Genomic DNA, 108,993 nt, shown 5'->3' on the forward strand with positions numbered 1-108,993 from the left:
TCATGGGTCACGTCTCCTTTCCATGTCCTCAGTTATCCCACTACATTGTGCTTACTAAAGGAAATATAAATTTTAAAGAAGAAGCAAAGTAAGAAAGAAAATTATAGAATGGTACCACTGTCCTCATTTTCTGATTCAGTTTCTTCGCAGCTTCTATTCCTGCTACCTGTCCCAAGAGTGCTGATTTCTGAGCTGAGAAAAGTGGGGCGGGGGAGGGGGGGTGGCTATCTGTCCTCTCAGGGAGGCTGTGGACCATAGCAAACCGATTTGGGGGCAGATTCACTTGAAGAAAGAGGTTCCCATATTAAACTAAGAAGCAGGGGTCATTGAGGTCAATAGGGTCAAAGGATGTGGAGAGGGTGGTCCACTGTAGTCTTTAGTCTTGGACTAAGATCATTCCCACAGCTGGGATCAACCCTCTGTTAGAACCAGGAAAGTCCTGAGAATGTGGAGAAGTAATCAGGGTTGGAGACATCAGCACCAATTTTGGAAGAATCAGTCCTCAGATCAGAAATTTCATTTCTGAGTTTGGCTTGGCTTGTCAGGGCTAGCTTCATTTTAGAGATAAGGATTTCCACACTCAGGGAATCATTTCTGGAGTGAAACACAGATTGCTTGTTCAAATTGAGTCAGACATAGGTTAGGGGGCATAAATAGACCTGGATCTTGGTTTTACTCTAAGCCCTGGATCTAAACCCTGGATCATTTAGGGCACTGCTGGTCAGAGGATGCACTGCAGGTGATGAAACACAAGAGCATTTCAGCCATAGTGGAGGGGAAAGGGTGTGGAAAAAGAGGATCAGACAAATAAAGAATTTGCCAAAGGTAACACAACTAGGAAGAAATAGAGTCAGGATGTGAATCAAGATCCATAAGACTCTAGGGAAAGTGCTCTTCACAGAGGCTCCTGGGCATGGAGATGTGGAAGTGATTGGGAAGGAATGAGACTAAATGCTCAATGGAAAGAACTTTGTTAAGACATGCAGGAAATAGCTCAGTCTACCAGGAGAATAAAGTCTAGTTTGGAGGACTTCCCTGGTGGCGCAGTGGTTAGGAATCTGCCTGCTAAGGCAGGGGACACGGGTTCGAGCCCTGGTCCAGGAAGATCCCACATGTCGTGGAGCAATGAAGCCCGTGAGCCACAACTACTGAACCTGCACTCTAGAGCCCACAAACCACAACTACTGAGCCCTCATGCCACAACTACTGAAGCCCATGTACCTGGAGCCCGTGCTACGCAACAAGAGAAGCCACCGCAATGAGAAGCCCTCACGCCGCAACTAGAGAAAGTCCGCGCATAGCAACGAAGACCCAACACAGCCAAAAATAAAATATAAACTTTTTTAAAAATCTAGTTTTTTGGAAGGAGTTATATGCCCTAGTTTGCAGACGACTACTTCAATCCTGGGGTTCAAGTGGTTTGGTGAACACATTAAATAGACATGAGCAAATTTCTTTGTCCAGGATCTGAGTAAATTCTAGGAAGAGGACCCACATGGGACCCATGATGGACCCACGATGGTTTGAGAACCTGTCGATGCAGCTTGCCAACCAACTATATATTCTATACAGGCATCTTTTCCCTTAAAATGTGGCAGTGTTCCAATAAAACTTTATGTGTGGTAGGACTTCCCGGGTGGTCCAGTGGTAAAGAATCTACGTTCCAATTCAGGCAATGCGGGTTCAATCACTAGTCAGGGAAGTAAGATCCCACGTGCCATGGGGCAACTAAGTTCATGTCAAAGCTACTGAGCCCGCACGCCTCAACTAGAGAGCCCGCGTGCAGCAAACTGCAGAGCCCATGTGCTCTGGAGCCTGCACGCCAAAACTAGAGAGAAGCCCGCACGCCCCATTGAAGATCTTGTGCACCGCAATGGAAGATCCTGCCTGCCACAACTAAGACATGATGCAGCCAAAAATTAATTAATTAATTAATTTAATTTAATTTAAAAAACTTTCTATGTGGACACTGAAACTTGAAAAAATGGAGGTGAGCTGAGTAGAAGCAATACATGGAGCACTGTTTTACTAACAGAGATAAAAGGCAAAAGAAATCCCTAGGCACAGAGTGAAAGCAGATACCAAGACAACAGCTGTGCACCAGACATGGTGAACAAACAGGCCAGGTTAGAAGTTAGAAAGCTCTGGGAGACGCTGCTTCTGAAAAATCAGACTGACACAATACTTGAAGTGTTTAAAAATGCCAAGTAGAAGTTCAGACAATTAGTGCTAAGAACTTGAAAAACAAAACATATAGAAAAACCAAGATAATTCATCACTGTAGGAAAAGGAGTTGTGCAAGATAAGAATAGTTGTCCTAGAGCAGGGGTTAGCAAAATGTGGCCCCCAATCCACCTGATGCCTGTTTTTGTACAGCCTTCAGGCTAACAATAGTTTTTACATTTCAGATGGTTGAAAAATAAATCAAAAGAAGAATATTTCATAATACATGAAAAATACATGAACTTCAAATTTCAGTGTCCATATGTAAAGTTTTATTGGAACGCTGCCACTTCATTCATTTATGTATTGACTCTGGCTTCTTTTGGGTAGAGTTGAATAATTGCAAAAGAGACAATCTGGTCCATTAAACCTGAAACATTTACTATCAGGTCCTTTATAGAAAAAATTTGCTAACCCAAAACAAAACAAAATTTTTTTTCTCTTTACATGGTCATTGTTAACAACTCAGAAAATATGTATAAGCAAAGAGAAGAAAATATAAATAACCTATAATTTCATAAAATCTCACTATCCCAAGATAAGCATTATTGACAGTTTGCTATACATGTTTCCAGGCTTTTTTCTGTGTGTGTGTGTGTGTGTGTGTGTGTGTGTGTGTGTGTGTGTGTGTAAAATGACATTATACTGTACAGCTTTATAAAATACTCATTATGTTATTAACATATTTTCATAATATTAATATTTTTCTTCAAAATTGTTTTAAGATTATTGCATGTAATTCCCTTATATGGCTGTGACATTTTATTTTTAAGACTCTTATTGTGGAACATTTACTGTAGTTTGTTTCTAGTTTTCTCCTATTATAAATTTTGCTTTATTTTTAAATTTTTTTAATTATTTATTTATTTATTTTTTGGCCACGGGACTTCCAGGGATCTTAGTTCCCTGACCAGGGGTTGATCCCTGCCCCCAGCAGTGAGAGTGCCAAATTCTAACCACTGGACCACCAGGGAATTCCCAAATTTTGCTTTAATAAACATACTTACTGGTAAATTTCTATAAACATCCATATTTTTCCGTAGGATAAGTTGTAAGTAGAAATACTTAGGATAAGTTGTAAGCTGAATGTACATTTTAATATTTTTTATACTTTGATGGATAAAGTATGAATTTATTATATTTTTATTAAATGTATCTCATAAGAATTTTGTGTTAAATATTTTATACTACTAAAGATTACATGTAACATGTGTACAAGTTAAAGAATAACGGTAGAGGGCTTCCCAGGTGGCGCAGTGGTTGGGAGTCTGCCTGCCGATGCAGGGGACACGGGTTCATGCCCCAGTCTGGGAAGATCCCACATTGCTGCGGAGCAGCTGGGCCCGTGAGCCATGGCCACTGAGCCTGCGCGTCCGGAGCCTGTGCTCCGCAACGGGAGAGGCCACAACAGTGAGAGGCCCGCATACCGCAAAAAAAAAAAAAGAATAACGGTAGAATGAATACCAGTGTATCCACCACCAGCTTAAGAAATAAAGGCTAATTTTTAAAATTATTTATTTATTTATTCGGCAGCACTGGGTCTCAGTTGCAGCACGTGGGATCTTTGTTGTGACATGTGGTCTCTTTAGTTGCAGCATGCGGGATCTTTCATTGCAGCATGCGATCTCTTAGTTGCAGCATGTAGGAGCTAGTTCCCTGACCAGGGATCGAGCCTGAGCCCCCTGCATTGGGAGCTCAGAGTGTTAGCCACTGGACCACCAGGGAAGTCCCAAAGGCTAATTTTTAAATATTAAAAATAAATAACAATAATGTGACCAAAATATTTTTCTGGTAGTATTTAGTTTTAATGACTGATTTTGGTGCTTTTTCTGACTTTTGATGAAGCCATTAGTCCTCTGCATTTTTTTTTTTAAATTTAAAGCTTGTGGATTCATGCTTCATTGAAGGGATGGCAGAGTGGCATTTGTATCACAGGAAAGTGAAAGCTGACAATCTTATGATTGTTTGTAAATCTGTTTCATACATTTAAATAGATGTAAAGAATAGATTTGAAGTTAACCAAACTTGCCTTGATTGACTCATTCCAAAGTGGCTATCTGGTCATTGTCTCTTTTACTCAACCGTAAAATGACTTATGAATGGTGATCATTTTAATAGTGACCTAGGTTCAAGCCTCCCACCTCTATTTTTTTTTAGTTTACTACTTATTCTTATTTTAGGAATTGTGGTAAAATATAAATAACACAAAATTTACTATTTTAATTTTTAAAGTGTACATTGTGTACATTTTTGTTGTCGACCCCAAGTCTGTGCACCTGACAAACGGTAATGCCAAACAAACAGAAATGTCAGAGTTCTGAGGAGAGAAAGGTTTATCGCAAGGGCCAAGCAAGAAGTAAAGGTGGCTCATACTCAAGAGACCTGAACTCCCTGATGGTCTTCAGAGAAGGGTTTTTAAAGGCAAATTTTGGGGGAAGAGCTGCAGGATGCATGAATTTCTTCTGATTGTTTGGTGGTGAGGTAACAGGGTGGTGTTTCAGGAATCACAATACTCAGTCTTCTGGTTTCAGCCAGTCTGGGCTCTATTATGTGCTTGTGCTTGGTATGTAGTCACCATCCTCCACCTAGGTGGGGACCTTAGTTCCTGTAGAAGAGCTCAAAGATATGTATCAGATCGTTATCTATATCCCTTCAGGAGAAATGAGGACTGCTTTATCACCTCACTATGTTTCTTGACTTCTTTTCCTTTGTTTCTTCATCCTCTCACTTCCCTAATTAGTAACTGTTTGAATATGCCCTTTGGAGCTCAGGGAAGGTCTAGGAAGGCCTGCAGGGACCTACTTAGTTTTAATCCCCCCTTTTCTTTGATACTCCTCAATCTTTTTTTCTTTTTTTTTCCTGCTACTTTATTTTTAATTTCTTTTAACATTTTTATTAGAGTATAATTGCTTTACAATGTTTTGTTAGTTTCTGCTGTATAACAAAGTGAATCAGCTATATATATACATATATCCACATATCTCCTCCCTCTTGCTTCTCCCTCCCAACCTCCGTATCCCACCCCTCTAGCTGGTCACAAAGCACAGAGCTGAACTCTGTTCTATGCAGCTGCTTCCTACTAGCTATCTATTTCACATTTGGTGGTGTATATATGTCCCTGCCACTCACTCACTTTGTCCCAGCTAATCCTTCCCCCTCCCTGTGTTCTCAAGTCCATTCTTTACGTCTGGGTCTTTATTCCTGTCCTGCCCCTAGGTTCTTCAGAACCATTTTAATTTTTTTAGATTCCATATATATGTGTTAGCGTATGGTATTTGTCTGTCTATTTCTGACTTACTTTGTATGACAGTCTCTAGGTCCATCCACCTCACTACAAATAACTCAATTTCATTTCTTTTTATGGCTGAGTAATATTCCATTGTATGTATGTGCCACATCTTTATCAATTCATCTGTCGATGGACACTTAGGTTGCTTCCATGTCCTGGCTATTGTAAATAGACCTGCAATGAATATTGTGGTACATGACTCTTTTTGAATTATGGTTTTCTCAGGGTATATGCCCAGTAGTGGGATTGCTGGGTTGTATGGTAGTTCTATTTTTAGTTTTTTAATGAACCTCCATACTGTTCTCCATAGCGGCTGTATCAATTTACATTCCCACCAACAGTGAAAGAGGGTCCCCTTTTCTCCACATCCTCTCCAGCATTTATTGTTTCTAGATTTTCTGATGATGGCCATTCTGACCGGTGTGAGGTGATAATTCATTGTAGTTTTGATTTGAATTTCTCTGATAATTAGTGCTGTTGAGCATCTTTTCATGTGCCTATTGGCCATCTGTATGTCTTCTTTGCTTAAATGTTTATTTAGATCTTCTGCCCATTTTTTGATTGGGTTGTTTGTTTTTTTGATATTGACCTGCATGAGTTGTTTGTATATTTTGGAGATTAATCCATTGTCTGTTGCTTCATTTGCAAATATTTTCTCCCATTCTGAGGGTTGCCTTTCATCTTGTTTATGGTTTCCCTTGCGCTGTAAAATCTTTTAAGTTTCACTGGGTCCCATTTGTTTATTTTTGTTTTTATTTCCATGTCTCTAGGAGGTGGGCCAAAAAGGATCTTGCTGTGATTTATGTCATAGTGTGTTCTGCCTACGTTTTCTCCTAAGCATTTTATATTGTCTGGCCTTAACATTTAGGTCTTTAATCCATTTTGAGTTATTTTTGTGTATGGTGTTAGGGAGTGTTCTAATTTCATTCTTTTACATGTAACTGTCCAGTTTTCCCAGCACCACTTATTGAAGAGACTGTCTTTTTTCCATTGTATATTCTTGCCTCCTTTATCAAAGATAAGGTGACCATATGTGCATGGGTTTATCTCTGGGCTTTATATCCTGTTCCATTGATCTATATTTCTGTTTTTGTGCCAGTACCATATTGTCTTGATTACTGTAGCTTTGTAGTATAGTCTGAAGTCAGGGAGCCTGATTCCTCCAGCTCCATTTTTCTTTCTCAAGATTGCTTTGACTATTTGGGGTCTTTTGTGTTTCCATACAAATTGTGAAATTTTTTGTTCTAGTTCTGTGAAAAATGCCATTGGTGTCTATGCCAATAGATTGCTTTGGGTAGTATAGTAATTTTCACAATGTTGATTCTTCCAATTGAAGTACATGGTATATCTTTCCATCTGTTTTTGTATCATTAATTTCTTTCATCAGTGTCTTATAGTTTTCTGCATACAGGTATTTTGTCTCCTTAGGTAGGTTTATTACTAGGTACTGTATCTTTTTGTTGCAATGATAAATGGGAGTATTTCCTTAATTTCTCTTTCAGATTTTTCATCATTAGTGTAAAGGAATACAAGAGAGTTCTGTGCATTAATTTTGTATCCTGCAACTTTACCAAATTCATTGATTAGCTCTAGTAGTTTTCTGGTGGCATCTTTAGGATTCTCTATCTATGGTATCATGTCATCTGCAAACAGTGACAATTTTACTTCGTCTTTTCCAATTTGTATCCTTTTATTTCTTTTTCTTCTCTGATTACTGTGGCTAGGACTTCCAAATCTATGTTGAATAATGGTGGCAAGAGTGGACATCCTCATCTTGTTCCTGATCTTAGAGGAAATGCTTTCAGTTTTTCACCATTGAGAATGATGTTTGCTGTGGGTTTCTCATATATGGCCTTTATTATGTTGAGGAAAGTACCCTCCATGCCTACTTTCTGGAGGGTTTTTATCATAAATGGGTGTTGAATTTTGTCAAAAGCTTTTTCTGCATCTATTGAGATGATCATATGGTTTTTATTCTTCAGTTTGTTAATATGGTGTATCACATTGAATGATTTACATATATTGAATAATCCTTGCATTCCTGAGATAAACTCCACTTGATAATGGTCTATGATCCTTTTAATGTGCTGTTGGATTCTGTTTGCTAGTATTTTGCTGAGGATTTTTGCATCTATGTTCATCAGTGATATTGGCCTGTAGTTTTCTTTCTTTGTGACATCTTTGTCTGGTTTTGGTATCAGGGTGATGGTGGCCTCATAGAATGAGTTTGGGAGTATTCTTCCCTCTGCTATATTTTGGAAGAATTTGAGAAGAATAGGTGTTAGCTCTTCTCTAAATGTTTGATAGAATTTGCCTGTGAAGCCATCTGGTCCTGGGTTTTTGATTATTGGAAGATTTTTAATCACAGTCTCAATTTCAGTGCTTGTGATTGGTCTGTTTATATTTTCTATTTCTTCCTGGTTCAGTCTCAGAATGTTGTGCTTTTGTAAGAATTTGTCCATTTCTTCCAGGTTGTCCATTTTATTGGTATATAGTTGCTTGTAGTAATCTCTCATGATCCTTCGTATTTCTGCAGTGTCAGTTGTTACTTCTCCGTTTTCATTTCTAATTCTATTGATCTGAGCCTTCTCCCTTTTTTTCTTGATAAGTCTGGCTAATGGTTTATTAATTTTGTTTATCTTCTCAAAGAACCAGGTTTTAGTTTTATTGACCCTTGCTATCGTTTCCTTCTTTTTCTTTTCTTTGTAATCTGATCTTCATGATTTCTTTCCTTCTGCTAACTTTGGGGGTTTTTTGTTCTTTCAATTGCTTTAAGTGTAATGTTAGGTTGTCTGTTTGAGATGTTTCTTATTTCTTGAGGTAGGCTTGTATAGCTATAAACTTCCCTCTTAGAACTGCTTTTGCTGCATCCCATAGGTTTTGAAGTGTCGTGTTTTCAGTGTCATTTGTTTCTAGGTATTTTTTGGTTTCCTCTTTGATTTCTTCAGTGATCTCTTGGTTATTTAGCAGTGTTGTTTAGCCTCCATGTGTTTGTATTTTTTACAGATTATTTTCCTGTAATTGATATCTAGTCTCATGGCATTGTAGTCAGAAAAGATACTTGATACAATTTCAGTTTTCTTAAATTTACCAAGTCTTGATTTGTGACCTAAGATATGATCTATCCTGGAGAATGTTCCATGAGCACTTGAGAAGAGAGTGTATTCTGCTGTTTTTGGATGGAATGTCCTATAAATATCAATTAAGTCTATCTTGTTTAATGTATCATTTAAAGCTTGTATTTCCTTATTTATTTTCATTTTGGATGATCTGTCCATTGGTGAAAGTGTGGTGTTAAAGTCCCCTACTATGGTTGTGTTACTCTCGATGTCCCCTTTTATGGCTGTTAGCCTTTGCCTTATGTATGGAGGTGCTCCTATGTTGGGTGCATAAATATTTACAATTGTTATATCTTCTTGGATTGAGCCCGTGATCATTATGTAGTGTCCTTCTTTTTCCCTTGTAATAGTCTTTATTTTAAAGTCTATTTTGTCTGAGAATTGCTACTCCAGCATTCTTTTGATTTCCATTTGCATGGAATATCTTTTCCCATCCCCTCACTTTCAGTCTGTATGTGTCCCTAGGTCTGAAGTGGGTCTCTTGTAGACAGCATATATATGGGTCTTGTTTTTGTATCCATTAGGCTATTCTATGTCTTTTGGTTGGAGCATTTAATCCATTTATATTTAAGGTGGTTATCAATATGTATGTTCCTATTAGCATTTTCTTAATTGTTTTGTGTTTGTTATTGTAGATCTTTACCTTCTCTTGTGTTTCCTGCCTAAAGAAGTTCCTTTAGCATTTGTTGTAAAGCTGGTTTGGTGGTGCTGAATTATCTTAGCTTTTGCTTGTCTGTAGAGGTTTTAATTTCTCCTTTGAATCTGAATGAGATCCTTGCCGGGTAGAGTAATCTTGGTGGTAGGTTTTTCCTTTTCATCACTTTAAATATGTCCTGCCACTCCCTTCAGGCTTGCAGAATTTCTGCTGAAAGATGAGCTGTTAACCTTATGGGGATTCCCTTGTATGTTATTTATTGTTTTTCCCTTGCTGCTTTTTATAATTTTTCTTTGTATTTAATTTTTGATTGTTTGATTAATATGTGTCTTGGTGTGTTTCTCCTTGGATTTATCCTTTATGGGACTCTCTGCTCTTCCTGGGTTTGATTGACTCTTTCCTTTCCCATATTCGGGAAGTTTCCAACTATAATCTCTTCCAATATTTTCTCAGTCCCTTCTTTTTGTCTTCTTTTTCTGGGACCCCTTTAATTCGAATGTTTGTGCATTTAATGTTGTTCCACAGGTGTCTGAGACTGTCCTCAATTCCTTTCATTCTTTTGTCTTTATTCTTCTCTGCAGTAGTTATTTCCATTATTTTATCTTCCAGGTCACTTATCCATTCTTCTGCCTCAGTTATTCTGTTATTGATTTCTTGTAGAGAATTTTTAATTTCACTTATTGTGTTGTTCATCATTGTTTGTTCGCTCTTTAATTCTTTTAGGTTCTTGTTAAGGGTTTCTTGTATTTTCTCCATTCTCTTTCCAAGATTTTAGATCATCTTTACTATCATTACTCTGAATTCTTTTTCAGGTAGACTGCCCATTTGCTCTTCATTTGTTTGGTCTGCTTGGTTTTTACCTTGCTCCTTCATCTGCTGTGTATTTCTCTGTCTTCTCATTTTGCTTAAGTTACTGTGTTTGGTGTCTCTTTTTCGCAGGCTGCAGGTTCATAGTTCCCATTTTTTTTGGCGTCTTCTCCCAGTGGCTAAGGTTGGTCAAGTGAGTTGTGTAGACTTCCTGGTGGAGGGTACTAGTGCCTGTGTTCTGGTGGATGAGGCTGGATCTTGTCTTTCTGGTGGGTAAGACCACATCTGGTGGTGTGTTTTGTCGTGTCTTTGAACTTATTATGATTTTAGGCTGCCTCTCTGCTAATGGGTGGGGTTGTGTTCCTGTCTTGCTAATTGTTTGACATAGGGTGTCCAGCCCTGTAGATTGCTGGTCGTTGGGTATAGCTGGGTCTTAGCATTAAGATGGAGATCTCTGGGAGAGCTTTTGTCATTTGATATTACGTGGAGCCAGGAGGTCTCTCATGGACCAATGTCCTGAACTTGGCCCTCCCACCTCAGAGGCTCTGGCCTGACACCCAGCTAGAGCACCAAGACCGTGTCAGCCACATGGCTCAGAATAAAAGGGAAAAAAAAAGAAAGAAAGGAAATAAAATAAAGTTATTAAAATAAAATAATTATTTAAAATAAAAAATTAAGAGGAATAAAAAAGAAAGAAAGAGAGCAACCAAACCAACAAACAAATCCACCAGTGATAACAAGTGCTAAAAACTATGCTAAAAAAAAAGCAAAAAACGGACACACAGAATCCTAGGACAAATGGCAAAAGGAATGCTGTACAGACAAAATCACACAAAGAAGCATACACATACACACACACAAAAAGAGAAAAAGGAAAAAAGTATATATATGTATAAAAAAGGAAGAGGGCACCAAATCAATAAACAAATCTGCCAATGATAATAAGCTCTAAATCCTAAACTAAGATAAACATAAAACCAGAAACAAATTAGATGCAGAAATCAAACCCCAAGTCTACAGTTGCTCCCAAAGTCCACCACCTCAATTTTGGGATGATTCATTGTCTGTTCAGGTATTCCACAGATGCAGGGTACATGAAGTTGACTGTGGAGATTTAACCCGCTGCTCCTGATGCTGCACAGAGAGATTTTCCTTTCTCTTCTTTGTTCGTGCAGGTCCTGGGGTTCAGCTTTGGATTTGGCCCTGCCTCTGCGTGTAGGTTGCCCTCTGGCATCTGTTCTTCACCCAGACAGCAGGGGGTTAAAGGAGCCGCTGATTAGGGGGCTCTGGCTCACTCAGGCCGGGGGAAGGGAGGGGTACGGAATGTGGGGCGAACCTGCGGTGGCAGAGGCCTGTGTGACATTGGACCAGCCTGAGGCGTGCTGTGTGATATCCCGGGGAAGTTGTCTCTGGATCACGGGACCCTGGCAGTGGCGGGCTGCACAGGCTTCCAGGAGAGGAGTTGTGGATGGTGACCTGTGCTTGCACACAGGCTTCTTGGTGGCTGCAGTAGCAGCCTTAGCATTTCCTGCCTGTCTCTGGTGTCTGCGCTGATAGCCACGGTTCGCACCCATCTCTGGAGCTCATTTAAGTGGTGCTCTGAATCCCCTCTCCTCGCGCACCCCGAAACAATGGTCTCTTGCCTCTTAGGCAGTTCCAGACTTTTCCCCAGACTCCCTCCCAGCTACCTGTGGCACACCAGCCCACTTCAGGCTGTGTTTGTGCAGCCAACCCCAGTCCTCTCCCTGGGATCTGACCTCCAAAGCCCGAGCCTCAGTTCCCAGCCCCCACCCGCCCCGTCGGGTGAGCAGACAAGCCTCTCAGGCTGGTGAGTGCTGGTCGGCCCCAGTCCTCTGTGCGGGCATGTCTCCACTTTGCCCTCTGCACCCCGTTTCTGTGCTCTCTTCTGTGGCTCTGAAGCTTCCCCCACTGCCACTCCCTGTCTCCTCCTGTGAAGGGGCTTCCTAGTGTGTGGAAACTTTTCCTCCTTCACAACTCCCTCCCAGAGGTGCAGGTCCCATCCCTGTATTTTGTCTCTTTTTTCTTTTTTCTTTTGCCGTACCCAGGTACACAGGGAGTTTCTTGCCTTTTGGGAAGTCTGAGGTCTTCTACCAGCGTTCAGTAGGTGTTTGGTAGGAGTTGTTCCACATGTAGATATAGTTTTGATGCATTATGTGGGGAGGAAGGTGATCTCCACATCTCACTCCTCTGCCATCTTGAAGGCGCCTCTCATGATGCTCCTCAATCTTGAGAGAGAACAAGTGTGGGACAGACAGGGCATAAAGTTTTGGATAGATAGGTTAATTATAAACTCTGCAGAAGAACTTGGCTTTAGGGGAACTCAGTTTGATTTTTAAGTGTACATTGTGGGCATGCACATTTTAAGTGTATAATGGCATTAAATACATTCACATTGTTTTGCAACCATCACTATACCATGCATCTCAAAGACTTTTTTCATCTTGCAAAACTGAAAATCTGTACCTCTTAAACATTATTTCCTCATTTCCCCCTCTCCCCAGCCCCTGGCAACCACCATTCTACTTTCTGTCTCTGTGAATTTTAGTAGTCTTGGTGCCTCACATAAATGGAATTGAAACCTGGACCTGTGGGGCCCTCCTGGGCACAAAAGTCTTTCTGTGTCCCTGTTTCTTTCTTTTTTTGTTTTTAATTGAATTTTAAATACACCCACTTCAATCCGCTCATTTAACACTTACATTTTAAAAAATTAATTAATTAGTTAATTTATTTTTGGCTCTGTTGGGTTTTCATTGCTGTGCGTAGACTTACTCTAGCTGCCGCAAGCAGGGGCTACTCTTTGTTGTGGTGCACGGGCTCTTCATTGCAGTGGCTTCTCTTGTTGCGGAGCACAGGCTCTAGGTGCACAGGCTTCAGTAGTTGTGGATCCCGGGCTCTAGAGCGCAGGCTCAGTAGTTGTGGTGCACAGGCTTAGTTGCTCCACGGCATGTGGGATGTTCCTGGACCAGGGCTTGAACCCTGTCCCCTGCATTGGCAGGCAGATTCTTAACCACTGCACCACCGGGAAGTCCCCTCCCTGTTTCTTGCTTGTAGGAAATAGGCTTCATTTAGCCTCCTTGACCTTCCCTGAGTTCCACAGGGCAGATTCAAACAGTTGCTAATCAGGGAATGGAGGGCTTGCAGAAACAAGGGAGGAGCAGTCAGGAAACAATAGTTCAGTCTTAGGGCAGGGTCCTGGTTCCTTCTGAGGAAGTATACATAACAATATCTTTGAGTTCTGCAGGAACTAAGGCCCCCCCACCAAGGTGGAGGATGGTAACTTCAGGCAGAGCACCAGATTTCTGGAGCACCACCGTGTTATGTGACCACTAACCAATCAGGAGAAGTCACATACTCTGCAGCCCTTACCCCAAATTCTTCCTATAAAAACTTCTCCCCTAAAACCACTGGGGAGTTTGGGCTTTTGGGGCATGAGCCACCTGTTCTCCTTGCTTGGCCCTGCAATAAACCTTTCTCTGCTACAAATTCCAATGTTTCAGTTTGTTTGGCTTCACTGTGAGTCAGGGACACGAACTTTTGTTTGGTAACAGAATCATTCAGTATTTGTCTTTTGTGGCTGGCTTAATTTACTGGCATAATGTCCTCAAGCTTCATCCATGTTGTAGTATGCATCAGAATTTCTTTGATCTCTGACATTACTTTTGCAGGTGTTGCAGGTTCCTTATACAGAGCCTTAACCACCTAGATAAAATTCCCCTCAAAGTTCTGTTTCCTAAGGAGTTAAAGGAGTGCTCCTTGTGCATCTGTCAATCCCAATTTATTCTCCCCACCATGCACACTATCATATATAAAATAGATAAGCAACAAGGACTTACTGTACCACACAGGGAATTAAATTTAATATCTTGTAATAAACTATTGTGAAATAAAATTCATATTTTATGGCAAGATAAGAAAAATTTAAACATAGAAATTTTTCTTTTAAACATAAAAATTTTTCTATGTCCTTTGGCCTCCTCTTTCCCTGCACTGTGCATTGTTTAACTGCATTATGCATCGACCAAACCTCCCCCATCAGAAATACTTGCTCGATCGTGAAGAGCAACATTCTCCTACCATCAATAAGATGACTCCTTAAAGATAATATTCCTTCTTGATAAAGGGTCCCATGGCACTTAGATCTGGATTGTGTAAACTGTCAATAATATGTAATTTAATGTACAGCCCTCTTTCTCAAAAAACTTACATAACTGTGCCTTGATTTCTAATGGGCGGAAGAGTTCTCTGAGCTTTTGGAGATGCTTTCCCAGGTTACTATCCTCAAATTTGGCTTGAATAAAAATTTCTGTTTCTTTCTTAGATGAACTGATTAATTTTTTGTCAACAGTATAATGGAAGACAATTAGAAATAGAATATATATATTCATATGTGTGTGTGTGTGTGTGTGTAACCAAATCACTTTGCTGTACACCTGAAACTAACACAATATTGTAAATCGACTAGACTTCAATTTTTTTAAAAAAGGAGTGTTCCTTAAAAAGCTTTAAAAATATCCGGTACAGGACTTCCCTGGTGGCGCAGTGGTTAAGAATCCGCCTGCCAATGCAGGGGACATGGGTTTGAGCCCTGGGCTGGGAAGATCCCACATGCGGCAGAGCAGCTAAGCCCGTGCACCACAACTACTGAGCCCATGTGCTGCAACTACTGAAGCCTGTGTACCTAGAGCCCGTGCTCCGCAACAAGAGAAGCCACTGCAATGAGAAGGCTGTGCACCGCAACAAAGAGTAGCCTCCTCTCACCCCAACTAGAGAAAGCCCACACGCAGCAATGAAGACCAAAAGCAGCCAAAAATAAATAAATAAATTTAAATATAAAAAAATACCCGGTACATAATGATGTTTAGCAGCATTATTCACAATAGCCCAAAGGTGGAAAGAATCCACATGTCCATTGACGGATGATTAAAGAAAATGTGCTATATTCACATAATAAAATATTATTCATCCTTAAAAAGAAAGGAAATTCTGACATATGCCACAACATGGATGAACCTTGAAAACATTATGTTAAGTGAAATAAGCCAGACACAAAATGACAAATATTGTATGATTCCACTAATATGAGGTACCTAGAATAATCAAATTCATAAAGACATAAAGTAGAATAGTGGTTACTAGTGGCTCGGGTTAGGGAGGGAAGAATAGGGAATTAATGTTTAATGGTTACACATTTCAGTTTGGAATGCTGAAGAGTTCTGGAGATGGAAAGAGGTGATGGTTGCACAACAAAGTGAATGTATTTAATGCCACTGAATTGTACATTTAAACATTGTTAAGATGTGTAAAACAAGGAATGTTGCCATCCATTCCAGTTCTTCAAGGATTAAGTTGCAACCCACTGCAGTCACCCACCCTGAGGAAAATTCAGGATGGAACAAGAAGCATTCTGTGCTTTGGATATAAGGGCACCTAGATAGTTAAGATGCATATCTAAGGAAAAATTTCTATGACCCCAGATTCTTGCATCTTCCCATATAGAGAAAAGTGCTAAAATCATTCACTTGAAATATCTGTTCTTTGTGATTAGCAGTAATCTTTTTATGCCTGACTACATGTTTTTCCCTACAGCAAACTACAGCAAAACATTCACATATATCCTGGCTCCTTCCCTGCCTCTTCACAGCAGTTCCTTAGAGCTATCTGAGAGGCTATCTCCTGGGCTATAGTTCTCAGTCAGGTCTGTAAATAAAATTGAAACATACTGCTCTTAGGTTGTGTGGGTTTTTCAGTTAATAGATATATAACATGTTATATGTATTTTATCATGATTTTGAAAAATAATTTTTAAAAACATTTATATACACGTAAAAGTCTTTTGACTATACTACTTTAGCTTTCTATGGAAATTGAAGCCATGCTCCATAGCGTTAACAGAAGCTGGTAACTAATGAAAATTCTTTTTTTTTTTTTTTTTTTTTTTAATGAAAATTCTTGAGCTTGTCTTACAGAACAACAGGTGTGGGAACGCTTGTTAAAACCCCTCTGCCTGTAAATGGCCTTCATTGATTAAGGTTTTCTTCCTTCCTTCCTTCCTTCCCTTCCTTCCTTCCTTCCTTCCCTTCCATCCTTCCTTTCTTCCCTCCCTTCTTCCTTCCTTCCTTTCTCTCTCTCTCTCTTTCTTTCTTTCTTTCTTTTTCTTTCCACACCTTCCCATCTTCACACAGCCCAGTTGTTTCACAGAAACTTGCAGTTAGCTCTTGCCCAGTGCAAGCTGGCTGGGGCTGTGTGACCTTTAAAACTGGGCCAGGGCAGGTGTCTGATGAATAGCCTCTTGATGTGAGACAGCCGGAAAACTCCACCCTCTAATCATGCTAAGCAGTTCCATTTTCAATATGCAGAAACATGTAACCCACATGCACCTGCACAGAACACCGATTACCTCAGCTTTTCCCCTACCTCCAATCACCTTTCCCCATGCCTAAGACCACCCTGCTTATCCCATAAATATCCCACCCCCATTGCCTTTGGGGAGGCAGATCTGAGACTTGTTCTCTCATTTCCTTGTCTGGCTGCCTTGTGAATAAACTCTTTCTCAGCCATAATCCTCAGAGTCTCAGCGTTTGGCTTACTGTGTGTCGAGCAAATGGACCTCACTGGGTAACAAAATGACTTCACAGAACAATGATTTAATAATACAGTTTCAGATTTTAAAATAACGTTAGTATAGAAATAGTGATCTGATGGCAATTGCTATCATAAAGATAGCAAGCAGCAATTTACCATGAAAGCAAACTTTCCTAGAATTAAAGTCAAGGGAGGGGCTTCCCTGGTGATGCAGTAGTTAGGAATCCGGCTGCCAATGCAGGGGACACGGGTTCAAGCCCTGGTCCGGGAAGATTCCCACATGCCGCGGAGCAACTAAGCCTGTGTGCCACAACTACTGAGCCCACACGCCATAACTGCTGAAGCCCACGTGCCTAGAGCCCGCGCTCTGCCACAAGAGAAGCCACCGCGCTGCAATGAAGAGTAGCCCCCACTCGCCGCAACTAGAGAAAGTCCGTGTGCAGCAACAAAGACTCAACGCAGCCAAAAAAAATAAAATAATTTAAAAAAAAGTGAAGGGAGAATCTTTCACTTGGACATTTCACAATACAATGTACATTGTCATCAATACTCATGTTTATGAGTCATATAGTTCAATTTATGAGTATTGATGACAATGTACATTGTATTGTGAAATGTCCAAGTGATAAATTCTCCCTTCACTTTAATTCTAGGAAAGTTTGCTTTCATGGTGAATTGCTGCTTGCTATCTTTATGAGATTACAAGAAATCTACCTTTCTCCTTTGACTGTCAGGAACTGAGAACCAGCTTTTATACTAATTTGTAGTGATTAGCTGGTCAAACCAGTATTTCTCTGGAGAATCATTAACCATCATGACATAAATAAATTCCTGTTTCTACTCACTTTTGTTACTGAACAAAGTTCGTGTGCCCGATGCACAGTGAGGCCAAGTAGACCAAAATGTTGAAGCCTGGAGCAGAGAAAGGTTTACTGCAGGGCCAAGCAAGGAGAACAGGTGGCTCATGCTCAAAAACCCTGCACTCCCTGATGGTTTTGGGGGAAAAGTTTTTATAGGCAAAATTTGGGATGCAGGCTGTATGGTGTGTGGCTTTCTTTTGATTGGTCGGTGGTGAGGTAACAGGGCGGTGTTCCAGGAATCTTGTGCTCAGTCTGAAGTTACCATCCTCCACCTGGGTGGGGGCCTTAGTTCCTGCAGAACTCAAAGGTATTGTTATGTATATATTCCTTCCTGAGGAACCAGGACCCTGCCCCAAGGCTGCACTATTGTTTCTTGGTGGCTCCTCCCTTGTCTCTGTATCCCTTCACTTCCCTGATTAGCAACTGTTTTAACCTGCCCTTTGGAACTTAGGGAAGGTTAAGGAGGCTGAATGAAGCCCATCTCCTACAAACAAGAGATGGGGGACACAGAAAGGAGGGATGGCCCCATAGGGTTCTGATCTGTTTCACTTTGAACACCTTGGGTGAAGCAGCTTGGTTACAATTCAGTGTCTGAAATTCAAACTGCTGGCCTTTGTGACTTTAAACCATGTTTCTCTGTCCAAGATGTCTTTACAGCAAGTCTGTTCCTATCATCTATCACATGGCTTCTTGTTGTATTCCATTTCTGGAAAATGATTTTCATATCTTTGAGGTAGGTTCCTCCAAAACCTCTTCAAATGCATTTTTTATATGCTACATTGCCTGTGTTTTAAATCAGATTATCTCAACCATATCTTCCAAATTTGCTTTAAAGATATTCATCCAGATGTTTTTTAGTGGCACAGTATTAGACAAAACCAAAAACTTTATTCATATGGACAATGGTCTCTACACATACACTATAGCCCTAGTTTTTTTCATCACTAGAGTTCCAAATTTTATACTAACTTTCAGCTATCTTTTGTTCTTCCTTCAAATATCCAATCAGCTGTCAAATTCTGTAGTCTCTGTCTTTACAATCCTTCCTTTCTAATCTCAATGTCACACTCTTCCACCTTCCTACTTCAGGCCTTTGTAATTACCCACCACCTGGATATCTTAGTCCATTCAGGCTGCTATAACAGAATATCACAGACTGGGTGGTTTGTAAATAACAGAAATTTATTTCTCACTGTTCTGTAGGCTGGAAGTGTATGATCAGGGTGCCAGTGTGGTCAGGTTCTGGTGAAGACACTCTTCCAGGTTGCAGACTGCTGACTTCTTGCTGTGTCCTTGATGTTGGGTGGCCTAGGCCTGTAGTGGCTTGAAGCAGGATTTTGTTTCCTCATCCAGAGACTGAAGTCAGGCCGTGTCAGTTAGAGTGCTGAATCCTAGCCAATAGACCACCAGGGACAGTGTCCAGTTGTTGCTGAAATGTCGGCTTCCCTGTGCACTGATGCCGAACAGAAATATGGAGACAGGGATTTTGGAGAAAGAGAGAGATGGCTTTATTTTTCTGCCAGGCTGAAGGGAAGACACAGCAGGCTAGTGTCTCAAGAACTGTGTCCCCCCACTCCTTGGGAATCAGGTAAGATTTTATATGTGGGGCTTGCAGTCCGGGGTATAAGATAAGGATCAAAGTAGTGAAAGTCTTGCATTCTTCCTTTCCTTTGCATTATTTCAAAACAGTCATAGCTGGTGTCAGGCTGTCGGGTAATAGAGGTCCTGCAGGCTGGTAATTGTGTCTGTTTGCCTCTGGTTTATTGGCCAGTGACCTTGTTTCTGAAATGCAAAAACTACAGGGTGTGATTTGTTACCAGGGGCATATAGAATGTAAGTGCTTAGAGGTAATAAGGTTAGGGGGTGACAGGCATCCTGTGTGAGGATGTAACTCACACAGAGTTAGGGGTGATAGGTGTCAAATGTAAATTACATAGTGTCAGGGAGTGAGATTAGCTTTGTAAAGTACAAATCTAGTTACTACAAATTAGTGACAGTTAAAGTAAAACAAGGAGTGATTAACTCTTTCAGGCCAGGTTATGTTTCTTCTCTAGCTTGTTTGCTGTTCCCTTTGTTTTCCTTGCTCTCAGGAGAAGAAGAAAGAAAACTCTCACTGCTATTTACATTGCAACATAGTGACAAGGCCCTGGCCCTTGGCTTTGTAGAAATCAATTTCCCCAGGACACAGAAAGTAGTGCAACAAGTAAAGTGTTTATTAGGAGGAAAAAGAGTACTTGTGAATAGACACACATGGGCGGTTGCAGAGAGAGAGTTGTGCCCTCGTGGTAGTTTGAATCACTTATATGGGGCATTTGTTCTGGGTTTCCTCTGGCCAATCATCTTGCTCTGCCTGGTTCTGAGTCCCTATTTGATTTATCTCAGGGTCCTCCCATGTGTGCACACATGCATATCTCTTAGCCAAGATGGATTCTAGTGAAGAGGCCTATGGGTAGGTTTTGACCTCCAAGGAGCCTTTCTGCACATGTGTAGTTGGGAAGGTCTCCTTGACTTCGAGAATGAGAAATATGTGGTCTCTTTATCTTTTATCTGGGCAGGGCTCAGCTCCTCTCTGCTACTGTCCCCCCACAGGGGACAAACTCCAGCTGCTCAGCCTGGGGTACACCTATCTCCTGCCTCATCCTCACATGGTGGAAGGGGCCAGGGATCTTTCTAGGGTCTCTTTCATAAAGGCACTAATCCCATTCAGGAGGTTGGAGCCCAAAGCCCCCACCTCCAAATACTATCAACATATGAATTTTGTGGGGACATATTCAGATTGTAACACAGGATTAGTGCAGTATTCTTTTAACAGGACTCTCTGCCACATCCCTCTGTTTAATTGGTTCCCTATGCCATTGCCAGATCTATCTTCACTCTTGGCATTTATAGAGGCTTTCTGTTGCAGGAAAAAAAAAAAGGGGGCACAAGAAGAGGGTCATGTCCCAGGTCTTGAGTGAGTCTGTGGGACTGGCCGCCAAGTGAGGGTCCTTGGCTTTGCACAGGAAAGAATTCAAGAGTGAGCCATAGAAAAGTGAAAGCAGGTTTATTTAGAGAGATACACGTTCCATAGACAGAATGCGGTCCATATCAGAAGGTGAGAGTGGCCATGGGAGAAACACACTCCAAAGACAGAATGAAATGTAGTCCCTCTCAGAAAGTGGGAGTGGCCCCGAAATACGGCATGGTTAGTTTTTTATGGGCTGGGTAATTTCATAGGCTAATGAGTGGGAGGATTATTTCAACTACTTTGGGGGAAAGGCAGGGATTTCCAGGAATTGGGCCTCTGCCCACTTTTTGGCCTTTTATGGTCAGCCTCGGAACTGTCATGGCGCCTGTGGGTGCGGTGTGTCATTTAGCATGCTAATGTATTACAATGAGCATATAATGAGGCTCAAGGTCTACTGGAAGTTAAATCTCCCGCCATCTTGGACCTAGGTGGTTCTAACCAGTTTTTGTTGTATCCTCAACATCTATGTCATTCTTTTAAAGGTTGTGCCCTGCCCCCTTCCCTCCTGTTTCAGTTCCAGGAGTCTGTCCCCACCTTCCACCCCCCACCACCCAACTGCCAAAACCACTGGGTGCCCAAGTCCCAAATTTGGCCCTCTGTATCTGCAGCTTCCACACCCCCATGGGTTGGTTGAATCCACAGATGCCCAACCCCTGGATAAGGAAGACTCTCACTGCCTCTTCAACATGACCTGCGTTTTCTCACCTTAATGCTCTGGTTCATGTTGTTAGGTCCTGGTGGAAAGTGCTTCTGCCCATCCTGCCCCCAATCTCTGCCACTCAGAAATACTATCCATCCTTTATATGCCACCTCCTTAATTAAACTTTTCCAGAGTCTCTCCAAAGAAGTGATCTCTCCAGGTTTTAACCTTCCTCTAGCATTTTATATCTCAATGTCACTTGTAGCAAAATGGCATGTTCTTCTCAACCTCATTTATGTATTTCTCTCTGCTATATAAACTTCTAAGATAGTGAACTTTTTAGCTACTTACCATTATGTTTCTTTATGTTTTCTGCTTAGATCAATGTCTTGAATTCCAAAAGTACTAAAAAAATATTTAATGAATTGAAATAGGCATAACTTAAATACTGGCAACACAGCCCAATAAAATAACTCAAAAAGGGGTTAAGAAGGGGGCTGTATTCATATAAAACTGTTTATTGAGAACAGAAATATGTTTACCCAGAATATTTTTCAAAACATGTTAATTCAAAAATGTTTATTCAGAACATAATAAACAATCCAAAAGTTCAACAATAAGGGAATGGTTAGATAAATTAAGGGCAGGACCCTAATGTAATTCTTCTCTTGTACCTGGCCCATAGGAAGTATTTTAAAATGTATTAAATGAATGGCACACCACCGTATTAGACTATTATGCAACCAAGTGCACATGAAATCAGTTTTAGGAAAAAACAACTTTCACAAAACATACGGATTAAATCTATAGAAAACCTACGGAGCGACTTTGTTAATAATCAGAAGGAACCAGAGAAAGCCACCTGCCACATGTGTGCAGCAATTTTTAAAAGGCGTCCTCATACATACTTTGATTCTCACAACAACCCTGTGAAGTACGCTCGGTAGGTATTAACTGTGGTTTGCAAGGAAACCGATCACCGAGGTCCGGCATGATTGACTAAGGCGGAGTCAGGACGCTAGCCTCCGCCTCCCAGACCCGGGCTCCTTCCCTGCCACCCCAAGGCTACTGCGAGTGGCGCTGGGGGCGGGGAGGGGGTGTCAAGGTTTTTTTTTCTTACCCCGCATTGCATTAGCAAACCGAGCCCAGAGCCGCGGGCGGCTTGCAGGTACACAGCCAGGCGCAGGTGGCAGCGCCGGCTGGCCAGACCGGCGCCGTAGGCCCCGCGACCATAGAGTCCGGAAGTGCGGCCAAAGCAGCTCCCGGTGGGCACCGCTCGGTCCCTGACCCGGCCCCGCACTCGCGTGCCGCGCCCCGGCGGGCGGAATGGTCGCAGCGCTGGCCGTCAGGGTGGTCGCCGGGCTGGCGGCCGCGGCCTTGGCGGCAGTGCTCTTGGAGCACTACGGCCTGGCTGGGCCGCCCTCGCCACTGCCCCAGCCCCGCACCCCCCGGAGCCCGCACCCTGCGCCGGGCCTCGGAGCCAGCAACATCTTCTGGGGTCTGCAGGTGACGCAGCGGGAGCTCAGGCGGGGGCTGGGTGGGTGCAGAGCTGGCGCCGCGCGGTGAGACGCCAGCAGTTAACGCGGGGTCGCGACCCGCGCCTGTTTGGGCCCACACTCTGGGCTGGGGGAGAGGGGGGTTGGTGCTCCGTCCTTCCCTGGGGGTTTCGTTGATGCACTGCGTCTTTGCCTTTTACTTCCGCCGGAGAGAGCCACTGGGTCTCTGTTCGTGCTGCCTCCTCCTGACTCAGATATCTCTGTTTAACACCTGCTTTCGGCAGATATCCGACATTCACCTGAGCAGGTTTCGCGATCCAGGCAGAGCTGTAGACTTAGAGAAGTTCTGTTCTGAAACTATTGACATCATTCAACCAGCTCTCGTCCTAGCAACAGGTAGGGAGGATTGCCGTGCTGTCATGTTGTTCTGTGGTCCGGATGGTAGAATGAAAACAGGGCTGCAGCCTTTTAATTTGGGGACGTTAGGGGAACTTTAGCTACAGCCTCAGGTGAGTCCTCCTCCTGTAGAGGAGATAGGATATTATAATTTCCTTTGTCTATGGATAACTGAGTCAAGATCCGGGCTAAATGACTCGCCATAGCAAGGTTTTGGCCAAGCGGTGGAAGCAAGGCTCATGATTCTCGCGTTACTGTTCCGTCTGCCGTCTGTTATCTGTTTTTTGTTGTCGTTATTGCAGCTCTGGATTTGAGAGAGACTTAGAGAAAGCCCCTTAACCAGAAATGAAAAGTTCTGCTCCTCCTCCTCTTCCTCTTCTTTTTTTTTTCTTAACTTTTCCATTTTCCTTACAGTATTAATCTTATATTGTCAGTTGTTTGAGGCTTCAGGTAACTCAGGACACTTTTTTTTTTTTTTCCATCCTTTGGTACTTCTGTGAGTTGGTTCCCTAGAGTGTTCAAACAACCCAAACCCTTTGCTCCCAACTGTGTTGGAGAAGAAGCTAAAGGAGCATCTACCCCGGCTCTTGGGGGATTCATCTTTCACCCACCTTACTGAAACACCTCTGCTGATATGATGGAGTCCTCATTTTATGGACAATCTCAATTTCAAATGTCTGTCTAGTTTCCCAGAAATTTGGGTATTTCATTTTCCAAACTACACCTTCCAGATTGTTTCTTGCCATAAAAATAATACTTGGTCAGATCACATATCCTGATTTGGGGTTTGGAAAATAAGGTTACCATAGATATTTACACCTTCCCAAAGTGTTGGAATTTCTTATTAAAGAGTTTTCATTTCATCAGAGTCTCAAGATGCATTTTGTACTGCTCCCTTTAAAGATACATTTTTCACAACCTATTTCTAATATCACAGGAAGTTAAATAGGCACTTGCTAACCTATAAGAAACAAATAAAGCCCGTGCTGAGAATCTTATTTTCAGTGGCTTGCTTTGGACAGAGATGGATTCATAAGTGGTTATGCTAATACATGTTGAGTACTTTAAATATCTTTGTTCTTCAGTGTGCATTAAAAAAAAATTGAACCCCCAGCCCAGCTTTATTTTGCATTGTTATTCAATTCTTATGTAAACCTACAGGAGACCTGACAGACGCCAAAACAAAGGAAAATTTGGGATCTAGGCAGCAGGAGGCAGAATGGCAAACTTACCAGGGTATTCTGAAGAAGACAAGGGTCATGGAAAAAACCAAGTGGCTCGATATCAAAGGAAATCATGGTAAGAGTCAAGTCCCAGTTATAATTAAGACTAGATTTTTTTCCCTCAGGAGCCTAGATTCTCCAATTTAAATTGTAAAATTACAAAATGGGACATTGTAACTTAAGCTTAGGTATACTAAAGGCCACAACTGTGAAATTCAACGATAATATGTGATTTTAAAACTTCAGATGTCACTGTTAGACCTTGAGGGGGAAACTGGTATGGTTTCTTTCTTCCTTACATGGAAGAAAAGCATATAGCAAAATCCATGCAGATGGACGTTTAAAAAGATATAATTTTGCTAAGTGAAAGAAGCCAAACCCATAAGTCTACATTACTGTATAATTCCATTTATATGACATTCAAGGAAAGGCAAAACTATAGACAGAAAACAATCTGTGGTTGCAAAGGGTTGAAGATGGAGGGAGAGGCTGACTAAAAAGAGGCATCATGAGATAATTTTGCGGGGTAATAGAACTGTTCTGTATGTTGATTGTGGTGGTAGATACGTGACTATGCATTTGTCAAAATCCATAGAACTGTACATCACAAAGATTGAATTTTGCTGTATATATATTTAAAAATTAAAATTACAAATATATTCCAATATGCATGGAGAGAGAAATGGATAACCCTTCCCATTTTTTAGACTATGATTGTTGTGTTAATAAGGAATTGAACTGTTTTCCAAGAGTCCTGATGGTAGATCTGTTTGTTTCATAAAGGTTGACTTTCTTATTGGTTACTTAAGTATTTCATTTGTTTGCTTCACTTGATTATTCATTGCTGATGAGTACCTATTTATATATTTTTTAAAAAGCTATCTTTTAAAATTCTGTCTGGTGAAATACACAGCTATTGGTTAGATCGAAAAATCCCTCTTTATAGAAACAGTTGACCCTTGAAGAACGTGGGGGTTAGGGGCACTGACCCCCAAGCAGTCAAAAATTCGGATATAACTTTACAGTCGGCCGTATGCATCTGCAGATTCAACCAGCCAAGGATCTATGTAGTACTATAGTATGTATGTATTGAAAAAAATCTGCATATAAGTGGATTGACATAGTTCAAACCTGTGTTGTTCAAGGGTCAACTATAGTTCTTACAAAGCAGCTAGAAATTATAAATTAAAAATAGGATTCTGGCTTACAACTTTCTCTGGTATGTTTACATTCCCTTTTTTCCCTGATCTTAATTAAGGGTACAAGTCAAATTCTTTTGCAATAAAAGCAAATCTGTGTATATTAAAAAAGTTTTCCAAGCCAAACTACTGATATATTTAAAGTAACAAATATCAAATGGAGTTTTGTGATTAAATGATTTGGATAGTCCTTTGAAGTTCATAATCATTTAATTTGACTTGTATAGGCATAAATGCTTATGGTATATATGTGTGTGTGTGCGTGTGTATATATATATATATAAATCTTTATTAAGATTTAACTATAATAGGGAGTTCTTTGGTGGTCTAAATGTTAGTATTTGGCACTTCACTGCCGTGGCCTGGATTCAATCCCTGATTCAGAAACTGAGATCCCACAAGCCATGCAGTGTAGCCAAAAAAAAAAAGAAGATTTAACTCTAACAGAATTGTTCTCTTAGCAAGAGGATTATATACACAATAATATTTCTTTTGGCCTAAATTGAGCTTTCAGCTTACTTTCTAAGGTTATTAGAAATGTTGTGGATTCTTGGAAGTCAAAGCTGATAAACAATTTTAGCCTATTGCAACCAAGCAATCAAGCTCTATGAAATTATTATATTTCCAGATAAGTATTCTATGATGTCCTTAACCTTTTCCCTTACCATTATATAACTTCTTTGTTACTGAATCTTTTTTAAGATTTAAAAAGAGGGGCTTTGGCCCTGTTATCAAAGTCATCTGCTGTTTAGAAGCCCATGACATGGATCCATATATCAGGCATGAATCCAGTCCTTCCTGGCTTCCAGAATCACACAATTAAAACAGCAGCAACAGTGGTCCAGTCTTATAACTTCAAATTGATTTATTCTGAGTAGTACATAATTCAAAATATTTATTGTTCTTCAGTATACTATGTGCTTTAGATAAGTTTCCAGATAACCTGAATTCTATTATCAAGTTTTAAAAATTAAAATTAAATGCCAATCTAATTAATTGGCATCTATCATCTAAAGTGTTATTGAAAGAATTGTCATTTTTCTTTAGTCATTAATATGTTTGCATTTTTCTTTTTAATATAGATGATGTTTGCTCTTTTCTTTTTAATTAGATGCATTCAACATTCCAAGTCTGGAGAGTGTTGAGAATTATTACAGGTACTGTAATGAACAGACGACAGACCACAATGTAGAGTCTGTTACAGGGAGGGTGCAATCAATTCACTGAATGGGTGAAAACATTTTTTAACAGAGAAAAGAACCTCTGGTAATTTAGAAAAGGAGCCTTTTAGTTTATTATTATTATTTTGGTGATTCATTTTTTGTTTGTTTGCTTGGACCTCTTCTTTCTTTTTATACTTTTTAAAAAAAATATTTATTTATTTTTGGCTGCATTGGGTCTTCGTTGCTGCATGAGGGCTCTCTCTAGTTGCAGTGAGCAGGGGCTACTCATCATTGCGATGCGTGGGCTTCTCATTGCAGTGGCCTCTCTTGTTGTGGAGCATGGGCTCTAGACACACGGGCTTCAGTAGTTGTGGCATGCAGGCTCAGCAGTTGTGGCTCGCGGGCTCAGCAGTTGTGGCTCATGGGCTCTAGAGTGCAGGCTCAGTAGCTGTGGTGCACGGGCTTAGTTGCTTCACGGCAAGTGGGATCTTCCTGGACCAGGGATCGAACCCATGTCCCCTGCATTGGCAGGCGTATTCTCAACCACTGCGCCACCATGGAAGTCCCTTTTATTCTTTTTTTTTTTTTTTTTTTTTTTTTGCAGTACACGGGCCGGGCCTCTCACCGTTGTGGCCTTTCCCGTTGCGGAGCACAGGCTCCGGACGCGCAGGCTCAGCGGCCATGGCTCACGGGCCCAGCCGCTCTGCGGCATGTGGGATCTTCCCAGACCGGGGCACGAACCCGTGTCCCCTGCATCGGCAGGTGGACTCTCAATCACTGTGCCACCAGGGAAGCCCCCTTTTATTTTTATTTCATATACTTTAATGCTTTTTGTCGACTAATGGTACTTTTAATATTCTATAAGACTTTTTTTTTTTTTTTGCCATTGATGCACAGAATAAACCGTTTAGATCAGAGCTTGTCAACCAGAGTACTGTGGATTTTAATAATGCTGAGATACTGATTCTCTTAGCCTCTGGGGTGGCCGAAGAGCCCAGTTGTTCACCCCTTGCTGCTTTGTCCAGTATGTCATACAAATATTAAAAAAAAATTTTATGTGCATGAATATGAAAAAGGCAATGAATATGAAAGGATATTTAAGTTAGAAAGCCCATTCTCTAGTTTTACTATATTGGAATTCTTCTTTTGGCTGTAATTTCACTTTCTGTTCCAGGGTATTCAGTAGCTTTGTTTTACACTGTCAGTCCGTCAAGTAGCAAGTCTTAAGAGCCTATAATTAGTTGGATAGTGTGAGAGATACAAGAGCTAATATTAAAAAATATGGCCTCTAGCTTCAAGTAAGTCTAGCTACGGGAGATAAAAATTGTTCAGGAAACAATTAGAAAAGAATGTGAAAAAAAAAACCATGAAGGAATGGCTGTGAAATGCTAGATTATTTATTTATTTATTTTTATTTTATTTTATTTTTTTTTTGCGGTACGCGGGCCTCTCACTGTTGTGGCCTCTCCCATTGCGGAGCACAGGCTCCAGATGCACAGGCTCAGCAGCCATGGCTCACGGGCCCAGCCGCTCCGCGTCATGTGGGATCCTCCCGGACCGGGGCACGAACCCGTGTCCCCTGCATTAGCAGGCGGACTCTCAACCACTGTGCCACCAGGGAAGCCCTAGATTATTTATTACACTTAATTATCACTATGAGAAATCAGAAAAGGCAGAGGTTATCATGGGGTGGACATAGAGCAGCCTTTATTTTTTATTGAGATATAATTGACATATAACATTGTGTAAGTTTAAGGTATACAGTGTGTTCATGTGATACATTTATATATTGCAATATGACTGTCACCATAGGGTTAGCTAATAACCCTATCACAAGTGACACAGTTACTGTTTCTTTTTTTGTGGTGAGAACAATTAAGGTCTGGTCTGTTAGCAACTTTGAAGTTTATAATACAGTATTGTTGACTATAAGTACTATACTGTGCTTTAGATCTCTAGAACTTACTTATCTACTAGCTGCAAGTTAGAGAAGACTTTGTAAAAGAAGTGAAAATTGTGTCCAGTCTTAAAAAAGACGGGTAGCATTTGGAGAAGTAAGAAATTCTGAGGGGTATATTTTGAAAGGATTAGTATAAACAGAGCTTTAGTTGCATGCCACAACTAAAAGATCCTGCATGTTGCAACTGAAAGATCCCACATGCTGCAACGAGGATCCTGCATGCCACAATGAAGACCCGATGCAGCCAAATAAATAAATTTAAAAAATTAAAAAATACATTAAGAAAGCTGGAATGAGCTTTTGGGGGGCAGTAAGGAAACTGCTATCACCAGAATAAAGGTTCATATTGAGGATTGGTGTGACACTGGGTAGATAGTGTAGAGCCAATTTATGGAGGTGTCAAGTGACAAGTGACAAGCACAAAAATTTAGATGTGATGGGTAATAGTTTATAATCCAGTATAGGTTCCTAAGGAGATAAGTAACAATGAAAATAGTATTTTATAAAGGGCAGACACACAACAAAATAGGGATAGGGATAAAAAGAAAAAGAGAGAGATTAGAGTTGTGTAGACCAAATCGAAGAATCCTGCAGCAGTCTAACCATCATAAGGAAAAGGCCTGAAATGAATATAAGACATACCTGTCTGAAAAAGGGTCATGGATATGGGGATGGTGACATGAATTTGAGGATGGTAGGTCAAAAAGCATTGGTTAACATATAACTAGAGTCACCTTAACTTGGAAGAGGAGGTTGTCCTCTTTTGTTAAAGTGAGGAAGGAAAAGGACAGAGATGAACATCTTTCACTTCTTATTAACTGTTTGTATCTTTGATGGCGACTGTGGGAAAGGGCTTAACAGACATTTTCAAAGAATCAGTAGGACTTAGGGACTGATTAGTTATTGGGAAGGTAAAATTATTAGTCACTTTAAAGTTTCTTACCTTTATATTTTTGTTTCTAACCACCTAAAGTTTATCCGGATTTAATATGTGACATTTTGCTAGAGATGTAGACATTACAGAAATATCAAATGGAAGGAAAAAAATCTTAAGGTTAAATCTTGATCTCTACAATGACTCAGAGATGCCAAAATCCAGAATTCAAAAACTATTGTATATTTTAACCTCTGCTTTCAAGTAGTTGGATTTTATTTTAGATAGTTGGATTTTAATATGTCAAAAATGTAGGAAAGAAAACAACATATGTAAGATTATAAGATCCTGAAGAATAACTCTGAAAACAAACTAAGCAGGAAAAATATAAATACAAATCTTAATGAGGAAAAAACCCTGAAATAGAAATTCAAAATATACCAAGAGGAGCTAATTGACTATTAATTGTAATATCTGTGATAATATATTTATTTATGATATATTTGTTGGCTGTTGCTTAAAAATAGCTCACTGATAGCACATTAAATTTCAGAAGTTTATTTGTATTTTTTTCATATGTGCTCTTAGGTAAAACATCATATAAGACACTTAGATATTTTCTTATAATGTTCTGACATTTGAATAATAAAGGTATGCTCCAAATATAATCTATACTTTCTTTCACATTTATTCAACAAATACTTAATGAGTGCCGACGCTGTGTATTCTGTTACCCATCTTTACTCTCCAACTTTCTGGACACTTGAATACTGTTGATACTTAAGGTGGTGAGGACTTTCATTACTGGATGTGGACCCTGTGTATGTTTTCAATATATTTTTAGGAACCGATAAAAGATTTACTGGCCCAGACCTAACATTTTTCTCCTGGCTTGATGACTTCATCTTTGCAAGGCTTTATTGTGACTTAAGCCTCTGCAGTCCTGTTTCAAGAAGTAAACAGTTGTATCTCACTACACCAAGAATTCTGCTAGGTACTTAGCAGGCCCTCACTAAAATTTTTGATGATTGATAAATACCATTTCCCTGGATTCTGACTAATCTCTTTTAAAATGTTTAGTGGACCACCTAAATTAGCCACGTACTTCTCTGCTTTGCTTGGTGACCTTGTGCTTGGTTACTGATGAATATGTTTGCCTGAATCTTTGGAGACAATGGGAGAAAATCTTTAAAATTTCTTTTAATCGATGTATCCATTGTGGATCTAGTTTTGTGTATTTCTCTGTCAGATCATGGAAATTTCCTTTTCAAAGGGAGGCAAAATATAGTGTGATATTAGGGCAGGAATTTAAACTCATTCTGTTATTTTATGATTACACTAAAACTTTCCTGTCTTGTATTTTTTAGGAAATATTCTGCTGTACGTAGGGATGGCTCTTTCCATTACGTCCACAGTACTCCCTTTGGCAACTATTCTTTCATCTCTTTGGATGCCACCGTAAATCCAGGGCCTAAGAGACCTTTTAATTTCTTTGGAATTTTAGATCAGGTACGGTAAAAAATCTCACTCCCCTTTGCAGCTAACCTATTTTATCTTTTCCCAGATACATGCGTCTCACTTAAAGTTATACTAGGTAAACAAGTTCTTATCTAGAAATGCTTGAGGAAAATTCTGCTGTGGTTACAGGTATGGCTAGAAGAAATTATTGACTACTTGAACCCTATTATTGTTATCCCTGTCCTTGTTCCAAAATCTGGGAAAGCAGTACCTCACATTTTACATTAGTTCAGTAAACAGTTGTTAAATATGTACTGGGACTTCCTTGGTGGTCCAGTGGTTAAGACTCCTTGCTCCCAATGTGGGAGACCAGGGTTTGATTCCTGGTCAGGGAACTAGATCCCGCATGCCACAACTAAGAGCCCGCATACTGCAACTAAAAGAGCCCTTATACTAAAACGAAGATCCTGCATGCCGCAACTAACCCAGCACAGCCAAATAAATATTTTTAAAAAATAAAATAAATATGTACTAAGTGCAGCATGCACTTTGCAAGGTGCAGGGCATACAGCTTTGTATACTATATGGTATATTCCTAAATCCCCACAGTTGCCATTTCTAACTAATGGTCTATATTTTTTTGGTACGAGAAGGGCAACCATTGAAGTAAATGAGTTTTCTTTTTTTTTTTTTTCCATTTATTTTTTGTCTGCATTGGGTCTTCATTGCTGCATGCGGGCTTTCTATAGTTGTGATGAGCGGGGGCTACTCTTCTTGCGGCGCACTTGCTACTCTTCCTTGCGGTGCACGGGCTTCTCATTGCAGTGGCTTCTCTTGTTGCGGGGTACGGGCTCCAGGTGTGTGGGCTTCAGTAGTTGTGGCACGTGGGCTCTATAGTTGTGGCTCGTGGGCTCTAGAGCCCAGGCTCAGTAGTTGTGGCGCACGGGCTTAGTTGTTCCACGGCATGTGGCATCTTCCCAGATCAGGGATTGAACCTGTGTCCCCTGCATTGGCAGGCAGATTCTTAACCACTGCGCCACCAAGGAAGTCCTAAATAAGTTTCTTTTAAAGTATTTTTCGTTAAGCTCGGTGAAAATTGTTGCTGGATTAAAACTGTATGGAAAGTCACATCTGAGAACCTCTAATTATTTCTTGGTACAGCAAATGTCAACTCATTATTGAGCACGTGCCCAAATGCAAGACATATGTGTCCATATATAAGAATACAAGGGTGATAAGATCAAGTGCTTGGCCTCTTAGAATATTTAATGTACTGGTGGGTTTTAAGACCTATACAGAAATAATTATAATAAAAGGCAGAATTTGCTAAGTGCTGAAAGATTTAAAGTGATATGAGGGTTCAAAGAAACTTGAGCAGAATATTGTTAAGTGCTTTGGGTTTATTAGGCATTTTATTTAAGGAAGATATATTTTGTTTCCTGTCTACTGAGTGTCTTTAGACAGAGTTGATCAGCTTATTATTTTAAAGCCTACCCCTTAGAATAGTGTTTTTTAAGGTATGATTTGATAATCTGCATGAAAAGCAGCTGTTTTGTAAAATGCAGATTCCTAGGCTTTGTCTGAGACTTAACGAATTAGAAACTCTGAAAGTAGGGCCCAGGAATTCTTTGCTATAAGCACTTTGGAGATAATATTAATGTATATATTTATATATACAAGTTATTTTAGAAATCATCTTTATGAGGGATGGTCTACAGACAATAAAATGCACTCATTTTGAGTATTTGAAGAGCTTTGACAAATGTATATACTGGTGTAACTGTCAGCACAATCAAGACAGAACATTTCCATTACCCCAGGAAGTTCTCTTGTGTTGTTAGTCTTCACCTGCAGTCCCAGGGAACCACTGATGGGTTTTCTGTCAGTACAGATTAGTGCTGTTTGTTCTAGAATTTTACATAAATGAAATCATACAGTAGGTACTCTTGTGTCTGGCCTCTTTTGCTTAGTATGTTTTTGAGATTCATCCCTATTACTGTGTATATCCTTTTTATTGCTGAGTAGTATTCCATTGTATGGGTATGGATATACTGCAATTTTTTGGTGGTTTCTAGTTTTTGTCTGTTATGAGTAGAATGTTGTAAATATTCAGGTACAAGGCTTTCTGTGGACATATGTTCATCTTGTTTTAGAAGTTCAGTTTCAATATCCTCTTTATTAATTGCACTGTGGTATACAGGGCTGAAAAGATTAGTGGTTCTTCTTCATTGCTGCAAAGAAATTTATAAATAAAGAAAAAAATTTATATAATTTAAAGATTGTTTATTTCTGTTTCTTTATCTATCAAATGGGAATAATCCCTGTCCTAGTTAGTGCAGAGTTATTTTTAGGCTCAAATGAATTGTATGTTTAAACAGTTTGAAACTTACAGAGGTCCATACAGGTCACTGGTTAGTAGGGTTTAAGGTAATATACTTTAGAGGTAATATACTTATTATAAAACCTCAAGGGAGTTGTGTAACCTCTTGACATTAGATTTCAGCCTGAGCTCTAATTAAAGCTCCTTCTGTTTTTCTCTGATTTCAGAAACAGATGGAGGATCTTTTATTACTGGCCAAGGAAAGTAGTCGGAGCAACCACAGTATTTGGTTTGGACACTTCACAACATCCACTATCCTTTCTCCATCACCAGGAATTCGGTCCATAATGAGGTGAGGCAAGCTTCCAAAATCAAAATGAATTGCTTTTAATTCTTTTATGTTGTTCTACCTATCTTGCTTTTCTGAAGAGATATTTTTATTAGTTTGGCATCACAAGTTATCTTTGTTCATTTATTTCATTTATTTTTCATTGGTTAGTTCGGCTACAGCTTATTTGTGTGGGCACCTCCACACACTTGGTGGACTGATGCCTGTTTTGCACACTCGTCACTTCCAGGGCACTTTGGAACTTGAAGTGGGAGACTGGAAGGATAACAGAAGGTAAGGGAACTACCCCACAGAATACAACTTATACGTGTAAGTTTTGCTAAAGCAATGATAGTTTTCTGATCACTATCATGAGTGAGTGATCCCAGTTAAGGAAAAACATGTGATAGCTCTATGGTTTTGAAGGAATATATGTATCTGGCAGTCTTTATCCTTATGCAAAAACCTTGTTGCAGCAATTATGTTTGCCATCACTATGTTATGTTGGCTTTTCAAATGCATCCTCTAGGAAATAGTTCTCAAAATCTAGTATACACGAGATCTATGGAGGAGCTTATGAAAAATAAAAATTACCAGGCCCTGTCTAGAGATTTTGGCTGTGTTGGTCTGGGTTAGGACACAAGAAACTGCTTTTTTTAAAAAAGTCCACCAGATGCTCAATGGACCATACTTTGAGAAACACTAGGGCTAGAAATATGTCATCTTTTTCCCTGAATTTAATATTTGCCTTTCTAGTTATTGCTACAACATGTTAGTGATTTAAGTTCTTCAAACAGATTATAGTTGGTTTTATTAAGGTTAAAGTCTTTTAAAAATTATTATTATTAAACACTTTTTTAATTGAAGTATAGTTATACAATATTATGTAAGTTACAGTTGTACAGTATAGTGATTCACAATTTTTAAAGGTTATACTCCATTTATAGATATTATAAAATATTGGCTGTATTCCCTGTGCTGTTCAATATATCCTTGTAGCTTATTTTATATGTAATAGTTTGTACCTCTTAACCCCTACCTCTATCTTGCCCCTCCTCCCTTCCTTCTCCCCACTGGTAACCACTAGTTTGTTCTCTATATCTGTAAGTCTGTTTCTTTTTTGTTATATTCCCTAGTTTGTTGTATTTCTTAGATTCCACATGTAAGTGGTATCGTACAACATTTGTCTTTCTCTGTCTGACTTATTCACTTAGCATGATACCCTCCAAGTCCATCACTGTTGCAACTGGCAAAATTTCATTCTTTTTTTATGGCTGAGTAGTATTACATTGTATATGTACCACATCTTGTTTATCCATTCTTCTGTTGATGGACACTTAGGTTGCTTCCATATCTTGACAATTGTAAATAATTCTGCTATGAACATTGGGGTGCATGTATCTTTTCAAATTGGATATATACCCAGGAGTGGAAATGCTGGGTCATATGGTAGATCTAAGGTTAAAGTCTTCTGAAGAGAAAACATAACTTATTTATCAAAAGGATACAGTATAGTTAAATATATATTTATTGAGAAGAACGAAATATATATAATTGAGAATAACTATTTAAGTGCAAGTTTAAATATAAATAAGTATCACGTCATTGTTTTTTATCAATTGCTCTTTAACTTAGTCAAACCCAGTGCTATGAAGATATTAGGTACTTAGTGAATATTTGTTGAGCTGAATATGTTATCTTTCTAATAACTACAGTTGATCTTTGAGCAACACAGTTTGAACTGTGCAGGTCAACATATACTCAGATGTTTTTCACAAAATACTACAGTACCACACAATCTGTGGTTAGTTGAATCTGTGGATGTGGAACTGAGGATACAGAGGGCTGATTGGGAAATTATACTCGGATTTTCTACTGCTTGGGGGTCGGTGCCCCAACGTCCTCATTGTTCAAGGGTCAACTGTACTCCCATTCATTAAAAAGCAGCTTTATATCTTGGAAGGAACTTATTCATTTCAGTTGGCTTTTCTAGAAACTGTATAAGAGCTATGCTTGAAGCCTGTGATTAGTTGGCAACTGTAATTACTTTGAACTAAGACCTGTCTGTTCATGACTGTGAAGCTGTGGGCTGGGCTGGAATTGCCTTTACCAGGTAGCCTTCCTAACCCTTGATCAGCTTCTTTATTTCTTATAAATGCTACAGTTACAAGTTAAGTGATGTTAATTATGGAGCCATTTCCTTTCTTTCTCTTCCCACCTGCTCTCCTGTATTCCAACCCTGGGGTTTTATTTGGAGTTTGTTTTACTGAAAGGACCTAAACTTTACCTGCCCTTATAAACGTTTAAATTAAATTAGTACAATAGAAGAGGTTTTTTTTTTTTTGGCTGTGTCTAGTTCCCCAACTGGGGATAGAACCCCGGCCCTCAGCAGTGAGAGCATGGAGTCCTAACCATTGGACTGCCAGGGAATTCCCTAGGAGAGTTTTTAAAAACAGTTAGTATATTAGTAATGTTAGACTAGGCTTTGTTGTGGATGCAAATAAATCTAGAAATACCAATGGCTTAACACAACAGATGTTTATTTTTTCATTTATGTAAATCAGTATAAGTCAGGGAAATTCTCCTCCATGGGGTAACTCAGGGATTCAGACTTCCTCCATCTTATAATGTGACTATTTCAACACCTCAATTCCAGGGCAGGCAAGAGATCACAGAGAACTCATACCCATTCTTAAGTACTTTGGACCAGAAGTGTGATACGTGTCACTTCTGTTCACAGCCCATTGGCCAGAACTAGTCACATGGCCCCAACCTAATACCAGGGAGACTGGGCAATGCAGGGGAGCACGTGGAGTATTTGGTGAGCACTATTGTTTCTGCCATAGCTAATAATTTCTCTCCTTAGTTCTAAAAATTAGAAAATACAAAACTTTGGTTACTTTTTAGTGAATAGTTTTACCTTTCATTGTGCATTTAGAAAATCAAAACCACTTAACTTTTGCTGTTTTCTTTGAAATTATAGAAATAAAAGTTTAAAAGAAGAATTAAAGGTTTCTAAGTGTGTTTATTTTAATATTTTATGTAGCATTGTTGATGGGATGAAGAATGTCAGATATTATAAGACTTATGATGAATGTTTTAGGTTCAAAATAGTCTTAAAGTATAGAAATCAAATGACTTAATTCAACAAACATTTATTTAAAAATTAAAGAGTACATGCTATGTACCAGGCATTGTTCTAGGACACAGTAAAAATTCATTGCTTCAGTCAGATCCCAGTTGTGACACATCACATGTGCCAAAATGTATAAAGTGATAAGGGCAAGGGAAGAAAGAGGAACAATATTATTTACTCTGCATTCAAATTCATGATCTCAGAAAGTATAGTTTTATCGTTTTACATTTGTTCTGTATATATCCTTCAGGCCATCTTATAATATGAAGTAACTAAATTACCTTATTGTCCTCTGGTGTCTAGGTACCGGATCTTTGCTTTTGATCATGACCTCTTTAGCTTTGCAGATTTGATCTTTGGCGAGTGGCCTGTGGTTCTTATCACGAATCCTAAATCATTCCTCTATAGTTCTGCTAAACATGAACCACTAGAAAGACTCCTTCACTCAACACACATCAGGTATGTAGCAGTTTTTCAGAATTTACTTTCAGTTTGATATTGATGAAGAGTAAGTCATTGTGATTGCATTCTTATGTGAAAGCTATGAGATGCTCTACTTTAGTTTTCTCAGCAATCTAAACATTATATAAATTGCCTACTGTTTCATTCCTATTCAGTTAAAAAGTATATAATTTTTAAGCTGCTGAAATAAAAAAAAATCTAGAAACCCATAATCCTACCATTATTATTTTTGTCTTTTATTCTCGCTTTTTTATATGCATGGTTTTACATTGCTGTAATCATAATGTACCTATTCATTTGTATCCTACTTAAAAAAATTTACATCATATATCAGAAGTATATATTTTTTTGTTTTGCTACATAGCCTTTCAAAAAAGCAAAAGCTATGTAAACCTTCTGGAATTGAAAAATCATTTGGCATATGAATTTGACAGTGCATATAAATAGAATCTTTTTTTAAATTTATTTTTTATTGAAGTATTGTTGAATTACAATGTATTAATTACTGCTGAGAGCAAAGTGACTCAGTTATACATGTATACATTCTTTTTCATATTCTTTTCCATTATGGTTTATCACAGGATATTGAATATAGTTCCCTGTGCTGTACTGTAGGACCTTGCTGTTTACCCATCCCATATATAACAGTTTGCATCTGCTAATCCCAAACTCCCAGTCCTTCCCTCCCCCACCCCCTCCCCCTTAGCAACCACCAGTCTATTTTCTATGTCCCTGATTCTGTTGCTGTTTCATGGATAAGTTAATTTGTGTCATATTTTAGATTCCATATATAAGTGATACTATATGGTATTTGTCTTTCTAACTTCACTTAGTATGGTAATCTCTAGTTGAATCCATGTTGCCGCAGATGGCATTATTTCGTTCTTTTTTATGGCTGAGTAGTATTAAATAGAATCTTAATGAGACATTAACATTCCTTTTGCAAAGAGACATAACCTTTTGCAAACATAAGGGCACTTGTTTTAATATACTCTTTTAAATTTTATTTTGAAAAGCAGTACAACATAACTTTTGGAAAATAGAGTAATGGGATTATATGTGTATCCCTGTCCCACTCCCCCTCCATACCCCAATAGAACTATTATTAACATGAGTTTTCCTTCTCAGGCATTCTCTTTCAGGCCTGTATTTACACAGTCGTAATCATAGGGCACAGTGTATTCTAATTGCTATTTTTTTTCTGTCAACAGAGAGAATGGACCACAGTTTAACCATTTTCCTATCTTATTGGTGAACTTTCAGATTTTTTTCTAATTTGAGGATGAACATCTGATGCATATAGATTCTTCCTTCATTTGAATAATTGCTTTAGATAGAGTTCTGGAAATAAGATTCTAGGTGAAATAGTTTGAATTCCTTTGTGACTGTTGATAAAGATTGCCTGATTACTTTTTTTTTTGCAACTAAAATCATTATTCTTTTTCAGAAAATTGTGGTAAAATATACATAACATAAAATTTACCATGTTAAGCATTTTTAGTGGCAATAAGTACCTTTATATTGTTGTGCAACCATCATCACCATTTTTTTCAGCTTCCAAAACTGCAACTCTGTACCCATTGAACACTAACTCCCTATTCCCCCTCCCCCCAGCCCCTGGCAACCACCAATTCTACTTTCTGTCTCTATGAATTTGACAACTCTAGGTACCTCATAGGAGAATCATACAGTATTTGTCCTTTTGTGACTGGCTTTCTTTCATTTAGCATAATGTCCTCATCCATTTTGAAGCATGTTTCAGAATTTCCTTGCTTTTTAAGGCTGAGTATTCACTGTTTCATTGCATATATACACTACATTTTGTTTATCCATTCATCTGTTGATAGACATTTTTGCTTCTGCCTTTTCACTACTGTAAATAATGCTGCTATGAACATGGGTGTACAAATATGTGTTCCAGTCCCTGCTTTCAGTTCTTTGGGTATATATTCAGAAGTGGGATTGCTAGATCATGTGGTAATTCTATGTTTAATTTTCTGAGGAACCTCCACATTGTTTTCCACAGTGGCTGCGCCATTGCACATTCCCACCAGCAGTGCACAAGGTACCTGATTACTTTTTAAAACAGATACTAATTTATAATGTTACCAAGCAATATGAGTGCCAGTTTCACAGCACTCTTATCATTATTGGATATTGTACTTTTAAAAAAATTTACTAATTATTCTGGAAAAAAAGGGTACCAATATGCTTTAATTTATTTCTTTTGATCACTAGGTAAGTGGAACATACATCTCTTGGTCAGGTTTCTTGATAGGAGCTGGATATCAGATTTAGATTTAGAATAGTTTCTGATTTCTCACCAATTCAGGTTGGCTGAATTATACAACTCCAGAAGCCACCATTTAGAAAGAAACCAGATCATATGAAGAGTGTCATATGAACATTTGTACAATGTAATGGTCTGCCTTACCGTTGTCCCTCGGTATCTCTGGGGGATTGGTTCCAGGACCCCCTGGGAATACCAAAGTGTACAGATGCTCAAGTCCTTTATATAAACTGGTGTAGTATTTGCATATAACCTATGCACATCCTCCCTATACTTTAAATCATATCTAGATTACTTATAATACCTAACACAGTGTAACTGCTATGTAAATAGTTGCTGGCGAGAGGCAAATTAAAGTTTTGCTTTTGGGAACTTTCTTGAAATTTTTCTTTTCTGAATATTTTCGATCCATGGTTGGTAGAAACCACAGGTTCCACATCCCAGTAACTCGCAGATCAACCAACGGAAGGCCAACTGTACTTACATCTTTTCAGGTTATAATAGGGTTATTCTTCTTTATAAAAACAATGCCAAATACCTAAAACCATGCATTTATGCTCTCATTTTAGAGTCTTGGTGTTTTCCTTATCTTCCATTACTTCAGTCGCAGTTAAGATTGATGGAGTTCATTTAGGGCAAGCTAGTCATTTGTCTGGTCCTATTTTCATACTAAAGTGGAATCCAAGAAACTACAGTAATAGGACACATAACATAGAAGTAATCGTCCAGGTAAGTTAGTAATTTTCAACTTGCTATGTGAATGATTAGGCTGTAACCACATTGAACTCCGATTTGTGTTTTGTTTTGTTTTGTTTTTGTCAATTGATAAGATGAAACTAAGTTAATAAAAAATTTGAATACACTGGATTTAGTATGTTCTGAAAATGGACACTCAGGAATAATTCTACTTTTAGACTAAAAACTGGGCAGAGGACATGAGTGTGCAACTACTGGCTATAGTCCCCTCTTTTTATCCCCAGGGAATCATTGTTCTGTTTTCTTCCAGCTTTGGCCAGAATCTTTTAATAATGGGAGCACATTCCCCAATATTCCTGAAGATAATAGAATAAGTCAGAAAACATAATATTTACGTATCCACGCCTTTGATTGCTGTCTCCAAGTATAGGAAATTGTGTCACTATTTTGAAAGCTCTAGGATAAATAATTTTTAAGGCATCCATCAAAGGGATTTTTTGTTTGGGGAGTGGGCATTGATAGCACATGCAGTAACTGTCTGCCTGTCCCTTTTCTGATTCAGCTTGGGGAGCATTTAATTTACTAGACCTGCCAGAGTAGAAAGTGATCATCATCACCAAAATAGAGCAGTTTCATCAACAATTTGAAACACTTCAGGGGATAGACTGTGCTAAAAAATTAGTTTCTGGAAAAAAAAATCTGTCAATTTCTACAACTTTATGATTTGATGAAGTTTTAAACTGTTTAATCTTTTAATGTTAAATCTTGGTTTGAAGATTATCAAGTAATCCTTCAGAAAACACATGTGATTATTTTCATTATCTTTTTTGTATGTGTCACAGAGAAGGATTTAGAGCAGGAAGGAGCTATTTACTGAGCTTCTTCTAAGGAGATGCCAGACACTTAGAATTTTTTACGAAATCTGTATAACAATCTTATGTGGTGGGTAGTTTTATCCCCAATTCATAGATGAGGAAACGAGAGAAGGCACTTTGCAGTACCACCCATCTTTTTTTTTTTGGTGGGGGGTACGCGGGCCTCTCACTGTTGTGGCCTCTCCCGTTGTGGAGCACAGTCTCCGGACGCGCAGGCCCTGCGGCCATGGCTCACAGGGCCCAGCTGTTCCGCGGCATGTGGGATCTTCCCGGACCCGGGCACGAACCCATGTTCCCTGCATCGGCAGGTGGACTTTCAACCACTGCACCACCAGGGAAGCCCAGTACCACCCATCTTTGAAGTGTTCTGCTTAGGAGGAAGAAGACACTCATGGGTAGAAAGTGGAAGGAGGGACTCCTGGGGATGAACTCCTTAATGTCTTTCATATTAGAAGTTGGCTCATTTTGAAAAGACTTGGACTCGCCGCCTCTCGCCGGGACCGGGAGCGCTCCGCGAAGCACGAGCAGTGGAGAGGGCGCTGCGCTCGGGCTGCCCAATGCGTGGACTATCTGCAGCCGCTGCTCATGCAATATGCTGGAGCTCCAGAACAGCTAAACGGAGTTGCCACACCGCTGCCTGGGCTGGATCACAGCGCTGCCTTTCCTTATGAAGAAGACACAAACTTGGATTATCACTTGCATTTATCTTCAACTGCTCCTATTTAATCCTCTCGTCAAAACTCAAGGGATCTGCAGGAACCGTGTGACTGATGATGTGAAAGACGTTACAAAATTGGATCAAAGTAGAACAGTAGTTCTCCAACTTAAGCGTACATCAGAGTCACCTGGAGGACTTGTTACATGAGATTCAGTAGGTCTGGTGTGGCCCGCGACTGCGTTTCTACAGATTCCATGGTGGCAAATCTTCCAAAAGACTATAAGATAACCCTCAGATATGTCCCCGGGATGGACGTTTTGCCTAGTCATTGTTGGATAAGCGAGATGGTGGAACAATTGTCAGTCAGCTTGACTGATCTTCTGGACAAGTTTTCAAATATTTCTGAAGGCTTGAGTAATTACTCTATCATAGACAAACTTGTGAAAATAGTCGATGACCTTGTGGAGTGCATGGAAGAACACTCATTTGAGAATGTAAAAAAATCATCTAAGAGCCCAGAACCTAGGCTGTTTACTCCTGAAAAATTCTTTGGAATTTTTAATAAATCCATCGATGCCTTCAAGGACTTGAAGATGGTGGCTTCTAAAACTAGTGAATGTGTGATGTCTTCAACATCAAGTCCTGAAAAATATTCCAGAGTCAGTGTCACAAAACCATTTATGTTACCCCCTGTTGCAGCCAGTTCCCTTAGGAATGACAGCAGTAGCAGTAATAGGAAGGCCTCAAATCCCATTGAAGACTCCAGCCTACAATGGGCAGCCGTAGCATTGCCGGCATTCTTTTCTCTTATAATTGGGTTTGCTGTTGGAGCCTTATACTGGAAGAAGAAACAACCAAATCTTACAAGGGCAGTTGAAAATATACAGATTAATGAAGAGGATAATGAGATAAGTATGTTGCAAGAAAAAGAGAGAGAGTTTCAAGAAGTGTAATTGTGGCTTGTATCAACACTGTTACTTTCGTACATTGGCGGGTAACAGTTCATGTTTGCTTCATAAATGAAGCAGCTTTAAACAAATTCCTATTCTGTCTGGAGTGACAGACCGCATCTTTATCTGTTCTTGCTACCCATGACTATGTGGATGATTCAGAAATTGGAACAAAGTGTTTTACTGTGAAACTGGCACTGAATTAATCATCTGTAAAGAAGAACTTGCACCGAGCAGGACTCTATTTTAAGGACCTGGGGGATTTGTGGTCTCAATTAGAACTTGCAGCTGATGTTGGGAGAGAAAGCACGTGTCCCAGGCTGCACATACCGTTTTGCATGCCTCCAGAAACGTCTAATTGTTGAAAAACCACATAGCTTTATTTTACAGTTACAACTTGCAGTTCATAGTTATCTTGGTCTCTGCAAGTAGATTTCAGCCTGGATAGTGGGGGTCATCATTTTTATCAAAGGGATCTAGAAAAAATTCAAAAAACAAAAACTCCATAGCATCAGCCACTGTTCATTTAGAAAGCAGTGGGAAAAGAGGGTGGGGGTAGGGGCAGGTCAGCCTTCTAGCTGCTGATCAAGGAATGATATGGGTCTGAGCTTTGTCTCTTTCTGACACAGAGTGTGCTCAACCGTATCCCACTAGACAAACGGACATGGTTGTCTGACTTTAGTCATGCAGGGGAGCCAGTACTGAATTACACAACAGTGATGCCTTTGCAGAGGAGAGACTCCGAAAGAGTCATCACACGAAGAAGCTGTGGACACTGCCCAGCAGAACAGTCTGCCGAGGGGGGCATCTGGCACCCCTGGTGAAGTCAGCCTTTGCCCTTGACCACTATGGCGTGTACAAATTGTGCTTGCAAATTATATTACAAAATGTTTATATTCTAAAACTATCACAGAGTTATGTAAAGGGACTTAGGAGAAATCACTGAATGTATGGAGGCCGCATTTTCAATTTCTGCTGTGGGAGAGAGTAAATATAAATTATGATATTTAGTATCTATGGTTAGATAACCACACACATGCTAATATGGGTGTTGAAAACTAGGTGACTTGGCTTTTACAAGAATGCAGGGGATCAGGAAACTTTAGTTATTTATAGTATAATCACCATTATCTGTTTAAAGGATCCATTTATTTAAAATCAGGCACTCTGTATTCATTAAGGTTTATGAATTAAAAATAAAAAGAAAGCTTTATGTAAAAAAAAAAAAAAAAAAAAAAATTAGAAGGGCTCCCCGGGGGGGAGAGAAAAGCGCCCCAAAAGGGAAAAAAAAAAAAAAAAAAAAGACTTGAAGATACAAGTGCACATAGAATAAATTGTTCCCTATCTTTACAGTCATGGGGAAGAAGTAGCAGCAACCATAGGAGATCTGCTCACTGTTGGAATGGGGAACTTCCAAATCTTTGGATTGCTTCCGAACCTCAGCTTCTGTAGTTTTATGAGGAAGAAACCATAGCTCACATTTCTTGAACCTTTCTGCCTGCTTAGTTGAATCCTTAGTAAAAATGTGAAATCACATATACTTTTTATATGTTTAACATTTCTTACGTTATTGAGGTAGAATTTATATTAAAAAACTCCATATATTTAAAGAGTACAATTTTGTGTGTTTTGACTTTCTTATACATCCTTAAAACCATTTCTACAATCAATATGATCTATCACCCTCAAAAGTTTTCTTATGTCCCTTTGCAACTGCCTTCCCTCCACCCTCATTTCCAGGCAACCACTGATCTGTTTTATGTCTATGAGTATAACTTTAAAAAATTAGTCTACTGAAAAAAAAAAAATTAGTCTACTGAATATTAAACAGGGAACCTGTCCCCTCATTCATCAGTGAGAAAGTTCTGTCCTTTTAAATACAGTATACCATAGATAAGTCTGAAAGAAAAATTCATGGGAGAAGACATCGATTTATTATCTTATATTTTACCTATTCACTGTATTTATTGAATATCTGTAAAGTTCTGGGCAGCCTAGTACCAACTGGACCTTTAGATCAGTTCTCAGTGTGGTTTCTGAAGTAGTAGCATCAGCATCACCTAGGAACTTGTTAGAAATCCCATCCCACACCTATGTATCAGAAACTCTGGAGATGGAACCCAGCCATCTGTTTTGACAGTCCCTCCAGGTGATTCTGATGTGCATTAAAGTTTGAGAACCAGAATTTAAGATTATTGTGCCTCCTTTGCCAATTTAAAGAGCAAACTCTAGAAATCTCTGTATCTCAAAATTAAAGAAAATCTCTGCTTTAAAACAAGAACTTAAAAAAAACCCTAAGAACTTGTCATTCAGAGTTAGAACATTTGAGCAATAAAAGTTTGATAAACACCAGTACAAGTTCTTTTTGCTATTTTAAAACTTTTTATGATGAGGAATTTTTAAAATATATGAAAGAGATAATACTATAATAAATCTCCATGTATCCTTCACCCAACTTCAAAGATTATCAACTTTTGACCAGTCTTGTTTCATCTGTACTCCATCCACTTCTCTCCTCCCTGTACCACGATGTCATTTCATCTGTGTAAATATGACAGTATATATCTCTAAAAGATAAGAGCTATTTTAAAAAAAAGTCACCATAGTACCATATCACACCTGAAAAATTAACAGTAATTCCTTAATATCAAACTATCCAGCTAGTGTTCAGTTTTCTTATTTTGTCACATATAATTGCGTTTGGTTGGTTCAAATAAGAATCCAAACAAGGCTCAAATATTGCATTTAGGTGATTGTCTCTTCAGTGTCTTTTAACCTATAGGTTCCCTCTCCACCCTCCTTTTTTTTTCCCCTCTCAATTTGTTTTGCTTTGGAAACTGGATCTTTTATCCTGTACTGTTTCTGTATTCTAGATTTTTGCTGTTTATATCCATGTGTTATCACATAGCATGTTCCTCTACCCCATCTAGTTTCTATTACTGTAGTTAGATTTGAGGTTAGATCAGATCTGAGTCTGTTTTTTGGCAGGAATACTTCATTTGGTGTTTTATGCTTTTATCAGAAGCATATTTATCAGCCTATAGTATCTGGTTGTCTCTCTTTTAATAATGTTAAGATTGATCAATGTATGCAGATATTGTTGACCCTACCCAGTAGTATGCTGATAAATATTTAACAACCAGCTTGGGGCAGGTTTGAAGGGAGGACCCTGATTTGTAGCGTCTCCCTGATTTATACCAATTTCCATAGTATAAATATTTCTCCTGTAGCTGGTTTTAAGCTACTGACACATCAGCTGGTCTGCAAAATTCCTGAATATGTAGCAGTTGGCCCTCGTGGGTCAGTCAAGCCAGTACCAGCACACTGCAGGCTTATCCTCCATTCAGCTTTTCAGTACTCAACCAGCTTTTCACTGAGGGATTAGCACTTACTGATAATCTCAGTCTAGATCCATTATTTCATCAGAGTTATAAAATGGTGATATTCAAATTACACTCCTAATTATAGGAGTATTAATTAGAATAGTCCCACAAAGAAAAAATTTGCCTCATCTATTTGGTACCGAGATATAGAGTTCATACAGGAAAGGCAAGATAAGTCTTCATTCTTCCTCCACCTTTCCTGTTCTAAACCAGTTTTCAAAGTAATGAGTTACTTCTCTAGCTTCTGCCAAAGGTAACTAAATGAGTCTTCTAGTATCATTATTAATTCATAGTTAAAAAAATATATATATTTGGTATGTTTCAATCCATTGCATTTATTCTTTTTGATGCTCAATTGTTTGACTAGTGGGAGCCTCTCCAAGTTGGCCACTAAGTCCTTTGATACAATCCCTGTAGTCCTTGTTAGTTTTCTTGCTTTCTGGTAGAAGATGTTTCAAGTTCTTTTGCATTTCTTACTCAAGAACTGGAATCACCTATTTCTCTAAAGAGCATTGGTTTCTTGTAGTGACAAGTTTTATTTTGAGACCAAAATCTGGGCACTAGCCCAGCTAGCTCATTGTTCTTGAGTTCATTATTATTTTTAGGGCTTTTCAGTAAACAGAGGGAAATACAGATTTCTGTTTTTTAAAAGAGAGAATACATTGTAATACATGCTGATATTTCCAGTTCAAATCTAGAATTACAGGGTTTAAAAGAAGTTTTATTTAAAGTGCTTATAGGAAGAATCAAAAGTAAATGAAAAAAATATTGCTTATTCTGAGATAACTGACAAGTTATTGGAAACTTAATCTTGGAACATTGTACGTATTTGTACATGAGGGTTGCTTCTCTGCTGTGCTTATAACTAGGACTCTGCTGGAAGAAGTAAGAGTGTTCACCACATATTTTCTGCTCGAGAGGACATTCACCTCAGGTTTGATCCTCTGGCATCATTTATTCTCCTTACTGACCATTGTACTGTGGTGAGTAAATTCAACTAAGTGTTATGTGTGTTTTTAATTTGGTAGGTCCAAAGTCATAAATAATATAATAATCATGTGATGAGAAAGTGGAACCTTATAAAATTAAAAATTTAGTTGCTTGTCTAGAAGAATACAGTGATTTTGAAGTGGAGGCATGGACATATAGTACCTGTTTTGGGACCTAGTTCTACCTAGTGCCATAAAACAAGGATAACTAAGGGAATTATAGGGACTGTGCTAAATTGGATTGGGATCTTTCAAAAATAATATTTCTTCCTACATAAATAATACATGCTTAATATAGAAAACTTGGAAAATTTAGAAATAAAGTACAATCAGCCCCACATCATTCTTTTATCACACTAGCCATTATAGCCATTGTATTTCTCATTATGATACTCTCTATTTATTTTTCTCTTATTTACATTAAGATATGAGTTTTTAATATAAAATGGTAATATACTTTTCATTCTCTTTTTTCTGTCTGATTTTTTTCTACTGAGGCATTTGACTGTTTTCTCACATCACATTTATTTTATAAATGATGCTTATTGGCTGCATTATATTATCATAGATACATCTTAATTTATTTTACTATTTCCCTTTTGTTGGACATTTGTTTTCCAATTTTTCCCTCTACTATAAAAATACTGCTTATAACTAAGTTTTTGCACATACTAGTTTTTTTTCTTAAACTTTTTATTTTATATTGGAGTATAGTTGACAATGTTGTGATAGTTTCAAGTATACAGCAAAGTGATTCAGTTATACATATGCATGTATCTATCCTTTTTCAAATTCTTTTCCCATTTAGGTTGTTACATAATATTGAGCAGAGTTCCCTGTGCTATATAGTAGAGGTCCTTTTTGGTTATCCATTTTATTTTATTTCTTTTAATATTTATTTATTTAATTTATTTATTTGGTTGCACTGGGTCTTAGTTGCAGCAGGTGGCCTCCTTAGTTGTGGCTCGTCGGCTCCTTAGTTGTGGCATGTGAACTCTTAGTTGCAGCATTGCATGTGGGATCTAGTTCCCTGACCAGGGATTGAACCCTGGCCCCCTGCATTGGGAGCGTGGAGTCTTAACCACTGCGCCACCAGGGAAGTCCCTGGTTATCCATTTTAAATATAGCAGTGTGTACATGTCAATCGCAAACTCTCTAACTATCCCTTCCCCCCACCCTTTGCCCCTGGTTTGTTTTCTAAGTCTGTGAGTCATACATATTAGTTTTTTTGGAAATTTCTGGAAATGAATTGTTGGATCAAATAGTGGACACATTATTCTATATACTTCATTTATTATATAATTACCCAAAATTTTAAATTATTTATTATATTCATTGTTTTTGGTCTGTCCCCCCTCAATGTTCAGAAGAAAATTTAAACCCCCTTTAATTTCATCTTCCAGAGATACCTTAGTATATATCCTCACATACTTAAAATGTGAATTCCTTATTATTTTAATTTACTTTTATTACTTGTGTGATTGAACTTTTAAAAAATATGACTAATGGGCATTTGCATCTCATTTTTACAAATCTTTTTGTGTCATTTATTTTTCTTTTGGGAATTTTTAATGGTCACCTAGATCAGGCTTTGGAAACTTTGGTGTACTTATGAATCACCTGGGAATGTTAATAAGAGGCAGATTCTGATTAGTAGGGCTGAGATGGGGCCTGAGATTCTGCATTCCCAACAGGCTGAAGGTGATTCCAATGATGATCTGGGACCCATACTTTGAGAAACAAGAACCTAGATAAAATGTCTCTTTACTGTGAATTAATCTCCAAGTGAGTGACTTCTTGATAGAGAAAGCATAAGGAAATGCAGTCTCTGTTCACTCAGCCTGCAGTGTACTGTGTACTGTTGTGTTTTTTTCACTCCTATACAACTTTAAATAAAACAGTACAAATTATACTTATCCTAGTACAGTGAAAGTAGACTATTTTAATTTGATCACTTTATATAACTGTATGAAATCACTTAGTTTCAACATTGGTCCAGGTATCATATCCAAATCTTGAAAGAATAATGCTGAGGCAACTTACAATTATCTTTTTTGGTGGGTCAGATGTTCAATTCTCTTTGACTGTATATTTTTCTCATATAGTCATTTCTGCTAATGATGTCATTTCCATTTTTGTTAATTAGGCCATTTAAAAAAACTGAAGCTGTATCCATGTATGTATGTCACATGAATATCTATTTCTCTGCAGGCCCGGGTCCTTTTTGTGATGATTGTGCTGATCCAGCTCATCATTCTCATTGCTTTTCGTTATCGAGCATATCCAGAGCATAAAGGTTAGTCACCATGGTTCCTTAATCTTAGAAGACTTTACTTTAGTTATCCCATAATGTCCTCACTATTACCAAGTGATAAATATCAATGCAAATTATCTTTGCCTGAGCTCTGTGAGGTGCATCCTTCAAGCTACCATGCTCACCTCAAACCCTCTTTTCCATACCATTTTCTCCAGCCATTCTAGGTCATAATGAGCGCTTGCTTCTCTGAATCCCAACAGTCCTTCCTGAGGATTAATTCTGTATTTAACTAGCCAATGACCTTGTTTTACATTACCACTTCAAATGTATATACATTTTCTCTTCAGTCAGACTGTAATTTCCTCAATATAGGAGCTCTTGTTTTCTACTTCTTTTCTCTTTTCCACGGCACCCAGTTTGTGCATTACAGACAATAAATACTTGTTGAATTAAATGTTCATTATCCCTTCTTGGCTTGGATGAAGTCCCTGGGATCAGGAACTGATTGTGGGGGAAGTGAGTACTGTAGTAAAGGTTAAACAGTAAAATGATGAACTGAATAGGTAGTATACATATCCTACTGAATGTTTGTCTGCTTATATATATATTTTTAAATTCTATGAAAAAGTTCAAGAAGCATTATTGCACACATATATTTTCTTGCCCACAGTATAAATAAATAAATATTTGAGGGAGGCCCCAGCTTCATGTGGGAATACCAGTATTTTTGTACAGTTGTTTAAAATTTACAACATATTTTTACCTACATTATCTCACTTAATCCTTACAACAATCCTGTGAGGTAGGTATTATTGTCCCCATTTTAAAGATTAGAAGACTAAGGACTGCAGGGGTTATGTAGGCTGTCCAATGTCTCATAGCTAATAAGAGACTGATCCCAGGTTAGTTTTTTTCTTTAAACAACACTTATCAACTTTGACTACACCTTAGAATCTCCTGGGGAACTTTTTAACATCTCAGTGTCTACACAACACCCTCAATGTTTACATAGAATCTCTGGGGGTAGGACCTAAGCATCAGTATTTTTTAAAGCACCCCAGATGATTCCAATGTGCAGTCAGGGCTGAGAAGCACGGCTCTGTCTAAAACAGTATTTTCAGTCCTGCTGCCTAGAATCAGCTGGGTTGCTGTCCCAGCTCCCCTCTTCCCCAGGCCAATTAAGTCAGAATCTCTGGAGGGTGAGACCTGGGCATGAGTATTTACTAAAAGTTCCCTCAGCTTATTCTAATGTGTAGCCAAAGTAGAGAATCATTGCTTAAAGTTTAAAGCATAGCTGCCTCTAAGGCTAAAGAATGATGTATTTATAATAAATAATAATTACTATAGGTGGCTATGTAGATTAATACTTTGAGAAGTACCAGACTAGAACAAGAAAGAAGCTGAGAGATGAATCAGTAGCAAGTATGAAACACACAAAGTGAGAAAGGCCATGCGTTATCAGGCTTTGTCTGAAATTAACTGTCAGGCTGAACAGTGTTATGAGTATAAAATGAATATGCTGGCCTATTAGGGAAGACGTGCTATTTAACTTACATCAGACTGTCTTTCACTGGAGCCAGTCCTTTAAACCTTTAAATAGTTCACCTCTAGCATTGCTCAGTGTGTACTGAGCTTGCCATCATAGCCTTCTGCTAACCAGTGTATGATCGGCTGCAGATGAGTGAAATAGCTGGCTGGGGTTGAGGAACTGTGATGCTTTAGTCTGTGGCTGCAGAATGAAGCCCTTATGCTTGGGCTTTCTGGCATTGTATTGTGTGTGTGTGTTTGCCGCACCACACAGCTTGTGGGATCTTAGTTTTCTGACCAGGGAATGAACCTGGGCCCTCGTCAGTGATAGTGCAGAGTCCTAACCACTGGACCACCAGGGAATTCCCTTTAAGAGATGCTAATTTGGAGTTTTGCGGATCCCTTTCAGTTGGAGTAAGAGGATAGCTGTGAGTCAAGAGCTGTATCATATATGGGAAAGGAATATTTGGACAGATACTCATAGTTAAGATTAAATTTTTTTTTTTTTTTTGCGTTACGCGGGCCTGTCACTGTTGTGGCCTCTCCCGTTGCGGAGCCCAGGCTCCGGACGCGCAGGCTCAGCGGTCATGGCTCACGGGCGCAGCCGCTCCGCGGCAAGTGGGATCTTCCCGGACTGGGGCACGAACCTGTGTCCCCTGCATCGGCAGGCGGACTCTCAACCACTGCGCCACCAGGGAAGCCCAAGATTAAATTTTGATATTTGTTTGATATGCCTTTGATATATATAGTATATATAGTACTATATATATATAGTTTTTAGAAAATTTTATTGGAGTATAGTTGATTTACAATATTGTGTTAGTTTCAGGTGTACAGCAAAAAGTGATTCAGTTATACATATATGTATATTCATTCTTTCTCAGATTCTTTTCTCATATAGGTTTTACAGAATATTGAGTGGAGTTCCCTGTACTGTACAGTAGGCCCTTGGTTATCTATCTTATATATAGTAGTGTGTGTATGTTAATCCCAAGCTCCTGATTTATCCCTCACCCCCACGTTTCCCCTTTGGTAACCATAAATTTGTTTTCAATATCTGTAAGTCTGTTTCTGTTTTGTAAATAAGTTCATTTGTATGATTTTTTAAAAATTAGATTGCACATATGAGTGACATCATATGATATTTGTCTTTTTCTGTCTGAATTACTTCACTTAGTATGATAATCTCTAGGTCCATCCATGTTGCTGCAAACAGTATTATTTCGTTCTTTTTTTATGGCTGAGTAATATTCCATTATATATGTACCACATCTTTATCCATTCCTCTGTCAGTGGACATTTAGGTTGCTTCTATGTCTTGGTTATTGTGAATGGTGCTGCAATGAACATTGTGGTGGCCTTTGATATATTTTGATGCAACTTTTGGAAGTTTGTACATTTGGATACTAAATCTCATGGAAAACAGGGATTTGATCATCCTTTGAGCACAGAGTATATGTGTGTTTGTGTGTGTGTGTCACAACTACACCATTGCTTTGCCTTCCTACCCTCTGTAATTCTAAGTGAGTTGGTTTATCAGAATTCCTGCCAACTTCTGAATTTAAAGTGGTGTCATCCATATAACAAATGATTTGCTGAAAATGTAGTAGATGCCCATGGAAGTCTTCTAGAAAATATTATAAAAAACTTGAACTTTGCATGTGTTCACTGGATTTTTCAAATTTATTCTGTTTAGGACCTCCAGGATTTGTAAATTTGACCTCATTTTCCCTTCATGTCTTGAGCAAAATAAGCATCTTCTACTATTCTATGTTGTTGCTGACACTCTATACAGTGCTGGGTAAGTCAATTAGGAAACCTGAGACTGTGGAGAATTCTGCCCAAGAATATACTGAGAATTTTAACAGTAGTCATTTAGGTTCTTGAGAGCATAATGACCGGCACACCACTCTTTCATAAGTCATGTCCTGTGACATGATCTTGGGAAATAAAGTTCTTTCCTAACTTAAAGGACATTTAGTCAACACCAAGTTAACTTAAGGGTGCTGAGAGGACCATGACAATTAGTATTTGTGTAGAAACCTAATAGAAGATAGAAGTTCAGCTTCAATGCCATCTCCTCAGAGCAGCCTTCTTTGACCACCTTAAAGCTTTATCCTCTATTTCACCATACTTTTTATTTCTTTCATTACTTTATCAGAATTTATGATTATCTTCTGTATATATCATCTCTCCCCTCATTAGAATATCCATTGATGTCCTGTCTATCTTGTTCCCCTCTATGCCCAGCATTAAGCACAATGCCTAGTATGTAGTTGAGTGACTATTTACTACCGTGTGACTCCTAAAAACTCAGCTCAAAAAAGAGAGAAACTGAGATGAGCAGTGAGTTCAGGCATTTGAGCTCTTCTCTTATATTAATTATTATACCCAATACTGACAAAATCACTTAGTCACTTATGGAAGCAGAAAGCACTGTGAGTCTCTTTTTAAAGCTTTTTACTAATGTTCCTTACTAAGAGTCATTTAGGAGTAGATTAGACTATTTGTTGCTTAGTCTATGTTTTCTACTTTTAGTCCATCTTTGGACTTTTCTTTCCTCATTAGTAACTCCCATCAGACAACAGAAAGTAGTTAAAGAAATAATATGACCCTTTACAATTCTGTATAACAAGGTATGCCAGATTCCCCTTTTGAGGTTGGTTTTCTTGTTAGAAGATAGGTTGAAGCTGTTTTACACACTAGTCTTCCACTAGGAGGCAAAGCAGGTGATTTGTTCCTGGCTGTAAAGGAAAACATTAGAAGGGGAGAAGTTGTTTCATTTTTAAAGGTTGAAACTTAAAGGGGAAACACTTTTTAAAACTAATATGTATCTAATGGAGTATATATAATATATGTCTGAGAAAATTACCTATGACTTTTTAAAGTTGAACTCTACTCTTTTTTTTTTTTAATATTTATTCATTTATTTATTTGGCTGCACTGGGTCTTAGTTGCAGCACTTGGGATCTTCGTTGTGGCATGTGGGATCTTTTAATTGTGGCATGCAGGATCTAGTTCCCTGACCAGTGATTGAACCCGGGTCCCCTGCATTGGGAGCGTGGAGTCTTAACCACTGGACCACTAGGGAAGTCCCAGTTGAAATCTACCCTTACCAGCAAATGATGGTATTACATTTTGAGAAGGGAAATCCGACTGTCCCTTAATCACTCTTGACAATATAGTAGTTCTAGAAGCCTGAACATTGAGAAGGGGCAGTAAATAATAATACGGGGTAGAGAAAAGTCATTCTGGCATTGCAGATGAAAAATTAAAATAAAGAAGTGAGTTAAACTTTGTACATGTTAACCCTGAGTATGTAGTTGATGTACAAAGTAATGACTGTGGGTCAGCCAGAAAAGGTTAAAACACATTCATTAATATTTATAAGAAAGAAGTGTGTTTTAGAATGATTAAAGTGGTTGAAGTCTTATTGTAAAGGAGTAAATCTCAGTTATCTGGAAAATTAACTGTGGTATCTATGGAGTACCTTTTTGCTTCTTAAAGGAAATGTTAATGCTTTATATTGAGGTTACTACTGTAATAGAAACTTCTAAAATTTGTGAATGTACTCCTATCTGTTTCTGGAATCTATTCCAGGTATAGCACGTACTCAGGCAATTTTATAATCTAGAGAAATATGGAGCAAAGGAGCAAATAATTGGTTAGCTAGGATATTGAGTGCAACACAGAGATTAGCAAAGAAGAAAAGCTATACAAATAAATGCTTATAGATGACTAGTCTCATATTTTTTCATTGTTTCTGTAAATGCATGTCATGATGTATGTAATCAGTCAGAGTTATTTAACTTCCTTTCTTGTTCATTGCCTCTTTCAGGACCATGGTTTGTTGGTGAAATCACTAAAGGCAAATTGGGTTGCTGCTTTTCCTTTGGGATCTTTGTTGATGGACATTTCCTACAAGGCAGTGTAACGTTTGTAGTTGGAATTCTCCAGGTAAGAAGTCAGAAACGCAATTTGAGAACATCTTGGCCTTGTTGGGCTAATTGCATAATAGTTATGAATTAAATCCCAAATCCCAAATTTATCACCATAGATCATGTTTTCTAATTTACTGGCAGGGCAGTCTTTAGTATCTGGTGTTTTGTTTGCTTTTAGAGTGCTTCCTAAGCTCTTTGTTCCACCACTCTTGTAAACATCTAAAATACATTTTTGGCAGGAAGTTTTATAAGAGGTGAAAGAGCTTTTTGTTTTTGTTGTTTGTTTCACTGTGCTTTTTCATCGATAAACAGTGAAAGAAGAGACTTATGGTAGAATAAATGAGACTTCTGGGTAAAACAAAATTGGTTATGATAATGAAGAAGGAAATTGTTTCAGAGGGAGGAAAAGAAAAAGACACACACAAGAAAAGTGGGTCAGTTACCCAGTGGAAGCTTTCTAGTGATGACCTAGCAATACACTTGTTTATGAAACACTGATATGTTAGGTTTACATTTGGATTGACATTCCTTTAGAACAAACACAAATAAAAAACCCAGACCTATAGCAAATTTCTATAAATGGGTTTGAAAACTATTTACCTAACAATTTTTCTCTTGTACTCATCTGATGGGGCTAATGAATCAAAATCTGAGGTGATGATCTAGAGTTGTATAAGAGATCCAAAAACATTGTTTGAAATGAGTTCACAGCCTCATAAGAGGGCAGTAAAACATGATCAGCAGGATTAGAGACAGACAAGTAGGGAAGATCTTTGCCTAGTGAACACTGACCACAGACCAGAATATTCTCTGTTTAGCAGCATTTTATATGTGACTAGATCTGGGTCTAGTTCAGTTTTCTATTATGTAGATGGAGGCTGTCTCTCAGGAGCACTCTTATTCCAAGTAAAACCTGACCCTTACCAAAAGGTGGGCTTATAGTCATATTTTAATAAATAGTACACTAAGAATGGATTTTATGTATCATCTAGGCCCATGGCCCCTAAATCTATAATATCTCTGACCTAGACCTTTTCTCTGCACCTCAGGTGCCTCCAACCACCATTTTGCATCTTCCTTAGATATCTAACAGGAATCTCAACTTAATATACCTCTAACAGGACCTTTAATTTCTATCCCTGAACCTGTTCCTCCCCCAGTTCTTTCCAATTTCAATAAATTATCCAGGATGTATCTTCTCCAGGGTGTATCTTCAATTTTTCTCCTTCCTTTATACTTTATATCTAGTTCATCAGCAAGTAGTACTGTATTTGATCTACCTCCAATACATGTGCTGAATCCACCACTATTACTGTTACCACCACCCTTGTCTAAATAATAATTATTTCTTGCCTGGGCTGCTGCAGTAACCCCCTAACTGGTTTCCCACTGCTGCTCTTGCCTCCCTATTGTCAGTTTGCCACAGAGCATGCACTGTGGTCCTTTTAAAATCTTAATCAGCTCACTCACTTCTCAGCTTAAAACCCTTTAAGCAAATCAGTGACGTGATCTGGGTCATGCTGACTGCCCCAGTTTCCACCTGGCTTACCATGTTCCAGCTAACCTCTCCCACCTCTGGGCTTTTCATTTGTTTCTTCTGCCTGGAATGCACTTCCTTCCACTGACTCATTTCTGTCCTTCAGGCCTCAGAGGGCCCATCTCCCAGTTACCTCCTGTGACCCAGTTATTTTCTTCATTGAATTCATCACAATCTGTAATTATCTTCCCCCTCCTTTTTTTTTTTCTTTTTGGTTTCTCTTCTCTCTACTAGAATGTAAGCTCTATGATGCATCTTTTCCAACTTGGTCACCCATGTGTGTATCCCTTGTCTAGAGCCTTGCACAGTATCTGCCACATAATGGGTGTTCAATAATTATTTGGTGAATGAGTGACTCATATAGTAGTTAAACTTGGATTATTACTTAAATCTTCTAATTTGTATTCCAGTATTCATTATGCCACTTCACATAAAAATGCAGGGAGAAGAAAAAATACTGATACCCAAGTCCCCCCCACTCTGCCAAAAATAAAAAACAAAAAACAGAGTCCTGTACATATGTGTGTGTGTCTGTACACCCACATATTCAGTTCATTTCTACCTTAAACATTATTTGAGGGCTTCAACATAAATGAAATGACACTTGCCTTTAAGATGAACAAAAGGATACAGGAAAATAAACAACTAACTACAAGTCAACTATTGTGAGTGTTATAAGCAAGTGTGATTGAAGCATAAAGAATCAGTTAACCCCCAAGAGGGAAAGCAACATATTTTTAAGAGCCACCAATAATATGTTAGTGAGACCTGACCCTTCCAGGGCTTGCTAATAAGCTAATGGTCCTGTTCGCTCTTTCCAGCTGGTGTTTTTTAACATCCCCTTGATGGTTTACCTGTGTTGGAGCTTGCTACAGCGGTGCTTTGGTCACAGCTTCAAGTCTCATCTCCATCAAGGAAAATACTTGAAAATTGTACCTGTTCACCTACTTATGTTACTACTGTACATCTGGCAGATTTATTCCTGCTACTTTCTTCATATGACATATGGTACTCTAGCTTTATTATTCTCCCCTCTGCGGACCTGGTTGACACTGGTGACGCCTGTTCTCATTCGTTGTGTGTGGACACTGAACTCTGCCGAGCTTGGAACCTTCATAGTGCAGTTAAAAAGCCACCTGAGCTCCTGAAGGCCATGTCTCATCATCCACCAGTGTTGCCCAGGCCTCTGCCCCAGCAGCAGACGGAAGGCCAATATTGGTGGGCAAGCCTTGGACGTTCCTTGGACGCCTGGGAGTTGAGGGGATTACCCACTACTGATTCCTGCAGAATGGACTGCAGAAAATTCTCTAAATAATGCCATGATTCCTTCCTTCCCCAACAAGGCAAAGGGTTGATTTACTTTTGTGAAGAGAAAGCCCTAATCTAGGAGATCCACAGGCCAGGGGCTGGTGGGTATGGGAGTATCTGCGGCCCACCCAGTGTGTTTTTTACGTTACCTCATGTAAAGTACTTAGCACAGTGTCTGGAACTCAGCAGCCTATAAGGGCGCCACTTTAGGGGCAGGGAACCAGTGCAAACTTGGGCCTGACCCTGACTACCCTTGATTAGTTCCGAGTCCTCTTTTCCAGCAGGGTTATGGGCTGTCTGCTTCCTCAGTCGGGGGTGTTTTCGAGTAATTAAATATCAATAAATGAATGATCATAACTTGGTCTGGGACTTGCCTGTGTCGCTGTGGCGGGGCAGGGCGGGGCGAGAGGAGGTGTAGCCGCGCATTGGAGCGCGGAAGGAGGCGCGGCTGGGCCTCTGGGCAGGGGCGGGGCGGGGCGGGTTGTTGCCGGAAGCGAACCCGCGGCCCGGAAGTGGGGCGGTCACGGCAGTGCGGCTCCTGTAACGGCTTAGTCCGCGGACTCGTCGCGTCCTGCTGAGATGGCGAGCGCAGCTGCACCTGCAGCCGCAGACTCCACCCTGCCTCCGGCTTTGGAGCAGCTCCGGCACCTAGCAGGGGAGCTGCGGTTCCTCCTTCCTGGAGTGCGGGGTGAGCTGACGTAGTGGGGACGGGCGACGGCCGGGGTGGGCTTGGGTGGGAAGGGGCGAGGCCGTAGCGGCGGCGGGGTCCGGGCGGAGGAGGTGGGGTCTGGAGGTGACTCCGCTTACTTGTGCTCTTTCTTTTGCGGCCGCCCGGCCCTCACGCCGCGCCCACTAGTCGGCGAAGCCCGGGAGACCACCAAGGAGTTTGACCGGGAAACCTTTTGGAGGAGATTCCGTGAGTGCCTCTCCTGTTGCAGGCTGCCATCTCTCATCTCTTGCAGCGTCCCTACCCCTTTCCTTCCTGCTTTCCCCCGCCCCATCCTGTCTGTGGGCATACCTCGCCTTACCCATCCTCGGCACCTCTGAGATTGAGATAGAAAACACTGATTTGGGGTTGTTTTTTTGAGACGTCTTAGCCGGCAAGGGTGGAGAGGGAGCGCGTTATCTTCAAAGTCCATGCAGCCGCTGGAGCCTTATCCTTTTGGCACTAACATATTGGCTCCCGCCTCCTCCTCTATCACCTCCCAGGTGAGGCAGCTTTGGCAGTGTCAAGGGCAGCCACGACTCTGACCGTAGTCTTCTCTCGACTTCCACTGCCGTCACCACAGGTGGGCTTCACTTTCCTACAGTTCTTGTGATGCCTTGTTATTCCTTAGGAATCCTCTCATTTTCTTTCCACGTTTTACATTCAAAGCAGGGGATTTAATTTTCTCATCTGTCAAGTAAGATGGTGGTTCTCACATTACAGGATTGTTCTGAAGATCAAATTGCCAGATGCAGTAGCTGTCATGGGGTGGGCAACTCTTCTAAATATTGGTTCATTCTGAAGTTCATCCTGGTTATTTCCCTTCTGATAATTTTTTTAAAAAAGCACTTGCTATTTGCTAGGTGTTTTCACATACATGATCCCCATCTGACAGATGAGTAAGCAGGCTCAGACGCTCAGGTTAAGGTGGATAAGTAGTGGAGCTAGGATTTAAATTAGGTTCTATCTAATGTCTAAGCTACACCTTTTTTGTTATATTACATAATACTCTTTTACATTGAATTATTTTTTACATTAGTAATAATGTAGACAGTATAAAATTCAAAAGATATCAAAGTTAAATGTGCTAAAAAGTTTATATCTCCTGTCCCTTGTTCCTTTTGTATTATTCCATATACATGCTATGCATATACACACTTACGTATATATACCTGCTTCTTTTTACACAAACGATAGGATACCATAAACACTTTTCTGGACCTTTTTAAAAAAAACTAACAACATAGCTTGCAAATTGATTTTTGGGAGCATATATAAAGTTGCTTAGTTTTTTGTAATGGCAGCATGGTATTCAACAGAGTGGACATAACCATAATTTATCTAACCAGTACTGTGTGGACATTTAAGTTGTTTCCAGTTTGTAACTATTATATTATAAACAGTGCTGTGGTAGATTGGCTAATACAGTCTTTGTGTATATCTATATATCGGTAAAAATTCCCAGAAGTGGAATTGCTAGAACAAAGACTCTGTGCTTTATTATAAAACTTTATTATAAAATACTTGAAAGTAAATGTTGTTGGCTGTGGCCAGGTATGGTCTATGCTCAGTTTTTCTAGAGCTAGGTATACTTAATTTGGGAGTAAGTTTGTTTTAAAATGACATATTCATTGCCTTATTTTATTTTCATAGTCAATACTTTCATTCTCTTTCTCAATTATATATCGATGTTTTGAAATGAAAAAATCTTCTCTTGCTGCACCTACAGTAGTAAACTCTCTCCACTTACATACCTCAGAGATCTGAGATGAGGAAACAAGAGAATTGTATGAAAGTACTTTAAAAGTTTGTTGAAGAAAGTCAATCTTTATTTCAAAGGGAGTAGTAATGTTACCTTATTTTTCTTATGTGCTGACTCCTTTCTTCCAAATACACTTAGGACTTGTGGCTAAAATTCACAGCTAGTAAGATACCATGAGGAGCAAGAATAGAACTATTTTTCTGTACATGCTCAGGACAGTGGTTTTTTACTCATTGATGAAAAATTAGAATATGGTTTTATTTGAATTATATATATTTGAATCACAATTGCTTTCTTAGGATCTCAGCACATTAGTTCTATTAAAGAATGTTTGGGGTTTTTTTTGTTTTGTTTCATTTTAATTCCAGTTCTTATGGCTTGGTATTTTTATGAAATTATATGTTTGAATGTTGAAACAATGTCAAATTGGCATAAAAGTTTCTAAGTGCTCTCAGTCATTGTATTTATCCATCCCAGACTGGTAACAGACCACTTATGGACTGGCACCAATCTGTGGACCACATTTTGCATAATGCTGGCTTAGAATTGAGCAGAGAAGTGAGGACAAAGAAGGTAAGAGAAAGCCAGTGACTGCTTCGAAGAAAAATAGTCAACATTGAGCATTGTAGAGTCCATGCTAATTACTTTTAGATATACTGAGATTCTGTTAGAAAGAGACAGAGACACACACAGAGGCAGAGAGACAGACAACTGGTTAATGGCCTAAGATAGAGTTGGCAAACTTTTTCTGTAAAGGGCCAGATAGTATACATTTTAGGCTTTGCAGACCTCAACTCTGCCCCTGTAGTGTGAACACAGCTGTAGACAATATGTAAACCAAGAGTGTTGGGACTTCCCTGGTGGTGCAGTGGTTAAGAATCCACCTACCAATGCAGGTCCGAGCCCTGGTCCGGGAAGATCCCACATGCCACGGAGCAACTAAGCCCGTGCGCCACAACTACTGAGCCTGCGAACCTAGAGCCCGTGCTCCGCAACAAGAGAAGCCACCGCAATGAGAAGCCCACTCACCACAATGAAGAGTAGCCCCCGCTCGCCACAACTAGAGAAAACCCGCATGCAGCAATGAAGACCCAATGTAGCCAAAAAAAAAAAAAAAAAAATGTGGCTGTGTCCCAGTAACACTTTATTTACAAAACCTGGCATTGGGCCTGACTGGGCCCTTGGGCCCTAGTTTGCCAACTCCTGGTCTAAGGTATGGTGAATACCTCAAAACAGATCACAAATATCTTGGGATATAGAGTATCAGGAATAAGTTTTTCCTGCTGTTTCTTCATGTCTTAATCAGTTGTCTGCTCAGTATCTGGTATCCAGCTAACTCCTCTCTGGTATGTTATGAGAATAGCACAGGGCCTAACGCATAATAAGACTTCAGAAAATGTTTGATGATGCTGTACAGATGTCTGCTCTCTTCCACAGTAGATGGGTTGACCACATTGATCTAATCCATTTCCTTTTTTCTTTCTGAAATTGGCTTATCACCTCATAGGAAACCCAGAAGTTCTCTGAACAAGTCCATGCTTCCATCAAGGCAATTATTGCAGTATACTATTCGCTTCCCAAGGATCAGGGTAAGCCACTCCATACACGTAAGCATTCAGTTTATGGAATAGATCTTTGCTACTATGACAGCTTCTATCCTGAAACTTCTACCTTTTCCTCATTTTGAGCATGTAATGTAACTTTCTCCCATAAAGTGCAGTCAAAGGTAGTTACGTAATATATGTGACCTCCATAAGTAAGCCTTTGTGCTAAGGTTCAGATACTGTGTTCCCATCTCCCCTGCCTTGCCTGACTCTTTTTTTTTTTTTTAATAAATTTATTTTATTTATTTATTTTTGGCTGCATTGGGTCTTTGTTGCTGAGCGCGGGCTTTCTCTACCTGCAGCGAGCGGGGGCCACTCCTCGTTACGGTGCATGGGCTTCTCATTGCGGTGGCTTCTCTTTTTGTGAAGCACAGGCTCTAGGCATGCGGGCTTCAGTAATTGTGGCTCACGGGCTCTAGAGCATAGGTTCAGTAGTTGTGGCACACGGGCTTAGTTGCTCCGCGGCACGTGGGATCTTCCCGGACCAGGGTTCGAACCTGTGTCCCCTGCGCTGGCAGGCAGCTTCTTAACCACTGTGCCACCAGGGAAGCCCTTGCTTGACTCTTAACATTTTTAATTCTCCCTGGCTCCTCCCTCTCTCTAACATTATAACTGCCACAGATGCTGGTTGGATATCAGCCCCATCCCCAGGCCCAGGCAGTCCCCAGGCTCCTCCACCCATATTACATCACATGCTGTTCCTGAGCTCCCTTATAGGTTAAGTGGCCTCCAGCCCTGCTTGTATATTCATGCCTTGATTATAATCATGCTATAATTATAAATGAGTACATGTCTCATGGATCTTCAGGGCTACTCATGTGGTTTAAATTTAAAGTGTTTTATCCACAGTTGTCAGGAAGCCACTGGTTTTTTTAAAATTTATTTTTGGTGACGACCAGGCTGCTTAGTCTTTGGGTTTGGCTACAGGAATCACCCTGCGAAAGCTGGTACGGAGTGCCACTCTGGACATCGTGGATGGCATGGCTCAGCTTGTGGAAGTGCTTTATATCACTCCAACTCAGAGGTAGTGATGCCACAGTTGGGGTTATTGGTTAATGGGGTTCCTTGCTTCTGGGAGGGGGGAAAAACTCATTTTAACAGCAAAGTTACTGATAACTGACCAGCAGAAAGGACCTTTTAGGAAACAGGAACCTAGGTTATTGATACATCCTTATTCCTTTCTGCAGCCCTGAGAACCTTATTTCCTACAACAGTGTCTGGGAGGCGTGCCAGCAGGTGCCTCGGATCCCAAGAGGTGGGTGAGAGTGCAAAGTGGACATCGACTCTGCTGGCCAAAGCAGATAGACCTCTCATATCTAGCTGCCATTTTTGTAGTATATATGTATTTTTACTTAGATAAAGAGCTTAGTGAAATAGATCTGGTTTATCACCAACATGAAAAGACAGGTATTAATACTTTTTGCCAGTCTTTTTAGTTCTCATAACTTCTAAATTCAAACACTCTCTGGCTGTGGCTCTGTCTCTTGTTGAAAGACATGGTTTCCTCTTCTGGTCCTGCCCCAGGGGCAGTATTTTGAGGACACTGAAACAGTTATGAGGTAGAGCCTGCTAGGCCAAAAGCAGTGGTTATCCAAGAGGACCATGATGAGAAACATCATATGACCATTTTATTTCTTCCTGTGGTGAATGACAAAAAACTTTTCAGCCCCTGTCTGAGTACCCAGAGGATGTATGTGAGAAGAATTTTACATTAAACTGCTGCCCTTGTTGACTGTCCTTGGCACTCCTTTCAAATGGGAACATTGTTGCTTTTTGCAGACTTAAGAGAATTGTTGGGTTTCTTCTCTAATTGTAGTACTTCCAATTCTTCACTCATAGATAACAAAGCTGCAGCCCTTTCAGTGCTGACAAAGAGTGTGGATCTTGTGAAGGATGCACATGAGGAAATGGAGCAGGTGAGGGGACCTCTGTCTTTGATGGTCATCAGAAGGCAACTCTGTGTCTAGATGAGGATCGGTTATAAAGAGAGAAGATGTGCTGAGCGTCGACCAAATAGGTCCCATCCTCACTCCTGTCCTCCATCTCCTATCTCCCACCCCGTGCTGGTGTGTGATTTAGTACCATTCCCCTCTGTTCCACTGCTGCACTAGGAGAGTCAGAAGAGGGTTTATGAAGTAATTCAACTCTGTAGCCATTAGGGAAGTAGCAGGCTAAAGTTTGGGGACAACTCGGACATGATGCTGAAAGTACAACACCTTTTTATTTTTTTGGCATTCACATGTATCATGGTGTGCCTTAGGCTGTGGAAGAATGTGACCCTTACTATGGCCTCTTGAGTGACATTGAGGAGGACAACTCTGACAACCACGGTGATGAGGAGGATATATTGGGATGTCCAAGCAATCGGGACTCATATTGGTCAGAGGAAGATCAGGAGCTCATAATCCCATGCCTTGCACTGGTGAGAGCATCCAAAGCCTGCCTGAAGAAAATCCGGCTCTCAGTGGCAGAGAATGGGAAGAAGGATCAGGTGGCTCAGCTGGATGACATTGTGGACATTTCTGATGAGATCAGCCCTAGGTAAGCGTGATCTCCACTCAAAACCTCTGAGCAGCAGCATTCTGATGTCAACTTGTGCCGTCAACCCAAGGTTTTTCCCCACCTTTTTATTTTGAAAATTTTCAAACCTACAGGAAGGTTGAAAAAGTATTGCAGTGAGTACCTATACCTCCATCTAGATTCACCTATTGTTCACAATTTTTTCTCTATTGGTTTATTTCTTTATAATTAGAGGTAGCTTTTTAAAAATTGAAGTAGATGTGCCATTTTTATCCCTGAACCATTTGAGAGTAAGTTGCAGACTTTAATGACATTTCACCCCTAAATATTTCAGTGTGTATCTCCTAAGAACAAACATTCTTACTCTTAGTATTACATTTAAGAAATTTATAATAATGTTATCTAATATTCAGATTTCCCCAGTTGTCTCTACAATGTCTTTTATAGCTTTTTTTTTTAATTCAGGGTTCCGTCAAGGTGTCATACCACATTTGGTGTCTTCTCTTTGGTGTCTTGCAACTACAACAGTCCCTGTCCTTTTTAGCTTCTTTTGACATTGACTATTTTTTTTTAATGTATTTTTTTAACATTGACATTTTTAAAGAATCCGGGTCAGTTGCCATGTAGAATATCCAACAATCTGGATTTATGTGATTGTTTTCTCATAATTATATTCAGGTTAAACACTTTTTGGCAAGAATATCACATAGTTGAGTGTTTTGTGCTTTTCATTGTATCATATCATATCAGGGAGGCACATGGTGTTAGTTTGTCCCATTATTGGTGGTATAGTAATAACTTGATTGCTTGGTTAAAGTGGTGCCCACTTTAGTGGCATTCAGGGATGAACCCTGCCTGTGTTAGTTATTAAATTTATGGTTTCAGATCCTCACATTTTTAACTAAATTAATTATGTCCCATCCTACTGGTCAAGGGAGGTTTTCCCCCCAGCTTCCTAGTGAAACAGGGTATGTATGTATTCCGTAAATACCAGTTGAATTGGTTATTTATTGGTTGCCCAATTTAAGGAACTGATACGCATTTCTGGGAGTCATTTTTTCACTAGTCACATCCTTACTTGTGTACTGGAGACCACCTAGCTGAGCTTTCTTCCTTCTTTGTTAATGGTTATTTTTGCTTTCTCCCCTTAAGTGTGGATGATTTGGCTCTGAGCATATACCCACCCGTGTGCCATCCAACTGTGCGAATCAATGTAAGTACCGGCTTTGAGGGAATAACTACAGACCTAATAGGTAGAATTTCAGTAATCACTAGTATTTCCTTTAAGCTATAGGGAATATGTTTATTTATTACACTTGGATGCAAGTACAACAGTAATGTCACGATGTGTTTGTGCTTGATCTTTATCAAGCTGAATTTGAATTCTAATAGCCACGAGCTCTGGTAGTACTCTCTTCCATAACCACTTGGGTAATCATTTAGAAAAACCCAAAGACCGTGGAAAATCCTGCTTTGAAAAGAAAGTCTTAATTACTACAGTGTTTTAGGATTCTTTCAACCTAAAGTCACAAGTTTCTAATTTCCTATATAGGCCAAAATAGGTGTTTCAGAAACATACTCTGTTTTAATATCAACACATTGTGTAATTTAACCACAAGGGTTAAGCTCTTTATAAAAATCTGATTTTATTGTATTCTTTCAAGTCCTGGGTCCTGTGCTAGAGTTCTATTCTCTTATTTTTATAAACTTCAAGTTCTTACGTCTCATTTTATTGGAAAGAGAAGCAAAACTGCCAGTGGCTTATATTTTACCATCAGATGTATCAATCCTAATAATATTTGGTAAATTAGATAGTGGAAATTAGAGTGATCAAATGTATCTTCACAATGTGCAAACACCTTGGAGTACAATAGGATCCTTTCGGGCATTAACTTTTTTTTTTCCACATACACTTTTTTAAAAGTTGACTTCATAAGAAATAAACATCTTTAGCAATATGCCTTGTCAGTTACCCCAAATAAAATTTTAAGGAATGCACAGTGTATTGGAAGCATACATACATCCTCATGTTATCTTGTTATTGATATTCCTAAAATTCTGTAAGTAAATTTAAAAAAAAAAAAATCCACGGGCTTCCTGATGGTGCAGTGGTTAAGAATCCACCTGCCGGAAGTCGGAGGAAGATGGCGGAAGAGTAAGACGTGGAGATCACCTTCTTCCCCACAGATACACCAGAAATACATCTACACGTGGAACAGCTCCTACAGAACACCTACTGAATGCTGGCAGAAGACCTCAGACCTCCCCAAAGGCAAGAAACACCCCACGTACCTGGGTAGGGCAAAAGAAAAAAGAATAAACAGAGACAAAAGAATAGGGATGGGACCTGCACCAGTGGGAGGGAGCCGTAAAGGAGGAAAGGTTTCCACACACTAGAAGCCCCTTCGCGGATGGAGACTGCGGGTGGCAGAGGCGGGGAGCTTCGGAGCCACGGAGGAGAGCGCAGCAACAGGGGTGCGGAGGGCAAAGCAGAGAGATTCCCGCACAGAGGATCGGTGCCGACCGGCACTCACCAGCCCGAGAGGCTTCTCTGCTCACCTGCCGGGTTGGGCGGGGCTGGGAGCTGAGGCTTGGGCTTCGGTCAGATCTCAGGGAGAGGAGTGGGGGCGTGAGCACAGCCTGAAGGGGTCAGTGCACCACAGCTGGCCAGGAGGGAGTCTGGGGAAAACTCTGGACCTGCCGAAGAGGCAAGAGACTTTTTCCTCCCTCTTTGTTTCCTGGTGCGTGAGGAGAGGGGATTACCAGCGCTGCTTAAAGGAGCTCCAGAGACAGGTGAGAGCCACGGCTATCAGCAGGGACCCCAAAGACGGGCATGAGATGCTAAGGCTGCTGCTGCCGCCACCAAGAAGCCTGTGTGCGAGCACAGGTCACTCTCCACACCTCCCTTCCGGGGAGCCTGTGCAGCCCGCCACTGCCAGGGTGCCGGGATCCAGGGACAACTTCCCCGGGAGAACGTACGGTGCGCCTCAGGCGGGTACAACGTCACGCCGGCCTCTGCCGCCTCAGGGTCGCCCTGCATCCGTACCCCTCCCTCCCCCCGGCCTGAGTGAGCCGGAGCCCCCGAATCAGCGGCTCCTTTAACCCTGTCCTGTCTGAGCAAAGAACAGACGCCCTCCAGGGACCTACACGCAGAGGCGGGGCCAAATCCAAAGCTGAGCCCCGGTAGCTGTGCGAACAAAGAAGAGAAAGGGAAATCTCTCCCAGCAGCCTCAGGAGCAGCGGATTAAATCTCCGCAATCAACTCGATGTACCCTGCATCTGTGGAATACATGAATAGACAACGAATCATCCCAAATTGAGGAGGTGGACTTTGAGAGCAAGATTTATTATTTTTTCCCCTTTTCCTCTTTTTCTGAGTGTGTATGTGTATGCTTCTGTGTGAGATTTTGCTGTATAGCTTTGCTTTCACCATTTGTCCTAGGGTTCTATCCGTCCGGTTTTTTTTGTTTGTATTGTTACTTTTTAAAAAAAATTTTTTCTTAATTATTTTTTATTTTAATTATTTTATTTTATCTTTATTTTATTTTACCGTCTTTCTTTTTCTTTCTTTCTTTTCTTTTCTTTTCTCTTCTTTCTTACCTTTTCTCCCTTTTATTCTGAGCCATGTGGATGACAGGCTCTTGGTCCTTCAGCCAGCAGTCAGTGCTGTGCCTCCGAGGTGGGAGAGCCAATTTCAGGACACTGGTCCACAAGAGACCTCCCAGCTCCACATAATATCAAACGGCAAAAATCTCCCAGAGATCTCCATCTCAACACCAGCACCCAGCTTCACTCAACGACCAGCAAGCTACAGTGCTGGACACCCTATGCCGAACAACTAGCAAACAGGAACACAACCCCACCCATTAGCAGAGAGGCTGCCTAAAATCATAATAAGTCCACAGACACCCCAAAACACACCACCAGACGTGGACCTGCCCACCAGAAACGCAAGATCTAGCCTCATCCACCAGAACACAGGCAGTAGTCCCCTCCACCAGGAAGCATACACAAGCCACTGAACCAACTTTAGCCACTGGGGACAGACACCAAAAATAATGGGAACTATGAACCTACAGCCTGCAGAAAGGAGACCCCAAACACAGTAAGATAAGCAAAATGAGAAGACAGAAAAACAAACAGCAGATGAAGGAGCAAGATAAAAACCCACCAGACCTAACAAATGAAGAGGAAATAGGCAGTCTACCTGAAAAAGAATTCAGAATAATGATAGTAAAAATGATCCACAATCTTGGAAATAGAATAGAGAAAATGAAAGAAACATTCAACAAGGACCTACAAGAAGTAAAGATGAAACAAGCAACGATGAACAACACAATAAATGAAATGAAAAATACTCTAGATGGGATCAATAGCAGAATAACTGAGGCAGAAGAACGGATAAGTGACCTAGAAGATAAAATAGTGGAAATAACTACTGCAGAGCAGAATAAAGAAAAAAGAATGAAAAGAACTGAGGACAGTCTCAGAGACCTCTGGGACAACATTAAATGCACCAACATTCGAATTATAGGGGTTCCAGAAGAAGAAGAGAAAAAGAAAGGGACTGAGAAAATATTTGAAGAGATTATAGTTGAAAACTTCCCTAATATGGGAAAGGAAATAGTTAATCAAGTCCAGAAAGCACAGAGAGTCCCACACAGGATAAATCCAAGGAGAAATACGCCAAGACACATATTAATCAAACTGTCAAAAATTAAATACAAAGAAAACATATTAAAAGCAGTAAGGGAAAATAAATAACACACAAGGGAATCCCCATAAGGTTAACAGCTGCTCTTTCAGCAGAAACTCTGCAAGCCAGAAGGGACTAGCAGGAAATATTTAAAGTGATGAAGTAGAAAAACCTGCAACCAAGATTACTCTACCCAGCAAGGATCTCATTCAGATTTGATGGAGAAATTAAAACCTTTACAGAGAAGCAAAAGCTGAGAGAGTTCACCACCACCAAACCAGCTTTACAACAAATGCTAAAGGAACTTCTCTATGCAAGAAACACAAGAGAAGGAAAAGACCTACAATAACGAACCCAAAACAATTAAGAAAATGGGAATAGGAACATACATATCGATAATTACCTTAAATGTAAATGGACTAAATGCTCCCACCAAAAGACACAGATTGGCTAAATGTATACAAAAACAAGACCATATATATGCTGTCTACAAGAGACTCACTTCAGACCTAGGGACACATACAGACTGAAAGTAAGGGGATGGAAAAAGATATCCCATGCAAATGGAAACCAAAAGAAAGCTGGAGTAGCAATTCTCGTATCAGACAAAATAGACTTTAAAACAAGGACTATTATAAGAGAGAAAGAAGGACAGTACATAATGATCAAGGGATCAACCCAAGAAGAAGATATAACAATTGTAAATATTTATGCACCCAACATAGGAGCACCTGAATACATAAGGCAAATACTAACAGCCATAAAAGGGGAAATCGACAGTAACACATTCATAGTAGGGGACTTTAACACCCCACTTTCACCAATGGACAGATCATCCAAAATGAAAGTAAATAGGAAACACAAACTTTAAATGATACATTAAACAAGATGGACTTAATTGATATTTATAGGACATTCCATCCAAAAACAACAGAATACACGTTTTTCTCAAGTACTCATGGAACGTTCTCCAGAATAGATCATATCTTGGGTCACAAATCAACCCTTGGTAAATTTAAGAAAATTGAAATTGTATCAAGTATCTTTTCTGACCACAATGCCATGAGACTAGCTATCAATTACAAGAAAAGAACTGTAAAAATTACAAACACATGGAGGCTGAACAATACACTACTTAATAACGAAGTGATCACTGAAGAAATCAAAGAGGAAATCAAAAAATACCTAGAAACAAATGACTATGGAGACACGACGACCCAAAACCTGTGGGATGCAGCAAAAGCAGTTCGAAGAGGGAAGTTTATAGCAATACAATCCTACCTTAAGAAACAGGAAACATCTCGAATAAACAACCTAACCTTGCACCTAAAGCAATTAGAGAAAGAAGAACAAAAAACCCCCAAAGTTAGCAGAAGGAAAGAAATCATAAAGATCAGATCAGAAATAAATGAAAAAGAAATGAAGGAAACAAAGCAAAGATCAATAAAACTAAAAGCTGGTTCTTTGAGAACATAAACAAAATTGATAAACCATTAGCCAGACTCATCAAGAAAAAAAGGGAGAAGACTCAAATCAATAGAGTTAGAAATGAAAAAGGAGAAGTAACAAATGACACTGCAGAAATACAAAAGATCATGAGAGATTACTACAAGCAACTCTATGCCAATAAAATGGACAACCTGGAAGAAATGGACCAATTCTTAGAAATGCACAGCCTGCCAAAACTGAATCAGGAAGAAATAGAAAATATGAACAGACCAATCACAAGCACTGAAATTGCAACTGTGATTAAAAATCTTCAACAAACAAAAGCCCAGGACCAGATGGCTTCACAGGTGAATTCTATCAAACATTTAGAGAAGACCTAACACCTATCCTTCTCAAACTCTTCCAAAATATAGCAGAGGGAGGAACACTCCCAAACTCATTCTGGGAGGCCACCATCACCCTGATACCAAAACCAGACAAGGATGTCACAAAGAAAGAAAACTACAGGCCAGTGTCACTGATGAACATAGATGCAAGAATCCTCAACAAAATACTAGCAAACAGAATCCAACAGCACATTAAAAGGATCATAGACCATCATAAACTGAGGTTTATCCCAGGAATGCAAGTATTCTTCAATATACACAAATCATTCAACGTGATACACCATATTAACAAATTGAAGGAGAAAAACCATATGATCATCTCAATAGATGCAGAGAAAGCTTTTGACAAAATTCAACACCCATTTATGATAAAAAACCCTGCAGAAAGTAGGAATAGAGGGAACGTTCCTCAACATAATAAAGGCCATATATGACAAACCCACAGCCAACATCGTCCTCAGTGGTGAAAAACTGAAACCATTTCCACTAAGATCAGGAACAAGACAAGGTTGCCCACTCTCACCACTCTTATTCAACATAGTTTTGGAATCAGAGAAGAAAAGGAAATAAATCCAAATCGAATCCAAATCGAAAAAGAAGTAAAGCATGTCACTGTTTGCAGATGACATGATACTATACATAGAGAATCCTAAAGATGCTACCAGAAAACTACTAGAGCTAATCAATGAATTTGGTAAAGTAGCAGGATACAAAATTAATGCACAGAAATCTCTGGCATTCCTATACACTAATGATGAAAAATCTGAAAGTGAAATCAAGAAAACACTCCCATTTACCATTGCAACAAAAAATAAAATATCTATGAATAAACCTACCTAAGGAGACAAAAAACCTGTATGCAGAAAATTATAAGACACGGATGAAAGAAATTAAAGATGATACAGACAGATGGAGAGATATACCATGTTCTTGGATTGGAAGAATCAACATTGTGAAAATGACTCTACTACCCAAAGCAATCTGCAGATTCAATGCAATCCCTATCAAACTACCACTGGCATTTTTCACAGAACTAGAACAAAAAATTTCACAATTTGTATGGAAACACAAAAGACCCCGAATAGCCAAAGCAATCTTGACAACGAAAAACGAGCTGGAGGAATCAGGCTCCCTGACTTCAGGGTATACTACAAAGCTACAGTAATCAAGACAGTATGGTACTGGCACAAAAACAGAAATATCGTTCAGTGGAACAGGATAGAAAGCCCAGAGATAAACCCACGCACATATGGTCACCTTATCTTTGATAAAGGAGGCAGGAATGTACAGTGGAGAAAGGACAGCCTCTTCAATAAGTGGTGCCGGGAAAACTGGACAGGTACATATAAAAGTATGAGATTAGAACAATCCCTAACACCATACACAAAAATAAGCTCAAAATGGATTAAAGACCTAAATGTAAGGCCAGACACTATCAAACTCTTGGAGGAAAACACAGGCAGAACACTCTATGGCACAAATCACAGCAAGATCCTTTTTGACCCACCTCCTAGAGAATTGGAAATAAAAACAAAAATAAACAAATGGGACCTAAAGAAACTTCAAAGCTTTTGCACAGCAAAGGAAGCCATAAACAAGACCAAAAGACAACCCTCAGAATGGGAGAAGATATTTGCAAATGAAGCAACTGACAAAGGATTAATCTCCAAAATTTATAAGCAGCTCATGCAGCTCAATAACAAAAAAAACAAACAACCCAATCCAAAAATGGGCAGAAGACCTAAATAGACATTTCTCCAAAGAAGATATACAGATTGCCAACAAACACATGAAAGAATGCTCAACATCAGTAATCATTATAGAAATGCAGATCAGAACTACAGTGAGATATCATCTCACACCAGTCAGAATGGCCATCATCAAAAAATCTAGAAACAAATGCTGGAGAGGGTGTGGAGAAAAGGGAACACTCTTGCACTGCTGGTGGGAATGTGAATTGGTACAGGCACGGTGGAGAACAGTATGGAGGTCCTTAAAAACCTACAAATAGGGGCTTTCCTGGTGTCGCAGTGGTTGAGAATCTTCCTGCTAATGCAGGGAACATGGGTTCGAGCCCTGGTCTGGGAAGATCCGACATGTCACGGAGCAACTGGGCCCATGAGCCACAACTACTGAGCCTGCGCGTCTGGAGCCTGTGCTCCTCAACAAGAGAGGCCGCGATAGTGAGAGGCCCACGCATCGCGATGAAGAGTGGCCCCTGCTTGCCACAATTAGAGAAAGCCCTCCCACAGAAACGAAGACCCAACACAGCAAAAATTAATTAATTAATTAATTTATTTAAAAAACTACAAATAGAACTACCATATGACCTAGCAGTCCCACTATTGGGCATATACCCTGAGAAAACCATAATTCAAAAAGAGTCATGTACCAAAATGTTCATTGCAGCTCTATTTACAATAGCCAGGAGATGGAAACAACCTAAGTGTCCATCGTTGGATGAATGGATAAAGAAGATGTGGCACATATATACAATGGAATATTACTCAGCCTTAAAAAGAAACGAAATTGAGTTATTTGTGGTGAGGTGGATGGACCTAGAGTCTGTCAAACAGTGTGAAGTCAGAAAAAGACAAATACCGTATGCTAACACATATATATGGAATCCAAGAAAAAAAAATGTCATGAAGAACCTAGGGGTAAGACAGGAATAAAGACACAGACCTACTACCAGAGAACGGACTTGATGATATGGGGAGTGGGAAGGGTAAGCTGTGACAAAGTGAGAGGGTGCAATGGTCATATATACATTACCAAACATGAAATAGATAGGTAGTGGGAAGCAGCCGCATAGCACAGGGAAATCAGCTTGGTGCTTTGTGACCACCTTAAGCCCACGCACCTGGAGTCCATGCTCCACAACAAGAGAAGCCACTGCAGTGAGAATCCTGCGCACCACAGTGAAGAGTATCCCCCGCTCACCGCAACTAAAGAAAGCCTGTGCAGCAAGGAAGACCCAATGCAGCCAAAAAAAAAAAAAAAAATCCAGTTGTTTCTGCTATTATATATCCTGAGCTATCAGCAATTGGGACAAATTCAGGTTATATTCTTCCTTTTTCTGTTTTCTTTAATTAAAAAATATTTTAAATATAGAAAAACTTACAAAGATGTTATAGCTGGCTTCCCTGGTGGTGCAGTGGTTAAGAATCCGCCTGCAAATGCAGGGGACACGGGTTCAAGCCCTGGTCTGGGAACATCCCACATGCCGCAGAGCAACTAAGCCCGAGCGCCACAACTACTGAGCCTGCGCCCTAGAGCCTGCGAGCCACAACTGAGCTCACATGCCACAACTACTGAAGCCTGCGTGCCTAGAGCCCATGCTCTACAACAAGAGAAGCCACTGCAATGAGAAGACTGCACACCACAATGAAGACTAGCCCCTGCTCACCGCAACTAGAGAAAGCCGGCACAGCAACGGAAGACCCAATGCAGCCAAAAGTAAATAAATAAGTTTATTTTTAAAAAAAAGATGTTATAGCAACAGTATTAATAAGATTTTGCTAAATAGAGAAGAATCCATGATCCCACCACCCTAATCTAATCAACATTTTTGTTTTTCACTGTTTTCTCCAATGGATTTTTTATTACTTGAGTATTAAGTAATAATACTTAATGACTTTTTAACAGTGACTTTTTATTACTTGAGTATTAAAATATTTTAGCTCTCCTTCCCCCCCACCCCCTATTTTTCCCTCCTTTCCTTTTTATGGTGGGGCTCAGGGTGAGTAACTTCTCTTGTTTTTTTCTAGTGTGCAAAACTTGTATCCGTTTTAAAGAAGGCACTTGAAATTACGAAGTGAGTATGAAGACTTATCCCCAAATAGCTTTTTGAGAATAAACCTATATAGCCATTCTCAACTCCCAAACCCCCATTTTGAGGAGTAGAAGGTGAGTGTAGTGTTTTCTTTCAACTTTACCTGCGGAGCAGCTGTATTTCTGCAGAGAAACTTGCCTTTTCTTACTGTAATTTTCCCTGTGCTCCCTTTTGAGGATAGGTTTTTCCTTGACAGTATAATAAATTTAACTTCTGGTTTTCCCATTCCATTTGCAGAGCAAGTCATGTGACCCCACAGCCAGAAGATAGTTGGATCCCTTTACTTATTAATGCTGTTGATCATTGCATGAACAGAATCAAGGAGCTCACTCAGCATGAAGTTGAATTATGAATTTTCAGGCTCATTTGTACTCGCCTCTCTCCCTTTCTTACTGTCGCAGCCAAGCTCTGATGTCTGCTTTTAGAATGGGGCTAGGATACTTTCTGGATCGAAAGGGAGGTCCTATCTATACTTATCAAGAGACACTATTACCAAAGTTTGTTGATAGGCCAAACTGGCAATTATTTAAAAACCATATGAATATGATATGTTTTTCTGTGCCAGATATAAAAGATAACTATGAGTTTTTGTTCTTGAGTTGCCTCTCAGAGATTCCTGGGGAAGCTGCCTTATTCCCTATTTGCAATAACGTGTGTCGTTTCATTGTTAAAGATGTTGATAGTCTCTATAAAATGCTAACCTGCTAGTGGTTAAATGAGTACCTTTCCAAAGTCTCTTCTACCAGAAATATGTGGGTTGAGACTAACAACATTGCTTTTGTTTAGGTTTATAGGTCTAAAGATCTGATTCTGCTCAGAAATACATATAAAAGAAAAAGACTTGACTTTTTTTAGAGCAGATGTCTCCAGAACCCCTCTTAGTACTTCAGCGTGTTATAGAATATAATTATTCTTACCAGAAGGTTCTTCTGAATATTATTCCAGTTTACTCCATGCCTCTATTGGTATTGAGCTTGTGAAAATTAATAAAGGGAAACCTTCTTTAAAATGGAGTTGAGAGGCCAGAAAGGGCGGGGGGGAGGGGGGCGGCTCTCATGCAGTACCACTCTAGGTCAATAACAGGAAGGACTGTCAGTTACAGACAGGAATGATGTATATTGCCTCTCCTAGGAGAAACTGACTACCCCAGCTACTAAGCCAGTGAGAACCCCTCATCACCCTGAATTCTTGCTTTCCTCCATGGAATTTTGTTCAGAACTCCAGCTTCCTCCTTTTTACTCCTTCATTTGTGGGACTTGCCTGTGGCTTTTACTATAGCCTGTTTGACCCGAATTGCAGTTCTTTGTTATTCCTGAATAAACCCATCTTGCTGGTAAAATAACTGGCTGTATTTTTAGGTTAACAAGCTCAGTTGTTAGGTTTGTTCACCTTATTGAACAGGGTTGTTTTCCTTATACATACTTGTATTGTTGTTCTCTATTCTGTATTACGTATCCCCAAATGTAAGTACAAAATTTTTATAAATCAAAAAATTTTAAATGTGTAAGAGAGTTTATATAATATTAAGGGCCTCTTCAGTTAATCCTTTTGAAAAACCATCTCCAGTTAATTATATTTTTGCATCAGTCTGGAAAATCACATCTTGGAAAGCATGGTAAACCTGGAAGGTCATATCTTAGAGAGCAAGGTACACAGTGATGTATATTCTGGTGACCTGACTTAGGCCTTATGTATGTACTACAGGTCTCCACACTTCTATTGCTGGTCCTTTGTCTTGTATAGATGTACTTCATCACATCTGCCCTTCTGATGTCCCCATGGTCTCTTTAGGTATAATCAGCAACAGCAGCTATCCTTTTTTTTTTTTTTTTTTTTTTTTTTTTTTTTTTTGCGGTACGCGGGCCTCTCACCGCTGTGGCCTCTCCCGTTGCGGAGCACAGGCTCCAGACGCGCAGGCTCAGTGGCCATGGCTCACGGGCCCAGCCGCTCCGCGGCATGTGGGATCTTCCCGGACCGGGGCACGAACCCGCGTCCCCTGCATCGGCAGGCGGACTCTCAACCACTGCGCCACCAGGAAAGCCCAGCTATCCTTTTTTTTAATTCCCACCACCCTTCTTTGTTATCTTCAGTAGTTTGTTGTGTTTTTTAGATTCCACATATAAGTGATATCATACAGTATTTATAGTTCTCTGTCTGACTTATTTCACTTAGCATAGTACCCTCCAAGTCCAGCAGCCATTCTTTTGAGAGACTAGTGTGTACTTGGGGTCGAAATTCCTTGAGTCAAGAGTTTTATTTTATTTTTTTAAGAGTTTTAATTTACTTTTATAAAGCGCCATTCTGTACTTTTAAAAAGTGTTATAAGGAAAAGGAACTAAAATCAAACAGAGTATCAAAGCAACAAAATGTAAGCAAACAAAAAAACTTGTAACTTTGTACAAAAGGAGTCCAGTTCTTTTATCTTTCTTTATAGGTCCTATTTTCTTTTTTTTAATAGGTCCTATTTTCTTTATACTTAATAATTGTGTATTTCTCTACTGGACCAAATTTATGTTATTAACATCAAACTTAATTGTGGGATATTTAATATTTAATAATATTTAACTCTAATAAGGACTTATCTGTAGCTGAATCTAGAATATCATTCTGTGCTCAGGTCTCATGCTGTGTGTTTTATAACTTTCTTCAGTCATCTTTGGATCTTTAAGGATAATGGTCAGGGATGGCACTGGTCAGTGTAATCTTAGGATTACCTAAAAATCATATTTTTAGCTAATATTGTCCCATTTCGTTAGAAATACAAGTATGATTTAAATGTTAGGTTCTTTTCCTTTATAAATTAATGTATGAGTGAACAGTGAATGGTTATGAAGAACCCTGGACTCAAAAAATCTGAATTTACTTATCTGAGTACCTTTACAAAGGCTTCTTTTTATTCCTCAAGCCCAGTAGTTTCCGTTCTAAGACAACTAGTCTTCATGGGTGCCTTGAGCTGGGGTGACAGAAATGAATGAATGTCTTTTCTATTGATTTCTGGGAATCTAGTTTTGTTCTTGGTCACTCTTCTGGTCAACCTGAACAGAGATCTACTTGTCTGATAAGCAGAGTTTCTCTTCCCAGCACATTCAGTTTTAGATTGTAGATTCAAGGGGTGGTTGGGGAGAGTGATGCTGGAGCTGGAAGTTTAAGCTGGAGTTTCAGGGGGTACCACAGTGACACTTCTGAAGTTGGTTAGGTTCTGGAACATGTTGCAGTCCATTTCCACAGTGAGCCTCTGGAGCCCCACCTGCATTGGCGTGAACTCGAGTTGGGTGCGCAAGGTGTTTCTGGACTGCACCGAACTTAATCTGAAATAAAGGAAAAGGCAGGTGCTAGATCTGTCCCAGGGTCATTGCTTTGCTGGTCCCAGTGCCTCTGATCCTTACCTGCTTAAAGAAGTGGACTCTGAAGAAATAAACATCCAAGTACCTTGCTGTTAAAACAGAGGAGGTTTGAAGGGGATGGAAGGCAGGAGCCTCCTATGGTGAGCAGTTGTATGTTTGAGAAGAGAAACATCCTATTCTAAGGGCTTCCAAGTTACACCTGTTGTTTCGTTTATCACCTGCGACTTCAGTCTGGTCTCGTTCTTAGTAATAGTATGTTTGGGAAGGCTGTTTTGGAACCCTCGTTGCTAACTGCAGTGGGTCCAGTGGGCATATTGAGATGTCAGTATGTCAACAGGTGGTGTTTTGCAGCCCTATTAGCAACCTTCTAGTCTGCCTGTGGACCTTCTTATGTTGACTGAGGGAATGGTGCAGATATTTTTGAGGAGCTTTGCCCCACAGTTGAGCTGGGAGAACACAGAAGTCTGGTTAAATGTTGGTAGTCCCTCCTCTCAACTTACGGGCAAGACTGACCCACTGAGTTTCTTGAGGTTGAGGCAGTGGCTCAACAACCAGACAACCTGTGAGGGACCTCATGGGTGGTAGGAGTAGGCATCGTGAACTCTAAACTGTATGTATGTATTCAGCAGAAGATGCTGTGGACTTCTTGAGAGAAGGAGCAATAATGAACGAAGATACAACATCTAAAACCAACAAGGCACTAATCTAGACTATACAGGGTTTGTGTATACACACACACACACAAACACACACACAAATCAACAAGGAAAAAAGGCAGGAACACCAAAAGAAAAGTGGGCAAAGTTAAAAACAAACTATACAGAGGAGGAAATGGAAAAGGCTAATAAACATATGAAGAGTTACAAATTAAAACAATAATGAGATATTACCTTATCCTGTTAGACTGGAAAAAAAGACAAAGCTGGGTATTGCCAAGAATGGAGGAATCGTAGGAAGACAGAAACTGTCAAGTACTGCTGGAGGGAGTTGTAGACTCTTGCAGCCATTATGCAAGCCAATCTGATAGCACGTGGTCAAACCAGGTCATATCCTATGTCTCAGCTACTCCATTCCTGTGCATATTTCCCCCCACCTCCCACAGATTTTCAAGCGAGTATGTAAGGGGACGTATATCTGTAGTGTCTGAGAGTTGGAGGCGCTGTGGAGTGGTGTGGTAGGAAGTCGGGGGTGTACACGATGGAGTAATGTGTAGCAGAAGCAATGGACTTGACATGTGGATGAATCGTAAAAACATAGTTCTGAGTGAAAAGAAAAAGAATTAGACGTAACACCGTTTACGTAAGTTACGAATACAGTACTCATGAAGCAACAGTACTCATACATACTAAAAAAGGGATATGAAGGGTGGTAGTGGGAATGGGGGTAGGGAATAGGAGTAAAAGAGAATGTAGAAATAAACAAAATTCTGTATTGTGTTGTCACTAGTGGAATGCAGCTCTCTGGCTTCACTGAGAGGCAGCCTACCCTCCCTGTGGCATTCCCTCCCACCCAGCCCTAACCCCCTCACCTGCATTCACCAGCAATACCCAGGCTCTCCCTGTGTGACCAGAGCCGCGGCCAGCGTCAGGTGCCCGAGAGGCACAGAGCCTCCTCCGTCACTCCTGCACCCACATTGGTGGCCCCAGGATGAAAGAGGCCCTAATCCTTTAGTTCAACTCTGGCAGGTATTTTCTCTGTCTCCATAGACAAAGCAAAAAGACAGTCATCGATCTTGGGTTCCTGCCTTTCTGACCAGTTGAGATGTTTTTGTGGGTTGAGAAGCTTGCGGTCTCTTACCTGTAGCTCTTCTGTCTGTGAATGAGTCCCCTTCCGAAGATGGAGATCACACAGCCCTTCAAGGGAGCATCTAAGGAGTTATGGATGCTGACTGAGGCCGTAAGGGGCTGATGTTGCTCTGCTGTCTCTGGCATCTGTGGGAGATGCCAAGAGCACAGAGCTGCAGTCACTCCTTCCCCTCCTGGCCACCCTCCCTGAAGCCGCCTCAGTTACTCTCCTAGCTCTGCCATCCTCACCCAAACTCCACAGCTGACTTCTCTACCCCTCTGCCTGCTCTTCCTGCATTTACTCTCACCCTTGACCCATCACTGACAACCTCTGATGGTGCCTTTCCCTCACTTAGAAACTTTGGAGGGTTTCCCATTGTCCTCAGAATCCAGCTTCGGTTGGCATTCAGAGCCCTTCCTGATCTGCTCCCAATCTACCTGCAGGCTCATCTGTTCCTCCCCTGACTGCAAGACACGCCAGCCTCTTCGGGCACCTTCGGAGCCTCAATGCACCCCTCAGGCTCCCCTCCTTTGGGCCTCTTTACTCAGCCTTCTCTCTGCAACGGCCTTCCCCCACCTCTGTACTGAAAGCTTACCCATTTTTCAAGGCCCAACACAAATGCCACATCCTCCATGAAGTCTTCCCCAAACCCACCAGCTGGAATTAATCCCCTTTACTTCACTTGTCCCAGAACGACTTTGTACCTCTCCTAAAGCTCTGACATAAAAGACCACACGTTGTGTCTCCCTTGCCCAACTGTAATAACCTCTTCCAGAGCAGAGACCAGGTCACATTCGTTTTGGTCTGGGTAGACATGTGGAAAGAGTACTGGACCAAGAGCCCTAAGCCTCTAAAATGTCCTATTTTTATGATTGTGGACATGATGCTCTCTGGGACTGTTTCCTCCTCTGAACAATGGGAACAATTCCACCTCCCAGGGCTTTTGTATTAAAAGAAGTAAAAGAGGTGAAAATACATTGGCACATGTACAAAGTGCTAAATAAACATAGGCTGTTATTATCTCTGTAAGGATAGAGGCAGCAACTGGGAAGACCCCAATTGTAGAAAAGTTTACTTAATCTGAACTGAAGTTGGAAGATTTAAACTTTAATAGCATGTATAAGAAACGATCTCTTTCAAGAGAAGGAGCTCTCAACCCAGCGTTTCCTGGTAGTTCTTCAGCACGGTCACCTGCTCTGAAGCTTGAGGGGCTCGGTGCCTTCTGAAATGGGGACCTGAGTAGCGGCAAATGCCAGTGATATGGGGAAGGACTGGTGCCTACCTCGATGGCAAGGTGTGGTCTGCAAATGGCGATGTCTTGCTGAGCAAAGCAGGTAGGGCTGGAGTGTGTTGCCATAGCGGTGAGTCTGAGGAAACTATTCTCTGGCGGGTTTTGTTTAAAATTGGAGAAGGACAGGAAGGTGGAGATTTTCTCAGCTGAAACATATGACAGGTGGAGTCAGCACCCAGGGGTGAATGCACGCGCCCTGGAAACAAGCAGTAGTTTCACACACAACGCAAAGGAGTCGGGACCTCACTGAAGCCAGAAAGATGCCTCATTCCTCACAGCAATTTCAAAATTGAACTCAGTCAAGAACCCACCCGTGACCACCATCACTGCTGCCACTAACACTCTTGATGGACCACCTCCACAGGGCTGGGGAAAGGGCCCCTGTGAACTAGAACAAGTGAAGCTCTTGGAGCCTGTTTCCTTGTCTAATAACAATGCCTACCTGGAGGGACGGCTTGTGGTTCACGAGACAGTCATTAAGTGCTGGTCTCAGACCTGCCACCCAGCCGTGGCTGAATATATGTATGCTTAGTCCCCTCCCCTTCTCTGCTTCTGCTCTTTCCCTTTTGCAGAGAAAATGAAGCCATCCTTCGTCCTTGAGGAAGCCTCTCGAGCTCATGTTCTCATTCGCAACCTACAGACATAGACATCTACCTGTGCTGTTAACCCCCCCAGAGGGTGAGGCATCCCCCCTGCCCAAGTTCAGTCCTTTGCTTTTTAAATCAGTGCCCCACCCTGATCCCACCACTGCTTAGCTGTGTAACTTCGGGCAAATTATTTAATTCTTTGTGTCGTGGTCTCCTCATCTGTAAAGTGGGATAATAATGGTTCCTGCCTCATAAGGTCGTTATGAAGATAAATGAGATGATGCATATAGAACATTTAACACCATGTTTGCCAAAAACAAGTGCTCGATAAATGTGAGCTATAATTATTCTAGTTGCCTCTCATTTCCCCAAGGATTGCACCATCAATTATAACCCATCTCTCCTGAAGTTTCCGTCCTTTTCTCTCTGCTGATTCTTCCTCAGCATGTAAGTGGATTCTGCTGTCTCTCATCTTAAAAGAAAACAAAGAACACCCTCCTCCCCAGTGTCCCTGGCTTACTACCACCAGGTCTCCCTTCTTTTTCCATCCATTCTTCCAGGAAGGACTGCACACCTTGTCTCACTTCCTCAACTCTCAATCTGTTTAAGCCCCAGGAACCTGGTCTTTGCCATTGCTTCTCTGTCAGACCACTCTGTCAGTGGACGCTTTTCAGCCCTGACCTCTCATGGCCTCTCTGCTGACCTTGCTTCGTGCCCCCATCCTCTCTTTCACTTCTCAGTCTCTCACTCTGCTCTTTCCCTGACTGCCCCCTGCACCCCAACATGCTTGTGCTGCCTGGGTTTCCTCCTCACTCTCTCACAGTCCTCTCCCACTCCCCCCACCCCCAAACAGGCCTTTATCTTGAATACCAGGTTTAGGTTTCCAGCTGCCTACTGGCCGTCACAGCTTGGATGTCTTATGGGCTTTCAAATCCAACATGCCACAAACAGAACTCAACATCTTTCTCCCCAAACCTGCTCTTCCCCATTTGCCCTATTCTGGAGGCTCACCCAAGCTGGAAGCACCGTCTCCCCACATACACGAGTTCAATCTAGCCTACCTCTTCAATATGACTTCATTTGAAAAGTGCAGCTAGTTTAGTTTGTCCTTTATTTCTTGGCTTGATTATTACAAAACCTTCCAACCTCCAATCCAGTGGTTGTCGACATTGGATGTACATTAGAATCATATGGAAAGCTTTATAAAACAATCCCAGTGCCAGGCCACACCCCAAATCAATTATAACAGACTCTGACGGTGAGGCCCAAGCATCAGTATTTTTTAAATTCCCCAGGTGATTCAACATGCAGCCAAGGTTGAGAACCACGACTCTAATACGACCCCTTCCATTCCATTCTGCCCATGAATTTCTGATCACATTGACTCCCCTGGTTAAAACCTCCCGCCAGCTCCCCACTGCCCGGAGAACAAAACCCAAACTCCTCAGCAGGACCTACAAGCCCCTTCATGATCTGGCCTTGTCCAGCTCTCACACCACTCCCGCACTCCATCCCTCCCTCCCTTGGAAAGGGATCAGGGTGGAGGGACTGGAGGCAGGGGGACCCATCAGGAGGCTGCTGCAATCATGTAGACAAGCACTATTCCACTGAGTCTCTTGCCTGCACACTGGAATCACCCAAGGACTTAAAACTTTTTCTGATGTTTGGGCAAACCATAGAGTTTCTGACTTAATTGGTCTGGGGTGCAGGCTGACCATCAAACTTCCCCCAGGTGGTTCTGATATGCAGCAAAGTTGGAGAACAACTGCTCTAGTCCAGGGAATTTCAACCCTAGAATAACCCAGGGAGCTCTGAAAAAATACCAGTGCCTGGATCCCATCCTAACTCAATTAAATAAGAATCTGAAGGAGGAGGAAGAAACTGAGCATATGTCCCTTCTTCCTGGAATGCCCTTGACCCACTTTTTTTTTTTTTTTTTTTTTGCAGTACGCGGGCCTCTCACCGCTGTGGCCTCTACCGTTGCAGAGCACAGGCTCCGGACGCGCAGGCCCAGAGGCCATGGCTCACAGGCCCAGCCCCTCCGCGGCATGTGGGATCCTCCCGGACCGGGGCACGAACCCGCGTCCCCTGCATCGGTAGGCGGACTCTCAACCACTGCGCCACCAGGGAAGCCCGCCCTTGACTCACTTTACTGTCTGACACTGTCCTACTCAACCTTCAAGACCGTGGGCAGCCCAATTTACCTGGGGGCAGCCTGCTCCAGCCTGGGTAAGACGCTAACCTGCCATTGTACTCTGTTTACCTTATCAAACACTTCTTACACTGTCTGTTAGCTTATATAACGGCAATCAGAATTGTGGGTTTTTTTCCCTGTGTGAAGCTCAATAAATATGTGTTGAATGAGAAAGAGAGAGAGAAAGAGAGAGAGAGAGGGCACACCAGGGGCTAGATGCTATCTCTTCAGATCTGCAGGGGGTGCTGTATGGCTGCTGCCTGCCCAGGGCGGGAGCTGGGTGTGTGGAGTGTCTGGGGAGGGGGGCCGTAGAGAGTTACCTGAGTTGGCCCTGAGTGTAAGGACAAGCTTCTTCGTCCAGAGCTTGGCAGCAAGGACACCATTGTAGTACACTGCCTGCAGCCCAACAGCCAGCTGCACCTCTTTATCATGGTCACTAGGGTTTAACAAGTTCACAGAGAACTTGGCGTCCCCTCCCAGGGCTAGGGAGCTGGGTGCTTCCAAGAAGAAATGCAAAGGATCATCAGTCTCGAGACTGGGAGGATGGATGCCATCGTCTTTCCCATGTTTCATTCTGTTTTCCTGGACCTTCTCCAGCACCTCTTTTTCTTGAAGAGATCCTGATGAATGGAATAAACAAAGCAGACCTCTTACCCAGCAGCTGTAGACCCTTCTAATAGCAGCCCAGGATTAAGGTTCATTTCCCCGCTGCTGTTCAAATGCCAAAGCCACATGAGCTTTGCAAACCTCTAGGTCCATATTTAGCTAAAAAAAGATCTGTGTTAGACCCACCACAGATACAGTGTATCTCTTCCAAGCCACTCACGGGATCAAGGTCTTCAAGTGCTATGAATTTGCCCCTTGAACGGTGAGAGAGCTAGTTTTTGTACAAGTTGCAGGGACTTGAATCTTCCTAAGTGAAGAAGTTTGGACTTATTCCAAGGGCAATGGAGGCCATGGAATATTCTGGAACAGGAATATTCTGTAACATAATTATATTTGTGTCTTATGAAGCTCATTCTGGAAACTGTAAGTTGAAAATAGAGTAATGATGGGGAGACTGGAGGCGGGGGTCTAGTTAGGAGGCTGCTGCAATACTTTAGACGAGAGATGATGAGGCCCTGGATGACCTACAGGCAATGGGGAAGGAGATGAGGAGATGGGTGTGAGAGTACAGTGGGGTGGTGATGGGGGAGACTCAAGGACAGTGCAGGGCTTCTTGTTTGGACAAATGGGTGGACACTGCAGTGGTGGGCTCCAAATCAGCTTGGAGGGGTGTTGAAGGAGAGCAGAAGAGAGAGAACATCTCTTGGCAGCTGGGCTTGGTATTAACTGTGCTGTTGTATAGCAGTCGTTCTTAACTGGGGGCAATTGTGCCCCCAGGGGACATCTGGAAATGTTGGGAGACATTTCTGGTTGTCACAACTGGTGGCAGTGGTTGAGGGGGAGCCGGCATCTAGTGGATAGAGGCCAGGAATGCTGCTGAATGTCCTATGGTGCACAGCCCTCCACAACGAAGTTAGCCAGTCCAGAATGTGAATAATGTCAAACAGGGCTGAGAAATCCTGTTTTATATGACGGGGAAAGGACCTCTCTTTGGCCTGCGTGTGTCTGGCCCATTCTTTTCCTCCTGTTGCTGTTTCAGGGCCCTCCTCTGCCCAGTACCTTCAGGATACTTGTAGTTCTGCGTGATGTCCTCACAGCGGTCACAGTCCACACCCTTGGTGCTGATGTTGTTGCCAACATACTTAGTGTTGGAGTCGGTCAGCTCCAGTGTCCCATCCTCATGGCACTTCCAGACCACACATGAGGCATTTATCGAGGCAAAAATGTCTGATACTGCAGGGGTCAGCCCCAGCGTCCCCTCCTTGACTGCTTTGACTGGGACCAGATCACAGGCCTCCAGGACTGAGGGAGAGAAAGGGAGAAAGGTCGGTGAGCGAGAGGAACCATGCCCAGACCTCAGCTTGGGTCAGAGCTCACAACAGCAGTCCCCATCCTATGCCCTATTGTCCCTCCCCTGGGATCAAGGTCAGAGGTGGGCACTAGGCAAGGTTTCTGAGAGGGCACTGCTGAGGTGAAACTCACTATTTAGCGACAACACTTTTTGGTCATGGCCTATGGCAGGAGCCCTCTCAGAAACTGGACAGGTAATAACCTCAGAGGTACAGAGAACACGGGAGTTCCTAAGCCAGCTTGACTACAGACATGATAGGGATAGGTTGCCTTTGCTGAGCACTTCCTATGTGCCAGGCTCTGTGACAGTTCTGTTCCTGGGAAAGGAAGAGCCATCCTTTTATAACTCCTGAAGATTCCTTTTCTGAGCTTGAGCCCATCCTGATATCCTCTTCATCCACATCCAGAACCCCAGAAGTCCCAATCTACAAGCTGTCTTAAGACCCTCTGCCCTTCCATGAGACTCAGCTTCCTCACCTGTTGCTCTGAGGGGGGCTAGTCTCCCTGAGACCTTGGGGCCAAGATGGCTAACTCATTTGTTCCCTTGAGCCTGCGGGCATCAGGTCAGCATTCTGCTGGTCACTATCATTCCTGGCGCTTCTCCTGTTTCAGGGGATGCAGACCCCCTTTGGACCACCTGCTGCCCCTCTTTCCTCTCCGAAGGACTCCTTGTCCTCATGCAGCTCTGTGCAGCCCAGGGAAGTCCTGGGCCCATGCCCAGGCTTTACCTCCACCTCCATTAGGGGCACTTGGGTACAGAATCTGCCATCCGTCATAACCCTGGGGCAGAGCAGGCCGAGCCATCCAGCACTCCGTGGAAGTCTGGAAGATCCTGAAGGTAGCAAAGGAAGCAACTCAAATGGGGAAAAAAGAGTCCCGAAGTGGTCCTAGAAATGACAGAGCTGTTACTAGGGGGATAGGAGGATGCTGCATAAAAGTGGTTGCAACACTCCTGGGAAGGGGCATGCACTCCACAACTCACCCTGACCATCAGCATGCTGCTGTCAAGAGTCTTGAAGGCCTACTCTCAGCAGGGTCCCTTGGGGTTCCCATGGGTGACACCCCGCAGGCTTGGAGCCCTTCCAGGTCTGGGACCTCATCCCCTTCGGGCTTCTCACCAGATTCTGCCTCTGTGGCCTTCTCCATTCTGAAGCCCCTCCTCACTGTAGTACTCATCTACGAGCAGGCCCCCGCCAGTGCCCTGGGCTGAGGTGAACGTGGTAACGACGCGGGCAGGGATTCCCAGGCCTCGCAGCACTGCATGGAAGGGGGCAGGGAGTCAGGGCACCAGAGAGGCCTGGGATGTGGAGGGCAGGGTACATGGCTAGCGTTTTCAGGGTCTCCTCTGGACACCGGGCACTTTCACTATCTTAAATGCCAGGTGACATTGTGGAAAGAGAAGGGGCACAGGCACCAGAAAGTTAGAATTGACACCAGCGAGACCCAGGCCATATGAGGGCCCAGAAACGAGGAACAAACCAGTTACACAGCAGGCAGAGTACACAGCGGAGGGAGGCTTATGGGATGCACAGCAGGGCTTGCTTTCCTGGGGCAGGGCCAGGGGAAGCTTTGGGGAAAAGTGAGTTTGGGAGCAGAGCTCGCCAGATGGGCCCAAGTTTGCTGAAGGGGCAAAAGGAGCAGCAGCTGGTTGGGAGGAGTTGCTCGGGATAAGTAGCTGGTTTCTCAGCCAGACGGAAGCAGAAGCAGTTATAACTGCACCGGAAGCCGTTATGGGTGTGATTGGAGGCGGGGAAGTGCTGCGGGTGGAGGAGGGGCAATCCAAGAAGCAGGGCAGACACTGCGCCGTCGCCAAGGGGACGTTTGGGTGCGTCAGGCAAGCCTGCTCTGTACCTGTGCAAGCGACGGCGGCCAACACCCAGGCCTGACCATCATACACGGGCCTCCCCTGGCCTTTGACCCACTGTCGCAGGATGGGCGCGCTGCCCCGGCGCTTGTTCAGCAAGGCCTTTTCCTCGGTGGTCTGGATCTGCGGGGTGGGCAGGACACTCTTCTCCTTGAGGGCGTGCAGCTGTTTGGGGAAATGTGGATGGGCAAGGAGGGCTCATCACAGTTCTCCAAGGGGGGGGTGAACAGACCACCTGCATGGCAATCACCTGGAACTTGTTAAACCTGTGTGTCGCTGGGCAGTGAAAGCACTGAGTCCTAACCACTGGACCGCCAGGGAATTCCTGGAAATCCTCCTTTTTAACAAGTCCTTCAGAAGCAGGGCTTCATGGACCGTCGTGAAAAACAAAACTCAGGACACAAGAGCGGCAGGAGGGCTGCCCCTTGGCCTGCCTGGCTCCCATTCCTTGTAAGTGTTTGCACCTGGGGCCTCGAGGCCCACGCATCCCAAGCTTCCTCCCCCTCGCAGGCTGGCCCTGTCCCTCACCAGGTCTTCAGAGGCGTGGACGGAGCCACATGAGGAAATGTGGGACACGTTATTCCTGTGAGAGAACTTTTAAGGACAACAGGAAAGCACCAAGCTACCTTCATGGGAATAATTTAGAAATGAGAACAAATGCCTTTGACCACCTTAGCAGCAAACATTGGGTAAGATGGACGTGACCCCCTTCCTCCCAGGGACCTAAGCCCCCAGGTTGGGCTGGGGGTGGGGAGGAAGGGTGGGGCCAAGGAAATCCGGGCCAGTTTTAGTCCTTGCTGGCTTGTGTCCTGAGGGATGACACCTCCCTGTGCTTTTCTCTCCCCTGTGGATGCTACTGTCCTTCCCTCCTCACTCAGAACCTTCTTCAAGGACTGTCCCCCACACCCTGGGAGGAGGGGACCACTTGTGATTTGAAGATTGCCAGGGCCGTAGAGGTGGGGCAGCTCTGTCAGAGGGCTGCCGTCTCGTCACCTCCCCGTCCCGACCCTGTCCTCACTCACCAATGCACCCAAGACACGGGCCACATGCACGGGGTTGCCCCACTTCTCCACCCGCTTGTCCACGCTCAGTAAGTCCAGGCTGAGGTCGATGACATCCTCCTCGAACTATAAGGACCACACAGGGCCATGATGGTGGGTGTGCAGGTCAGGCATTCTTCCCACAAGTCAACCCCGTCCCCTCGTCCTTCTCCAGACTCAGGCTCCACTCCTTCCTGTCTTGCCCCCTCGGGAGTTCTGGCTTTTCCCTCTGCCCCCAGGGCTGCCTGGTCCCTGTGCCCGGCACTCCAGCCCTTTGCCTCTTCTGTCGTCTGACTCCTGATAGCGTGAGCTCTTGAGCGCCAGGGCCGTGTCGAGTCCTCTCATTTCTATCGTTTTCTGTGTCATTTGCTCCCACTGCCCCTGACAGGGCAGTCCTGTGTGGGGGCAGATAAGACGGCAGCTCCTGCTCTTGAGGAGCCCGGGGTTAGGAGTGAGGGGGACATGTGGCTGCTTAGGCTACAGATCTCAGCAACATGGCCAGGGCTCTAGGAGAGATGCCCACCCAGAGAGCACAGTGGAGAGAGTCACTCTGCCTCTGGGGGCTGGGGAAGGCTTTCAGAGGGCCTTAAAAGATGGGTAGGAGTTTTCCAGGGGATAAGGGAGGGAAGGTATTCCTGGCAGAGGGAACATTCAGCCTGCACATTCAAGGGATGGCCAGGGGCTGGAGCATGGAGTGGCTCTTGGGGAAAGGAAAGCAGTGGCCTGGCTGTGAAGAGCCTTGCGTGTCAAGCCCGGGGATTTGTGTTTTATCCTGTAGATGGTGGGAATTTAACAGAGGTTTGATTTGCGTCATCTTTAGGAAGATAACTCTGGAAGCTGTGGAGGATGGTCTAGTGTGGCTCTGAGGGAGGAGAGGTACCACGGGGCTGAAACTGCATAAAGAAATGGCCTCATGACCAGGGGATTTTGGACCTGCCCAGTCTGTTTGACCTGAGTACTGAAGGTTATGGGACACTCACTGTCCCCGAGGCTTCCCCGGAGGCCCCTGTACCTGGCCAAAGTCCCAGGGCTCAGCCTGGATGCAGTCAGCTGTGCCCAGGAAGATGAGGCCGTTCTGGTTCAGCAAGTACTCCCTGCGTTGAGCTTCGTTCGCCAGGAACACAGCATCCTCTGGAGAGAAGCAGGCAAGAATGAGGCTCTGGGGGATACTGGGCTTGCCCTCCACCTCCAGGCCTCTGCCCTCCATGCTCAGGTGGGATTCAGCTGCAGGCCTTCTCTTCAGCTCCAGGCCTGATGGGGACTGAGGAGGAACCCCCTCTTTTCACCCCACACTGGGATCCAGGCTCCTCTCTGGTGAGAGTGGGGAAGGGGGTCAGAGTCCCTGGGTCAGCCATGGTGGCCTTCACGGTCAGCCAGCCAACAGGAACAAGCCAACCTTAAAAGGCCTGCTGGTTCCCGAAGATACTTGCAGCCAGAGTGCTACTGAACCAAGAGAATTTGGCAACAGCCCAGGGAGCGTCCCAGGGGGCCTGTTATGTCTCTCTCACAAGTTCAACCAAAAAAAAAAAAAGTGATTCCGAAAAACCAATCACAAGTGTTGACAGGCATGAGCAGAAGGGAATTTGAGCAGGTATGTGTAGAGCGGTAGCCAGAGCATTAGTTTCCACCCAGGGTGTCCAAGTGGGTCTGGGACTCCTATGGTCTCTCCCCGCTGCCTCTCCTGCTGTCTTCATCCGAGGGTTGGGCTGGGGATCATGAGGAGGGTGGGGGCTTTAAGGAGGCCATCACCCACTCTAGGAAGCTGGGAGCAGCAGAGGGACCTGCTGTGCTTGCCAAGTGTCTCCCTCTGCCTGGTGCTAGGGGTGAAGTCGGGGGTGGTAGACTAGTTCCTGGGGACTAGAAAGAGAAGAGGATTTCCAAACCATCCCCCAGGCATCCAACTGGGTTGAGGGTACTCAAAGCAAAAGAAGGATGGCATATTAGAAATCAGGAATCCCTGAAAAACCTGGGACAGAAGATCACAGAACCATGGGCCCAAGGAGCCCTGGGCCCCTGCCCCTCCATCCTTAGTACTGTCTGTGAAGTCAGCTGGACATCACTTCTTTGGAAATCACTTTAAACCGAGGTGTTTGGCCCCAGGCCCTGCAGGCTCTGGGAAGTACGTTTTCAGAGCATAAGTAGCAGCCCCTCCTCTTCTCTGCTTGGGTGTAGCCCCTCCCCCCTTTATAAGGTCCCTGCTTATGAATAGGATTCTTTCATTACAGGGTGCAAAATTTCCTTTTGAATCCAGGAGAGCCCCATCTCCAAGTATGCTAAGATGAGACTGAGTCCCAGATAACCTCTGAAAATCTCTTACCTCCCAGGTGAGCAGTGCCAACAACTCACTCCTGGCCAGACAGACCCTGCCCCCCTCCACGCCTCCCTCACCCCCATAGAGAGGCCTTCCCTACACAGGTCCCTACAAGCCAGGCATGGAGGCAAGAATCCTGGCACTGAGTCAAGACTGTGAGCTCCCTCTGAACCAAGCACTGTCCCAGAACTGTCTTTGCTGTGTCTTTGCTCTGGCCATCAGGGTCTAGCTCTGGATGTGGGCTCAAAGTCAGCGAGGCAGGTACACTAAACCCTCAGTTTTGGAGGGAATGGCTTGAGGGTCTTTCAGTGTACGGAGAGCCATGGGGCCTCCCCCAGCTGAAGGGGCCCTGAATCCACACTCACCCACATGGGGCAAGGGCACCTCAATGGACACTAGTTCTCATCCATTGTTCAACCTGCCAAACCCCTTGGAGCAGAAGCAAAGGGCCTGAACTAAGGAGAGACAGGGCCACCTGAAAGAGGGGATACTGCAGAACCCCAGCCTGGGCAAAAGAAGTGGAGATAGGGAGCTCACTGGGATTCAGGTGCCATATAGAAAGGGCATCAGGTACTGGGGTGCAGGAACCTGGTAAGATTTCTTCTACTTCCCCTTGTTCCCAGCCCTGCCTCGTAATGAGGCCGTGAAAGGAAAAGGCTCGTCTGGCGTAGCAGGGACAGGCAAGCAGGAGGAAACTTTTCCCGTCCCCCAAACAACCGTTCAGGGAACACAAAGGTTTAAGGTGGGGGGTGGCAGATTCTAAAGGGAAGACAGATTCAGTCTTCAGAATGGGCAGGAAGAGGAAATGTTCTCCTAGCTCCTGTTTGGAGCACGTCAGCCATGTCTGATGACTTTTCTAGATGAAATAGTCCCGACAGCTAGAGCTGAGCTTTGCCCGAGGTGGCCACTGGAGGCCACCTGACCCCAGGAAGTCCACCCAGAGGCTGCTGAGCTAGGGAGGCTGGCTGTTTGATTTGTTGCTCCAGGCAGATATTGGGATAGGTCAGTGTGGAGAGAACCCAGCAGTCTGTAGTAAGGACAGAACTAACAAGTGGAGAAAAGCAGAGAGCTCAGAAAGGAAGATTTACTGTGAAGTTGAAGCTGCAGCTTTGGGCCCCCCACCAGTACAGACCCCTATAAGCCCAGGGAGGAGCCTTAGCAATTCACAATTCTGTGTTCTTTTTCTGAAAGAGGGTCCCCCAAATTATATAAACTTCAGGTCCCACAAAACCTGGATTCACCCTGGAGACAAACTATGGGAGCCCAGGGAGGGAACAGAGAAGCCCGTCCCTCAGGTCGCCTCTTTTCCTGAAGCGCTTTCCAGCTCTTGGCCCCTGTCCTGTTATAAAAGAGGGTAGTTCTCCTAGGGTCATCTCAGTGAGTCTCAGCTCCTGTGACCAAATAGCCTGAGCCAGCACCAGACAAGCCTCTGCTCTCAGTGGGAAGCCCTGGGCTGCTTCTTCCAAGATGACCCCAAGAGAGGACCCTTGGTCTGAGAGGCCATTCATCCGGAAGGCAGGCACCACAGGAGCTGAGTGCTAGTGCCGCCCTAGAGGGAGCTGGGTCCTGAGGCCTGGAGCAGTTGCACCCCAGCTCCGGGGCCTTGAGTCCTTTGTAGCCCAGGCTGGCCAAGGTCCAAACTCACCTCGACCCCAGGGGTTAAAGAGCAGCGTGAACTGGCCCAGGCATTGCTTCCTGCCTGAAACCTGCAGCAGGAGTGAGTAGTGGCCAATGACAGCGTCTGCAGGTGTGGTCACAGAGATAGTCCAGGACTGGTCATCTCTCTCCTCCACCATTGCACTCCACCACTTCCGGTCTCCAAGACTGGAAATTGAGAACGTGGCTTGGGTCTGGTTGGCCTTGGAAGGCTGCTCTCCTGCAGTCATACAGAGATGAATTGGCCATTTGGATCTCTTTGCCACAACTCAGAGTAACAAAGTGAAGTATCCCAAAGATGGAGCAAGTGAAAATTAGATTAGGAGGAGAATGAAAGCAGCCCATCCAGGAATGGGAGGCAGTAAAGGGTGATGGGAGAGCACAGGTCCTCAGCGCTCATGGACCTAAATCTAGAAAAGGTTCATAGTGTATAACATGGGTGTAGTAATGATACCTTTTTCATAGGGCCAACGTGAGGTTTTTTTTTTTAATACATTTATTTATTTTATTTATGTATTTTTGGCTGCATTGGGTCTTTGTTGCGGTGCGCGGGCTTCTCATTGCAGTGGCTTCTCTTGTTGCAGAGCGTGGGCTGTAAGCACGCAGGCTTCAGTAGTTGTGGCACATGGGCTCAGTAGTTGTGGCTCACAGGCTCAGTAGTTGTGGCCTGCAGACTGTAGAGTGCAGGTTCAGTAGTTGTGGCACACGGGCTTAGTTGCTCTGCAGCATGTGGGATCTTCCTGGACTAGGGCTCGAACCCGTGTCCCCTTCATTGGCAGGAGGATTCTTAACCACTGCACCACGAGGGAAGCCCCCAATGTGAGGTTTTAATGAGATATTGCATGTAAAGCCCTTGGCTCAATATCTGACATGTAGTACAGATTCAGCAAGTAGTAGCAATTAAATGTTATATTTAGCCTAGGTTAAATCCCATTCAGACTTTTCTACAAAACTGATATTATATATGCAACAAAGGAACCCCTTAGTGATAATGCGGCTGAGAAACTTCTGAATCATAATAAATGCTACGTATTATGCATATTATCTCATCCTCACAGGCCCTGCCAGTGGGCAGGACTTCTGGAGGCCCAGGTGCAGTGTGAGCCACGTGCCCCTTGGTGGGCAAGAGAAAGAAACCCCCAGTCCTGCTGCCAAAGAGGTCGAGGCCTGCCCCACTCACCAGTTTGTGCAATGAGGACTACCTTCTTCAGGGTATGCAAAAATGTGCGGATTGGAGCCCAGAAGTTCAGGCTGATGGTGAAGGGCTGCCCCCTCCTCACAATGAGGCGCTGGGAGCTGATGTCATTGGTGTGGTGCTCTACATTGTTTCTTGCTGCCTGGAAGTCGCAGCTCTTGATCCCTAGGCCTATTGTGAAAAGAAAGAAATCATGGAGACTAGGCAAATTATGACAACGTCAGTAAATGCAGAGACGCTGGAGTCAGAGACCAGGGTTTAAATCTTTGGCTCAACTCACTTACTAGCTGTGCGATCTCAGGCAAGTAACTTAACTACTCTGAGCCTCAGTTTCCTCTTCCTTAGAACAATCATCCCTCCTTGCAGGGTTGTGGAAAGCAAATGAGGTAATGTATGTAATACGCTTGGCACCATGTCAGACACATAGTAAGTCCCATTAAGTAGGACTGTTACTATTATTAATAAGAGTGAAGCTTGTTCTCATTGTCAACCCCACTTTCTGGTCCCAATCCAGAAGCAATGAATAAAATCCAGAATTTTGCTCACGCCTACTCATTTTTTTTCTAAGAACACAATCAGACAACTTTTAGAGCTGGTTTTGAAATCACTGAGTCCAATTGTTTTGTTTTATAGGTGAGAAGAGTGAGGCCCAGAGAGCAGAAGCAACTCACTCGAGATTGCACGTGGCTCTTTCACCTAAAGGCTCATTAAACCCTTGGTACCATGCAGCCCAGAAAAACGCTACAAGAAGGGGGCCTGTGAGTATCATGACATCCTCTCAGGCAGTTCTCACTTTACATCGAGAACTTGTAAATGTAAATGTGCTAACAGAGGCCCCTGAGATTTCTGCATTCTCTGCTGCTGCTTGTTTCCCGGCTTGGTGTCTGCCTCTGCCCCTTTTAGTTGGATTCCCTGGCTCCTCCTTCCTTCTCTCCCATTTAGCTTTGATGTACCACAACCCAGTGAGAAGAGCCATGTTAGGATGATCCTGGGATAAAGAATATAAATCCATTTAACCACCATCATCATCTTACCACCATCATCATGACGATGACCAATTTACCACCAACAACCTACCCTATTGCCACTCCATAGCCACGCTCCCAGTACCATCGCTACCACAGCACCCATCACCACTTCCCACCATAATCCACCTCCGTCATCTCCACTGCTGCCAGCACCGACTACCACCCTTCCCACCAGAGCCACACAACCATTACCTCCAGTACCACCAGTACCCACGGCCAGCCCCCACACCTCAGCCCCTCCACCAGCAGCAGCACCCATTTACTATCCCCCCACCATAGCCCTACCGCCATCACCTCCACCACCATTAGCACCCACTACCACCTCGCCGTCACGGTCACATCATCGTCACCTCCACCACCATCCTGCTTCTTTTAATGAAAACATGTAAGGATGGAGGAGCTACTGAGAGCCCAGTAAGTCCTGTGGAGAGCAGGCTTGGCTCACCTTGTCCCATGGCTGCAGGCTGCTCTTATCCACTTGGCTATAGGAAATGCCTGTCTTGAACTGTTGCTCTGAGCTTCCTTTCTGAATCTGTCTTCCAGACAGAAAATGATGAAGGCACTTTTGTTGGCTTAAGAATCTGTAAATACTGGAGTTTCCTTCTGCTTCCCCACATGTTTGTCTCTCCTGCTCCTTCCCCTCTGGTATCTCTTGGACCAGCTGCTAGGAGTTCCCCTTTCTCGTTTTATCTCTTGTGCCAGGAGGCCCAGACAGGGGTATGTCTGACAGGCTGGAGTGGGGGGAGGAGGGGGGCAAGATCTGACAGTTGGAGAAGCCCAGGTAAGCTTCTAAGCCTCTTGCTTCGGTGGCCTCAAGAGACCCTCAGAGATGTTACCTGGATGACACTGAAAGACTCTGGAAGGAGGCCCATACCCAAATCCAAATTCAGGGCCTAAACATATCATGAGCTGCAAGCTGTTAGATGTTCATGGGCCATTTTGATAGTATAAAGAGAGAACATGTGTGTCTGCGATTCATCTGTGTGAAAGAGATTAGCGGGTGGAATTTGTTGGTGAAAAATAAATGTCCTAAAAGCAGAAGCAAGAGCTCTGCCTCTTCCAAGCCTGATGGGTTTGAGACACTCTACCAGAAGGTTTGGAACTCTGTTGGGACTTAGGGCTTATGTCTTCCCTATTTCTACTTGTTTAGTCAACAAGGACACGACACAGAGGAGGATCTCCTATTTGGCCCTCTTTGGCCTCCTGGGTTTTATCTGGGCTTCTGAGACTGTGTCACCAGAAGCTCTCTCAGGTGCAGCTGGACTGGCCTGCATATATATGGCATATCTATAGAAGGATATAAAAGAAACTACAAAGACCATTGGTTGCCTGTGGGGAGGGGAGCTAGGGAATGGGGTAAGAATGTGATTTTTCTGCTGTTTACTGTTTTGTTTTGTTTTTAAACATCTTTATTGGAGTATAATTGCTTTACAATGGTGTGTTGGTTTCTGCTGTATAACAAAGTGAATCAGCTATACATATACAGATATCCCCGTATCCCCTCCCTCTTGCGTCTCCCCTCCCACCCCTCTAGGTGGTCACAAAGCACCGAGCTGATCTCCCTGTGCTATGTGGCTGCTTCCCACTAGCTAGCTATTTTACATTTGGTAGTATATATTAGTCCATACCACTCTCTCATTTCGTCCCAGCTTACCCTTCCCCCTCCCTGTGTCCTCAAGTCCATTCTCTACATCTTTATTCCAGTCCTGCCCCTCGGTTCTTCAGAACCTTTTTTTTTTTTTCTAGATTCCATATATTTGTGTTAGCATACGGTATTTGTTTTTCTCTTTTTGACTTACTTCACCCTGTATGACAGTCTCTAGGTCCATCTACCTCACTACAAATAACTCAGTTTCGTTTCTTTTTATGGCTGAGTAATATTCCATTGTATGTATGTGCCACATCTTCTTTATCCATTCATCTGTCGATGGACACCTTGGTTACTTCCATGTCCTGGCTATTGTAAATAGAGCTGCAATGAACACTGTGGTATATGTCTCTTTCTGAATTATGGTTTTCTTAGGGTATATGCCCAGTAGTGGGATTGCTGGGTCATATGGTAGTTCTATTTTTAGTTTTTTAAGGAACCTCCATACTGTTCTCCACAGTGGCTGTATCAATTTACATTCCCACCAACAGTGCAAGAGGGTCCCCTTTTCTCCACACCCTCTCCAGCATTTGTTGTTTGTAGATTTTTTGATGGTGGCCATTCTGACTGGTGTGAGGTGATATCTCATTGTAGTTTTGATTTGCATTTCTCTAATGGTTAGTGATGTTGAGCATTCTTTCATGTGTTTGTTGGCAATCTGTATATCTTCTTTGGAGAAATGTCTATTTAGATCTTCTGCCCATTTTTGGATTGGGTTGTTTGTTTTTTTGATATTGAGCTGCATGAGCTGTCCAAGCTATACTGTTAAATGAAATAAGCAAGGTATAGAACAGTGTGAACAGTATGTACCTTTGTATAAAGGTGTGTGTGTGTGAGAATATATATAAATTTGCTTGTGTTTACATAGAATGTTTCTGGAAGGTTACTGCTTCTATATAGGAAAATTCAGTGCCTGGGAGTAAGGCTTTTTTCTTTATGTCCTTTAGTGTCTTTGTACCACAGGAATATATTATGTGTTAGTATTAAAAAAACAAAAAAAAATCCCAAAACTTGTAGGCATAAGAAAAGGCTGACCAGAAGACTGTTTTCACCACTGTGAGCCCCCTACCTGGGAGGACAATGGGGGAGTTGTGGGTTGGCTCCCCTTTTGGGGTTCCACTTCTGGCACTAGCAAAGAGAATCTTCTCTTTCCTGATACAGTTTCCATAGAGCTTCACAAATATCCATTCTCTGGCAGTATTTCCATTGGGCCACTTTTAGAGAAGCCTGTGATGAGACAGATACTACTGTGTTTTGGGGGAGCTGGGGAAAGGCCAGTGGGAGATGTGAGGAGGATGTAGGGAGGAGTGACCAGAAAGGTCTGTCCTGCTTCCTCTTGCACCCACACCTTTCAATGCCCCAGCCTCTGACAGAACAACAAACTTTCAGCTAGTGTGCACCCAAGAAGGATTCATTTATTCACGTGACACAAATATTTATTGAGCACTGTTGTGATTCTGGAACTGTATTAGGCACTGACTGGTAATATAGTAATAAATTAGCTGGGTGTGTACTTGCCACCAAGGAGCTTATATTCCAGCAGAGGCAAACAGACAGTATTAAGTGCTTACACCATTAATTATTTACTTGCTGTTGTGACAAGTGCTATAAAAGATAAGTTCTGAGTTCTAGGACCTAGATGTGGAGGTCAAGGAAAGCTTCCCTGAGAAAGTGATATTTAAGCTGAGAAACTGGAAGAGTAAACAGTGAGCTAGGCAATGGTACAAGGGATGGGGTGGGAGGAGAGAGAACAGCCTGTGAAAAGGCCCTAAGGCAGTAAGCAATTGAAGGAATGCCATGGGACTGGAGCACAGATCATAATGGGGAGAAGTAAGGGAAGGGCTCCTCTTGCAGAGTTGAGTTAAGGATTTTTAATTTTATCCTTAGATCATTGGGGAGCTATTGAATGGTATTTTAAGCAACAGTGTCACACAAGCAGATTTTCATTTTAAAAATACCACACTGGTGGGCTTCCCTGGTGGCGCAGTGGTTGAGAGTCTGCCTGCCGATTCAGGGGACGCGGGTTCGTGCCCCGGTTCGGGAAGATCCCACATGGCGTGGAGCGGCTGGGCCCGTAAGCCATGGCCACTGAGCCTGCGCGTTTGGAGCCTGTGCTCCGCAACGGGAGAGGCCACAACAGTGAGAGGCCCACGTACCGCAAAAACAAAAAAATAAAAACAACCCACACTGGCTAAAATAGGGATAATAAGTTATATAAAGGGGGCAAAAGTGGAAGAGAGAGGACCAATAAGGAACAACTGTAATGGTTCAAGTGAGAATGACAGTGGCCTGGTCAGAGGAGTGTTGGTGAAGATAGAGGTGGACAGATTTTTTTTTTTTTTAATATTTATTGACTTATTTGGCTGCGCCAGGTCTTAGCTGCGGCACGCGGGATCTTTAGTTGCTGGCACGTGGGCTTTTAGTGTGGCATGTGGGATCTAGTTCCCTGATCAGGGATCAAACCCGGGCTCCCTGCGTTGGGAGCACAAAGTCTTAACCACTGGACCACCAGGGAAGTCCCAGAGGTGGACAGATTTGACGGAAATGTAGGAGGTTAAATTGGCAAGACATGCTAATGGCCAGGATATGGAGGGCAAAGAAGAAAAGATATTCAACGTGACTCCCAGCTTCAAATAAACTAATCATGCCAGTACATTGCTTTACAAAGCACTTTCACATACATTATCTCATATCATCTGACCTCAATCTTGTAAACGCAGTAAGGAATCAATATTCCAATTTTATTGGTGAGAAAACAGGTTCAGGGAGTAAGCATGTTTATTTTAATGAATGAATTAATGAATAAATCGATTACCATACTGCCTTGTTCCAGAAAGAATTTAAGATGACTAACAACGAAACATGATGTGTCAGAAGAGCATATATTAAAACAATGCAAAAGATGAAAGATGAATAGAGATGGAGACAAAACAGAGCAAAGATGAGGCTAAAAATGCACATCAAACCTACCTGTACACATGCTGTCCACACACTAGAAATTCATCTCTAAGCTTCCCAGTATTTGAGGCTTTCCCAAGATCTCACAGTGTATGATAAAGACTGGACTCCACTAGGGTTTTCCAGCTCAGATCCCGTACATCTGAGTTCATATTAGTCTGTAATCCAAACCACCACTGACAAGGTCTCTGTAGTCAATCTTTTTTCTTAAAAAAAACAACTCAAGCATTTCAACTTCTAAATATAGCAGAATAGCTTGATACCATTGCCCCTGTTGAAAATTACTAGAAATCTGACTAAAATATCTCAAATTCCTGTCTGAAGGAATCAAAGGCAGCAGAGATTTGAGGGATCGTAGGGAGAAGAGAAGCACAGAGAGGTAAGTCTGACAGAGTGCCACTTTTTCCTTTGGGACACTTGCTGATTCACTATTGGCAGATGACAGCCTGAGGATCTGAGCAGATCTCTGGCAGTCTTACAAGGATGAAGGATAAAAATTGGAGTTTCAGAGCCACTAAGGATGAATAACCCCAATAAACACCCTAGGTTATCAGTAGGGAGCCCTTAAGGGCTGTACCCCAGGAGTAAATGTAAATAGGAAATAGACGAACACTTACAAAAACTGATGCCTGATTTTGATTGTTTTTAGGCTCTCATTCAATGGAAATTTTTACTCCTGCTGACATTGTTATGGATGCTATTATCACTATTATTTATCCAATAAGGTTCTAAATGTTGGAATAGCAGAGAATGGTTTAAAAAATTTTTATCGTGATAGAAAATATATATCATAAAATTTATCATCTTAACCATTTGTAAGTGTACGGTAGTGTTATGTTTACATTGTTGTGAAAGAAATCACCAGAACATTTCCATCTTGCAAAACTGAAACTCTATACCCATTAAACACAACTCCACTTTGCCCCCTTCCCTCAGCCTCTGGTAACAATCATTCTACTTTCTATATCATTAATTTGACTAATTTAGATACTTCATGTAAGTGGAATCATATTGTATTTATCCTTTTGTGACTGGCTTATTTCACTTAGCATAATGCCCTCAAGGTTCATCCATGTTGTAGCATGTGACAGGACTTCTTTCTTTTTTAAAGGCTGCATAGCATTCCATTGTTATGTATATACCACATTTTGATTATCCAGTCATCCACTGATAGACATTTGGTTGCTTCCACCTCTCGGCTACTGTGAATATTGCTATGAACACGAGTGTGCAAAGATCCCTTCAAGACCCTGCTTTCAATTCTTTTGGATATATCCCCAGAAGTGGGATTGCTGGATAATATGGTAGTTCTATTGAAGTGTTTGCGGCATTTTACAATCCCACCAACAATGCATGAGTTCCAGCTTCTCCACATTCCCATCAATACTCATTATTTCCTGTTTTTCATATTAGTCATCCGAATGGGTGTGAGGTAATATTTCTTTCTCTCTCTCTCTCCCTTTTTTTTTGTTCTTTTTGAGCGTGAGAGAGACGGGATTTATTTTTCTGGTTCTAAGAATACAGACGTTCACTCTTATGAAGAAAGGATTCCTGATTTGTGATCCCTGTACACTGTGGAGCTGCCGCAGAACACTGCACTCTGCTTTCTTTCAGGACGAGGGATAAAGAAAACTTAGAAGTTAAAGATACCTATGCCTATATAGTCATAGAATAAGCCATTTTATTAAAATTAAAAAGGCTTGCTCACTCTCCACTCTGGCAGCCCCGTGTTCCCCTCTGGCCATTTCCGGGCTTTGCTCCGCACCAGGGTCCCAGGTCCGACTGGGTGCCGCCCACCCCGCCCCCCTGCAGCCCCAGGCCCTCCTTCCTGCTGACTGGATGCAGGGCCAACGAGGTGGACACCTCCAGGCCCCTAAGTTTAAGCTGTTATTGTCGTAGGGCTTCTTTCACGTGTGTCTGGCTGACCCCTCACCTCCTCGGGCAGAGCTGTAACGCGCACCGGAGGACAGACGGAAGACGTACGAAGGACGGACGGGCGCAGCGTGTTTGCGACCCTGAGCGGACTCAGGCTCCCCACCAATATGTCCAAGGGGCTCGCGGGGTGGCCAGTGTCGTGTTGGGGAGACGCTCTGAAGGCAGCCGTGTTGGTGGTGGGGAGACTTTCACCGGGAACGGTCCTGTATGAACCCATATTCCCACGAGGGGAAGAATCAGTTCTAAGAGAAGCAAAAGCAGAAGAGAGGCCTTCTCCCTTCTCAGGGGCACTTTCCGGCGTCAGACCCTGTGACGGGGACCGAGGGGGCGCAGTGGGGCTTGGTCAGTGATTCTGCAGGCGGACGCTGTGCCGCCCTCATTTTGCAGAAGAGGAAACTGAGGCCAAAGGAGGTTCAACTAGAAAATGGTGGAGACTCTCCGGGTCGGTCCCCAGACGCACTTGCTGGGGGAGCCAGGGCGCTCCAATTCGCCGCCAAACGCGGAAGGCTGAGTGCCGAAACCGAGTGGGCCTGTTCCCCTCAGCTTCCCCTCAGGTCATTTTCTACGGTTCGACACCCACGTCCTAGCCTCACTGAGTCCAGCCCGCGGGCCTGCGCTCGGCCGACGCGAGGGTCACATTAGGGCCGGGTTTCCATGGAGACTTCCTAGCGGCGCCGAAAAGCCCTCCCAGGGGAGGGCCTGGCGCCTAGTGAGCGCTTTTACGCAGAAATACGAGCACAGCCACCTACGCAGCTAACCTTGCTTCTGTAAACTAAGGCGGAAGCAGAGAGGGGGTCTTGGGCCAGGCCACCAACGGTCCCTTGCACCAGCTGGCCCCGCCCGCTCCGCGAGGTCAGGACCCGGGCCTCATCTCAGCAGCGCATGGCCGACCCCTCTGGCTCGGGCCCTGGACAAGGCAAGTCTATGTCTCTACCCACCCCGGCCGCGCCCAGGGTTGGAATCCTAACTGGGAGGTCGCCCCCCCCCCCAAAGGGTTGAGGAGAGCGTGAGGGCCCCTAAACTGAAGTGTGCGTGAGTCTGCCCGGTGGGGACCCCAGCCCCGATTACTGAGCGGCCCTTCCAGAAGCGTGGAGGGCACAGGGGACCAGGTGGGCCCCCCGCGGCCCATGCTCCGCTGGGACGCCGCCCTCCATTAACTCAAATGCTCCTCCACCAAGACGCCAGCCCTGGGTTTGAGACGTGGTCGAGTTTTACGGGAGGATTGGATCCCCGAGCACTAGCACCAACTGCAGTGATTAAACTTCGATTCAGCCCGAGCTCCAGCACCGGCTTCCGGGAGTAATTCCAGAAGAACCCATAGGGAAGCCAGGCCCACATTCTAGGGAAGCAGGTTTCCCCAGCCCAGGGGTGCGGGACTCTGCCTGGTGAGGCAATATTTCAATTAAGTTTTTTTTTCACTGTTTGTAAGATTTTATTTTTTTATCCTAATTTTTAAAAATTGAAGTATAGTTGATTTACAATGTGTTAGTTTCTGGTGTACAGCAAAGTGATTCAGTTATACATATTGATATATACGTATTCTTTTCATATTCTTTTCCATTATGGATTATTACAGGATATTGAATATAGTTCCCTGTGCTATACAGTAGGACCTTGTTGTTTATCTGTTTTACATATAATAGTTTATATCTTCTAACCCCTGTTCCTAATTTATCCCTCCCCCCACTTCCCCTCTTGGCAACCACAAGTCTGTGTTCTATGTCTGAGTCTGTTTTGTAGATAAGCTCATTTGTGTCATATTTTAGATTCCACATATAAGTGATATATGGTATTTATCTTTCTCTTTCTGATTTACTTCACTTAGTATGATAATCTCTAGGTCCATCCCTGTCCCTGTTGCTGCAAATGGCATTATTTCATTCTTTTTTATGGCTGAGTAATATTCTGTTACATATATACGCATACCACATCTTCTTTATCCATTCTTCTCTTGATGGACATATAGGTTGCTTCCATGTCCTGGCTGTTGTAAGTAGTGCTGCTATGAATGTTGGGGTGCATATGTCTTTACGAATTATGGTTTTCTCTGGATATATGCCCAGAAGTGGGATTGCTGGATCATGTGGTAACTCTATTTTTAGTTTTTTAAGGAACCTCCATGCTATTCTCCATAGTAGCTGCACCAATTTATATTCCCACCAATAGTGTAGGAGGGTTCCCTTTTCTCCATACCCTCTCCAGCATTTGTTATTTGTAGACTTTTTAATGATGGCCATTCTGAGTGGTGTGAAGTGATACCTCATTGTAGTTTTGATTTGCATTTCTCTAATAATAAGCAATGTTGAGCATCTTTTCATGTGCCTATTGACCATCTGTATATCTTCTTTGGAGAAATGTCTCTTTAGGTCTTCTGCCCATTTTTCGATTGGGTTGTTTATTTTTTTGTTGTTGAGTTGTATGAGCTGTTTGTATATTTTGGAAATTAGGCCCTTGTCAGTCACATCATTTGCAAATATTTTCTCTCATTCTGTAGGCTGTCTTTTCATTTTGTTTATGGTTTCCATTGCTGTGCAAAATCTTGTAAGTTTGATTAGGTCCCATTTGTTTATTCTTGTTTTTATATCTACTGCCTGGGGAGACTGACCTATGAAACTATTGGTACGATTTATGTCAGAGAACATGTTGCCTATGTTCCCTTCTGGGCGTTTTATGGTGTCATGTCTTATGTTTAAGTCTTTTTTTTTAAATTGGGGTATAGTTGCTTTACAATATTGTGTTAGTTTCTGCTGTACAACGAAGTGAATCAGCTATATGTATACATATATCCCCTCCCTCTTATATCTCCCTCCCACCCCCCCACCCCCATTCCACCCATCTAGGTCACCACACAGCACTGAGCTGAGCTCCCTGTGCTCTACAGCAGGTTCCCATTAGCTATCTATTTTACACATGGTAGTGTATATATGTCAATCCCAATCTCCCAATTCATCCCACCCCTCTTCCCCCGCCATGTCCACATGTCCATTCTCTATGTCTGTGTCTCTATTCCTGCCCTGCAAATAGGTTCATCTGTACCATTTCTCTAGATTCCACATGTATGCATTAATGTACGATACTTGTTTTTCTCTTTCTGACTTACTTCACTCTGTATGACGGACTCTATGTCCATCCACTTATGTTTAAGTCTTTAAGCCATTTTGAGTTCCTTTTTGTATATGGTGTGAGGGAGTGTTCTAACTTCTTTGATTTACGTGTGGCTGTCCAGTTATCCCAATACCACTTGCTGAAGACTGTCTTTTCTCCATTGTATATCCTTGCCTCCCTTGTTGAAGATTAATTGACCATAGGTGTGTGGGTTTATTTCTGGTCTCTCTATTGGACACAGTTGGAATTTGAACCCTAGTCCCTCTAATTCTAAGGTCCATGCTATTATCACTAGGCTATACTGTCTCTTTTTATTTGACTCAAATGACATGGAACTGCCAGATTAACTTTCCTAATATATTTCAAGATGTCACTTTTCTAATCAGGTACATCCAACAGTTCCCAACTGTCAACAAATCCAAATCATTCTACTTTTATATTCCTAATTGCCTATCACAGTTCAACCCACAATGTAAGTTTAATATATAGTCTCAAATAATTCAACTCATATTATTGAATAAATGAATAAATGGATGAGAAAACTTCTACTGTATTGCTAATCTGTATTAGATACTAGGATCTTAATACTTGCTTTAACATTTCCCAATTCACCAATCTTAATACATAGTATGCACCGAATAAAAAACTTATTAAAACCTATAATATACATATAAGCACTATCAGCTTTTAATCTGCCCACAGATAACATTATGCCTCCAAGTCAATGAAATACTAAAACTCAGCAACACCTATGTGTGTGTATACATAGATGTGTGTGTATACATAGATGTGCATGTATATAAAATACATTATTTCATTTTAAAGATAAAAGTACTAAAACAGGGCTTCCCTGGTGGCGCAGTGGTTGAGAGTCCACCTGCCGATGCAGGGGACACGGGTTCGTGCCCCAGTCCGGGAAGATCCCACATGCCACGGAGCGGCTGGGCCTGTGAGCCATGGCCGCTGAGCCTGCGCGTCTGGAGCCTGTGCTCCGCAATGGGAGAGGCCACAACAGTGAGAGGCCCGCGTACAGCAAAAAAAAAAAAAAAAAAAAAAAGTACTAAAACATCTTAAAGGTTGCACATATTATATGAGCCTATTTATATAAAATTTTATGCATATATCTCTGTGCCTGTATATTGAGAAAGTTGTCTGTGAAAATGTTTAGATGGCTTTTACCGTTTTTCTCTGAAATTTTATATTTCGTTGTAATTAATTTGTATGTAAGTTTTTAAAAAGCAAAACTATTTAAGCTGTTTTAAGGAAGAATTCTTTTTGAATCCTCAACAGTAAAGGGATTAAAAATAATCCCTCCCATCTCACTCAAAAACATACTGAATCATATTTGGGAAGTAAATATTGAAGTCCTAAGAATAGGTAGCTACATAAATTAGAAGATAGTTTTAATTTTTAGAAAGACATGTTATATACTCAAAGGCCCTGAAATAATTCCTTATTAAATTAAAAATGATTGGAAAATTATCAGTATTTATAGCACAGTACTGAATTTTCATTATTTCACATGATTACTGAAGAGTAATTACATTTATCTCACAATGAAGCAATCATTTTTTTTTTCAGAGATCACATGTATTTCACATCCACTCTAGATGCAATTTTTTTTAAAAGACATTTAACAGTGTGTAGAACTAAGGAATTTCTTTTTTTTAAATTTTTATTTTATATTGGAGTATAGTTGATTTACAATGTTGTGTTAGTTTCAGGTATACAGCAAAGTGATTCAGTTATACATACAAATATATCTATTTTTCAGAATCTTTTCCCATATAGGTTATTATAGAATATTGAGCGGAGTTCCCTGTGCTATATAATAGGTCCTTGTTGATTATCTGTTTTATATATAATAGTGTGTTTATGTTAATCCCAAACTCCTAATTTATCCCTACTCTCCACCTTTCCTCTTCGGTAACTGTAAGTTTGTTTTCTATGTCTGTGAGTCCATTACTGTTTTGTAAGTAAGTTCATTTGTATTGTTTTTTTAAGATTCCACATATAAGTGATATCATATGATATTTGTCTTTCTGTCTGACTTACTTCACTTAGTATGATAATCTCTAGGTCCATCCATATTGCTGCAAATGACATTATTTTGTTCTTTTTTATGGCTGAGTAGTATTCCATTGTATAGATGTACCACATCTTCTTTATCCATTCATCTGTTGATGGACATTCATGTTACTTCCATGTCTTGGCTATTGTCTCATTTATTCTGCTGTTGATTCCTTCTAGTGCATTTTTCTTTCTTTAAAAAAAATTATTATTTATTTATTTTGGCTGTGCTGGGTCTTAGTTGAGGCATGCAGGATCTTTGCTACCATGTGCAGGGTCTTTTAGTTGCAGCATGTGGACTTCTTAGTTGCAGCATGTGGACTTCTTAGTTGCGGCATGCGGACTCTTAGTTGCGGCATGCGGACTCTTAGTTGAAGCATACATGCGGGATCTAGTTCCCCGACCAGGAATCGAACCCGGGCTCCCTGCATTGGGTGTGTGGAGTCTTACCCACTGGACCACCAGGGAAGTCCCTAGTGTATTTTTCATTTCAATTATTGCATTCTTGAACTCTGTTTGTTCTTTGTATCTCCTCCTTGTTAAACATTTCTTATATCTTCTTGGTCTGTGTCTCCATTATTTTTCTGAGATCTTGGATATCTTTACTATCATTACTCTGAATACCTTTTTGGGTAGATTGCCTGTCTCCACTTCACTTAGTTGTTCTTCTGGGGTTTTATCTTGCTCCCTCACCTTCAGGTGAGGGAGCAAGATAAAACATATTTCTCTGCCATTTCATGTTATCTAACTTTCTGTGTTTGTGGTCTCCGTTCCACAGGCTGCAGGGTTGTGGTTCCTCTTTGCTTCTGGTGTCTTCCCCCTGGTAGGTGAGGCTGTTCTAGAGGCTTTTGCAGCCCTTCTGGTGGGAGGGACTGGTGCCTGCCCACTGGTGGGTGGAGCTGGGTCTGGTCCCTCTGGTGGGCAGGGCTGTGTCAAGGGATGCATTTAGAGGGGGCTAGGGGCTCAGGAAGACTTTAATTAGCCTGTCTGCTGATGGGTGGGGCTGTATTCCCACCCTGTTGGTTGTTTGACCTGAGGCATCCTAGCACTGGAGCCTACAGGCTGTTGGGTGGGGCCAGGTCTTGGTGTCAAAATGACAGCCTCCAGGAGAGCTCACGCCAATGGGTACTCCCCGGTACCTCCACCACCAGTGTCCTCGTCCCCACAGTGAGCCACAGCCACCCCCACCTCCCAGGGAGACTCTCCAAGACCAGCAGGTAGTTCTGGCCCAGGCTCCTACGAAGTCACTGCTTTTTCCCTGGGTCCTGGTGCACATGAGACCTCGTGTGCACCCTCCAAGAGTGGAGTTTCTGTTTCCCCCAGTCCTGTGGAGTTCCTGCAATCAAGCCCTGCTAGCCTTCAAAGCCAAATGCTTTGGGGGCTTCTCCCCCTGATATCAGACCCCCAGGCTGGGGAGCCTGACATGGGGCTCAGAACTCTCACTCCTGTGGGAGCACACCTGCAATATAATTATTTTCCAGTTTGTGGGTCACCCACCAGGCAGGTATGGGATTTGACTGTATTGCGAATGTGCCCTTCCTACCATCTCATTGTGGTTTCTTTTTTGTCTTTGGATGTAGCATATTTCTTTGGTAGGTTCCAGTCTTTTCTGTCAATTGTTGTTCAACAGTTAGTTGTGATTTTGCTGTTTTCATGAGAGGAGGTGAGCTCAAGTCCTTCTATTCCACCATCTTGTCTCCACCTCCTCAGAACTCCTGTAGCTGAACTCTGGGGGAAAATATTCTCCCATGAAAGGAGGTACAAAGACTTCTACACACCTTTTTATCCCATAGCACGTCCTTATAATCTTCCCAGAACCTCAGCTTTCAGCACATTCTCTACCGTCCAGCAGACAGACACCCTGGTAAAATGGCAGCCCCTAGGTGCTACTGCCACAGGCTGCTCCGGCCCCTTCAATGCAGTTTGGATTTGCATTTTTCTCATAGTTAGTGATATGGAGCAACTTTTTATATGCTTATTGGCCATTTGTATATCAACTTTGAAGAAATGTCTATTCAAATCCTTTGGACATTTTTAAATTGGGTTATTTAATTCTTGTTGTTAAGTTATAGGAGTTCTTTATATATTCTGGATATTAGCCCCTTATGATTTGTAAATGTTTTCTCATAAACCATAGGTTGCCTTTTCCCTCTGTTGATTGTGTCCTTTGATGAACAGTAGTTTCAAAGTTTGATGTAGTCCCATTTGTCTATTTTTGCTTTGGTTGTCTGCTGAAACCTTATTTAAATCAGCCTGGGTTATGGTGTCCTACCTTAAGTGCCTACTAGAAGGAAATTTCTCTGGAGGATATTAACAGTATCCAGAACCTGACTTAATCTCTATGATTTTTATATACAATATCTAGCATTCAATGAGAAATTACCAACCATAACAGAAAAAAAGACCAAATGACTGAGAACCAAGAGAAAATATAGACAA

At 41.9% G+C, this 108,993-nt stretch overlaps 4 protein-coding genes across 15 annotated transcripts; 3 read left to right on the forward strand and 1 right to left on the reverse strand.

Annotated features, from left to right (window-relative positions):
- The first annotated feature begins 22,310 nt into the window (after window positions 1-22,310).
- TMEM62 (transmembrane protein 62) lies at window positions 22,311-57,986 on the forward strand. Of its 10 annotated transcripts, XM_027084076.1 has the most exons (15): window positions 22,312-22,709; window positions 22,984-23,095; window positions 24,257-24,394; window positions 26,629-26,674; window positions 30,882-31,023; window positions 33,520-33,644; window positions 33,792-33,914; window positions 37,060-37,215; window positions 39,245-39,283; window positions 40,078-40,237; window positions 46,940-47,053; window positions 49,271-49,355; window positions 52,540-52,644; window positions 54,682-54,800; window positions 57,143-57,986. In XM_027084076.1, the coding sequence occupies exons 1-15, from the start codon at window positions 22,530-22,532 to the stop codon at window positions 57,467-57,469; spliced, it is 1,971 nt and encodes a 656-aa protein (XP_026939877.1). In that variant the 5' UTR covers window positions 22,312-22,529; the 3' UTR covers window positions 57,470-57,986. The 10 variants fall into 10 exon arrangements, with proteins under 10 accessions (XP_026939880.1, XP_026939882.1, XP_026939877.1 ...); XM_027084079.1 differs by lacking the exon at window positions 46,940-47,053 and having other exon boundaries at window positions 22,311-22,709; XM_027084078.1 differs by lacking the exon at window positions 52,540-52,644.
- Window positions 41,639-43,898, forward strand: LOC113608086 (kit ligand-like). The gene is made up of 2 exons (XM_027084087.1): window positions 41,639-41,882; window positions 41,987-43,898. The coding sequence occupies exons 1-2, from the start codon at window positions 41,747-41,749 to the stop codon at window positions 42,688-42,690; spliced, it is 840 nt and encodes a 279-aa protein (XP_026939888.1). The 5' UTR covers window positions 41,639-41,746; the 3' UTR covers window positions 42,691-43,898.
- Window positions 57,987-58,143: 157 nt separating the features above from the next.
- Window positions 58,144-75,926, forward strand: CCNDBP1 (cyclin D1 binding protein 1). The gene is made up of 11 exons (XM_027084086.1): window positions 58,144-58,317; window positions 58,486-58,545; window positions 58,839-58,918; window positions 61,605-61,686; window positions 62,629-62,725; window positions 62,889-62,956; window positions 63,541-63,617; window positions 63,962-64,242; window positions 65,374-65,434; window positions 74,523-74,569; window positions 74,825-75,926. The coding sequence occupies exons 1-11, from the start codon at window positions 58,209-58,211 to the stop codon at window positions 74,937-74,939; spliced, it is 1,077 nt and encodes a 358-aa protein (XP_026939887.1). The 5' UTR covers window positions 58,144-58,208; the 3' UTR covers window positions 74,940-75,926.
- Window positions 75,927-77,042: 1,116 nt separating this feature from the next.
- EPB42 (erythrocyte membrane protein band 4.2) lies at window positions 77,043-96,174 on the reverse strand. Of its 3 annotated transcripts, none has more exons than XR_003428210.1 (14): window positions 95,284-96,174; window positions 93,796-93,981; window positions 92,605-92,835; window positions 89,661-89,779; window positions 88,631-88,735; window positions 87,596-87,773; window positions 86,863-87,001; window positions 86,473-86,576; window positions 85,454-85,696; window positions 84,109-84,408; window positions 80,999-81,153; window positions 79,729-79,862; window positions 79,460-79,625; window positions 77,787-77,895 (listed from the first exon to the last, which is right to left on the reverse strand). XR_003428210.1 is itself a non-coding variant. In XM_027084075.1 (13 exons), the coding sequence occupies exons 1-13, from the start codon at window positions 95,291-95,293 to the stop codon at window positions 77,733-77,735; spliced, it is 2,067 nt and encodes a 688-aa protein (XP_026939876.1). In that variant the 5' UTR covers window positions 95,294-96,174; the 3' UTR covers window positions 77,043-77,732. The 3 variants fall into 3 exon arrangements, 1 of the variants encoding a protein (XP_026939876.1); XR_003428209.1 differs by having other exon boundaries at window positions 79,460-79,629; XM_027084075.1 differs by lacking the exon at window positions 79,460-79,625 and having other exon boundaries at window positions 77,043-77,895.
- Window positions 96,175-108,993: the final 12,819 nt, after the last annotated feature.

Source organism: Aethalodelphis obliquidens, unplaced genomic scaffold (assembly GCF_003676395.1).
Source record: "Aethalodelphis obliquidens isolate GAN/ISIS:26980383/991018 unplaced genomic scaffold, ASM367639v1 scaffold51, whole genome shotgun sequence".
Lineage (NCBI taxonomy): Eukaryota > Metazoa > Chordata > Mammalia > Artiodactyla > Delphinidae > Aethalodelphis > Aethalodelphis obliquidens.

Excerpts from the sequence above, each read along its gene's own strand:
- TMEM62 (XM_027084076.1), top strand. The coding sequence starts at position 22,530 with ATGGTCGCAGCGCTGGCCGTCAGGGTGGTCGCCGGGCTGGCGGCCGCG. Across the intron at positions 24,395-26,628 it reads CGATATCAAAGGAAATCATG|ATGCATTCAACATTCCAAGT; the intron begins GTAAGAGTCAAG and ends CTTTTTAATTAG. Across the intron at positions 33,915-37,059 it reads GACTGGAAGGATAACAGAAG|GTACCGGATCTTTGCTTTTG; the intron begins GTAAGGGAACTA and ends TCTGGTGTCTAG.
- LOC113608086 (XM_027084087.1), top strand. The coding sequence starts at position 41,747 with ATGAAGAAGACACAAACTTGGATTATCACTTGCATTTATCTTCAACTG. Across the intron at positions 41,883-41,986 it reads CGTTACAAAATTGGATCAAA|ATTCCATGGTGGCAAATCTT; the intron begins GTAGAACAGTAG and ends GCGTTTCTACAG.
- CCNDBP1 (XM_027084086.1), top strand. The coding sequence starts at position 58,209 with ATGGCGAGCGCAGCTGCACCTGCAGCCGCAGACTCCACCCTGCCTCCG. Across the intron at positions 58,318-58,485 it reads CCTCCTTCCTGGAGTGCGGG|TCGGCGAAGCCCGGGAGACC; the intron begins GTGAGCTGACGT and ends CGCGCCCACTAG. Across the intron at positions 74,570-74,824 it reads AAGGCACTTGAAATTACGAA|AGCAAGTCATGTGACCCCAC; the intron begins GTGAGTATGAAG and ends TTCCATTTGCAG.
- EPB42 (XM_027084075.1), bottom strand. Across the intron at positions 92,836-93,795 it reads AGTCCTCATTGCACAAACTG|GAGAGCAGCCTTCCAAGGCC; the intron begins GTGAGTGGGGCA and ends GTATGACTGCAG. Across the intron at positions 77,896-79,728 it reads CACAGACAGAAGAGCTACAG|ATTAAGTTCGGTGCAGTCCA; the intron begins GTAAGAGACCGC and ends CCTTTATTTCAG.